We start from the raw sequence: 144,179 nt of genomic DNA, 5'->3' as shown, positions 1-144,179 counted from the left end.
TTATTTATTTATTTACGGCTATTAGCCCATAAAATATGTACAAACATAAAAGCACAGAGGCATCCGAGATCTGACATGCACTCTCATCATAACTGGCCGATTAATTTTTGATGTTGTTGTTGTTTTTTGGTGATTTTTGTGTGTGAGATAACCGCATTCAGGAATCTCGCCACCTGCAGAGTTACAGAAGGATCTGTATCGTGCAAAAGCAGTGCGGCGTGTGACTCCACAGGCCTGCCAACCAAGCGCAGTAAAGCAGGGCCCAGGAATTTAGTCCTGGCTATGCTATGTAGGGGACAGTTGAACATTATATGTGGAAGAGATTCAACAGTTTTCCCATCACACACGCATAGCGGAGACACCAAACCCTTGGAAAATCTGTGGCTCAGCAGGTTCGATGGAAGAACATTGAACCTTGCACGAATAAATGCAAGTCGGTGTGGTACAGATGAAAGAGATGACATGTATGATGGAAGGCCAAGTGGTGGGGTTATTCCGTAATACCTGGGGGAGCAGACACCCCCGCCCCTGGCGAGGTTGTGTTGATTTTCAATGTCTGCTAATCTTTGCTCGATAAGGCTTTTGGCTGAGCATAAGTTCATCTTTAAGGAGTCCGCTGGGGAAATTCCGATGCTCAGAAGTTTGGCATGGATTTTTCCTACCCACGGATTGACAAAGTCGTCCCGCCAGAGGCACTGAAAAAGGTAATGGTCGGGAAGCCTATGCCAGCTGGACAGCCAATAGCCAAAGACTCGCTTCCAGATGACAGTCTCCAATGATGCAATCCTTAGCTCCAGACGTATGGCTGCGTTGCTCACACACATGGGGAGTTTCAGGAGGCGACGGAGAAACTGATTCTGCAATGTCCCCAGCGATGTTAAATTGGACCCTGGGGCCCAGAGCGGGGCAGCATAACAGAGGGTGGAAACCACTTTTGCGTGGTATACCTTCAATGCGGAAGGGATGTGGGAGGCTCCGTCGGCCGCAAAAAATTGGAGTAGAGTATAAAGTATTGTTTTCCCTTTGTTTAGTAGATACTGTATCTGTGGCTTCCAGCTTAGGAAAACAAGGTTACATTTTGGCCTTGCTATTACTTAATGACCACATAAATGTTGCAGGAGCTCTCTTCTCCTCCCTAGTTGGTAATCAAAGCATTCCAGTGCCACTTTATGCAGACAATATGACTTATTTCATTATCCCATGTAGATATGAAATTACTCTCCTAATTTGGAAGTTGTTCTAAGTAGGAAGGTTTATCTGTCAATTACTGCAAGCGGTGGCAGTTGCCAAAAGGCCTCCAGTGGTATAAATGGGTTCTGGAAAACTCAAACAGTATCGCTCATTTAAGTACTTAGGGCTTCATTTTTTTAGAAGTCATTTTATTAGGCTAAGGGTCATCATTTGAACCAACAATAAGCTTTTGTTACTAAAACTGCAAAGTGCTTGTTATATGGTACAGTAATTTGAGGTAGATGCAGCAGGGATGAATTGGATACAATTCAAAATAAATTCTCATGAGCACTGCTTGGAAGTTCAACATAGTACTACTCTTGGTGCATGAGTTAGGTGAGGTCTCCATTCTCTAAAAGCACACATTCACAAATCCATAATTCTATATGGAATGGGGTTCTCAGTCATGCCAGGCAACATTTAGCAAAACTGTGTTTTTAAGAACTGCAGAATAGAAAAGGTTGGGCAAAATGTTGCAGTGATGAGTTATTCAATTTCCCCTGCAATGTCATCTCAGGTCATTTCTGTTGGAAGTTTGGGTGCTTGCTGAGAGAGGTTAAGACAGATAGAATAAGGGGGCTCCAGCTTCCCAGACAATCCCTGTACGTTTATTTTGGACCAGATCCAGGTGCTCTTGGAAGAAGCTGATTTCCTAGATCCATTTCAATTGGGGTTTTGGCACATAAACTGCTTTGGTCACCCTGGATGTTGACCTCTGTCTGGAGAGAGACAGGGAAAATGTGTTGTTAATTCTCCTCAACCTCTCAGTGGCATTCACCATGCTATCCTTCTGTAGTGGCCATCCAAATTAGTATATTTTATCGAAAACCTTGAAAACCTTTTGGCCAACCCTTTTCTCTCATGATGCTGTAGAAAGGGTTTTTGTGCATGAGACTTTCTACTCAGAAGGCCATTTGAAATGGGTTACATGTAAGGATGAGAAATGGCATTGGGTTCTGGGGCAGTTACATGTAAGGGTGTCTTCCACTAGGACCAACATTTCTGCTAAGGGATATGTTTTATGAGCTTTTATTATATAATCACCTGAGACAGAAATATGTCATATTTAGTATGTAGATATAGCCGGGAAATGAAAACAAGATCAATACAGACATTCTATGCTACACCCACCCGCTCCCCTACCTTAATGCAGTCACACAGCAAGGCAGCTTTTTAGCATGACAGCTTGACTTAGTTCAGCTTCTTGATGACACTGTTATCTGACATCAACATATCACCCTTCGGAAACAAAAAAATGGAGCACGGCTTCTTGATGATGTTGTTGTTATTATCAGACATCAATATGCCATCCCTTTGGAAACAAATATGGAGCAGCATGGCCATTTAGCATACTTAGAGTAACACCAGCTGCTTCCAAAGACTGTGCCATATAACAAAATAAGAACCCAGGCAGATTACTGTTTCAGAGGAACAAGCTGTACTCTGTAAAGGGAAACAATTGCTCAAGGGGCAACAGCAGTAAACAAACTCTCACCTTTCCTCTACAGGGATGAGAAAACAGGAAGACATGAGAGCATGAAAAGAGCATCGCTGGTTCAGGCCGAAGGTCCATCTAGTCCAGTCTCCTCTTCTCAACAATGGCCACCTAGATAGAATCACAGAATTGTAGAGCTGGAAGGGACCCCGACGATCATCTAGTCCAACCCCCTACAAAGCAGGAATAAGCAGCTGTCCCATACGGGGATCGAACTTGCAACCTTGCCACTGCCAGCAGCATGCTCTAATAATGAACAGAGCCTGTGCAAAAACCCCAAGCAGGACCTGAGCAAAGGACCTGTGGTTTCCTGCAACTGTATCATTGACTCCAACCCAGGAGACAGAGAGCAGACATTCAGTACACTGGGTCCTTAACAAACATAATGGCATGCCCAAATTCCGAAGGTGGCTTGACTGGGCCTCTAAGATATACTTTGATTATAGTCTAAATTTATTAACTGCTCTGCAAAGAGCTGAATAAATCTGTCAATTCTGGCCAGAAAGTTGCAGAGTTACCAGTTACCTGCTTTAACCTCTTTTCTTTCTCCTGCCTTTGCTGTTGGATGCAAATAACTCAGCACCGGGGTAAAAAATCAGAAGGGAGACAGTGATACAGCCTCCCTATTTTCCTTGGCAGAAGGAAGGGGGAAGAGGTTACCACTTGAGAAATGACCACATTTCTCCTTTGTAACTTTCTTCCACCGAGGCAGCTGGAGAGCTAAAAATAGAGGCAATAGCAGCAGGATGGATGTGTTGAGGGGGATTCTTGCCTTGGAACCTGAGATGATTGACAGGCTATGGCAAATCACTGGAGGAATGCGAGACATTTCGTGTGACAAGTGACAGGCAAGACCACATATTCGTGATGGGAATCCACTTGGCAAGGAGAGATTGTGATCTGAATACCATGTGGAAAATGCAATGCCGTTTAAAAACTGTTCATTTCAACTTTGCCTTGCCCGCCAGCCCCAAAACCACATATTTATTCCAACACTTCTTCCAAATGCTTTTCTCTAAACAATAATTTATTGTCTTTTCTCACAGCTTGTTGCAATTCAGAATCTTGCGGGGGGGGGGGGGGTTGTTGCAGCTGGGGTTCTTGTGAACTGATGCAACATATAACTGATGTTGCTATATACAGTAGTACCTCGGGTTAGGTACTTAATTTGTTCTGGAGGTCCGTTCTTAACCTGAATCTGTTCTTAATCTGAAGCACCACTTTAGCTAATGGGGCCTCCTGCTGCAGCCGTGCTGCCGGAGCCCGATTTCTGTTCTTATCCTGAAGCAAAGTTCTTAACCTGAAGCACTATTTCTGGGTTAGCGGAGTGTGTAATCTGAAGCGTATGTAACCCGAGGTACCACTGTATAGTATTGTTACACACCCCTCCAATCTCCGAGCAGTGCAAAACTCCAGGGGTTCCACGCACTTACCTACTCAGGGTTCAGCTTCCTTTGAATGAGGTATGGTGGAGACTGTGGCGTCTTTAGGATATATGGTTTATTTACACATATATACAATCTGATCCTACAATGAAGGGGCTCACAGCATCAACACCCCATAAGGTCTTGCTTCTCTCAAAGCTGCAGCCCTGGATTCAAGCAGAAAACAGGCATGACTCTGTCACCCAGCTGCTCAGCCTGCAGCCTCCCCTGCTTCTAGCTTTTAGCTCTCACACCATCTCAACTCCACTCTACAGAACAGGCAGTTGAGGGAAGAGGGCCACCCTCCTCTGGCACAGAGCTACTTCTTTTGTTACCACAGCGGGTATAAAAACATACAGACTGTTATGTATTCGGTGGTCTGTGTTTACCTGAGCTCGGGTCTGGACTAAGGATTCTGAGCTCCTGTGTTCTGATTCGATACATGTCCAATCACAGAACATTTCAGGATTTTGGTCTCTGCCATTGGCCCTTGAATTCTGAGTCGTGATTCGCAGTTTGGCAGTTTAGACAGCCAATCGCATTGGGAGTGGGAGTGGCCCAGGCTTTCAGAAATGTATATAAGTAGTTGCTTTGCTTCTGTTTCCCAGTTATGTAGTTCAATAAAGGTTCTTGCTCTTATCGCTGTGTCTTGCCTCGTGGGAACCCACCGGCATTTCACAGACAATGCGTGAAACAGTAGTGCGAATTATTTAGTTCTGTTGTTAAGTGTTGAGGTTGTCATTTGCCCTATCTTATCATTTGGGACGCGGGTGGCGCTGTGGGTTAAAGCCTCAGCGCCTAGGACTTGCCGATCGAAAGGTCGGCGGTTCGAATCCCCGCGGCAGGGTGCGCTCCCGTTGCTCGGTCCCAGCGCCTGCCAACCTAGCAGTTCGAAAGCACCCCCGGGTGCAAGTAGATAAATAGGGACCGCTTACTAGCGGGAAGGTAAACAGCGTTTCCGTGTGCGGCTCTGGCTCGCCAGAGTAGCTTTGTCACGCTGGCCACGTGACCCGGAAGTGTCTGCAGACAGCGCTGGCTCCCGGCCTATAGAGTGAGATGAGCGCACAACCCTAGAGTCTGGCAAGACTGGCCCGTACGGGCAGGGGTACCTTTACCTTTTACCTATCATTTGCCCCTTCCTTATCGCAGCCGCATTTCTAAGAAGTCTTGAAGATAAAGTCCACAATTTGGTTGTTTTCATTCTTCTGTGTCCTTGATGTTTTATTTTTTAAATCCGGGGGGGGGGGGGGGACCTGCTCCATGACTGTCCTCGAACAACCCACAAAATATTTTCTACAAGAACTAGTTTGCGCAACTTACATCTCGTCCTAAGCTTGCTTGTTTATGTGACTTGGTTTCTTCCTATTTCACTATCATTGCAATAAGAATAGGCTTCAAAAACCTAATTCTGTTTCCCTGGACAGAAAAGCTTTGGGTGTGTATAGGAGAGGACACACACACACACACCACATTGCATAGTATTGAACTCGGAAGTGCAGTGGACGAAAACAATTCTGGTTGCGTTCCAGGATTTAAAAGGTGAGAAGCAGATGCTAGACAATCAAGCATATTATCCTTCCAAATGAACAGACTCTTGCACAGAAAGGCAATCTGGGGCATAAATATCAACAGTATGAATTTGCATGTAGTAGCAGAAGCACAGAGATTTCCTAAAATATTCTGCAAAATGAGCAGAGACAAAGCAACACAAAACACGGGGAGCTGGTGTGTCTTTTACATAGTTCATAATTTTGCATTGGGCACAGAATTTGACATACAGCATCTCTGCTTTTGTTTCATTTTCAAAAAGCAAGTTTCTGGTCCTCATGAGTGCAAATGTGGGCAATGCCAAATGAAATCTCAGGTGTCAAGAGAACTAATAGAATTGCCCAAGGTCAGGGAGCAGAGTTTTCATGTTTCTTCCAATCTGCCACCCCACCACTTGACCAGAGGAAGGATGGTAAAATGAAGCAAAATAATTCTATGCCACTTTGCATAATTCATTCTGGTCAGCTGCTTTTCCTTGGTCCATAACTTGGATCTCCTTGATGCAGACTTTGCATTCATGTATTTAAAGCAGAGTATGTAAAGCATCGCCTACAGAGCAACTATGGGAACAAATGTAGCAGGCTCCTTTATCCATGAGTGACGGCTCCCCACCAGTAAGTTGTTCATAAGGAAAAGTTACTAACTTTATTTAGTTACAGATGGGTAGCCGTGTTGGTCTGCCATAGTCAAAACAAAAAAAAATCCTTCCAGTAGCACCTTAAAGACCAACTAAGTTAGTTCTTGGTATGAGCTTTCGTGTGCATGCACACTTCTTCAGATACACTGAAACAGAAACACTGAAACTTCTGTTTCAGTGTATCTGAAGAAGTGTGCATGCACACGAAAGCTCATACCAAGAACTAACTTAGTTGGTCTTTAAGGTGCTACTGGAAGGAATTTTTTTTGTTTTAACTTTATTTAGTCTGTTTTGTTACACCTTCTCTAAATCAACATGGAAACAAATATTCAAAGCTAACGGCCTGTTCATAAAGTCTGCTGGATTTGCAGTTTACAGTCCTAAGGAAATTAGGGTTGACTTACACAATCAGTTTACATCAACATGAGCTTCCATTTTCAGTGTGATCAATTGTGATGCTAGTTTATGCGCACTAATTTTTCGTTTCATTTTTTCTGTTGTTTCTTGCTCTTTCTTATCATGTCGGTATGATAAGGAAGGAGTAATCTTGATTTACTGCTTCACAAGAGGAGAGTCACTTGATAGCTTAAAAATGCTCTAGTCTAGCCCATAAACTGGCCTCGTGATAAGATCTTGGTACCTAGACTGGGGGTGAGGCAAGGTCGTGTTTAGATACAGCTTGTCTTGAGCAAAACATCTTGATTCGGTTAACCAATTTCAAATACCACATACTTTTAGCTCCTGCATTATCTGTCAGTGGGTGCTTATTGATTAAGGGAGAGGGCCATTTCCTTGATGGAACCCAATCCCTAGGGAGGTCCAGCAGATAAGGCATCTTATTTTCTTAGACCTTTAAGAGTTTTCAACTATTAGGTCTGATTTTTATGTTGCAATTCTGGCCATGTTTTACTTCTGACTGGGCTGTTATTTTGTTATGAACTGGTGATTTTTAAATTGTTATTAATTGTCCCACTCTTTTTAGCAGATAGATTCTGTTTTAGGGCATGTGCACACCTCCACTTGCCCCCAGGAAAGCACTGGTTTACCGCTGAATTGGACCAAACAGCTATCAAATTTTCCACGGTCCAATTCAGTGGTAAAGAGTGTGATTTCCATGGGAAAGCTGTGGGAGGAACACAAAACACACACACACACACACACACCAAAAGGATGACTACAGCTCCTGGATATCCAAAACAGGGTGTTGCAAACGTTCTGAGGAAATTGAAGATCCCTCAGGAGATTATCAGGGTTCCTCGTGAGGAAATAAGCAACAGCAGAGCAACTTCCTTGCAAAAGTGTTTGCCTGCCATTACAATTCTTCCTCTTCCTTGTGCAGCTACAATGTGTGTCTTCTAGGGTTGCACCATCAGTTCTTGTGTGGCAGCAGCCAAGTTTTAGCTAACTAATCACCAACTTCAATTAATGAGGTAAAGTAAAATGTTAAATGGTGAGGTTGGGAACTAAAGGCCTGTTTGCGCATTTAAATACAAGTTGCTTTTGTATTTACCAAAGTAGGGAATAAAAATGAGTTAGAGATGGCTGCTCCTACTAATACTTCATTCACTTTCATCCTGAGGCACAGAACTGCCTAATTCTAACATCAAAGAAGTTCTGGAGAAATGTGTAATTCATTCCCATTACTGACTGGTGGTAGCCCTTATTCTTTGCTCTTCTCCTTGGTTGCTGTTAAAACAATGTTGTAAGTCTATGTTTCTATATTCACCAACTTTTGTACTTTCATACATGCTCCGAAAACATACCACAGATCTGGCTTGTTATATCTTTTTGTTCTTGATGCAGGACTGCAAATCAGCAGGACTGCAAAATGATGACATGACAGCCTCATAATTAAAAATTCCCTATCTTTTGTGGGAAAATGAATGACTGCAACAAATCGCAGAGCTGCACATTCCTAATTGGAAAAGCAGTTATTTGTGTGAGGTGCCTAAGAGAAAGTCAGTATGGCGTAGTGGTTAGAGTGTCAGACTAAGACCAGGGAGACCAGGGTTCAAATCCCAACTCAGCCATGAAGCTCTCTGTGTGTCCTTGGGCCAGTCAGTGCCTTTGAGCCTAGCCTACTTCACAGGGTTGCTGAGGAGATTAATTGAGAATGGGGAGAACCATGTACACCACTCTTCAGCTCCTTGGAATAAAAGGTGGAATACAAATTCAGTAAGATAAACAAATAAATCACCTGATGGTCTGAACTGGTATAAAAAGTAAAGGTAAAGGGACCCCTGACCATTAGGTCCAGTCGTGGACGACTTTGGGGTTGCGGCGCTCATCTCGCTTTATTGAGGGAGCCGGCATACAGCTTCCGGGTCATGTGGTCAGCATGACTAAGCTGCTTCTGGCGAACCAGAGCAGCGCATGGAAACACCGTTTACCTTCCCGCTGGAGCAGTACCTATTTATCTGCTTGCACTTTGACGTGCTTTCAAACTGCTAGGTTGGCAGGAGCAGGGACCGAGCAACGGGAGCTTACCCCATCGTGGGGATTCGAACCACCAACCTTCTGATCGGCAAGTCCTAGGCTTTGTGGTTTAATCCACAGTGCCACACACGTCCCTTAGCACCTTAGAGACCAACTAAGTTTGTTATTGGTATGAGCTTTTGTGTGCATGCACACGAAGGGACATTTATACATCAAAACCCTGACAATCTGATATTCACTCAATCTGTTTCATCACCTGCTTAAGCTGAGGGCTAAGAAAGAATAGAAGAGCAAGTTACTGACCTTGCACTTTCAATCTTTGTAACTTCATCCAAGATCCTTCCTATCTGAAATAGCAATACCTCCACACCAGAGTCTATAGGAAAAGGTATGCTTTAAAAATATGAAATTACATAATAAATCTTGGCGACTGCACCATCTGCTGGCTCATCACAAAACTTCTCATCTGACTGTGGAAGAAGTTCACCCCTTTAGCACACCCACTATAACGCTCCAGCTTCATCCTTTGTGTTGCATAGTATAAAGATCCACAAGAGAATTGGGTGTTTACAAGAGTTACTGAAGCAGGAATCCCTGTCCCTGCCACACACTCCAACCCACCAAGTCTCAAAACAATTAAACCACAGCTGTCAGCTCTGCCCATAAATGAATGGGAACCAGAGAAAAGACAATAACGACCTCATGAGGCAAAAGGAAGGTAAAAGGAAGAATAAACTCAGGGCCCCAAACAACAAATGACAGTTGTGGGGTTCTGAACAATATCCCCCATGGGGAGAAATTATTTCATCTCCCACCTTGGACAGCGTATCTCCTATAAAAGGGAGAGGAGGGACAGCGCTTAGTGGTAAAGCATGTGGTTTACATTCAGATCCAAGTTCAGTTTTTGGAATCTATCTCTAAAAGCAAGGCTTGGCTAGGGGAAACATTGGTTTGACTGAGGGTGCATTCAGACTTGGGGAATTTTGTATTAGTTTTCCAAATAACAATACTAGCACGTCTGTCCTGTTTTCTAATGTTCCTCTCAGCTTGCAGTGCCTGTTGCATTATGGAACTGTGGCTTTTTCATTGATATACCAGCCCATCACACTAAAATTTCATTCACATCAGTGTGGGTGGTAAAACTATATAAAACTATAGATTTATAGAACTGTTGGAAGGGACCACAAGGGCCATCTAGTCCAACCCCCTGCAATGCAGGAAATTTTCACCCAACATGGGGCTCAAACCCAAGACCCTGAGATTAAGAGTCTCATGCTCTACCGACTGAGCTATCCCTCAGGTGTGACACAACGAATGTCATTATGTCACCACACTTTCTGAATATGTGTGCTTCTGTTTCCCCTTGATTCCCCCAGGAAAGAACTGTATGTCAGTATACCACACCAAACTGTATGCCACTGTCACTTCAATACTTCATTATTTTCTAGGCAAAGGGGGCTGCAAACAGATTTCTTCTGAAATAAAACAAAACCTTAGAAATGAGCTCCCAGTTTCCGGAAATGGCTTTTATGTTATATGCAAGCTCAAATATAAGATGTAAATTAACAGTTTGGGAAATATCAGATAAATGGAATGAGCTGCAATGTGAATGCAGCCGCAGTATAAGGTGTTTCATATGTTTGTCCTCATTCTCTTAAGTAGGAAAATATCAGAGTCTGCTTTGGTGGCTCAATATGCTCCAGAGGTTCACAAACATGGTCCACAGTCATACCTCAGGTTACAGACGCTTCAGGTTGCGTTTTTTCGAGTTGCGGACCGCCGAAACCCGGAAGTACTGGAACGGGTTACTTCCAGGTTTCAGTGGTTGCGCATGCACAGAAGCACTAAATTGTGCTTTGCGCATGCGCACAAGTGCTGAATCACAACCTGTGTGTACGCAGACATGATGCTGCGGGTTGCGAACGTGCATCCCGCACGGATCACATTCTCAACCCGAGCGTCCACTGTATTTCAAATGCAAAACCTTGAATATGAGGCATTGTAACAAAGGGTTGCAGGCACAGAGTAGGCTTCATATGGGCTCATAACCTCTTTGGATATGACAACAGTTCCTTGATACATAAATGTGCTCTCCTCCCTGCCCAGAAGAAACAAAACACAATGCAGATCAGCTGGCTCCAGTCAGCAGCAGACAGACAAGCTGGATGTAGCCACTACAAGTCACAATGAAGTCAATTCTTTCTAGTCTTCTGGCTACTGTAGCATACTTGACTATCTTCCCTCTTTATAAATCCAAAACTACCTGCTGATGCTTCTCATTATTACTGTTGCCTTCTCTACTGACTTCTATCAAACTCCCTCTTAGGAGCTGTGCAGTACATCAAGAAATGTAACACAAAGCCCTTACTGAAGCCTGAGGCATAGTTTAAAGGTCACTGGATTTGGGCATAATGATGCCCCAACTGCAGAAAAAGAAAGGTGAAGTACGTAGAACCAGAGCACAGATATGTAATTAAGCAAGGCAGAGCACTAACACAGTGGAGAACTGCTGGGAAGAGTTCCTATCCTATCCTTTAAGGCTTGGAATAGTTCCTACTATCAGGAACAGTTCCCATGCTGTCAGGCTACAGTCTAAAGATACAGCTGAAACTCGAAAAATTAGAATATCGTGGAAAAGTTCATTTATTTCAGTAATTCAACTTAAAAGGTGAAACTAATATATGAGATACTCATGACATGCAAAGCGAGATATGTCAAGCCTTTATTTGTTATAATTGTGATGATCATGGAGTATTGCTGATGAAAACCCCAAATTAACAATCTCAGAAAATTAGAATATTAAATGAAATCAGCAAAACAAGGACTGCAAATAGAGCAATATTGGACCTCTGAGAAATAGAAGCATGCATATTATAACAAATAAAGGCTTGACATATCTCGCTTTGCATGTCATGAGTCTATCTCATATATTAGTTTCACCTTTTAAGTTGAATTACTGAAATAAATGAACTTTTCCACAATATTCTAATTTTTCGAGTTTCACCTGTACTTACTATGGAGTCCTAGTGAACACAGTGGGATTTATTTCCAAGTACCGGTAAATATGAACACAATTGTGCTGTTACTTTAGAGATTCAAGACCACTAGGTGGTAATATTGCTAAAAGAACCAAGTCTAAGGGAGTGTGTTGGAATCATAGAATCACAGGGCTGGAAGGAACCACGAGGGCCATCTCGTTCAACCCCCTGCAATGCAGGAATCTTTTTGTTTATGGAATAATTTTACAAAGGTCTAAAAATTTATACAGGCTTTTCTTGTCTAAATGCAACACATCTCAGTTGCTAGAGCATGGTGCTGATAATGCCAAGGCTGCAGGTTTGATCCTGGTATGGGACGCCTGCATATTCCAGCACTGCAGGGGGTTGGACTAGATGATCCTCAGGGTCCCTTCCAGCTCTATAATTTTATGATTCTATGATCTCAAAATGGAACCAATCCCATGTTGCTCAGAAGCCCCACTACGTTTCACGGAACTTACTCTCTAAGAAGTGAGTTTAAGATTCCATCCTGAAATTATCATGCTAAGGTATCTTCCCTGAGTTATGTCTAAAAATGCGTATTTACTTGAGAATAATCTACACCTTACACATTTAAATTGTACAGAAGGAAAGATTCTGAACTACTGACCAGATTTTGAGCAGCATTAGATGTGTTCTTGGCTTTCAGTCTCCAGTATTTGATATGGCTCTGGAACTTCTGATTTAATGCCATCTCTATGTAGACTTAAGCTCCACACTGAAATATATATTTTCCTTTGCTTAGGATCGCACAACAGGAAACAAAGGAGCTTTCTGCTGCCCAGGATCATCTTGTCCCTTTGCAAAAGGCTTGTAAAGCTGATGTGACAGAATAGAATCTGAAATGAAAACACATTTTCCACTTTGGTGTACAAACTAAAATACAGCAGAAAGATCCTCCAAATTCCTAGCACACTAGATACATTTTTCATATTTTAAATAGAAACACCTAAACATGTCTTGGTAAAGAAAAAGAAAAGTCACCATAGAAACAGCAGGCCTGTAGAGGAGGTAGTTTTGAACACCCTTTCTGAGGTAGCTTAAACCCTGTGTGATCCAAAAGTGGATTGTGTGGTATGAACTTGGAAGACACGGGTTAAAAAATGGAAATTTCCCTTACTGTGAATTTCTGTTTGAAGTTGAGGATGAAGGATATTCTTCCATGCAGTTTGAGTTTGCTGTTGTTCCTCAATCATTTTGTTGTCTTCTTCCTCTTTTCCTCACCACTTGTGGTCTTTATATAAATTGGGTCATCAGTGTCACCTCCCTTCCCTTGGGACCTAGGTCACAATCACACCATACATTTGAAGCACTATGATACAACATTCATGGTTTCTCCCAAAGAATCCTGGGAGCTGGGGTTTGTAAAGGGTGCTGAGAGCTCTGTGGTGATCCCTACTTCCCTCCCAGAGCTACAGTTCCCAGAGTAGTTTAGTAATCAATCCCTCTTCACAGGGAACTCTGAGAGAGGAGTGCCTGGTGTGCTCTGGTCCATGGGGTCACGAAGATCAGGACACAACTAAACAACAACAACAGCTCCCAGAACTCATTGGGGGGAAGCAATGACTGTTTAAAGCAGCATCATAGCACTTTAAATATGCAGAGTGAATGTGGTCCCAATCACCTTCCCATCATTTTACCTCACTGCCATCCCTGCCCCTTTCCCTCTCAGTCTGTGCCCACGGTCCTTGTGTGGGTCATACCTCCTAAGAAGTGAGTCCCTCTTTCCTTCCCTCCCTCCTCTGATGCCCTCCCGGGACTCTGCCTCCCAAAGGCTTGCACAGCTGTTTGTTGCAGCAGCCCTGGCCACAAGTGAAGGCAGGCGCAACTCAGGCCTCTAAATCTAGGGGGCCTCACCAGCCTGCCCTCTCCCCAGTGCCGCAGTCTCCCCTCTCCCAAAATTGTAAACCCAAGACTTCATGCAAGGGCAGGGCAACTCAGGCCCAGCAACTATGAGACTCAGGGCTAGCCAATGGGGTCCAATTTGCAGCAGTGGGGCATGACTTGAATGTTGTTGTTGTTTTGGCCCAATTGCTCCAATTGCCTTAAGGTCAGCCCCAATGAGACTGTGCAGGGGTTGGACTGACAAGCCCTGCACCTTCTAGGTCCCTGGTGTCCAGGGACGCGGACTTATAAAAAATATTGGGGGGGCCAGGGAAAGCTCATGAATAATAAATAAGCTCATGAATATGCAAATAAAGTGGCGCCGCCTCCTCGTGAGCGAATAGGGGAGAGCGTGCTGCGCCTATTAATCAGCTCCAAAGGAAATTGGGTGGAGCTTTTGCTCGGGAGGGAGGGCAGGAGGCATGCAGCCCGCCCCTCCCTGTGCATTTTGGGCTGGGGGAGGGGCGGCGATGGCGCTCTGCTGGAGGGGCGCCGGAGATTATTGGGGGGGCGGAGCCCCCCCAAACGAATTTTTGAGGGGGCTCGGGCCCCCTCAAGCCCCATGGAGTCGGCGCCTATGCTGGTGTCAGTATTCAGAGTACAGACTCAAGGACTTGTAAGCTGCCCAGAGGACTCCCGAGGTGAAGGGAGAGGAGAGGAGGCTGAGGGAACACTCCACAAGGGAAGGCGTTTGAAAAAGGGTGAGAGGCTACCAGCTCTGCAGGCAAGGGGTGACATCACTGGGCTCCTGAGCCCCACAGGGGTGCCTCAGAAAGAATGTAGTTGGTCAAAAAGGTTGAAAACCTCTGTTTTAAGAAGCTGAAGGGTGTTAATAGATATGAACAAGCCCAGGTCTTAATCAAAGCTTATTCTTAAGAGCCTCCAGAGGGCACCCTAGCTTATGCTTAAAGAACAGATTTCTTAATCCTTATTCATTGCAGAATCAAGTTTGACATCATGCATGTCCTAATAGCTTTGTAACCTATTGAACTAGATAAACTGCTTAAGAATGTTTTGATCTTGAAACCAAGGAGGTGGGGCTATTCACATCAACTAGCTGTTATTACAATTTCTCCTAAGCGTGATACAAAATGTTGGAAGAGTTAACAGGGTTGGGTGGCGCTGTGGGTTAAACCACAGAGTCTAGGACTTGCCGATCAGAAGGTCGGTGGTTCAAATCCCTGCGACGGGGTGAGCTCCTGTTGCTCGGTCCCTGCTCCTGCCAACCTAGCAGTTTGAAAGCACGTCAAAGTGCAAGTAGATAAATAGGTACCTCTCTGGCGGGAAGGTAAACGGCGTTTCCGTGTGCTGCTCTGGTTCGCCAGAAGCGGCTTAGTCATGCTGGCCACATGACCCGGAAGCTGTACGCTGGCTCCCTCGGCCAATAAAGCGAGATGAGCGCCGCAACCCCAGAGTCAGTCATGACTGGACCTAATGGTCTTTATCTTTACCTTTGTTAAAACTGCAGCAATAAAATTGTGAAGGCTTGTGGTGTCTCAGTGGTAACACACATGCCTTGCATGCAGGAGAGCTCCCTGGCACCTCAAATATCTGAAGGGCTGTCACATGGAAAATGGAGCAAGCTTGTTTTCTGCTGTTCAAGAAGGGAGGACCCAAAGCAGTGGATTCAAAGGGCAAGAAAGGAGATTCCAACGAAACATTAGGAAGAACTTTCTGAAGGTAAGAGCTATTTGACAGTGGAACAACCAACCCCTTGGAAAGTGGTGGTCTCTCCTTCACTGGAGGTTTCTTTCTTTCTTTCTTTCTTTCTTTCTTTCTTTCTTTCTTTCTTTCTTTCTTTCTTTCTTTCTTTCTTTCTTTCTTTCTAAATATTTTTATTAACAACAACATACAGTCAAAACATATCAGATTCATTACTATTTCTCCCCTTTTCCCCCACCCCCCTTCTAACCCTCCCTCAGAGATTTCCCTCAGCTCCTCTCTCTGATTTCTCAACACATACTATTCTCTGCATGTTATAAAATTATACATATCCTTACGTTATCTATCATGTTATCAACCAGTAAATTTTTGTATGTTTATTCAAACCCTGCCAAGGAGTCCAGTTCATTTTGTTGTCTTTTTAGATAATTTGTAAAAAGCTCCCATTCTTCCTTAAAGTCACAGTTGTCCTTGTCCCGCAGTTTGTATGTCAATTTAGCCAGTTCTGCATAACTTGTCAATTTTTCTTGCCACTGTTCTTTCGTTGGGATTTCCTCATTCTTCCATCCTTGTGCTATCAAGACTCTTGCTGCTGTTGTAGCATACATAAATAAGTTATTTATTTTTCTTGGCAGGTATTGTCCTAGAATTCCTAACAGAAATGCTTCTGGGGTTTTTTACAACTGTCATTTTAAACATTTTTTTCAGTTCATTGTATATCATTTCCCAATATTTGTTTTCATTTCTCTATATTCCCACCACATATGATAAAAGTCCCTTCTTTTTTTTTTACATTTCCAACATGTGTTTGAAATACTATATGCTTTCTTCAACAGCTTCACTTCTATAACTTTCTTTTGAAATCTAGAAGTTGTATAACTAAACCCTTTCTTGTTGTCTTCCTTGTACATTTCATGTAGCTGTCTGTAATGTAACCAACTCTGAAAATGGTCTTTTATTTCCTCATAATCTTTTAATTTCCATTTCCCTTCTTGATCCTTCAGCAAATCTATGTAGGCCATTTCCCCTTTTTACCAAGTGGTTTGAGCAACGAAGCTTCAATTGGTGATAGCCACCAGGGTGTTTTTTGTTCTAATAGATCTTTGTATCTCTCCCACACCATCATTAATGATCTTCTGATTATATGATTATAAAATCCTTTGTGAACTTTCCCATACCATAAATATGCAAACTTAAGTTTGTTGGGGGGGGGGGGCAAAAGGCCAAGGATTAGAAACCACTGGAGAAAAAAGAAAAAAGGAGGGGGAGGGAATCAAATTGACTCCAAGCCAAAGGCCAGGTGGAAAAACTCTGTCTTACAGGCCCTGCGGAAAGAAATCAGATCCCGCAGGGCCGTGGTCTCATGAGACAGAGCGTTCCACCAGGACAGAGCCAGTGTTGAAAAGGTCCTGGCTCTAATCTAACTTCCTTAGGGCCCGGGACCTCTAGGATGTTGATATTTATGGACCTTAAGGTCCTCCGTGGGGCATACCGGGAGAGGCAGTCCCATAGGTACGAGGGTCCTAGGCCGTGAAGGGCTTTAAAGGTCAAAACCAGCACCTTAAATCTGACCCTGTATTCCACTGGGAGCCAGTGCAGCTGGAAAAGCACTGGGTGAATATGCTCCCATGGCAGAGACCCGTGAGGAGCCTCTCTGCAGCATTCTGCACCTGCTGGAGTTTCTGGGACAGCTTCAAGGGCCCACATAGATCTTAAAACCCAGACGGGAATGTTAGTAGTGCAGATGTACACTTGTACCTAGGAGCTGGCCAGGTTGCCCCTGCCAAGGATGCAGGCCCAGAGGGATGCAAAAATCATGCCTCTCCACTCTGTCTTGGAGAGGCCAGGAGCCTGTCTGCCCATCTGTGCTGCTCCCCAGGCTGCTCCTCCACTGCTCTGGATGGGCCAGGCAAAGCATGCAGACTCCTCTGCCCAGGGTGCAAGTGCTGGGAGTCACTGAAACAGCTCCTTGCCAAGGGTGCAGGGCAGGGGGCTCCTCTGCCAAGGGCACAAGGGATAGGGGGTGCCAATACAGCTCCTTGCCAAGGGCACAATGGAGCCCACATGTGCCTCTGTGCTTGAGAATAAGCACAAGGCCAAAAGGCTTCAACAGCCACCTCCACCTGCCCTGCAGTCAAGTCGCCAAAACTTAAACAGGGAGCTGGGCCAGCGCTTGCAAAATGTTGGCAGTTTTGCTACACATCCCTCTCTGCTCCTTGAATTTCCGCCCGGATTTCCATTATGAGGTGAGAGACCAATTTTGCCACCTAATGAGAAATTCGAGTCCTCCTGTTCGCATTGTGAGAGTCACATATTCACACTGAACACACACACATACATACATACACCCTCACAAATGTACAGGAATTAAGAAGTTCTGACACATCAGAGACCCAACATGGAGGCGTTGGAGGCAGAGCAGGAGGTGTAAATTATTCATGCCGTCGCATTTTCTTTTTCTTTTGTGGTTGCCTCTGAAAACCACAATATGCTGCAAGCATCTGCCTCATTATCCATCAGAAACTTGAAAGACTCTCTGCGGCCCTTTCTACTTGTCTTCTGAAGGCTTCTAAAGATATCCCCAACAGGATGTGCCTGGCTATGAGGTTCAGGCAGCTGTGATGTTAATTGACAGTTTCCAAAAAGCTCTGCAGAGCAGGTTTTGCCTCTGTAAGCACTCAGTGCGTCCCATAAAGCCCACATAATAATAGCCCGGTCAAGAGCAATGAGTTTCAGCAGGCCTGTGAGAGGAAGGCTATTGCTTGAAGAGAACCAAAGAGAAAATTCTTTTCCTCTCAGAGCAGCATTGGACTCAGGCAACTGTTATGGCCGGGCAGCAGGTATAGGAAGGTGAGCTTAGTGGGTCTGGAGACTCCTCACCAGGAAAGAGTTACAGCTTATCCTGTACCAACTGTACTGCTACTGGGTCAGTTAAACAACCGGGAGTATATGCAATTCCATGGCCTGAAATTGCCCAAAACTTGGAACAAAGTGCAGAATGTAACTCCCTGAGAAACTCAGCTTTCATTTAAACACAGTGGTACCTCGGGTTACATACACTTCAGGTTACATACGCTTCAGGTTACAGACTCCGCTAACCCAGAAATATTGCCTTGGGTTAAGAACTTTGCTTCAGGATGAGAACAGAAATCGTGCAGTGGCAGTGCAGTGGCAGCAAGAGGCCCCATTAGCTAAAGTGTTGCTTCAGGTTAAGAACAGACCTCCAGAACAAATTAAGTTCTTAACCTGAGGTACCACTGTATATATAAAAAATTGTTTCCTAGTCCTTTTGCATGTGAAGATATGTTTGAAAGTGTGCACAGGCTCCTATTTCTCCTGAGAAATCCCTTTTATTTAATTTAGGGAAGGGGGGGGGATCCATTGTTTGCTGCTGTTTGTTTTTTGATGTTACCAAACACATCTCCCCATTCTGAGGCTGTACTAGGTTTTATCCTGCAGTCAAACCGCCAGGCTCAATGAGGCTCCGATGATCCCACTTACCTCAGCTCATAAGTGGGATCATCTTAATAGATGGTCCTGGTTATGGGCAGTCCCACAACCCGGTTCCTCCCACTCTGGCGTGGGTGGAGCCATCACCCTCATGCCAGGGTGGCACCATGATCACCCAAGGCTATTGCCCAATCAATTTGAATGGGTGATCATGGGGGAATGTATAAAAGCGGCAGTGTGACGTGTGCCAAGCACCTACTTCGCGCTGCCGAACACCCGCCCACCCTCCCTTTACCGTAATTTAAGTGTCCTTTGGCCTTGTTTTGGACTTCGGTTGGTTGCCCGTCTTGGGTCGGGGACTAGGTAGGAATTTTTCCATTTGGCAAACTGGCATGGGCCACTTGGTTTTAGCCTACTTCTTAGCAATCATCACAACTTTGTAAGGTTTGGTGGTTAGGCATTGGCTTATTGATGAGTGGGGGAGGGGAGGTTGGCCATCGCCTGCCCCTCCATTGTTCAAGGGCATTCCATTAAAGGAATCCAGGGCCTGGATTTTGTCCGAAGTCCGCTTGAGGGGCTAGGGCCATGCCAGGCCTCTGGGAACACCAGGGAAGATGCAGGCGGTTTCCCCCGAAGCAATTTCCCTTTGGGTGGTTTACCCTTACAGACTTCCTGCAAAGCGGGCAGGAGTCAGATATACCGTATTTTTCGCACCATAGGACGCACTTTTTCCCTCCCAAAAAGCAAGGGAAAATGTGTGTGCGTCCTATGGAGCGAATGCAGGCTTTCGCTGAAGCCTGGAGAGTGAGAGGGGTCGGTGCGCACCGACCCCTCTCGCTCTCCAGGCTTCAGGAAGCTATCCGCTAGCCGTGGGAGACCCAGCTCTCCCACGGCTAGCGGACCGCTGCGCTAATCCAGAAGCTTAGGGCGTGCGGAGCACAGCGCGCCCCAAGCTTCTGGGTGCCGGCAAGGTCTCGCTAGCCCTGGGAGAGCCCCGCGACGTTGCGTGGCTCTCCCAGGGCTAGCGAAGCGCCGCGCTAATCCCGAAGCTTGGGGCTTCGGGATTAGCGCTCCGCTCAGCCTGCTTCCCGGAGCGCCAGGCGCCCTGAAAGCAGAGCTCCAGGCGCTTCGGGAACACATCCGCAGCATGGGGAGCCTTGCAGGAATTCCCCACAGGGCTCCCCACGCTGCGGATAGCAGCCTGCTGCCTGGCGGGTGGGGCGCCCTGAAGCAGAGCGCCCCTCGCGCCAGGCATACATCCGCAGAGTGGGGAGGCTTGCAGGAGTTCCCGACAAGGCTCCCCACGCTGCGGATAGCAGCCTGCTGCCTGGCGGGTGGGGCGCCCTGAAGCAGAGCGCCCCTCGCGCCAGGCAGACATCCGCAGAGTGGGGAACCTTGCAGGAGTTCCCGACAAGGCTCCCCACGCTGCGGATAGCAGCCTGCTGCCTGGCGGGTGGGGCGCCCTGAAGCAGAGCGCCCCTCGCGCCAGGCATACATCCGCAGAGTGGGGAACCTTGCAGGAGTTCCCCACAGGGCTCCCCACGCTGCGGATAGCAGCCTGCTGCCTGGCGGGTGGGGCGCCCTGAAGCAGAGCTCCCCGGCCGCCAGACAGACATCAGCCAGCCCCACAAGCTTGGGGGACAGCAGGGAGGCGCAGCGCCACTATCCCGCTGTTCCTCGACCTGGTTCGGTTTCCCTGACCTGCTTTTGGGGGGGAAATAAAGGGGAAAATTTTTTCCTTTATTTCCCCCCCAAAAAACTAGGTGCGTCCTATGGTCCGGTGCGTCCAATCGTGCGAAAAATACGGTAGTCTTTTGCCAACGCCTAAGCCGATACTGCTCTCATTTCCTGTAATCAATAAAGTTGTGGCCAAAAAAATTGCCCAATAACCTTAAAAAAAATTCTGTGTCTGTGTGAATTTCTTTATGCTAATGGGGGGTTGGCTTGAGGGTCTTGGAACGCAACCCCTGTACCTCATAATCCAGTGCGAAAGAAAAACAGGTAAGATTGCCGGGGAGGGGGGGAGAGACAGCCCTTCTTCAGTCAAGACGAAATCACAAAGGTGTCTTGACTGAAGAATCATCCTTTTGGTAAAGAAGAGCGATGGAGCTATACAGTGCATTTTAAGCATTCAAAATGACCCAGACGCATTAACATGGCAATTCTTACAACAGCCCAATAAGATAGGCCAGTATGATTGCCTTCGTAAGTTGTTTTAAACTGTTTTAATGTGCTTTGATGTTGCAACCCACCCTAGCACTTTAGGGTAAAGTATGTCAGTAGTATAATAATGTCTGCATGATTTCCTTAGCCCACATATGCCCATTCAACCACTTCATTCTGCGAAACTGGCACTGTTACAGGCGCCATATAATACTCGTTCCATATGTGTAAGAAATTGGTCTTTCAATGTGGCAGCACCCACATTTTGGAACTCCCTGCTTATTGACAACAGGCAGGCACTTTCACTCTATTTTTTCCGGTGCCTTCTAAAAACATTTCTGTTTAGGCAAAGCCTATCCATACATGTGGAATGCCGGCATGTGTTTTAGTCTGGCTTTTAGCCTACTGTTGATTTTTTTGAAAAAATGAACGTTTTAAATAGCTGTTTTAAACTGTTTTTACTGATAATTCTGTTGTTTTATTCTTTTCGCAAACCACTTTGAAGACTTTGTTTTGTTTTACCATTAGTGGTACATAACCTACTTCACACGGTTGTTGTGGGGATTAAATAAGGGGGGGGGGGGGACACACCATGTAAACCACCTTAAGCTCCTTGGAGAAAAATGCGGGATATAGATGGAAGAAACAATTTAAAATGGAATTATTACTTTTCAGACCTCCATGCCTATCACTTCCTCACACCCCAAGCCTGAAGTAGCCCCCTCTCATATATATATTTTTCTTAACAGAATGGGAATTTCTGCCATAAAGAGTGAAGTATCACTGTTTGTTTGCAATAGCTATAGCCCAGAGACCACCCAGCACCTGCCCTGCGCCCCCCCCCCCCCTGCAGAGATTGAGGTTCAGGCTTCTCGGATTTGTTATGGTTCAGAGGGCTTTTCCTCGCTTATCTTCCAGCCATGTTATTTTGTTTTCAATCCCAAATGCAAAGGCGCTGTGTGCCGATGAAGCATATTTGCATCTTTCACAGAGAATCCTGGTTAACTTGCAACTTTTCCACCCCTTTAAAGGTCAGCGGTGAATAATTCAAAGGTAGCAGCAATACTATTCACTGAAGGAGAAACAGGGAGAGACAAGACTGGCAGGCACAAACATTTATGGACACAAAAGCAACCCATACAAATTTACACACACATTGCCTGCATTCGGACAGCACATTAAACCATAGGGGTTTTTTATCTGATGGGAGCAAGCTTTAGCTCCCTCCTCCCCATCTGGTAGGACTCTGCAATCTGAAGTGTTCTCTTCCATTTTTGAATAATCACAGCTTAATGTGACGCCCAAACCATAAACTGTGGTTAACCTTAACTATGGTTTGGTGAAACAAGCAAGCTTCCTAACCAATGTATTGCCAGAGCCTTCTGAAACACCTGCTTCAAAGGTAGAGGACAATTAAAATGAGGCAGCCTGGAGCTCCTGCAGTGCTCACTTTCTAATGTCCCATCCAGTAAGGCATCATGGACCTTTTAGGGTCTCTGGTTGCTTTATATTTTTATTTTTTTTAATAATATTTATTAAAATTTTCAATAGTACAGAAAGTAAAGATTAAAGTACGTTCAAAGCCTTATTTTCATACATCTACTTTCCGGGACTCCCTCCTTCCCCCACCCCTACCATATTCCCCTTTCAAATTGTTGGCTCCACAAGTTCTCAGTTCTAATTAAAACTTAATTTGTTTAAACCATTATTCAAATTTAAATTTAAATTTATACAATCCTCATATTGAAAGACAAAAGTTCACTCCCCGGGGCCCACCCCATTTCCATTCCACAATTTCCCTTTTTTTTTAATGATAAAAACACCCCACACGATAGAAATATAAGAAATAAGAAAATAAAAAGTATAGTAGATGAAAAGAAACCAATTCAGAAAAAAGTTGGCAAGCCTTTGGATTCTAGTTCTCCCCCCGCTGTCCCCGGTTTAATTTCCCTCTGATCACCAATCCATGTTGTCTGCCTGGAATTGTTAAAATCCATAAATCCCATTTTTCCCCCAACTCCTTGCTGGCTTTCCTTTTTATAATTATTCTTAAAGTTATTTTTAAACCATTTAGCTTCAAATCTTTAATAGGACTCCCCCCATTGTTCTTTCCAAGTTATAGTCCAGTTTTCTCTTGTTCTGCTTGTTTCCTCTTGTTCTGCTGCTAGTTTCCTCTTGTTCTGCTGCTAAAATGTTCTTGTTCAGAAATTTAGTAAGTCTGCAGGGATTATTGTTATTCAGGAACAAAAACTTGCGTTCAGTCCCTCTTCAATAGAAAATTCTATTGTCTCCTTTAGCTGAACACCCTGTAGACACAATATTGCAGCTTTCCCAGAAGATAACCAGTCCTGTAGAATTCCGATGGTATTTTTCCACTCACGACCTTCTTTGTAATGTCCCGAAACTCCTCTAGGGGGATTGTTGTAACTTTGTTTTCTCTAGTCCAAAAGTCCGATTGTTATCCCTGTTTTCGCCATTTTGTATCCAAGTTTTAACGGATTGTAAAAAATTGTAGCAAAATTAACCAGCAAAGTCCTCATAATAAAGTCCTCTTTGTATTTCCGACTTTGACAGCTACTTTGACAGCTGTCAAAATCTCCTTCGCTTTTCGCCAGGCTCCCTCCTTAATCACCCCGGTTCCCGGGGGGGGGGGGGTTACGTTTTCCTTCTCCCTCAATTCTTCCTCCAGCACAGTTCTTGTAGTTTCCCATCGTGGAATTCTTAGTTTAATACAATTCTTTTTGGACCTTGGTTTCCCAGTCCTTGTTTTGGAAGGTTTACAATAGGGAGGGGGACTGACTTCCTTTTTGGATCCCCCCCCCCCGATCGTATCAAATCCGAAAAAAAATTCTTTTTTTCTCCTTTTAAACCCGGTTTCCAAATTACTCACGGGTTGTTGTTAAAAGTCCGAATTCTCAATGGAAGAAGTCAGCGCTCTCCGCCGGATGGCATGCGGCTTCGCTCGGCAGGGATAGCGAAGGACTCAAAGCACCACGCTTCTCCCCGGCACCCGATCCGTAGCCTTTAAAAAGGCTCCTTCACGAGTCGGGAGGGCGCTAGCGGTGCCAGCCGAGTCTCCATGTCCACGGCCTCCGTGGCCGTGGTTTTTAAGGGTCCCCGCATCGCCGGTGCGGTAGGACCCAGCCCCTGCCGAGCAGGCTCCCTCCGGAGCTCGGAGGGAGTCCGCCATTCGGCGATGGCGCCAACCCGGAAGTCTCTCTGGTTGCTTTATAAAGGGAATTCAAAAAGATGGGAGACCTCCAAAAACCACCGGATGAATGAGTTCCTTCATTCATCCAGTAAGGAGACACTGGACTAAATAATTTTTTTCCAGTTCTGCTTTAGGCGTGAGGAGTTTCACATCACTGTGCCTTCAAGATCAGGAAGCTGAGGTCCTTTAGTTGGAATGTCCATCAAAGAGGAGTCCCCAGCAAACCTTTGTCCTAATGAATGGAGGTAGTCAAATTCCTTGTGGGTTCCCTGTTACAAGTTACAAATTTGCTTCCCATGTGTGTTGCAGCTGCCCCCCTCTCGAAATAAAGTAAATCAATAAAAACACTTAACTAAAAGTAGAAATAATCAGAATATTTGAACTGAAAACGCTCGCTGAGGTCACTTGGTTGATTTTGTGGCACATTTTAGCAACCCAACTGAGTACTGAGTAATAGGCATGGCTTCTGCAAACTGACCAATCATGTCACAGGTAGCTTGGTTCTGGTACAGGACTGGTGGGTGTTCTGCCCGCCCCCCTAAATCCTGGTTACGCCCATGTTGCCTCCCTCTTTGGCACCCCCTTTCCGCTCTTCTGGTTATTTGGTAAGGAGGACATCTTATGCAGCATGGGCCATGCTATACTCTCTTATTCCCACTATCAGTCTTCATAGAATCATAGAGTTGGAATAGACCACAAGGGCCATCGAGTCCAACCCCCTGCCAAGCAGGAAACACCATCAGAGCACTCCTGACATATGGTTGTCAAGCCTCTGCTTAAAGACCTCCAAAGAAGGAGACTCCACCACACTCCTTGGCAGCAAATTCCACTGTCGAACAGCTCTTACTGTCAGGAAGTTCTTCCTAATGTTTAGGTGGAATCTTCTTTCTTGTAGTTTGGATCCATTGCTCCACGTCCGCTTCTCTGGAGCAGCAGAAAACAACCTTTCTCCCTCCTCTATATGACATCCTTTTATATATTTGAACATGGCTATCATATCACCCCTTAACCTCCTCTTCTCCAGGCTAAACATGCCCAGCTCCCTTAGCCGTTCCTCATAACACATCGTTTCCAGGCCTTTGACCATTTTGGTTGCCCTCCTCTGGACACGTTCCAGTTTGTCAGTGTCCTTCTTGAACTGTGGTGCCCAGAACTGGACACAGTACTCCAGGTGAGGTCTGACCAGAGCAGAATACAGTGGCACTATTACTTCCCTGGCACAGCAGCTGATGAGGAAACTGATGTTGTGTGAGACTTAATATTGACTAGCCACTTGCTGCTTCAACTCCTCCCTCCTTCCTTGGAGGTTCTTAAGCAGAGGTTGGATGGCCATCTGTCATGGATGCTTTAGCTGAGATTCCTGCATTACAGGGGGGTTGGACTAGATGACCCTTGGAGTCATTTCCAACCCCCAATTGTATGATTCTGTGATTTGAGAAAACTTCTCAACTTAAATATTTATTAAAAAGGAGGTTGCACTCAAAGGGAGGAAGGTACTTGTTCCAAAGCTTGGATCCTTGAGGAGCAACACAAAGGGATTATTATAAAGATGTCCCACATTGCCAGTGCTTCCTCCTCTATAGGAAACCAACTTGACAAATACTACCCTTGACTCTTTAGTACTCTGGAAAGAGGAACCTCAAAACAATCGCATTCTGAGATCTGGGGAGAGAGGAAAGCCCAGGACAGCCATGGCTTTCATTTATCACAGCCCATTTCCATGCACATATATTTGGAAGCCCTCCAAATTTCAGCATGGATTGCTTCCAAGTCAATGCATTTAGGATTTGCTTGCAAGCTGGTTGGGATGGGAGTTGCCTTTTTGGAACAGGGTTGTCTTGCATCAGCATGAAAAGCCGATAGCCCCTCTGAGACTGCCGCAAGCCAAGCCTCATCACCTCTTGTGTAGCCACCAAGACTGTCCACCTGGAAGCTCTGGACTGCCTTGTAAATCAGCTGGCAGCAGTTGTCCCTTTTAGCCATGACTGAAGGAGTCCATAATTAACAGCCTTTTTTCTGTTGAGCTGTTGCTAGAGTAACAGGCAGCAACTCACATGGCTATCACTTTACAATCTGTTTATGGAGATCCTTGTTAATTCTCACAGTAACACATTGTGACAACCTGTTTAAAGATCACTAAAACATTTATAACCAAAAGGGGATGGGGGAAGGGGATGGGAAGGAACATGGCCCTACTACCAGCAACGAAAGAGGACCTGAGTTCTCACAAAATGCCAGTGTCCTTAGGCTGGGATGGATGAGTGCCTTAGGGAAGGGGAAAAGAGACAGGGAGAGAGCGGAGTGGGGCAAAAGGCTCAAATAGAGAAGAAAACTGTAATACGGAAGCAAAATAAAAGCAGGAAGGAACAACCCTGTACAGTGGTACCTCGGGTTACAGACACTTCAGTTACAGACGCTTCAGGTTACAGACTCTGCTAACCCAAAAATAGTACCTTGGGTTAAGAACTTTGCTTCAGGATGAGAACAGAAATCATGCTCCGGCGGCACGGCGGCAGCGGGAGGCCGCATTAGCTAAAGTGGTGCTTCAGGTTGAGAACAGTTTCAGGTTAAGAACGGACCTCCGGAACGAATTAAGTACTTAACCCGAGGTACCACTGTATATGAATCCCCAAATAGTAAAACAATTGCTGATTATTATGAACATTAGAACTGTTTATGTAAGGTGAAGCGTCCAGTGGGCAGGCTGGCGGTGGCATAAATACTCTGACAAGACTTGGACAACACACAAAAATCTGACTAGCTTGTATATTCACAATCAAAACGAAGGAGTAGCACCTGCCATTTAATACACACACAACAATATTTTTATAATGTGGTCATAACACACGGACTTCTAATTATTGCAACAAAGCCCCGTGTTTTCAAGTCCCCATGGGGGACTTGGTTCCAAACGATCAAATGCTGTCATTGATTCCAGTTTCAAATAAGGTTCTCCCCTGCCCTACCCCCACCCCCGGCAATAAGTGTGAAAACATGACGTGTGATTGGTTTTGGGTGTCATGTAAGAGTAAGGGAAGTAGCCCATTTCCATGCAGGGCCATCCCTGGGGTTTGTTGGATGTGCGGCAAATCACATTGTGTGGGACCCCCTTGCCATCTCCTCCCCCTTGCCACTGTCATTTGCCCTCCTTTAAAACATGGAGGCCGTTCCTCCTTCCAACCTTACTTCCTTTCCTTCTTTTGCAGCCCCTCTCCTGTCCACATACTCCCTGTCTCCAATTTATCCTTCCCTACATAACTCAAGGATAGGAAGAGGTGGCAAGCCCAGCCTGGTGGCCAGGAGGCAGCAGGGCAACCCACACAATGGATCTGCCAGCTGTGGCCATTGGTGCAAGCTGTGGGCCTCCCAAGGGCACAGGTCCTGGGGTGGTTGCCCTGATTGCCCTTCCAACATCCAAAGTAGGGTGTCTTGATCTCCTTCACAGTAAATTGTTCTTATGTCTGGTGCCTACACATCTCAGTATAGAGAAGATGCACAAATTTCCCTTTTGGACACCAGAAGCACCAAAAATGGATACACAAGTCCCTCATGCCCATGTTCAGTGTAATGGCTAAATAAATCCTCAGTCACAAAATTCCTCTTAGCTGCCTAATGTAAATGCTATAAACTGCTGTCAAGCCTCAAGAATGTGCATTCACAGAGAATGACGTTCATTAAAGGCAATGATGTTTATTAACATCTAAATACGCAAGATGAAATGATTCAGAATGTTTCCTTCCAGTATTTTATTTTTTAAACTAGGGCTGGAAGTCTTAATCCAGTTGAAGTAAGTAAATAAACAAACACATTTCTTCCAGTTCCTGGCCAGGTGCAGTCAAGGACTGAGAAGAATAACAACTATGATACTGTACAGAGCGCAATGTCACCGGTTACAAAATAAATTGGGGCTCTTATTTATTGCGCTTCACTGTATTCCATGGAGATCTCAACATAAACCATCCGGCTGTTTAACTAAGGTCTCTCCTTTTACAGGCAGAGGGCAACAACAATAAAATGGCCATCAAAAATAAAAAGATTACATTCTATACCCAGAAAGCCAAATTGTACCATTTCAAAGTATTGTGTAAATTAATCCAATGACTCTTGCTTAATGTGGAACTCAGGCGGTGAGTGCCAACAGAAATGGAACTGAGATGCGGCTACTAAGAAACAGAAGATAAATCTCAGCATGCCCAGGTGAACCATGAGGCTTTGCAGAAATACAGAGCCCCCTTTTGTGACTGTGTGGAACCCAGTTCAGCTACTGATTGATTCATTGATTGATTGTATGACTGCAGTACATTGTTTACTGCTTTCATTTTATGGATCAATTGTCTTGTTAGATAGTAAAATTCATGTAAAATTCCTGTTTTAGGGGTTGTTTTTAAAAGTCTGGAACGGATTAATCCGTTTTGCATTACTTTCTATGGGAAAGTGTGCCTTCGTTTTGGAACGCTTTGGTTTTGGAACGGACGTCCGGAATGGATTAAGTTTGAGAACCAAGGTACCATTGCATACCTGCCGAATGGCTTCTTAGGGCCCCGAAGAGGGGAAAGGCCATACAAAAACCCAGTGCTAAGGTCAGAAAGCCATACCCAGAAAGATGCACATGGAACCCTTTTCAATCCCCCACACAAACTGCTGCACTCACTATACACTGTGGGAACAAGAGAATGGCTCCAGACTTAAAACTCCGATCTCCTTTCCCTCCTTAACTCTGTCTCCTCTACTCATGGTGCCTTAGCAACCTGCTGTTTACATTTTCACTCCTTTCTGCATCTTGATGTGGCTCCCCTTAGATCGCCCACTAATCTCCTTATTTGGCATTAGTTCCCCTGCGTAGCCTTTCTCTATCATTCCCACACTGTCCGTCTCTCTCTGACTTCTCCATCTCCTACCTCCTCTGTAGATTTAACCAAACAATTGCTGGTTCCATCTGAATACTGTCTATGTCCTTGTTTCTATTTTGTAATAAATCATCTATTTGAGCATTCTGGACTCTGGCTTGTTTCTGTTTGCTAATTCTGTCTCTTAGGAATCTCTCCCGTTTCTGCTGGGGAGGACCATGATTCTATATTTCAACACGTGTGATTTTATTTTAAGTGTGTATATTGTAAAATGAACAGTCTAGAAAAGAGCAACCAAAGTGAACAAGGGGATGGAGCTATGAGGAAAGGTTACAACATTCAGGACTTTTTAATTTAAAGGAAAGGTAAGAGGTGACATGAGGCAAGTTTATAAAATTACAGTGGTACCTCGGGTTACATATGCTTCAGGTTACATACGCTTCAGGTTACAAACTCTGCTAACCCAGAAATAGTGCTTCAGGTTAAGAACTTACTTCAGGATGAGAACAGAAATCGTGCTCCGGTGGCGCAGCGGGAGGCCCCATTAGCTAAAGTGGTGCTTCAGGTTAAGAACAGTTTCAGGTTAAGTACGGACCTCCGGAACGAATTAAGTACTTAACCTGAGGTACCACTGTATGCATGACATGGAGAAAGCAGACAGAGAAAAGTTTTTCTCCCTCTCTCATAACACTAGAACTCATGGAGATGCAGGGACACGGAATGTTGGAAGATTCAAGGCAGATAAAAGAAAATCCTTCTTCACACAAGACAGAGTTAAACTATAGCAGGCATGTTCAAAGTCCATTTCGGGGCCCTAATCCAGCCCACTGGTCGGATTTCATCCAGCCCCTGTGATGGTTTATTTCCTGGGGAAAATCCTAAAAAAACCTCAACAACCTCAACCCTAAAAAAACCCTCAACAACTTCGGGATAAAATCCTAAAAAAAGAGTCAACAACTTTGGTTGGCCCTTTGGTCAGCTCCCACGGCCCTTCACTTCATTAAATCCGGCCCTCTTTGAAAAAAGTTTGGACACCACTGAACCATATAACTCACTCCCACAACAGAAAGCGATGGCCACCAACCTTTAGGTTCGTCAAATTCACAGAGGAGAAGGCTATCAATGACTACTAGCAATGATGGTTATGCTCACCTGCTATAGCCAGAGGAAGTAATGTTTCTGTGGTTGCCGGAAACCACAGGAAGGGAGAGGGTTCTTGCACTCTGGTCCTGCCTGCAGGTTTCCCACAGGCATCTGGGTGAGAACAGGATGCTGGATTCGATATCCCACTGGCCTGATCCAACAGGCTCTTACATTCTTAATAGCAAGAGAGATAGTGTGGTGCAGTGATTAGTGTGTTGGATCAGGACCTGGGAGAACAGGGTTCAAATCCCCACTCAGGTGTGAAGCTCACTGAGTGACCTTGTCACCAACGCTCAGACTAACCTACTTTGCTGGATTATTGTGAAAATAAAAATGGGAGAACCAGGCACATCATCGTGAGCTCCTTGGAGAAATATTAGGATATGAATTTAATAATAAATAATTCTTAAGGTCCAGACTAGGGTTCTGCAGGAGCTGTTGAACAGCAGGTGGGCTGCCTCCTCTCTTAAGGAAGCCTTTATGACATTCTGGATCCAGCCACTCCCTCCTTGCTTGATGTAATAAGCCAAGAGGGGCAACAGCTGATTGACTGCCACATATCAAAGCACCTCATCCATTTTTTCAGGCCTCCAAAATTATGTAAGGCTGCAAGGGAAAGCTACTTGTGACTTTCAAGTATCTTTCAAGTATCTATGCATCTATCTGACAAACCTTGGGTCAACCGCCCCTCATTTCCCCTCGAGTCCTGACCATAGCAAAGCTGTGAAATTTTACAGCCATGGACATAGGCAGCATATGTTAGACCTGCTAGGTCTTCACCTTGTGGCCTTTTGAGTTAAAATGAAAGCTTTAAACTTCTCTTTCTTTCCTGGTTTTAGAATTATTTGTATTTCTAGGTTGTGGCAGTTTAGGCTGGCTCCTTTCCAGGCTGCAGCCTTCATGTCCCTGTCAACAGAAGCCTGTAGATTACATTTAGAAATTTGCAAAAATCTGACACCTGCCACTTTCCATTGAGCTTTGGGTGGAAAACGTCCCTGGCCTCTTCCATTTTTAATGTCAAAGTCAGCCTGGCGGAAGATATCACCTCCAGGTAAAGTCATTCATAACAGGAGCTCACAATGGCGAAGTTCCTCCTTCTCCTTTGCAAAGCTGCTGTGCCAGGAAAAAAAAGGGCCATGGATTTCACTGCTGCTCAGCACAGATGTTCAACTGAGACCTGATCCCAAATCATCTGTTGATAGATTAAAAGCCACAATGTCTGTTCAGGTTGCCGTCACTATGCCAAATGTAATGCTTGATCAAGAACAGCATCAATTTTCTTTGCATACCAATTTCTGGTATGAAATTATAATCACCATCATTGTCAAATACCCACCCTTCACTCTAAGGTCCCAGGGCCAGTTGAAACAGTAAAATACAATATTAAAAGCAGTTTTAAACAACTTGCAATCACAAGGGTTGTCACATGGAAGATGGAGCAAGCTTGTCTTCTGCTGATCCAGGACCCAAACCAATGGATTCAAATGACCATAGCTGTCAAGTGTCCCTTATTTGAAGGGACAGTCCCTTATTCCAGCGCCATGTCCCGCTGCTGTCCCTTATTGATGGATGGCCCTTAAATGTCCCTTAAATGATGTCCATTAAATTTCAAAGGAAGCAGCTCCTCTCCCTCCCTGCCAGCCAGGGAGGAGGTAGGCTCCAACTGTGCTGCTTGGCTAAGTCTAAGAACGACTGGGGGGTGGAGCTTGCATGTCTTGTGTGTGGCTAGTTAATGCAAGCTGAGGGGGATTTTGAATGCTGGATGCCATTTTGTTGCACGTGTTGCTGCAAACTTTGCAGTGCAAAGCCTGGCCGGGGAGCCATCTTAAATTGAGGCTGCATAGGCCTTGTGGTGCATGTGATTCAGATTCTATTCAGTTGAACCTCTGGTTACAAAGTTGGTTGGACAGTGTTCTCGAAGCTACCAGCATGAGTTTGACCACACTGCAGGAGGACAGGAAGACTGGAGTGCCTGGAACAGGTGAGGCTGCAGGTCCCTTATTTTGGCTGCTGGTCCCTTATTTTCAAGGCTGCTGGTCCCTTATTTTCAAGGCTGCTGGTCCCTTGTTTTCAAATCTGTAAATTGACAGCTATGCAAATGACAAGAAAGGAGATTCTGACTAAACACTAGGAAGAACTTTCAGGTGATAAAGCTATTTGACAGTGGAGCAAACTACCCTGGAACATGGTGGACTCTTCTTCACTGGAGGTTTTTAAACAGAGGTTGGATGGCCATCCATCAGGATTATTGAGCTGTGGTTCCTGTATTGCAGGGTATTAGAGAAGACGACCTTTGGGATCCCTAACAACTTATAATTGTGATTCTATGATTTCATGTCATAGGATCATCATTTGTCATAGGTTAGGGCAAAAAAAGAAGCTCTTTCTGAGCGAGTCCTAGTGTTCCTCCATACTTTTGCCTGGATTTTGATTGTGTTGTATACTAAGTAATTCTCCCAGGTCTGAGAATTCATCTGTTCTGCAGCTGTGCCTTGCCAAAATCCGATCTTACCCACTGAATTGGATCTGATCAGATGTGTGGAATCAGAGAGAGATTTGGTTTACTGAACTTCTGATTCAGCAGGTAACATTACATTTCCCCAAGGCACAGCCATGGAACAAGACTCAGGGGACTTAATCAATACACAATACAATCAAAATACAGGTCAAGCTAAAGTGTTGGTGAGCCCTGGACAACACTGGCCACTGTGAGCTCTCTTACGTACTTAAAGCCTATATTGTGCCCTTACTTGTCCTGTCCTGCCTGGGCCTGCTACCCCAACTGAGATATTGCCCTGTCCTGCCTGGGCCTGCTGCCCCAACTGAGATCTTGACTGGATCATCAGATATGCCTGATCTATTGTCCATCCCCAGCCTTGCCCTTCAGGGCACAGCCTCTGCTCTATCAGTGAGTGTCCTGGGATCAATACAGACTTCTTTTGGAACCCTAAGCTGGGAGAAGATAGGACACACAAAATCCAATCATGTAAAAGAACTCCAAGATACCCAACCTAACATGGAAGGGACAGGTAGGTAGCCGTGTTGGTCTGCCGTAGTCGAAACAAAATAAAAAAATTCCTTCCAGTAGCACCTTAGAGACCAACTAAGTTTGTTATTGGTATGAGCTTTTGTGTGCATGCACACGAAGGGACATTTATACATCTTAGCATGCATAACCACCACTGCTGAGTTTAATATATTCCTTTAGGGCAGAACAGAGTGGGCTTATTTGTGTGTGGTTTTTGTTTCCTTTTAAATAAAATCTTCAGAAATTTGCTGGATGCGCCAGAGCTGAGTATTATAACCAGGATGTTTTAAAATAGAAAGAAATAAAAGCAAAGTGATGTCAGTCTCTTCTCACTAATGCCGTAAGATACTGATGCGCTTTACTTATGGATGAGGCCCTCTCATTCCCACCTGGTAGCCTCAGCAGCTTCATGAATATTTACATCTGTGAGGGGGGAGAGAATCCTTCCATCACCATCCTCTCCCCACTGGGACCCAGGAAAGCAGTTTCTCAAAAGACACCAAGCCATTAGACATACGCACAAAAACATGCCCACTTTTCTGAAAATAGCACACAGAATCCCTAACCCACAGGTTCTGTCTTTCGTAAGGCTGTTTAGCAAGCTGGCAAGAAGGGGAAAGAACAAAGGATCCTAGTGAGAGCCAGAGTGGTTAGGGTGTTGGACTAGGACCTGGGAAACCAGGGTTCAAATCCTCCTCAGCCATGAAACTCATTGGGTGAGGGTGAGGCCATGGGTGTAGCCATGGGGGGGAAAGCAGCATAAATTAAGTAAAAATAAGTAAATAAGTAAAAATCAAGTAAATGAATAAAAATACTTAACTAACTGGCCAATTGCATCACAGATAACTCTGTTCTGCCCCCCCCCAACATAAAGCCTGCCCCTTGTAAAGTAAATAATGGCTACACCCATGCCTTGGGCAAGTCACTTACCTGCAGCCTAATCTATCTCAAAGTGCACCCTCACCCGCATTTTTCTATGCACTGCCCAGTACAATTGGCAGCTGATTAAAATTCCCAGAGCTCCCTCCTCAACCAGAGAATGAGGATAACCAACAAGAAACTGTGGCAGAAGAGGCTCTGCATTATCTGTGATGCCTACAGAATTGGACCATCTACCTACAATTTTGCATTTGATTTTGAACCTTTATATATATATATACCAGAGATGGCTGAACTTAGGTAAAGGGATGCAGAAAATGAAGGTTCCTCCACATTTCATTGCAGCACATTGAACAATGCTGGACAGCCCACGCTCAAATTTCACCTCAGACGTTAATTCCGTTTGTGTGACCTTTACAACCTATTACGTCAACCTCAGTTCATCATCTGCAAAGCGGGAATAGCAACCTATTTCAAAGCACTGCTCCCGCAATTTTAAACTGTTTTGAGTTTTATTTGATTTCATATGAATTATTTTAAATTCTGCACTGCTTCAGTAATCTTATACTATTTATAAATTCATTATCAAAAATCAATCAGTAAGTTAATGTGAGAACAAAAAAAGCACTTTGCATTGCTAAAAGAGTTCTAATAATAATAAACAAAACCCAGTAAGAATCCACACAACTGCTGCTCTCTTTGTCTGGTCTCAGCTGACACTGAAGAGACAGTTCAACTGTGGAACTCACTTCCACAAGGGGCAGTGATTTTTTTTTTTTTAATGTCATAACATTTTTATTGTAATGAAAGATTAGTTTTCATCCACATTAACAGTCTGTAGGCTTTTGAAAGTGGTAACTGGCATATATGTGACCAGTGTATACAGTTTATTAGGCGAATCCTCATCTTCATTGCGTTTTCTGGATAAACGCACATGGATACGGTAAGGAACATTCCTTACTCCTTTTGCCCAGACAGCCTTGTTCAAGCGGGTGTCAATGCGTACATCAGGAGTCCCCATCTCCTTCATTGCAAATTTACGGATCTCCTTGAGAGCACGAGGAGCCCGCTTCTTGAAGCCAACGCCATGGATCCGTTTGTGAATGTTTTTGGTATATTCCCGAGTAACCACCTCATTGATGGCTGATCGTCCTTTCTTCTTTTCACCACCTTTCTTTGCAGGAGCCATCCTGCTCAGGACCAGACCAGAAAGCCACAAGGGGCAGTGATGGCCACCACCTTGGATGGCTTTAGATGGAGGCTTTTTTATGGAGGGCTTGCCGATCGAAAGGTCGGCGGTTCGAATCCCTGCGGCGGGGTGCGCTCCCGTTGTTCGGTCCCAGCGCCTGCCAACCTAGCAGTTCGAAAGCACTCCCGGGTGCAAGTAGATAAATAGGGACCGCTTACTAGTGGGAAGGTAAACGGCATTTCCGTGTGCGGCTCTGGCTCGCCAGATGCAGCTTTGTCACGCTGGCCACGTGACCCGGAAGTGTCTCCGGACAGCGCTGGCCCCCGGCCTCTTGAGTGAGATGGGCGCACAACCCTAGAGTCTGTCAGGACTGGCCCGTACGGGCAGGGGTACCTTTACCTTTACCTTTTAGACAAATTTATGGAGCAGGCTATCAATGACTACTAGCTATGATGGTTATGCTTTGCTTCCACAACCAGAGGCAATAGTTCTTCTGATTACCAGTTTGCTGGAAGCCATGGGAGGGGAGAGTGATTTTGTGCTCAGGTCCTTTTTACTGGTTTTCCACAGGCATCTGGATGGCCACTGTGAGAACAGGACTAGATGGGTTGCTGGCCTGATTCAGCAGGCTCTTATGTTCTTAGATTCAAAATCCTGTTTTGACTAATGCAGAATTTGAGGAGAGAAGGCTTACAGTACTCCTGGTGTGGAAACAATCTAAAACATTTCAAGAGAATATTTCCTCAAGTCCCTTCCACCTCCTATCAATGCATTCCAGGTTACAGGATGAAACAGTTCAAGCATATTGTTAAGAGAGATCTTTTGCCTTCAGCTGCCATCACAAAGGCGCTGCTTTAAATTAATCTGCCTTCCACACACCAGCACTTATCTCTTTATGTAGAATAAGGGATATTTATGTCGTTGCCTGGAGCCAAAACTCAGCAGCAGGGCTCTCCTTAGCTCTCTGCAAAATATTCTCATCGCTCAACTCCTTTTGTCAAGTTTTCCAGCGTATTATCAGAACCATTATCCAACTCTATTGTGTTCCACTCCTCTCCCTCCTGGACAGTCCTGCTTATTTAAGGAGGGTAATAAGATATCCCCCACCCCAAATACTAGGGTGTTTGTCTATATTGAAGTATATCAAACAAATCAATACCAAAAACAGTGTTATTAGAATTTCAAGGTCTTAAATATAGAATAAATATTCATAAATGCACACATATCTAAATATATGAACCATGTGTCTGAAATAGTATGGGAGAGCAATCCTGACGCCATTTTGACTCTCCCAATGACCTCAAATATTCCTCTGCAGTAAGGGAGGCAAATGGGGAAAGCCTTCCCATTGTCTTTTTGCTTTCAGATCCTGTCTTAACGTCGTATTTGTGTGTGGATAGGGTAATCTTGTGACCTGGATTCAGAAACTAAAGTATTAACTATCACAAAAGAATGGCCAGACAGTCCAGGTAATGCAATCAGTGGCCATTATCAGGTGTCCTGGAAAACAGAACAAAATAATAATAAAAATCCTTCCAGTAGCACCTTAGAGACCAACTAAGTTTGTTATTGGGATGAGCTTTTGTGTGCATGCACACTTCTTCAGTGTTGGTCTTAGTTGGTCTCTAAGGTGTTACTGGAAGGATTTTTTTTATTTTGTTTCGACTACGACAGACCAACACGGCTACCTACCTGTATCTGAAAAACAGGATTTCTGTTGTAGGTTACCTCCTCTGCTGTAGGCCGCCTCCTTCTGTGATGTATGTATGATGTTTCAGGCGGGTGGTCTTGGGCTACAGGGTGGGCAATTTCAAAAGTCTGTATAAGGGCTTGCACATCATTGTTCAGGGTTCTCTCCTCTCTCCTGCGTGTGGTGAGTGGGGACCCTGTTGCAACAGTTCCTTTAATAAAGATCAGGCTTACTAGACACTTTGTTTCTCAGTATACTCTGGTTGACCTCCTACCGATAGGGAACTTTAGAAAGACTTTTTACAGGCTCTGGAATACCCCATAAGGGAAAAGAATCCTACCTGATTTTGATGTATATACTCACTTAATATTTTTTTCATTCTGGTAGCTAAAATATTTGCAAATAATTTATAATCGTTATTTAATAGAGAAATAGGCCTATAATTTTTTATTTGCAGGAAATCAGAATCTTGTTTTGGAATTACTGTAATATAGGCTTCTTTCCATGTTTCTGGGATTTCACCTGTTTTTAAAATCTCATTCATCACATCTTTCAATGGATTTACCAATTGTTCACTTAGTTTTTCATAATATTTTGCCATCAATTCATCTGGTCCCGGGGATTTGCCACCTTTTTGTCCACCATGATTCTAACTCTGACATGATGCTGTGTCCTTCCTTTTTGCAGAAGCAGATCTCCCAAGAGATACACCCCAAAAGGTATAACGTGTACCATTTGGGATGCCATTCTGGTTAAACCTGGCTGCAGTCTGTTATAAGTTGCTCAGGGACTCTTTCCCATACACATGAAGCACACAAAGACCAGATTGGATATGCCTGTTCCCAAAGATCTAATTCAACTCCCACCACCTAACAGCTGTTTAATTTACTGGGAGAATGCATGACAAGTCAGCCTCTCTCTTTGTAATAACCAAATTACAGGAGGTCAGAAAATGTTGATGCAACGTAAGCCAGATATCTTTGACAAGGAGGCCTGAAAGTATTTGGTTTAACATTTGCCTTCCTGGGAAAAGGAAGGCAAAGTTGAATTGGGCTGCAAATGTAGCTGTTATTGCATCAGCCATTGTCTCTGTGAAAATATTACCTACATATTGTACAGTGTGATGCACACACAAAAAGCCTTTTGTGGCCCCCTAATGACTGTCACCATTTAAGTTAATCCTTTTCACATTAAGGAATGATGGAACTTTATCTTCTAAGCCTTGCAGGATGACCCAGAAGTGTCGGCATTTCCTTAATGTGGATCCAGGCTGTGAAACTCCTATATTTTTAGACACTAAAAATGTCAAGCTTTCATTTGGTTATTGCAATGGATATCTCTACCAACAAGGAATGGCAGCGATTGCTTCCTGAAAACAATGCTAGATACGCTCTCTGTTCCAAGGAGATTTGTTAACAACTGGAAAGATGAGAAAGCAGAAAGGCCACCTCTCTCAAAACAACAAGGCAAAGGAACTGATCTTTCCGAAAACCATGCTTTAACTTCCCCCAAAACTGTTGGGCTTTTGATACATCATCTTGCATGGCTAATCATCACAGGGAGACTTCACACTGGTGGCCACCTTGGAAGAGCATAATGAGCCAGAGGCCTAGTAAATATGGAACCCCATATATACAGTGGTACCTCGGCTTACATACGCTTCAGGTTACAGACTCCGCTAACCCAGATATAGTGCTTCAGGTTAAGAACTTTGCTTCAGGATGAGAACAGAAATCGTTCTCCAGCAGCGCGGCAGCATCAGGAGGCCCCATTAGCTAAAGTGGTGCTTCAGGTTAAGAACAGTTTCAGGTTAAGTACGGACCTCTGGAACGAATTAAGTACTTAACCCGAGGTACCACTGTACATAGCTTACATTAATACGCAGAATATATGGTGATGGCATGTGCAAAACATTCATATTGTGGTGCCACTTGAACCTTCTGTGGCAATGCCTTTTTCACTTTTTGGAAAACACTTTTTTTAAAAAAAAAGTGTCATAACATTTTTATTGTAATGAAAGATTAGTTTTCATCCACATTAACAGTCTGTAGGCTTTTGAAGGTGGTAACTGGCACATATGTGACAGTTTATTAGGCGAATCCTCATCTTCATTGCGTTTTCTGGATAAACGCACACGGATACGGTAAGGAACATTCCTTACTCCTTTTGCCCGGACAGCCTTGTTCAAGCGGGTGTCAGTGCGTACATCAGGAGTCCCCATCTCCTTCATTGCAAATTTACAGATCTCCTTGAGAGCACGAGGAGCCCGCTTCTTGAAGCCCACGTCATGGATCCAATTGTGAATGTTTATAGTATATTCCCGAGTAACCACCTCATTGATGGCTGATCGTCCTTTCTTCTTTTCACCACCTTTCTTTGCAGGAGCCGTCCTGCTCAGGATCAGACCAGAAAGACTTTGGAAAACTTAGTCTTAAGGCTTTCTGTCTATCAATTCAATTTAGGTTCTCTCATTGACCATACTAAGTAACGTACTTGAAGCTATCCCTTTCTTGAAGAAATATTTCTTCTGGATTTTCCTTTCAAGCTGCTAAAGGAATTCCGCCCCACCCTTGATCTTTCAGAGAGATGAGCTTCATTGTCTAACAGTGGCACATCTTAGGTTCTCCTGCATTGTGACTTGAAAGGCAAGGCCTTCTAAGGTACAGGTCTTCAACCAGCAGGTGGGTCGAGGCCACACCAGGCGAGTCTCAGCAAAGCTGTTGTTGCCACGTCGGATTTCAGTTTAGGCTGACCAGAGCAAAGGAGCACTACACACATGGCTAGATTATGACACGTTCTTCTGATAAGATCCTCATTTTATCAATTTCCACACATGCTGCAGTGTGGCAGGAGAAAGATGCACAAGGCTTTATTATTATAATTTTTAATATGATACATATTTCTGGTTTTCACTTAGTAGTAATGCTAAGGTAATAGTAGGTATATTCAGTGGGGGGTTTTCAGGGGGTACTCCAGGGTACGCACTAATGGCACCTCTTTTTTTGTTGTTAAAAGTGTGGTGTTTACTGTAACAACTTCATGAAGAGTACTGCCACCTATTTTCTAGGGGGGAAAGCACTCAATATATTGCTCTGTGAATTGCCATTTTAGGATTAATAACGAACACTATCAGCACTGTTAAGTATAAAGCAAAAGTGGATCCCACGTTGCAGCCTGGGAGTCAGAGGTCAGTCTTGGGTCTCAATCAGTCAAAGACCACTGTTCTAAGGGAAAGCAAAGTGCAAACATGAAGAATCACAACTTTAGATGATAAATATATAAATGCGAAGTTTTACTGATAAGCCACTGTCCTCCTTTATAATCTGTGTTTAATCTTTTTTTAAAAAAAATACTATTAGAGCTGGATTTTCCAATCAAATTTAAAAACCAGTTGGGGAGTGGCAATCTTCAAAATCCCTACTTTAATTTTGGGCATTCAAACTATTTAGCATGGGACCCAGGCTCCATCAAGAGTCGTGTTTTACTGGGCCTTATGTAGATCAAAACTTCTACAAAACTGAATGACAAAAAACAAAATCAAAACGGACTTCTCAAGTATCAGGATTTAGAATCTTATTTTATTTTGGCAATAAGGGTTACAAATTGGCCTTTTGTACAATGACTGCAGAATTCAAATTACCGTGTCCTTCTTAGGACTGCAGGGAGCCTTGCTAAATACATGGGCAGAGTCCAGTTACAAAGAGACCTTAGGTTCTTTTGCAGGTGATTTGTCAAAACAAAACAAACAACCCTATGTGTCTGTCTAAAATACTTTTGCAACTAGGCTTCTATCCAGCAACATAAAAAACTAATATCTGTATCACTTTGCTTTATCTTAACTATTTGGTTAAGAGTTCTGTGAGATTTGAAGGCTTACCATACACAGAAATGAACTACGTAGTAGCACCTTGTACCTCTCTTCACTATGGGATCTTTGCAGTAACAACTCTAGAGACCACTGCAGCAACATTTTAGGATGATCTTTCACATATGACAGTGAAACACAAGACACCGTCGCATAAATATTTCCTCACAGATTCTTTCCCTTGGCAGTCATCTTGTCTTAATTGACTGAATTAAATTGAGTTCCCTACTGTTCATTTTTCAGCTTTTATGCCTGCCACTCAAAAATTTGGGATTTTGTGGAGGGACCCAGAAAGGCAACCCGAGGCGACAGGCAACCTGAGGTGATAGACCCTTTGAGCATCATTCTCATTTTATGTGCCCCCTTTTGTTATTTGCCATATCTATCAGACAAACCTGACAAGAAGTTAATGTCTTCTGATTGGAACTCTTGCCAGCATCACACATCCTATGGTGAACTTACCCGGGCTGTAACACGGAGCAGGCTATAAATCACAGACCACTATTGCTAGGGAAATCTCTTCTCAAAACAGGGAAGGGGTGGGGAATGATAAGAACAATTATCCACATGTTTCTGAAGTGCCTCAGGTTATTCCTTGCACATCAATTCATCCAAGGTGTGTCTCTCCCCCCCCCCCGCCCCATTTCATTCTTTTATAAGTTTAAAATGGGAGAAAATGCTTTAAAGGGGTTTTGTTTTGTTTTTTGCATACCCAGAGGAGCAGGAGATAACAGATCAAATGACCACAGAAAAGGGAGTAATATGGAAATCTAGCCAGAGGCAACACCACTACCTTCTCATAGTAAAACATATCATTCTTGACTGTTTCTTCCTTGCTTCTTGCCTCTTCTATGAACTTCTATGAATTGTTACAGGCTTTTAAACCTCTAGTACAGGGGTCCCCAAACTAAGGCCCGCAGGCCGGATAAGGCCCAAGGGACTCATTTATCCATGCTCGCTGCCACCGCCCACTCTTACTGGCGCTGCGCTGCGTGGCTGCCCACTTCCAGGTTGGAGGAGCACCGGAAATAGCTTGTGCGCATGCGCAAGCATTATTTGCGCATGCGTAAGCGTTATTTAAGGGACACGGGTGGCGCTGTGGATTAAACCACAGAGCCTAGGACTTGCTGATCAGAAGGTTGGTGGTTCAAATCCCCATGACGGGGTGAGCTCCCGTTGCTCAGTCCCTGCTCCTGCCAACCTAGCAGTTCGAAAGCACATCAAAGTGCAAGTAGATAAATAGGTACCGCTGCGGCAGGAAGGTAAACAATGTTTCCGTGCGCTGCTCTGGTTCGCCAGAAGTGGCTTAGTCATGCTGGCCACATGACCCAGAACCTGTACGCCAGCTCCCTCGGCCAATAAAGCAAGATGAGCACCACAACCCCAAAGTTGGTCACAACTGGACCTAATGATCAGGGGTCCCTTTACCTTTTAAGCATTATTTCTGGTGCACATCCGGGTTGAAGGAGGCCCGTGCACATGCGCACAAGCTATTTCCGGTGCTCCTCCAACCCAGAAGTGCGGCGGAAATAGCGTGTGCGCACGCGTATCGGCACGCGCTCCCCTGCCCTCCGGCCCGCCAAGTTTGCTGACCCCTGCTCTAGTAGTAGAAGACAGCTCCAACAGTTGCAACTGTTGAATGCGTGTGTGTGTGCAGGGGTGAGGGCAGGGGATTGGGGTTGGACGGCCATTATCAGTTTCAATAGTTGCCCTCCACTTGGGGTCTGTGGACTCAATTGTGCTTTTATCTTCATCCTCCACCCTCTCCCTCTCTCTCACCCCTCCCCCCACCAGAGACCTTTCACGAGCTGCTATGCTTCAGTTGCTGCCAAGCAGCTATGTTTCATCTTCACCCCAAAGGACTCTGTGGCTGTAGATATTTAAAGGAATTCCCTAACCCCCCCCACCTCTTTTCTTGGGGGCCTCGAATAAGCTTTTCATAGCTGCAATTAGCTGAAGGCCAAGCACAACCTTTTAAAACACCAGAGCTCCTCGTTTCATCAATCATTCCGCAGAGGGATGGAATTAGGCTGCTAATGTTAATTTCATCAGACAGGGAGCTGATTTCCTCTGGGGTTACTGCATGACTTACTGCAGCATCACAAACGAACCCTAATTTGCCTAGATCTGGGGTCCTGTGGAAAGACAGTCTAGGAAGAGATGGTTGGTGGACAGCTAGATAGCTGAGCTTGACGTATCTGTGCCATACCATGTTAATGCACTAGGGATGGGGGCGGGGGGTGGGGAGGACAGAATAGTTCTTTCTGTTTTTTCTTCATATGGGAAGAGACAGGATACGGGTAGATTTGGGACAGGGAAAGCAAAATGCTGCTAGGCACATGGCTATGATAATGCCTCTTTATCTCCACTGAACCTCTCGTCCTAAAGTGTATGCTGAATAAATGGCTATCTATTCATCCAGGTGCAGTAAACGCTTGCTCTTCTTTTGAGTACACCATTCCACTTCTCTCCATCATACTGTTATAGGAATTCCAAGCGCGCGCGCGCGCGCTCTCTCTCTCTCTCTCTCTCTCTATATATATATATATATTAAATGTTCATAAATTTACAAGGTCTGAAATGGTACAGGAGAGCAATCCTGAAGCCATTTTGACTCTTCCAGTGACCTCAAATATTCTCCGCAGTGAGGAAGGAAATGGGAAAGCCTCCTCCTCACTGTCTCTTTGCTCAAATCCTGTCTTAAGGGCGTATTTGTGTTTGAATAGGGTGAGCCTGTGACCTGGATTCAGGAACTAAGTATTTAGCATCTCAAAAGGAATGGTCAGGCTGTCCAGGTGGAGCAATCAGTGACCATTGTTAGGTATCCTGACAAACAGGATTTCTGTGGTAGACCGCTCCCTGTGATGCATTTCTGCTGGAGACTACTGATGTATAAAGCCTTACATGGTTCTAGTGCAGAGAATCTTGGAAGCTCCCTCTACATCTCCTCTGAAACTAAGCATGATGCAACTCAAGCACATGTGTTTAGCACTGTGACACCAGTTCTCTAGGATTCTCTTCCTTAAGAAGTGAAGCAAGCCGCAACATAGTTTATGTTTTCAATGTTCAATGGAAAAGTTCCTCTTACATCTTCCAAAATCAATTTATTTCATTCCTGCAATTTGCAATTCTTGTTGGTCTTTATATTGTAATACTGTTTTAAAATCCATTTTATATTTTTGGGTATTTTCTGAATGCAGGTGAGCTTATAAATTCTGAAACAAACAAAATGATTGCACATCCATCACAGCCTTCCTAATCCACTGAGTTTAAATTGTTTTCAGCAACTAAAAAACTATCAGAAAACAGCTTGGGTACCAAACAGTAACCACTGTAGAGTTTCTCTGGACTGTGAAGAGAAAACCACCAAGACATCAACAATGAGATGGGCATTTTATAGGATCTGAAAGAATCTATCTTGTTACTTCCTCCTTTTTACAGCTTAGGTCAAATTAGCAACACACTTTTTAAAGCATTCCTTTGGACAGAATGATTTGAAGTGAATGCCACAAGACATATTCCTCAAGGTGACTGTATATTAAATGAAGAGGAGTTAATATTTGTAGACTATCCTAACCTGCAAGCTACAGGAGAGAAACACAACCTTCAAAACAGATTTGTAGATGTAAAATATAAAATGTCAGCTGAGAATATATTTCTGATTCTAGTTAATTCGTACTACTGAAATGCTGGTCCATCATTTTGGTGTTTTGTTTTTTCCCCTGTTTCCAAAGGTTGTCCAAGGTTGTCCAACTCTCTAGAGAAAATGGAATGTTGCAAAGCTACATTAATGCTCATCAACCAAGATACACCAGGGCCAGAACCAACACAGAGCTGGAATCAATGGGCAACTGTGTCACATAGCTATAATTAGGTATGCATTTCTTCAATGAATTTACAAGCGAACACCACACCATGAATGCTGTACTCCTCTTGTCAGTCCTGATCAGTGTGTGCGCCTCTGTGTGAAGATAAAATCCAGTCACTGCTTTCCTCCAATTGCGGTTAGATGCATTCCTACACAGTACTAGGACTCATCAATGTCAGAATTCTTACTTCTTCTACCCAGAGTCCATCCACATACTGTTCTAGATTTATCAACTATAATTATTATTATTTATTACATTTGTATACCACCCTTCATCCTTAGCTCTCAGCATGGTTCACAGCAGAAGAATAAAAGATAGAAACACAAAATGTATAATAAAAACAAGGAACAAAACAAACAATAGTCCCCCATACCCCAAAACACCTTTAAACAGATAGAGGATGTTAGTCAGCCCAAAGCCTGGTTGAAGAGGAACTTTTTTGCCTGGTGCCTAAAGATGTATAATGAAGGTGCCAGCTGAACCCAGAAGAAGAGTTTGGATTTGATATCCCACTTTATCACTACCCGAAGGAGTCTCAAAGCGGCTAACATTCTCCTTTCCCTTCCTCCCCCACAACAAACACTCTGTGAGGGGAGTGGGGCTGAGAGACTTCAGAGAAGTGTGACTAGCCCAAGGTCACCCAGCAGCTGCATGTGGAGGAGCGGAGATGCGAACCCAGTTCACCAGATTACAAGTCTACCGCTCTTAACCACTACACCACACTGGCTCTCAGGAGTGTAAGTCTGCCTGTGCACCAGAGTTCAGGGTTGGAGAGGGGCAGGGAAGCTCTCCTCCTGCTCTCTGCCTCTGAGACAGGCCTGACCTGGTGGCGGAGGCAGAGCTACTGTGGCCAGGCGCACCTTGATGCAGCCAAGGTGGGATCTTCTCTGCCACCGGGTCAGACATGACCCAGCGGTATAGCTACCGGAGCCAGGTGCAAAGCGCCTCACAGCCAAGGAGGGTGGGCGTCCAAGAGGAAGCAAGAATGACATGGAAGTAGTTGGTTTAGTTGCATTGGGATTCACCAAGGCTGCACACATCTAGAATTGCTGCATGTAATGAAATCTCAGTGACGCATTAGCACTGTTGCCAAAAAGTGGAGCCCTGCATATCTTGTCTCCCCCCATTTCCCTTGTCTCAGCCATTTATCCAGATAATTTCCAACCAACTCAATCTTTGACAAGAATCTAGCCTATCATTTGTGCTTCCAGTCTGTCTTTCATGGGATATAAGGAACTGCCTTATTTATACTGTCAGGCAGGCCATTGACTCATCTAGTCCAGCACTGCACTAGACTTTGGTCCAGTTACAAATTGATTGGCAATTGCTCTTTAAGCATATAGATAAGAGTACTTACCCAGTTTGCCTGATTAAGCTTTAAACCACATGAAGAGCTCTGCTGGATCAGACCAAAGGTCCTCTAATCCAGTGTCTTGTTCTCACAGCAGCCAACCAGATGCCTATGGGAAAATCGCAAGCGGGACATGAGTACCGCAGCCCTCTCCCCACAAAGCTTCCCCAGCAATGGGCACTCAGAGACATACTTCCTCCATCTTTCACTGGAGATAGGACACACAGCCATCATGTCTAGTAGCCAATGATGGCCTTATCCTCCACAGTTTGAGATGCGGTGGACTGAATTGGCACCTTTCGCTTGCAAAGCATGCACTCTACTCTTCCACTTAAATGGTGATCCCTCTCTCATCCCTGCCTTATAATCCCAGCCTGGTAACTCTCTGCCTTCTGTCCTGCCTCTAGCAGTGACTAACTGGCTCTTCTTCCCAAGACCACCTTGACACCCTTTAGAAGGCTCCAGTTCTTGTTTAACCTATTGCCACTCATTTCATGAATATAACTTGAAGAGGCTGACCATACCTCCAGTTCTACGGGAATGACGGGACTGGGGTATGACAGGATTTCATTGAAAGCAGACGAAGCGCCTTTCCAGGCAATTGGTTTATTGCACAATGGACTCCAAATTGTAACCTCTGATTTCACAGTGTCTGTAAGATACTGAATTGTTGCTTAAGAAAATCCTGGCCTACAGCCACCAAACTCATTTTGCAAAAGCCACAACGGAACCATTAAACGGCAACATGTTTTTCCAACCAAGGCACAATGCCGAAAAGTCAAACAGGCAATCTCATTTGCCAGTTCCTAAGCACACCAACTGCTTAATTCTTTATAGAAAGAGAGTGCTCATATAGCGATACTTGAGTTTGAACAGAGAAAAGCCACCTAGTTTGTGGCGACCGTCTTTCCAGCTACAGCTCAGTGGTAAGTTTATCCTCTTCTTTTTAAGGGTCACGCAACACAGCGTTCTCATGGAAAGCAAATTCATGAAACACCCACGACGGCCGACAAACTGGTGCCACCTTCAGAGAGGAGGATATGAGCTGCAGGGATGCGGAAGTAATGCAGCCTGACTGTTTCCACATAGAAATGGCTTTCCCCCCCAGCTGAGCTTGAATAAATGAAAAGTACGAGAGACCACAGTAACTTGGGAGTCAGAGCCATCTATCCCTAGCTGGGTATTGCTGAACCACTTCAATGCCACAGCCCAAGCTATTTCCAGTTCACTGCTAGGCATCCATAAATATAACAAAAGGAACCTCTTAAGTGTGTTCTTCTTATTTTTTGTGTGGGGAAAGGGGGAAACAGAACCTCAACTGCTTCATTTCAACTGAGTGTTGGGGGAAAGGCCCTTGTAAGCTTAAAACAAAAATCCTGTTTGCTAACCAAAGCTTTCACACTCAGTAATATGTGCTAAGCTATCTGCATGAGGCAGAGGGTGTATTTTTGTTTGCAAGCCCTGAATTCTGCATGTGCTTTTGTTAGCTTGATATCTTTCTCAAAACTGCTTAAGGTGTATGGGTACTGAAAAGACATCTTGAACAGTCTGTGAACTCTGAATCAAGTTCTATTCACCTGTATAGCAAGAAAGCTGTTATCTGGCATGTAAGGTTGATATACTTTATGTGGGGTTAAAAAAAGGGGGGGACATACAGGAGAGGGGTCAGATACATTAGACATGTAAGGTTTTCACACATGTCACCTTACTTGTCTTAGGTACCCAGGTACACAGAGTGTCTTCCACCAGTTTTAGCAGTTTATGACCTTATGTGGATGGGAATAGCTGGACTTCAGTGGTCTATGCTTTGGTAATATCTAGATTAGACTGCTACAATGTGTGCCGAGCTGGCTTTGAAGACTGTTTGGAAACAGCAGCCAGTGCAGAATAGTGATCAGACTACTGAATGGAACTAGATGACCTAAACATATATAACTCCCAATTCTGGCTCACCTGCACTTACTGCGTATGGCTTTTCTTGCTTACTCCCAACTGCTTGGCTGCCAATTTATTTTGGAGCCCAATTCAAAATGCTGGTTTTGACCTATAAAGCCTTGAATGGCTCAGGACCCTGCAACATACCTCAAGGACCACTTGTCGCTATATGAACCCACCTGGACCCTGAGATCAACATCTTAGGATTATTTACGTGTGTCCCCTGAGAGGGTGACATAAAATGGGGTTTTTTTTTCTGTAGTGGCCCCAGTTGTTGAATACCTTCCTCACAGAGGCTCGCCAAGTACTGAATTCGTCGTCCTTCTGGTGCCAAGCAAATATGTTTTTATTCTCCTGGGCATTTGGACAACGCTAATGGTCTGGTTTGGGTCATTTATTTTTTGGTGGGGTGATTATTATATGTTGTTGGATGATTACTGTTGACACTTTAAGCATAATGGGGGGTATTATATGCTATTGTTCCTGTAAATTATTTTGGGACTCCTTTTGTATGAAGAAATACACACATTTAACAAAGCTAATCTAAACACACTCCAGAGCACATCTCCTCAGCAATGAGAGAACAAGTCTACGTACTTCCAAATGTCACAATTCATTGCCCAGCACTGGGAGCACATATCTACAGCTGACCCAAATAAAGAACAAACGCCCAAGCAGATGTGGGAGGCTCCATGGAATAAAGCCACACTGGAAAAATGAAATCCGAACACCAACTCCTGAGAGAATACCTTTTCATTCTGGTTCTTCTCTGGTCCATCCATCCATCCATCCAGTTCCTTTTTAACCAGGCCTTTGGTTGATCTGATTGACATCCTATGCCCATTTAAAATGTGGCTATTTGGGGGGTGGGTTATTGGGTTGTTTTTATTTTTATTATATATAATATGGTTTTTATGTTGATCTTCTCTGTGAACCACCCAGAGACCTCTGGGTATAGGGTGGTATATGAATTATTATTATTATTATTATTATTGAAGAAACTGTAAACTATGCTTTCAGCCTTTGAGCTCTCAAACGTAACTAGAACGGGAAAGGTGCTTCTTATTTTTGACTTCTTATTTTTTTATATTACAATATCAAAGTTTATTGAAAGGTGCTTCTTATCACCTGAATCCATCAGTCTCTTCTCTCCTAGCATCCCACACCTACTTTGTTAATTTTTATCAAGCATTTGTTGTGGGCTCCAGTCAATGCTACTTAAAAGAATATTTGCAAGAGACATGGAAGCAAAGATATTCCACTACTTCCACACACATACTCTCTCCTCTTGGTAGCATGGGATTTGAAACACGTTTGCTTCCATCATTGCCTTACAGTGCATTGCTATGCAGGTTTTCTCAAAAGTAAGTTTCATTGAGCTAGAATGGGTATAGAATTGCAGGTTTTGCTTCTCACATTCCTCTGATGATTTCCATGGACACTGGGGAATAAGCACAAGGAATGGTGCCTCTTTCTCTCTCGACTCCTGATGCATTGATTCTATTAAAACGATGAAACATTTTGGGTAGCATTCATGGCGTAGCTTGGGATGTCGTCTATCTGAGCTGTAATGTGGAGTGACAAGCTCAGTGCTTCTTGAATCTGGGAGAGTGGGGGATGGGGGGGGGATGCACTTTTCTCCATTGATTTGTGTCCTATACTGAAAATTCAGCCATGCTCCTGGCTCCAATGCTTAGAAACCAGCAGCCTGTTCAGCCAGGCAAGTACAGAAGTTCAGAAGGAAACCAACCTCTTATTTTGTAGGCAAAATATGCAGATGCTGCTCTCTTTGTGCTTGTTTGTTAATGATGAGTTTTGCTGGCTTTGGGTGGGCTTGCTTTTAATAAAGCATTTAGCCAAGACAGTATTTTAAGTTATTCCTTTCCTATGGCTGCTCTAGGAAGACTACATATTCCACAGCTATTTAGTGATCATGAGATCGGATTATATAAGAAAACTAATTTTCCCATTTCTAAGGGTTTTATTTCTGGAGGAGGTAATGAAAGTTCCTAAGCCTAAATTAACACTCACATAATTCATATGGGAAGGGGACGCGGGTGGCTCTGTGGGTAAAACCTCAGTGCCTAGGACTTGCCGATAGTATGGTCGGCGGTTCGAATCCCCGTGGTGGGGTGAGCTCCCGTCTTTCGGTCCCAGCTCCTGCCCACCTAGCAGTTCGAAAGCACCCCTAAGTGAAAGTAGATAAATAGGTACCACTTTGTAGCGAGATGGTAAACGGCGTTTCCGTGTGCTGCGCTGGTGCTGGCTCGCCAGAGCAGCTTTGTCACGCTGGCCACGTGACCCAGAAGTGTCTCCGGACAGCACTGGCCCCCGGCCTCTTAAGTGAGATGGGCGCACAACCCTAGAGTCGGACACGACTGGCCCGTACGGGCAGGGGTACCTTTAACTTTAATTCATATGGGAAGCAAGAGACCCCACTGGTGTGGCTTCTCCCAAGCAATTTTTTTAGTAACTGTTGTTCTATCTTACTATCCGCTCTCCTCTCTACACTCATATGTAGGGTACAAAGGGCAGTTAGTTTAACATCTGATATGGGGAAATGGGTGGAAAGTATTATTACGGTAATTAAATATAGAATTACCAACAGAAGAACAAGTCTTTCTAGTGTGTAAAGAATCAGCATGGCTTCCACAACAGTAAGTTCTTTCTGAATTTTTAGAGTTCTCTGGTAGTTTTGATAAGTATATGGATAGAAGTGATCCAGTCAAAATTATCTACTTAGGCAATGATTTAGTCCCTCCTGTGTAAGCTTAGCAGTCAAAGGATAAGAGAGCAGGTCCCCATATGGATCAGTAACTCATTAAAGAACCAGTAGCAAAGAATGGGAATAAATGGATAGTTCTTCCAATGGAGAGATGTAGGAAAGCACAATTCTACAAGGATTAGTATAAGGACTTGTGCATTTTCAAAAATGACACAGAAATGCTAAGTTTTATTTATGACACCAAGTTGCCCAGGCTGGTAAGAACAAAAAGGGATTGTGAGAAGTTCCAAAAGGATCTTGCCAATTTGGAGGAATAGACATTAAACTGACAAATGCAGTTCAAAGTATGGCACATTGGAGCAAATTACCTTGGAAGTATGTGGCAGCTATGAAAAGGGTGAGTTCCATGTCACTGGGAAAACAGTTAAGAATAAAACCAACAAGCTCATAATGCCAGTATACAAATCTATGGCATGATTACATTTGGAATACGGCATACAGTTCTGCTTGCTACACTTCAGAAAGAATATTGTGGGGAAAATTCAGCAAAAGGGCAATCAAAATTATAACTGAGCTGGAACAACTCCCCTAAAAGGAAGAATTGCAACACTTGAGCCTTTTTATTTTAGAGAAACGTGTCTAGAAGGTGACAGGATAGAGGCATTTAAGATTATGCATGGTCTGGAGAAAGTTGACAGAGACATGTTTTTCTCCCTTTCTCATAATACCAGAATCCAGAGTCATGTTGGAAGATTCAGGAAAGACAAAAGGAAGCATTTATTAAATTACCGGTAACTATGGAGTTTCCTACCACAAGGTTTAGTAATTGACACCAATTTGGGCAGCTTTAAAGGGCATTTAGACAAATAAGGCTATCAATAGCTGCTAGTCCTGATGGCTGTATCCTACCTCCATATTAGAGGTGGTATTTATCTCAATACCAATTACTAGGGAGCACAAGCTGTTGCACCCATGTCTCACTTGCAAGCTTTTCACAGGCCTCTGGTTAGCCACTGTGAGGACAGAATGATAGCCTGTATGGGTCTTTGGCTTGATCCAGAAGCTGGGCACTTCTTATATGAAGCTCATATAGAGGGGAAATGGAAAGAGCAAGGCCAAGCCCATGAACATTTTTTTCACAGGAGACTTGAGGAGCCTTTTGCTTCAATAGTCTGTAATGCAAATATAAAGCCTACATTTGCCAGAATGCGCATTTACATTACAAATGCTCCTCTGAGTTCTCTTCCACAAGGATCAGTTAATAGCGACAACAAAAGCTCATAAGCAATTTCAGCTTTACAATTGCTTCTGATCCTTTGCATCTATTTAGTCCAGCTATCTTTGAAGAGGGGAGGATACAGGATGGAAGCTTGTGATCCACCAGTCTATTAGAAATTCTATTTTCCTACTTCATTCAAGACCTAGCAATAGCTTTCATACAATACCTTTCATCTATCAGTCAGGGTGACTGTTATATATCTGGCAAAGCACCCAGTGGCTTTCCGCTTAGATCATCAGACGTCCTTTTCATTTTGATTTTAAACATCTTGTAGGCACACAACTAGAACCAGGTCAAAGGATTGGTACATCTAGCTAGTATGATTGGTAGTGGCTCTCCAAGAACTCAGAAAGATCTCTTGCTCCTCACTTGCTAGCTCATCCTTTCCGAACTAGAGAAGCCTGAGATTGGTCCTGGGACCTTCTACATTCAAAGCCTGAGCACTATACAGTGGTACCTTCGGTTACATATACTTCAGGTTACATACGCTTCAGGTTACAGACTCCGCTAACCCAGAAATAGTGCTTCAGGTTAAGAACTTTGCTTCAGGATGGGAACAGAAATCGTGCTCAGGCAGTGTGGCAGCAGCAGGAGGCCCCATTAGCTAAAGTGGTGCTTCAGGTTAAGAACAGTTTCAGGTTAAGAACAGACCTCCAGAACAAATTAAGTTCTTAACCCGAGGTACCACTGTATTATGATGAAGAGAGTTCTATGGTCTCTCCCCATGGAAATCTGGTAAGAAGTCAGTCTCTCAGATATTTGGGTCCTATGTCTTACCCCCACCCCAGTTGAAGGACCATCTTGCCATGAGAGTGGAGAAGAAGCAGTTTTGCTCATTCTAAGCAAACAGGTGCATTTCCCCTTTATTGTAACTTACAACAATAAGCGTCAATTTTGTCTTTTTAATGGGCTTTTGTAAATTGCTTTGTGAGGTTTGCCTGAAGAGTGGTATAAAATAGGGGTGGACGGCCAGTTTTCAACCACTCAAATAGGATGTGAAGCAATTATTATAAACAAATGTTGGTATGTGTAAGTCAGATGAGGATATAATCAACTGAAATAATACATAGCATTACCATGCAGATCTAAGAAAAAATGTTCATTAATTTGTGCGGGGGGGGGGGGGGTAGCAGGGGACATGGAGTTGGGAGGGGTTATTCCCCCCCCCCCCCTTTCACCAAATCTTTCACCAAATTTTAAGCAACCGGACTGTGGAAATAAAAGATTAAAAGATTCTTAAGTGAATCTGAAATCGCAGCCGAATAAGGCTAATCCAAAGGGGCAATTGCGAAAAGAGAATCATAGGATATCTGCTGTCTGGTATTAACTTGCTCATCCCATGAGTGAGACCTGCTGCCTAACTGCTGTGTTGTGTTGTTTTTGACTGCTTTTATTGTATTTTTCACATCTCCTTCAGACAGGTGTGTGGAAGGCAATATATTGATTACTCAGCTTTCTACAAGCTAGAGACAGGGAGATGCAGGCATCTGAGCCGAGTTGTAGTGTCCACACAACACACACACTGCCCCTAAATCCAGGACCAGGCTAAACATCCAAACCCAAACTTGCCAGTGTCAGCAGCCACCCATTGGTCTTTCCACTGCTGAGCTGAGTGATATTTGCAGCCACTGGAGTTTGAAAGAAAGGCAGCACTCTGAAAGGAGCAGGAAGGCAGATCTTTTTTTAAAAAGCCCATCCATTCTTTGTCCCCACTTGAGTGGGACCAAAAGTTGCAACAAACAACAAGGTGTGTGTGTGTGTGTGTGTGTGTGTGTGTGTGTGTTCCTGCTAAACCCAGGAGGTTTTCAAATACCAGTAACAGTAGGGTAAGAATAAGCTGAAGTACAGAAATACCACAGGCTAGCTTGTACTCTGGTTGGGTGAATGAAACTGATTTGGTTGACCTTCTACATCATGGATAGGCAAACTAAGGCCAGGGGGCCAGATCCGGCCCAATTGCCTTCTAAATCTGGCCGGGAATCACGTGTTTTTACATGTGTGCTTTTATTTAAAATGCATCTCTGGGTTATTTGTAAGGCATAGGAATTCATTCATTTATTTATTTTTTCAAAATATAGTCCGGCCCCCCACAAGGTCTAATGGACAGTGGACCGGCCCCGTGCTGAAAAAGTTTGCTGACCCCTGTTCTATATGATACCACAGCTGCTAGATAATGTAAGATATGTCCTGGAATTGGGGGGTGGGGGTGGGGGCAAGGCTCCACACCCAGACAAAAAGAAAATCAGTACTGTGACCTGTTAACAGCTACCTGTTGCTCTTCCCTCTGACTAGTTCAACTGATGATGTTGGCCAACAGGGATTTGTATGGGGAAAACCTAGACAAGAGGAAAAAGGAGTCTAACTTCACGAATCCTCAAACCACTAGGCATCACCTACACTTTTCCACATAAGACTGTGTAACCAGCCGTGTAGCTGGCTGCTCGGGCACCCAGGGTGGCGGGTGCACCCTGCAGGCAGTGTGGAGCCTGCAGGCACCCGAACCACCATTTCACTCCCAGGAGAGACGCGTGGCTTGAGCATGCTGCAGGCCCCGCGATAAGTGTGGTGCCCAGTGCCCCCCACCCCCTTTGGTTCCGCCTCTGTGTGTAACACAGCTTCAAAAGCATTCTCCCCTTCTGTTGTTTCCAGCAACCGGTATTCAGAAGCATTACTGTCTCAGGTCATGAACGCAGGGCATAAGTGTCATGGCTAGTAGCCACTGATACCCTTCCCTTCCATGCATTTGTCCAATCCTCTTTTAAAGTCATCCAGGTCGGTGGCCATTGCTGCCTCCTGTGGGAGTGAGTTCCATAATTCAACTATGTGCTGTATGAGTGTTTTCTCTTATCTATCCTGAATCTTCCAACATTCAGCTTCGCTCGATGTCCACACATTCTAGCATTAGGAGAGAGAGTATTACTGTTCTTTTTCATGTCGTTGGACTTCACTTTCGATCAGCCTCAACAGGATGGCTGATCGAAAGGATGCTGCTGCTGCTGCTGTTGTTATTAATATTTATTAAATTTATATCCTCTCCCTCGTTTCAAAGGTGCCTGGGCTGGCAAACAACTGACAAAGTAATAAAAACATATATGCTGTTGAAGTTCAGCAACACCTGGAATGCCACAGGCCCCCCCCCTACTCAAGGGACAATTATTTTCCAAATTTAATCTACTTAACCAATTTGACACCAGTGCAATCTAATTGCTTTGCCACAGAACGTACAGTTGCTCTTTTACCAGGAGTAAGTAACAGCTCACCACATGACCAGCCTTCACTGTTAATCCTGGCTGATGGTAGGGAGGGGCTGTTCTGGGATTCAGCCATATGGTTAAAATTGTGCGCTGTGTATTTTCCCTCCTCTTTTCTCTCTTTCTTTCCAGACATGCGAAATTACTCTGTGCAGCCATAGATGTGTCTCTCAGCTGCACCGCCTCTTGTCTTCCCTCTTCCAGATGCTGACAGGCTCCGAACCAGCGGACAGAGAGAAACAGGCTCTCCTCATATCTGCATGGAAACTGGATGGGGGGAATGAATAGCAGAAGGGAAGAAGGAGCAAAGTTGGTTATTTTTCTGGCACATGGATGCAATTACATGGAGCACATTCCAGAGGCGTTACTTTGAATTCTGAGCAGGTCTGCCTGCCATTCCTGAGTGGAGAGAAGTAAAAAAAAGGGGGAAGAAAAGTCTCTCTCACAGAGACGGAATGTCTGCACTTTCTATCCTGTTTCTAGGTAAGTTGGAGGTTTTTGTTTTAGTCTTTTCTAAAAGGAAAAAAAAAATCCTAACAAAAGAGGAGTTGCAACCACAACAGTAACTAGCAAGGGAGGGGCTCTTGGAAAAATAAGTTACTTTTTATGATTTAAAGCGGGGGGCTGGCATCGAAGTTTGTTGAGCATGGAGATCATCTGTTTTCAATTTCTTGGCATTTTTATTATTTTTATGGAGAACAAAAATAGAGGGGGGCAGTTAAAATTCAATTCGCATATCGGAATGAATAGAGTTTAAAGCATGAGGCTCTCTTCTCCTAAAGGTGTGGGTTGATGTTGTTTTACACAAAAAGCTATTGAAGCTTTTTAATGTTAAACACTTCTCTTGAAGAAATCTTAAATGCCGCCTGCAGAGCTCACACACACATAAAAATGCTGAGGTTTTTAGGATACAAAGCCTTAGACAACTTTGCCATCCACACATTTGAACAACAAAGCATTGTTTCAAGATTAGTGGCCAATCTGCTCACTTTTGTGTATGTCGTTCTGCTCAGAAATTTATTTCTGATATTTTAAAGGAGCCCATTGTTTCCAACTGATACCATAGACAGCCCAAAATTAGAAACAGATGTGTTAAAAGTACATGGGAGGGAGTTGAAGAAGGGAGAAAGAGGGAGCGGGGATGCACGGAAGAAGAAAAGATAGATAAACTGAAGTGGGGAGCCAACAAAAGAGAGAAAATAAGAATGGTCTGAAGACAAACATAGGGGAAATCAAAGGAGAAGGAAACAACAGAAAGACAGTGAAAGAAAAGGAAAGTAATTTAACACATTACAGAGAGGAGAATCAGGTTTGCCACAGAGTCAACAGGGAACAGCAGCTAATAATGGCTTGCTGATGAGTGTACCTGTAAGATTCAAATTTTCCCAAATGTGTTGCTTACACCTTCACGCTTTCCATTTTTAGCTGCATAACTAAATTATATCTGGCATTTCAGCTGACTTTAAGCTACCTTGGGAAACCATTTATTTAAGTAGATGGAGCTTATCCACTTACCTGGGAGTAAGCCCCACCAAACTCAATGGGACTTTCCTCTGAGCAGACATGAACAGAATTACATGGTTATGCATGTTCTTAAATCTCTTCTGTTGAAATCAACGGGACTTCTAAGTGTTTAACTTGAGCTGGATTGTGTCCAGTGTGCGAAAGGACCAGAAAGGCAGGGAGAGAAATCCAGGGGAACCAGTGAAGCATGGAAAATTATTCATAAGTCTATTTAAAATGCTTTTTTATAATACATGTTATCACTGTCAGCTACTTATATTACAACAAAAGGTTGATAATTATTTGCCGTAGATGGCAAGAGGGGGAAAAAAAACAACCCCAAAAAGCTGCTGGCTGTTGTATCATCTTCATAGCAGGCAAACTAAGTTAGTACCGATACGTCCCATATAAAAGACATTCTCTGTAAAATGGAGGAGGTAAAAAGATGGAGGAAATGATTAAGAAAGGCAGGCTTGAGTAAAATGAGACGAAGGCTGGCCTCCCTTGTGACTGAGTCAGCGGCAGCCTCCTTCTCCACCTCTCCAGAGACATCACAGTGTGGAGAACAAGCTTTCCCCTCAATTCCACTTTCCACATTGGATTGACAAGCAGGCAGCTCCGTGAAAAATCCCATATCAGCGCATCGCAAAGGGCTGCTATGCCTTTATCCCTCCTCACCAGTATGGAAGACCCAGAGTAGATTCAGAGACTCCTCCTCTTTTAGGAAAGCTGATGGATATAAGAAAATAGCAAGAGCTTGCTGGATCAAGCCAAAGGCCCATCTAGTCCAGGATCCTGCCTTCAGAGTGGCTACCCAGAAGCCTGTGCAACAGTGACTACTCAAACACAAGAGCAACCTCCTCCCCATGGTTTTCTAGTAACTAGTATTCAGAAGCATTACCACCCAGAGAGGGTACTGAGGGTGGAAACACGAGGAAGGATGGAGTACAAGGTTTTGCTAGCTGATGCTTCTAAGGGTGTGAATCGATGGACCCTTGATTATCAGCAAGAGCTGGGTGAGGCATAAACATGAATGACCTATTCAAATTCCTGTCTCCTACCAGCTGTCACATCCTGCAGTCTGTGTAAAGGTTTCCATCTCTTGAGCAACTCCAAGCTTTTGGGTCTCCCACAGGAAGTGGGATGTTGCAGTGATGTTGCAAAATGTCCACAGAGGATGGGCAAGTGGGAGCATGTGCCCTCTCTCATTAGCCTTGGTGCCAAGTCCCAATACAGAGTAGGTTGGGAACGGGAGTATCTCACATTTCCCAACTTTCTGGGCACATCAGACTTCAACAGAAGACTGGCAACCAATATCTTGCACTTGTTTTAGCCCCAACATGGCACAAACCTTTTTTTTTTTTTTTGCCAAAATCTACAACAATTCAAATATGGGACGCGGGTGGCACTGTGAGTAAAACCTCAGCGCCTAGGACTTGCCGATCGTCAGGTCGCGGTTCGAATCCCCGTGGCGGGGTGCGCTCCCGTCATTCGTCCCAGCGCCTGCCAACCTAGCAGTTCGAAAGCACCCCCGGGTGCAAGTAGATAAATAGGGACCGCTTACTAGCGGGAAGGTAAACGGCGTTCCGTGTGCTGCGCTGGCTCATCAGATGCAGCTTTGTCACACTGGCCACATAACCCGGAAGTGTCATCGGACAGCGCTGGCCCCCGGCCTCTTAAGTGAGATGGGCGCACAACCCCAGAGTCGGACACGACTGGCCCGTACGGGCAGGGGTACCTTTACCTTTACCTTTTACAACAATTCAAAGGTAGCTTACTTGCAGGAAATGTGATATGCACTGATGGAATACAATGGGAACAAATTAAGTACAAATGGGTAAAAACTGCTTTATGACCCACCCAAAAGACTAATGGAGACACTCCTTATTAAGGTTGTTGGGTTCAGGCTCTGTTTGTAGGATACCTGAAGGCAATTTGGGCCGCTGCTGTGGGAAGGAGGATGCTGGAGTAAATGGGTTTTTGGCATGATCCAACAGAGCTCGTAATATGAGGTTTCTTCTGCACGTAGTGTTTCTCCTCTAGTTTTCACATTTTGTGGCCATTTGAATGAAATCACAATACCAGGGAGTTTTCCCCCTCCTCTGGGATAATATCAAGGATTTGTAACCATTCTATGCCCAATAATGGATAAACTGAGCAATGGCCAACCCTCAAGATAGAAGGCCAGTTCACTAGCAGGAACACAAGCAGAGTATGAAGAGTTGTAGTTCTGTTCATATACGTATCTCAAAGGCAAGAGGATGGAAATTACAACAGGACAGCGCAACGTATAAATTTGTGGGCAAATATTACCAGAAATGCAAATTTTCCATACATTCATTTTTAGCACAGCACACACCCATGCTCATATTTCTGTGCAACCATTTAACTATGCCCATGTTACTCCTGCTGAAGAAATTTATGCTTGTATTTCATTTCCACTTTGTGCAAGGTTAAAGGCCATAGCCAAATTGTCCATTTCTTTGGTAGAAAAGAATGCCTTTTAAGATATACGTTTTCATGTGTAATGTGCAGTTGGGCAAAGTAACAAAAATAAAGGAGTTCTAAGAGCTGTGCTGCGCTACTATTCTGAAAATGCTGCAGGAGACTTCACTATGCAAGTTCTGTCCCATACTAGTAAAACTTAGAAGATGATAAGTCAACACACTCAACATGGTCCTACGTGTACAAAATTTGCTGAAGTTAGGAGTCCCAATATCCAGTAGTGTTGGCACAAAAAGAAGTTCCAATTATTTCAGTCCCTATTATTATTACTAACAACAATGGGTCATAGCCAAATGAAGGGTTTCACAGGGACAAGGACTTTTAGCTGCGCAATGGCATTTCCCTGCCCACTATTCTCCCTGTGTGCCACTGTGCCCTCAGTAAATCTGCTCCAGACATTAGGGTTCCGCAAACTCCTGCAGATTTATGAAGGCAGGGCAGATCACATACATAAAGGAGAGGGCAGGTTACCCATAGAGAATACAGAGCAGGCATAGGCAAACTCCAGCCCTCCAGATATTTGGGACTACAATTCCCATCATCCCTAGCTAACAGGACCAGTGGTCAGGGATGATGGGAATTGTAGTCCCAAGCATCTGGAGGGTTGGAGTTTGCCTATGCCTGGTACAGAGGATGGAAGCATGAAGAATGATGGAGGACAAAAAATTGGTAGCTGATAATAGTTCTTGCAGAAGAGAAACTGTTTCGTTTGACACCACCCAGCATTTTGAAGCCACTTCCAAGCTGAAGTTCTCAAGGCACCTCCTTGTTTTCTTTAGATTCTGGTATGCTGAACAAGTCTTATGAATGCTCCAATGCGTACCTAGATCTGGGCATAGAGATACCCTGGAGCTGTAAGGTCTGAAACAGGGCGTCACTGATTACATTTGGCATGTTTGATAATCTGGCCCATTATACAAATCTGCATAACTTATTCCAGTCACAGGAGATGTCTTTTCTGGCTGTAGAACTTGGACTTACATAGCACAATCCCACACAGAGACATACACACATTGCATTGTTAATTTCCAATGTTCCATCAATCTAATAATGTATATAACAAGCTAAAATCAGCTATTCGTGGGGACGTGGAATAAGACTGTTTTATTCGCTGATGTTTCCTTGTGCATTCAATTGTTTACCCAGCTAATGGATTAGGGCTTGCTCTATAGCCAGCAGTATATGCTTGTAGCCATTTGAGGACAGGCATGTAGCTTTAATAGGTCTTGTAAAACAAAGCATGGTCAGATAAGATGTGGGGGGGGGGGGGGAAGGGTTGACAAGAGACTTGTGGAAAAGGAATCCTAAATCCTACAAGCAATAGTGAGAACCAGATTCCCTTGCCCTCAATGCTGAAGCTGCTAAGCAATGCTCCTGCAGGGTATATCCTACACATGGCATTTCAAATGAAGGTGTTAATTGGATTATCTGTGGTGGAAGATTTGCTGGCACTTGCTATATTCTATCATCATCAATGGCAGTTGGATTATTATATATTCCAGATGGAGGGTGTGTGAGAGAGAGAGCAACAGCCTCTCTCTCTAAAAAAAAAAAAAAAGCATAGCACTCTGGGCTACAGAAAGATTTAGGGCTTTTATTTATTTGTTTGTTTGCAGTTATATCTCATCTTATATGTATTGCATTTATTGTTGTATTTATTTTACTCTGAGCCCGGCTTTGGCTTGGGGGGGGGGCAGGATATAAATAAATTATTATTATTATTATTATTATTATTATTATTATTATTATTATTATTATTATCTTTTTCTCCAAGAAGCTCAAGGTGGTGGTGTACATAGGCCTTCCTCTCCACATTTAATCCCCACAACAAGCATGCGAAATAAATTAGACTGAGAGGCAGTGACAGTCATGGAGTGAGCTCCATGGCCAAGTGGGGATTTGAACCCTGGCTGCCAACATCCTGGTTCAAAACTCTAACCACTACACAAGACTGATTCTTCGACACCACACCAGTTCATGTGTGTGCTAAGTTTGAAAGAGGCCCACTTTACAGACCCCATTTATATAGCAGTTTAGAGGTGGAAATCCAAAAAGTCACTGTTAACATGCCATCATTAATGGGACACTCAAAAAGATAGGACATTGTGCTTCACACCTAAGGTGATACAGTCCATGACAGGATCTCAAAAGGTCTAATTTGGAGGCTGTTTCAACAAGCGACTCTTTTTCAGTTTTTGTCCCCCCCCCCCCCCCCGTCTCTGTAAATCGGGTCAAAGCGCTACATCGACTAGAAAGTATATTTGATTTCTAAACAGGTTCTCTTGCACTTTTTTTTTATAGTGCATAAACACCACCCATCCATTATTCATCTTAAACTAAGAAGTGTTCTTGGTGCTGTTTCTGGAAGTGTCCCTATCTTTCACCTTCCCCTCAGGGCTTTGTCAACTGGCAATCTCTTCTCACATCTTGTGTTAAGTCCCAGGTACTATTATTATATATGCATAGTGTATGCATGTCTATGACATCCCTGATTCCAATTGGGTCTCCGGATCAAGCACAAATTTTAAAAAAGGAAAAGGAAAGAAAGCTCAATTCCTTCCCCAGGCTGTTTCCTAGGACAAACATCAGGAGAGCAGGGCGGCGCTCCTCCATTCTGTACATATTTATGAGACATGCACTGGATGCTTTGTACAGTTGAGCCTGCCGAGTATATATTTTTTTTAAAAAAAGAGCCTTGATAAAAATTTTAAGGGCTATGGAAATGTTTAATATAGAACTGAACTGAACTGAAGCAGAGGAACACCAGGAAGTATTGAATAGAGCTTTGAGAAACCAAGCAGAAATGTATAGCCAAGAACATTTTCCTCTCCAACCCATTCAAGCTGCAATTTATTTTAATTTTATTTTTTTTAAAAAAAATTGATTAATTACTTAAAATTACAGGGCTTTCAACCTTGAAGGCAAATCACTTTGTGACTTCATTGTTTAAATTTAGGTTCTGTTTTGTGGGGGATTGTTAGACTTCAAGCAAAAGCCTCAGAGCACAGGGGCTGTCACTTCCGATTACTTCCAGTGCCACTTCCAATTATTTCCAATCACCATTCTTGAGACAGGAGGGAAATTGAGCCAGATTCTTCATCATCATGCTTCCCGCCCAACCCACCTCCTGAACAAAAGGACAATTTACCAAAGTGATGCCAAGATGGACCAAAGGGGGGTTATCAGGAATAGATCTTGTAGGGTCTACCTGAAATAACCCAGAGCAAATCCCGCCAAGGCAGACTGAACCAGACAAGAACGGTGATCAAAGTGTTATAGACTTTGGAGTCTTTTGTATGAAATAAGCCATGGGTAGGCAAACTAAGGCCCGGGGCCCGGATCGGGCGCAATCACCTTCTAAATCCAGCCCGCGGACGGTCCAGGAATCAGCGTGTTTTTACATGAGTCGAATGTGCAGTTTTATTTAAAATGCATCTCTGGGTTATTTGTGGGACCTGCCTGTTGTTTTTACATGTGTAGAACGTGTGTTTTTATTTAAAATGCATCTCTGGGTTATTTGTGGGGCATAGGAATTCATTCATTTTCCCCCTTCAAAATATAGTCCGGCCCCCCACAAGGTCTAAGGGACAGTGGACCGGCCCCCTGCTGAAAAAGTTTGCTGACCCCTGAAATAAGCTCTCAACTGAAATCTGAACAATATTCCGGTGCTGGCAAATTTGAACTCCCCTTTCAACAAAATGATCAGTTTTTGTGTGTGTCACCATGTATTCCATTAGAAAACGGTGATGTATAGTTAATAAGCTATGGCTATCTTGAAAATTAAGATAGGCTGCTTATTTGTGCATTTTAACAGCTCACACTACATGAGCAATGAACTCATGTGATACTGTAGCAGCAATTTGCTTCATTTTCACTCCCCCTCCTCCATGACACTAGGACCACTTCAATGAGTGACAATATCATTTGGTTTCTATGAGGGGTTTTTATATCTTCTTACTACGATGTGAGAATCACCTCTCAGTGCCTCAGGACAAGTAATCCACCAGTGGACTACTGGCCTGGGAAAACTACAATGGAGCATTAGTCAGTTTCCAGTGGACCAACTACTGTGCGCTGGTTGCTGGATTTTTTTATTTTTATTTTTAAATAAAGGTACCCCTGCCCGTATGGGCCAGTCTTGACAGACTCTAGGGTTGTGCGCCCATCTCACTTAAGAGGCCGGGGGCCAGCGCTGTCCGGAGACACTTCCGGGTCACGTGGCCAGCGTGACAAAGCCGCATCTGGCGAGCCAGAGCCGCACACGGAAACGCCGTTTACCTTCCCGCCAGTAAGCGGTCCCTATTTATCTACTTGCACCCGGAGGTGCTTTCAAACTGCTAGGTTGGCAGGCGCTGGGACCGAGCAGCGGGAGCACACCCTGCTGCGGGGATTCGAACCGCCGACCTTTCAATTGGCAAGCCCTAGGCGCTGAGGCTTTTACCCACAGCGCCACCCGCATCCCCCTGGCTGCTGGAATTATCCAAACAATGCTAGACTGGGTGGGCCTTATGCTGGTATTCTTCAAGAAGGGTGTATGCTCAGAGTGTATAATCACTTAAAGCTGAAGGCATAACAAATATGTGTTAAGAATCCTGTGTAGGATCCTCTGTAAATTAAACAAGACTGGTGAACAACATCAATCAATCAATCAATCAACCAACTAACCAATCAAGGCTGAAGTAAGCGAGGGCCTCCTTCAACAGATGCGCTCAGATGTCCTTCATAAGACTGGGGCACAGCTAGCATTGGAACAGTTTTCACAATACCAGAAAGTAGAACTACTTCAAAAGCAGCTTAGGGGAGATTAAAATCAGTTAAGAGGAGATCATAGCCACGGCTTGCAAATTTCATTAGTTTTAATCTCTTCAACCATAAAAGGAACAATAACTGTGACTTGGCTCCTGACGCTCTTAGGTGCTTCATCAGGTTGTGTCTGAAGCAAGCTGAAACCTGTCAGAAGAGCTGGAGATGAGAATTAGTGTACAGGGAATTCAAAGATACAAACTGAAGGAACAACACTAGAACTCTGGCCTATTTCTCAGCCCTCTCCTTATACCCAAACTTTTCTTGTTTCTAAAGAGCATCAAATCAATCAAAATAGGTGGGAGGATTGTACCCCTTGTTTCAGTTTTAGGCCTGATTCTGCATCCTATGAACCTTACTCATATGGTATAAATAGTATATGAGACATGTTGATAGGTTTTTCTTAGTTCAGGGTGTGAAAATGCTCTTTGTGGTGTGTGCCAAATAAACCAGAAAAGGCTGCTCACTGGATAGTGGTTGACAGGTTAAGTAAAGTTCAGTCTTGATTTCTGTGGAGTAAAGTTTCCAGAGGAACTCACTCCTTGACTTTTGAGTGGCTGATCCATAAATCCGTATGTCACAAATTCAACAAAGGAATTCATTGAAAACAGCTGTTTTGCCTATCTTGACTCATAAACTATAATTTGTGAACATCCAAAGAAGCTGAGTGTTGGAAGATTTCAGGACAGTTGAAGGAAATGACTTCTTCACACAGCTCTTAGTGAAACTATGCAGCTCACTCCCACAGGAGGCAGTGATGGCCAATAACTTGGATGGCCTTACAAGTTGCTGTTGGCATCTTGAGAGACAATGGAGTGTGTCTCCAGGGGTGAAGTCAAACTGCTTTAGTGCTGAAGTGATCTCCCCAGGGCACAAGCCTGAGCAGTGTGTATGGAGGTCCTGGGCTTCCCACAGGGCAAGACACACACACCCCAGACTCGCTGATGTAGTTCAAGGAAAGCAGAACAATACCTTTAGCACCAGCTTGGCTGCAGGAATTGCCAGGAGGAAGTATACTAGGCACCATCCAACTGTCTTAGGGACTCCACTCCAGAATTGTGTGGGGTATACTTTTTAGCCTTTCTTCTCCCAAAGAGAAGAAGTGAAGTTTTCCTTCTCCAAGATGGGCTACTTTCTCAGGTTCACGAGCCCCATCTGCCCCTCACTTCCCTCTATAGCACGTGCAGAAACCTCCTTCTTGACCATTGGACCCACTATTGGTCTCATCCACTCAATCTGCCAGAGCCTGTCTTCGCATGCAGGGGAAGTCTCTAACTCACTGAGGGTTTGAGACTCAGCAGCAACCCTCACTTGGTTTACCAGCCAGTTGAAGCTGTTCCTGGGGTGTGCTGACAGCTTCTAGGAGCCATAGGTGAGAGCTGAGTGCAGGGTGGAGACCAAAGGTGGACAAACTATCCCATACTGGTCAGAGTCTTATGTTTTGCAGGTGGCTTACCATTATCAAACAAACCAAGCCATTATCAACCCAACGAGCTATCACCAGGCTGGCTTCACGAGGAAACTAAATGGTGTTATTTCTAGCTATTACTAAATTCTTGAAATTATGAGTTTGCTCAGATTCTAACCTTTTACTGAATCTAGTGGTTTGGGGGGCCTTGCCTTATAACAATATATACTTGCTTGCATGGAATTCATCAAGTTTGTTAATATAAGACTTTAGGTGGCGATATGGATTATATTGAAACATTATACAGTGGTACCTTGGGTTAAGAACTTAATTCATTCTGGAGGTCCATTCTTAACCTAAGGTACCACTCTAGCTAATGGGGCCTCCCGCTGCTGCTGCGCCACCACCGTGCAATTTCTGTTCTCATCCTGAAGCAAAGTTCTTAACCCGAGGTACTATTTCTGGGTTAGCGGAGTCTGTAACCTGAAGCGTCTGTAACCCGAGGTACCACTGTATAAGATATTAGATTGCTGAATTAAAACTTTTTTAAAAAGCTTATACTATTTATCATATAGCTACAGCATTATTTGTGGAAGATGGATCATGGAACTGCTGAGCGCTAGAGGCACAGAATGTTCAAATCAGGTCCCAAGTGCACTTTCAAAAGTGAAAGAAGGAACATATTTTAGCCTATAATAGGTCACCTCCAAATGCTATTAATGCAATAGGAAAAGAGCTTTTTTTAAAGTATACCTTTTGTTCAGTGTCCTTCTGCAGCTCTTTAATTATATGTTAAAAATTCAAACATCAGTTTTAGAATCACATTTTAAAATGCCCCCAAAACTCCATCTAAGGTCATCTAATTTCAATGTATTATAGACTAGGCTCTTATTTTTGTTAAGCACGTGTATGGTTGGGGGGGGGGAGAGAAAATAAGCTTCAGCCTCCCCAGTGCTTTCATTACTGTTGCTTCTAATTTATTATTATTTTTAAAATTAGGTGTGGTACTGATATCTTGGCAAAAGTGCTGCAGGCGTCAGCACAAAATGGCTGCCAGGGGCAGAACAAAAGAGGTGACAGTACTCAGAACAGTACTGGCGAATACTATCACAAGAAAAAGTACTGAGCCTCTGAAAGCCAGTTTCCCCATCAGTGACCTGAACTTCAATGAAACATAGGATAGCAGCAGCATGCCCAGGGCATTAGTAAGAACAAAGAGTCTTGTGACATCTAAGACTAACAGATTTATTTTGACATAAGCTTTTGTGGAGTATAGCCCACTTCATCAGATGCATCTGATAAAAATCGACTCTTGTGCATGAAAGCTAACGCCACGATAAATTTGCTAGTCTTTAAGGTGCTGCAAGATTCTTTGTTATTACAGATGCTTTTTAACTAGATTTGCAGCAATCACAGAGAGTTCAAAGGAGGTTCCAAGCGTAAAAAGAGAAGCCCATTACATGAGGTGGTACAGAAAATACTAGTCGTGGAAACACAATGACAGAGTATGAGAAAGTTTGAGGATTCCAAGGTCATTTGCTTTGAAGCTAATGATCCTGTAATACACAGTAATACACTAATTACTTTAACTCATTCTCCAATTTAGCAATGCCCTGGGCATGCTGCTGCAATTCTAGGCTAGTGAATGCACATCCATTAGTAAATGAACCTACTGAAAGAAACAGGGTGCATCAATTTCTTGGTTTTTCATGGTTCCCTCCACCATGCTATTGTAGCTTCCTTTTTTAACCATATGTGGAGAATAGACTAAAAAAAACTATCATTCTAGATATAGGTGTAGCAGTGCCAGAAAGAAAACATCATTGGACACTATGTGCACTGGTAGTTCACAACACAGAGACAAAAACAGGTTAGCTGCATTTTTAAATAATTATTTGATAGGCTTGTTAAGTCATCTTTGAAACTGAAGTATTTTCTCAATGTCACATTGTCTGATAAAATCAGCTGAAAACATGCACACAAAAAAGGCACACCTCGATAAGCAGAGACAATAAAACCAAGTCTATTTCAGGAAGCCAGTCAACAGAAACTAAAATAGGCTACTGCACCCACAATCAAAAGCCGTCTGAAAGAAATAATGTCATTAGGATCTGCCTGAAAGACAAAGGGTATTGCACATTTCCCAAGAATGAGTGTTCTGCTGGGACCACCACTGAAAAGGTCCTGTCTCTCACACCTGCCAAACTAACATAACCCTTTCTGGATGGTACCTGGCCATCCTTAAAGCATTTCCTTGCCCAGAATGACATTATGTTGGATAATTTACTGCAATGCATTCAAGGTGGGGTACCCACACAGTTTGTCTGGAGGCTGCCACTAATGCAGAATATGGCACCTAGGCTGCTTGTGAGGCAAACTACGGCCAGTTTATAACACCCCTTGACTGTGTAATCTGCACTGGTGTTTAAGGTTTAGGGAATCGGGAGGCTGCCTTACCCTCTCTTCACACAGTAGGTCATTGTGTTGTTCAGGAGAATCTCTCCTTGCAGTTCTAAAATATTAGAAGCCTGATCCAAAACAATTCAGAGCAGGACTTTCAGCATGGCTGTTCCTGTTTTGTGAAACAGCATTCCAGTGTGGGCACCTAACAACGGACAACATTCTTGGCTTCATTAACTACAAACCCCAAAGTGCCAAAGTTTTTGAAGTCATTTTGTAGGGTTTTGTGACCCAAACTCTTCCTTTTGTTGGCTCCCCCAAGCTGAGTAATTCATACTAACCAGGATTCATAGGTACCACCCAGAAATCCAACCCTGTCTGATTGACGCCAAACTGGTGCCAAAGTTTTGGAGTAGTTTTCTAGGGTTTGTAGCACAAACCCCACATTTTTAGTGCCCCCCAAACTGAGCAACTGATTTTCAAACACTGTGTACTGCCACCCAGAACCTAAACACCTAAGTAAATCCCAGTGAGTTCATTGCAATTTAGATCAATATAAGTATACTAGCACAGCATAATCCATAGCAAGTCTACTCTGTAGTAAATTGCTGCAGGGTTGCAATCTTTAAGCATGTTTACCCGTAAGTAAATCCAATGTGAAATCAACCGGATCTAGTCTATAATTTTAGGTTTGCTGTTTTAATCTGGTCTAGAAGTAGTGACTAAACAAATGGAGTATAATTAATTGTGCAGTATTCATAAGAAAACAAAAAAACACAAAAAATACAATTAGCAAGCTGTTCTCAATTCTAACTGAATAAGAACAGTCTATCCCAACTGTGTTGAACTTTTAAGATTAACCAGTTCAGGCTCCACTCCTGTACATACTTACCAGGAAGTAATCCCCATGAAATTCAGCTGACTTACTTCTAAGTAATGTATTTTCGCACAATTATCCATAGCTGATCTGAGATATTTTGCTGCCCAAGGAGGAGTGGCCAGTGCCCCACACCCACAACCCAAATCAAGGTGCACGATAGCCAAGGCTGGCTAGTTTCTTCTAGCACCTGAGGCAGAAAACCCAAAAAGCGCCTATCCTGCTCCTTGTCCATAAAAAATACCACAATAATAAATAAAAATACTTTGCAACTTGCTGCCCCTTTCATATAACCCAAAGTCAGCAACCTGAGGCAGCCATCCAATTTGAATTGGACAATGTTGGATTTCTGGGTGATACCTAGGCTATGACCCCCAGGTAGATTATCAATTACACAGTTTTGGGGGGTGCTACAAAATGCGGGTTCACACTATAAAACCCTACAAAATGACTACAAAGCTTTGGCACTGGTTTGGAGGTGATCCAAAATTCCAGGGTTCATAGTTAATAAAATCCCTGCCTTGGGTGTCTATTTGTATTGTTTCACCCAACCTTTAACTGTTGTTTTTGTTGTATGGTTGTAAATGGCCTTGGAATTTATATGAAAGGGATGGGGTGTGGGTGGTGTATAAGCGATCATACAGAATTGCAAATCATCAACGGTTATTAAACTCATCAGTAAAGACAGCCATCAAACTGCCATCTTTCCAGCTCCAAAATGAGAAGGGAACAGCATTTCAATGGACTGTTCATTTCTAAGTCTTTTCTTATGTCCTAACCTGACCCGCACAAAACAGCAGAAAATGAGGCACCAGGTTCCTATTTAATCATGCACTTCCCTGTCAAGAGCTGGAACTGTATGCAGACCAATAGCACAATAGTCAGCGGGGAGTGGCACCAGAACTTCTGAAATCAACGTAATTTATTCTTCATTCCTGTGAAGTTGGAATAATTTGTGCATTTGACTTGGCACAGCAATGGTGTCCCTAGTAATTTTGCAAATATATACTTTCCAGGCCTAACCTACTTGTGATTTATTTGCTCCTCCATCCCCCACAGCAGCCCCCTCCCACTCACATTTGCAAGAATATTAATGCTTTTTTTCCAGCTGAAATAAGCTAACTGATGCTGCATTAATGGTCTCCTTTCCCTCTCTGGATAATCCTCCCATGGAAAAATTCTGATAGGAGACAAATGTAAGAGAAAGAGGGTTGATAACATTCATGCATGAGGAAGGATTTATTTAAGTGGCCCGTTAAATAAATTACTTGAGATGCCAATATTGTCTGTCTTCTCTAATGGCGAGGCAAACAAGAGACTCGACTCTTCCCAAAGCTATTCAAGTTGTCTATTAAAGGCACAGGCCTTCCTCAATAGGAAATATTGCAGTGGTGACCTCCTCCCATACTGCAGATTCAAGCAAAAGTTTGGGGTTTGCACCCCCTAGTTGAAGGTACTTTGATATAGTGGCATTATTTTCCACAATGAACACATTCCAGTTCGTTCAATTTGGGGGGAGGGGGTTGTCTTGCTACAAAATCCCACAAAACCTGTTTGACCAGAGAAAAGATCAGAGGGAAAGAATTGGGGTGGGGGTGGGGAGATACACCCAGAATGCCAATCAGCCTAAATTCACTTTTGTATAATTGTAATCTCCAACTGAACCAAATTACTTGTTCACTAACTTTTAGGAACTATATAAAAAATTCCTTCCAGTAGCACCTTAGAGACCAACTAAGTTTGTTATTGGTATGAGCTGTCGTGTGCATGCACACTTCTTCAGATTTAGGAACTATAGTGAGTGAATATCCTGCAGTGCTATTATTATTTTATTGCAGGTTATTATTATTATTATTATTATTATTATTATTATTATTATTATTATTATTATTCTGCCCGTCTTCTAAGTTGGTAGGATGGAAGACAAAACTCTCTCTTCCCCATTTCAAACTTGCAATAATCCTGTGATATAAGGTGAGGCTGAGACAGAATGAGCCCAAGTTTATCAATGAGCTTCATGACTGAATGAAGATTTGAACCTAGGTAAGAAGAGCCTGCCAACCTAGCAGTTCGAAAGCACGTCAAAGTGCAAGTAGATAAATAGATAGATAAATAGATAGTAAGTAGATAAATAGGTACCGCTCTGACGGGAAGGTAAACGGCGTTGCTCTGGTTCGCCAGAAGTGGCTTAGTCATGCTGGCCACATGACCTGAAAGCTGTATGCCGGCTCCCTCAGCCAGTAAAGCGAGATGAGCATGCAATCCCAAAGTCGTCCGCAACTGGACCTAAAGGTCAGGGGTCCCTTTACCTTTACCTTTAAGAAGAGCCTGCTGCAGTATGGATCAGGCCAATGACCCATCTAATCTAGCATCCTGTTCTCACAGTAGCCAACCAGCTGTCCTAATGCGAAACCCTTGAGCAGGACCCAAGCACAAAAGCATTCCCCACTTCTGCAGTTTCCAGCAACTGGTATTCAGAAGCATTACTGCCTTTGACCATGGGGCAGAGCATAGCCATCATAGCTAGTCGCCATCAGTAGCCCTCTCCTCCGTTAATTTGTCTAACATATTTTACAACCATCCAGGTTGGTGGCCATCACTGCCTCATGTGGGAATGAGGTCCATAATGAGCTTAACTATGTGCTGCGTGAAGTACTTTGTCTGTCCTGAATCTTCCAACATTCATATTCACTGAATGTCCACAGGCTGTATGATGATTATGAGGGAGGAAAAAACTTCTATCTGCTTTGATCATGCCATGAATAATTTTATAATGCTCTCCCCTAGGAGGTTCAGCAGGCACCTTCACTATACCAGGGGTCAGCAACCTTTTTCAGCCGTGGGCCAGTCCACCGTCCCTCAGACCATGTGGTGGGCCAGACTATTCGGGGAAATGAACAAATTCCTATGCCCCACAAATAACCCAGAGATGCATTTTAAATAAAAGCACACATTCTACTCATGTAAAAACACGCTGATTCCTGGACCAGCTTGAGAAGGCGATTGGGCCACATCCGGCCCCCAGGCCTTAGTTTGCGTACCCCTGTTATACACCTTTAGACACCAGGCAAAATATTCATCTTCAACCAGCCCTTTGACAGATTGACACCTGATGCCCTTTAGCAAAGTTGCTCCACCCCCTGCTCCTATTTCAATACTTTAACTACTAAGCAACTCAAGGGGTCAGATAGAGCAAGCCATAACCCTCCACTCAGTCCAACCTAGCCTTCAACTTCTGTACGCGTTTCAGTAGAAATCCACACATGGTTACCATAGTGCCATAATTCTGTGCCAAATGAGAGAGCTGCGCATCCCTCAGATGCAAAATCTGGCTTTATCATTGCCATTTGATGGGGTGGGAACAAGAGATGAGTGATATTGGGGATGAGGACAAATGCCAGCCTATTTGGGAACAGAGATCTTTCCCAGAAATGTAGGGGGTGCATTCCCCCGGCCCTTTTTTCAGTATATTCTCTTGTGGCATTCCATCCTAAGAAATATCCCTGCTTAAAGGCAGAATATTCCCTTCAAATGTCTATTTCCAGATTCCAGCTGCATCATGTAACTAAGAAGAAAAAGGATCTGCCCACATCTGGAAAAGCCTGGCATGCAATTACCGGTATCTCTAGAGGATTAATATCAAGCTATAGGAATTTGCAGTATGGCTATGCAAGTGTGGTGTGGTGGGGTGGGCTGTGGTCTGTGTGTGTGTGTGTGTGTGTGTGTGTGTGTAAAGAGATAGATCCTTTTGCTTCCCAATTGATGGCATATAAGAAATAATCATGAACAAGAACTAGTTCTTCTTCCAGAAAAGCATGCCTCTTTCTATATAACATCACAATACCATCTTTTGATGACATGTACGAAGCCCTAAGGAGGTTCTTGAACTGAAGGAGAATGTTCTACCTAATTTGCCTTCTACAATACCACTTACAAGGGTTTATTGGACTTTTATGTTCTTATTTCCCAGCAGATAAATTAGGGCAAGAGTAATATAACTGCAATGTAACAAGTTTACACTTCCTAACACTAACCAGGGCTACCAATTTACATCTTCCTCTAAATTATCTCCCCAAATTAGCACATTTTCTGCATGTGGGCTTTGAAGTAAAAATAAATTTAACGTTTAGTGCAGCTCAGCCTTCTCATCAAGTGTGCCACTTAGGAAAAGTAATTGTATCAGGTCTGAAACATTCACTAAGTGCCTTAAACTCTGCTTATGATGTTAAACACAAGAAATGTTCCTAATGGGGTTATTCCCCTGCAATTTGAAACTGATTGTAAAAAGTTTCTCTCTACACCCACACTTAAATCTCTTTGCTCCCCCAAAACTTGAAATGATGCTCCTACAATCACTTCTTCATTTCCACCATTTGTGAAAAATATTATGTAGCAAATATTATGTAGCAAATATTATGTAGCAAAGAATCTTCTGTTCATATGTGCTGAAATCCACATCCAAATTGAGAACTAACAGAAGGCTTTCAGTCAATACTTGGAAATACTTCCAAAGTGGCCAAGTTCAGCTGAACCATAAAAACAATAAATTTACATTAGTTGCATGCTCTGCATGTTGAAAGGAGAGCCCTCCCTGTTGCTTTAAATCACTCTCGGTTTTATTTTTCTGTGTCATCACTGCCAGTGCCTATAAGCCTCAACTAAAAGAGGCCATCCTACCGTAGCAAGCTGGGGGGGGGGGGGTTTGAAAGTGAGGAATCCCCTTCAGCAAGGATGTGGCGAGCAGACTCATCTGTTTATATGAGGGACAAAGTGATGGATGGAGGGGGGAAATCCTGGGATAAGATGCAATAAAAAATCAGGTCCACCAACACAGGATGCTGTGGTCATTGCCACATACCACTGTCCTCGCTACATAAACTGCATAACATGACAAACATCCTGCACTGAACACACAACAGCTCTGGAATGCCTCGTGTTATTGAAATATGGGAATCTTAGATACCACTATTGCCTTGATTTCATCTGCGACACAGGTACTGTTATAGGACGAGGCCAGCAAACAAATCTAGATCCTAATGTACGGTTTTATAAACAATTTGGATGAAGGTATTGAGGCGATGCTCATCAAATTTGCATATGACACCAAACTGGGAGGGGTAGCCAATGCCACTGAAGACAGAATTGAGATTCAAGATGAGCATAATAGATTCAAGTACTGAGCCAAAGCTAACAAAATGAATTTCAATAGGGACAAATGTTAGTTTTGGCCCAGTACCAGAATAGCCTAGAATAGCATTAGCTTTTTTTTTTTTTGCTGCTGCACCATACTGTGGATTTATGTGAAGTCTGTGGTCTATTAAGACCCCTAGATCCTTTTTACATGTACTACTGGTAATGAAGATGATAAAGGGCCTAAAACAGGCATCCCCAACCTTCGGCCCTTCAGATGTTTTGGACTACAATTCCCATCATCCCTGACTACTGGACTACTGATCATGGGAGATGTAGGCCAAAACATCTGGAGGGCCACAGGTAGGGGATGCCTGGCCTAAAAACTAAGCCTTATGAGGAACGATTGAGGGAAATGGGTATGTTTAGCCTGGTAAAGAGGAGACTGAGAAGATATATGATAGCCATCTTCAAATATCTAAAGGGCTGTCACATGCAGGATGGAGCAAGCTTTTTTTCTCTAGCTCCAGAGGCTAGGAACCAACAAATGGATTCAAGTTACAAGAAATGAGATTCAGACTAAACATCAGGAATAACTTTCTGACAGTAAAAGCTGTTCAACAGTGGAACAGGTCTCCACCAGAGGTGGCAGACTCTCCTTCATTGGAGGTTTCTAAGCAGAGGCTGGTAATCTGTCATGGAGTTAAGATTCCTGCATTGAAGGGGGGTGAACTAGATGAGCCCTGGTGTCATTCCAAATCCACAATTCTATGATTCTATTATTATTTTCCTGCTTCAAAAGCTTACTCAGTGAGCATTCATTTCTAACCACTCCTGTGTTATAACTCCTGTAAACAGGAAGGCAGTTGTTACCATATATTATAAGCATTTGCTTTTGATGATCTTTGTGCTTAGTGTGCACTGAGACAATCCATACCTAATGTAAGAACTGGTGTCAATTCTAAATGCAACGTGATGTGTTTGTAGAACAATCTGCAAAGGAGCAACAGTATATTAAGTGTGCAATACAATGTTCCATGAAATGTAGTTTTGCCATTAACAATAAGAAAACTTCTTTTTTTAAAAGTAAGAGCTCAATGGAATGTATTCAGCGACCTTTTACTCAGTGTAGAGAGAGCCATTGGAATTCATCATGGTCATTTATTTTAATGGGTCTGTTATGAATGAAACTTAGCTGAACACAACCCAAGGAAAATAATACGATGTTTTTAAAATCTCATTGCAAAGAAGCAAACATTTTCTTGCAAAACAAAATATCTCTAGCACCCTCAGCCAAATATCTTCATTTGCTTTTCTGGAACCTTGAGTAAGAGAGATTTGTTCATCCTTCCTTCCGGAAAGCATTTCTAAATCCTCAAGAACAGAATCCAGATGTTGCAATCTGGAATAGAAATGTTGTTTTGAGTGAAATGGCCTGAACTGCAACACAAATCTCTCTCTCTCTCTCTCTCTCTCTCTGTGTGTGTGTGTGTGTGTGTGTGTGTGTGTGAGAGAGAGAGAGAGAGAGAGAGAGAGAGAGAGAGAGAGAGAGAGTGCCACCAATTTTGCAACGCTACAGATTAAAAGAGCCCCACTAGGAACAAAACACATATCATGCAAAGCAAGTTTTCCCAGTAATAATCTCTTCTATCTGAAGCTCCTCTTGAGCCATTAAAACAGTGTGGAAAACAATGAATCTTATGCAATGCTAATTTGCATTTAATATAAGTTGCTCTTAGGAGAACTGTTTCCTGATCTAGGTGTGACATTAGGATATTAATTTGTAGCTACAAGGGTCAAATGGGATCTGAACAGAACGCTGAAGGTTGTTGCCTCACTTCCACCTTCCCATCCACATAGTGCAAGCAGATATTCTACGCAGCAAAGAAATAGAAAAATGGCAAGTAAAACATGTAGATTAATAGTTAAGACATTGTCAACTAGTCCTTATTCCAGAAAATCATGACTCTTTCCACATGACATCACAATCCCACTGTGTTCCTTATGGTGAAATGTTATCCAAGTCGCTTTGGCTAGAATTAAACTTATTCCATTGACGCCCTGCTGATAACAGGCCAAATAACAGGCCCTGTAATAACAAGGCCAAAGGCCAGATCTAAAATTTACTGAAGGAATGTTGGATAAAACCCTCTTATTATAAATAGCTGCAAATCACTTTGTTTTTAGCTTGTTAAAAATTTAACTAATTCATGGGTTAAATAGCAGGCACCTTCAGATAACCTCTTGGGATAATGGTTAGTTGATGGTCATTGTTTGTAATATGTATGCATGTGTGTATTGATCAGTTTTTCCCAAATTTGGGTCTCCAGCTGTTTTTGGACTACAATTCTCACCATCCCTCACCACTGATCCTGCTAGCTAGGGGTGATGGGAGTTGTAGTCCAAAAACAACTGGAGACCCAAGTTTGAGAACCCCTGGTATACAGATGATAGATAGATATTGTCGAAACCATGTTGATTTTTAAATGATATAGTGGCATATAAATACATTTTATGGGAGGAGGTCTCCTCCCCTGATAGGTTCTGCGGGCTTCCCAAAACCATAGCAGCAGTTTCTCAGAGAAAGAGAAATCACCTTTTGCATTGTTCCAAGTCCAGTATGGCCCTGCTATTTTTTCCCTACTACTTGGGGGGGGGGGATTCACCCTCTTCAGTTTACCTTCCAGAAGTGTCTACAGCTATTTAGTTTCACTTTGGACTGCATTTACATAACAAAGCAGATAGTTAAGTACCATAAATTGTCTAGCCAGATTTCCTAACAATGAATCTGGTCTGAGCTTTTTTTCTTTTCTTTTTTGTAGTCCCTTTCTTACAACTTTAAAATCACAGCTTGGAGAGGACCTCAAAATTCGTTTAGTCTAACCCAGTGGTTCTCACCTCACAGAGTGTTTCTTGTGGGGGGAGAAGAGAAAGGAGAATGTTTGCCGCTTTGAGACTCCTTAGGGTAGTGATAAAGCGGGGTATCAAACTCTTCACAAATTTTATTTGGGCCATGCTTTCAGAAGAACAATTTGATCGTGCCGCACCAAAAATTTTATTGACCAGAAATACATTGGAAAACAAAACAAAAAACAACTCTTGACTGTGCTTGATTTATATTATAACATAGAAAACAACTACTTTTTAATATGATCAAGGGACATCCAGAAATTATAAAACATGCAGCTACATAAGAGCACAAATCATTCCAAAAATATTATATTGATTTGTTCTTGAATCTTCCCACCACCCTTGCCATCCTCTCCTGCTATACCTGTGTGACACACCAGACCCTTTGAGAACCACTTGTCTAACCCAAGATTATTACACTGACACACACACACCGCTTTATATCAAAAGCCATAACATTCAAGTGTGGGTGTTGTTCCTTTCCAATTGAACTACTTCCCTAGGATACATTTTAATATTTAGCTGCATGTGAAGAAAGGCTGGCCCCTCTCGATTCAGCAACATCTTCAGAGTGTCCTGGAAAGCACCCTCTTACTAAACGTTATAAACTTCCACACACAAAAAGTATGAATATTGTTTAAAGGGTGGGGCTCATACTGTGGTATGTATAAAAATATTTATGCATCGGTTATTCCTCCTCTCCTGTTTCATTTCAGCCCTAACTAAAAACCTATAAAACTTGTGGAGGATGCTTTGGGTTCATGATAGGATTCTAAAGCTGTCCTCAAACAAGTTGCACACTGGTGTGTGAGGTAGACAGAATGGGTAGAACACACGGGCCAAGTTTTAACTTCATGTGATTTGTGATCTCTGGGTTACGCCCTGATTGGTTGAATTCATCACTCTCCCTGGAGTCGAGTAGATTTTATGACCTCCTCCTGGCTGTCTCATAATGCAGAAATGTGTAAACAAGGGAGGCTGGCGTGTGGCGTTTTGCTAGGGAGCCTTGCGCCTGGGGAGCACTGGGGTTATGGAAGGAGGTCCCCGCATTAAAACTCTGGCATGGATTTCATTTCAGCTTGTTTAAACAACAGGCCTGTGTGGAGTTTAGCTTGGGGGGAAGGAATGTGAGCTGTTTGAAATGGGAGGTTTCTCTGGGCTATGGTAGCTGTCAGATGTATGTACACAAGCCTTATCAGAACGATATGCCTTATTTCTTTTGGCAGTTGTGCTCATTTCACCTGATTACCATTTATAGTAAATGTTTTTTAATGAGGCCTGATGTGTCTGGGCCTGCAATGACGAAGAGGCAAGATGGGAAACAGCCCAAGATTGCAAGGCACACGGGGCAAAATTCTGCTTGCTTGAAGAATTACACACAGCTCATAAAGTAGCGAGGGCTCCTCCTCTTACTGTTCAAAATTCTGAATGAGTCACAGATCCTAATGGCCAGCGACAGTTAAGGCATGGCCCATGATGTAACTTGCTCCCCATCCAAAAGGAGCGAAGATCAGGACATTCCCTGCCACTGGCAGAGGAGGCCATCAAAGGTCAACCAAGCACAGCGTGTAAAGGCAGTTAGCTGTTGTAGTTATGTACACTTAAATGACAAACACCTCCAGTACTTCGTAGGAAAATGGGATGTTATTTATATGTGACAGGATCCAGCCAAAGTTAAATATTTTGTGCCCAATCATTTTGATCATGTGCATAACTCTCCTGCTTAAATCCACATGCACTAACTGCTTGACTTTGCTTGGATCATGCCATTGCTATGGGGCATAGTTGTCAATGTTTCCCTTTTCTTGCAAGGAATCCTATTCGGAATAAGGGAATTTCCCTTTAAAAAAGGGAAACGTTGACAGCTATGCTATGGAGTGGGGGCTGAGGGTGGGCTAGATGCCTTTTTGTGTGTGCCCGGGTTAAGCCTCCAGAGGGGCACCATTGAGGCTGCCAGCCTGTGTTGGTGTGTACAGAAATGCGCATGAGGGGTGCCAAACCGGATCTTTGACCAGAGTGAAATAAAGCCTAGTTTCACCCCTGATCGTGCCCACAGCATTACCTTAGCATGGGACTACTTTGAGGATATATTTGGATACAAAGAAATCCCCAATGCCTAATTTTTAAGAGGTAGAAATAATTCTGCTTTGGACACTGAACAAGATATTCTGCATAGAGAACAACAAAAAGAGCTGTGGCCAATTCAGATTTGAAACCTGGCACAACATCACTGTGTGCATTGCTTATTAAAGAACATTTCTAGCTCTCGTGGTTGAGGAAAAATGTAGCAGAAGGTCAAGACTTTATTTTGATGACCCTGCTCTGTTTTTAGGGGCCTTGTGGGCTTGAGATTTTGCAAACTCCTTATATTTTTCTTCTTCAACTGGCTGGGGTTCAAAATTGTCTAAGTGTGTGGGTCGCAGTCTGTACAAAATGTACAAAAGCCAATTTAGTCCCAAAAACCTTGACTAACCTAGGTTGAATACACTTAACTTCCAAGTCATGTAGGATTCTTCATTTATCCCTGTGCTGGTTATATGCATGGTTGCACAAGTCTTCACTACTGGCCATGCATTTCTCCTTCCCACTCTCTTGGAAGCCATCCTATGCGCAACATGACCTTAGCCACATGACCTTTCCATGTCCATGTTAAAGTTACAGTGCTTTGCATCACTTCAGCTAAGAAAGTATTCATTTTTGGAAAGTGGAGCAAAGACAGCTGAAAGTGTTATGTACTGAAGTTCTCACCCTGGGCCAGCAGGGGGATACTGTAGATAGTTTTCACTCAGGTCCACGTCAGTTATTTTAGGCGGGAAACCCTGGGTTGTTGTTGCTACAATGTTGATAGCTGGCTGCCTATAAAAGCAGGCCGGCTGAGCTGTTTGCTGTCCAGTTTCTGTTCCAGCTTACAAAATAAAGAGCTGCTTGGAGAAATCGCTGTGTCGTCTGCCATGTCTACCCACTATTTAACAGAAAGAACCTAGAATTTCATGCTTAGTGTGAAACTGACCTGCAGCTCTGGAAGACAGGCTTCTGTTAACAGATATATTACATTTCCACAGCACTTACACCACAATATTTTATACCTGGGAAATGTAAATGAGCATCAAAGGAGCTGACCTGATTAATCATAAGTAACACAACTCTTAAACAACCCACATAGCTGCAAAGTATTTTGAACTTTTATATTACGGTATTTCAAAATCAGATTCAACCAACCAGACCCACCAGAGGAAGCCCACACAAAGGGCTTCAATCCTCTTCTCCAACCCTCTAAATTGGCCAGGGGGTTAGGAAAACCACCAGAAGAGGTGGGGGAGGGGAGAGAGGAGATTATTCCATTTGACAAACTGAAATGTTTGCGCTGATGAAACAATCACCTTAGCACTACAATGAATCCCTCCTTAAAATTAATGATTTTTTATTTAATATCAGTTTTATTTTTAATTATTTGAACGTTGCATGTTTCCTGTTGTACAACTCTAGCATAAGAGCATCAGAATAAATTGCTTCTATTCAAATGTGGTGGACGAGTTTTTCTCCTCCCTCTCCCATCCCTGTCGTGCCATCTACATTTTCCTTGCACTGGAGAAGTCCCAATGAAATTCAACAGCAGTCAGCAGGACTACCACAAAAGATTTAGCACAACTTAAAAAACCATGTTTCAGAAAACAGAAATCCTAAACCCTTCACTGCAGGAGACGGACTGCTTTACATTTTGCTCTAATAATCAATGCCCTTTGAAATGCAATTGAACTCATAGCTTCCTCATAGATCAGGAAGCTACAGCAAAGAACCATAAGCCAGCTATGCGTTTCTCTCGATCTCTTTATAACTTCTAAATTAGTGAGTGGAATTTATTCCCAGCAGTACAACATTGCTGTCACCAGCAAAGAGAAGGCGATGACATTAAAAAGTAATTGACATTAAGATGGCTATGACATTAACATTAATTATGTTTGATACATGCTTGAGGTGGAATCTATTAAGACTCCGGGCTTCAAGCTTCAGCACATTCAGACATTTAGTCTTTCCCTTACTTCTTGCCTGTTACACTTTTTTCTTCTATTTTTGATTCTCTCCCTGTAATGGGGCACTACGAACGTGTGGGTATTCTGTATAAGCCCATTTCAAGATAGAGGACGTATTTTGTAAAGCCGCAGAGTTTAGGTTACATTGCTGGATTAAATTCTCAGAATGAACTTTGATGAGAAATGTCAAGGGGATTTTGTTCCTGTTTTATTGATAATGCCACAATTCCCTTTGCGGACACAATCCGGTCTTCAGGAGGAAAGAAACATAAAAACAAGGCAAGGTTGTAGGGTTCAAGCCCACCGGCTTGGCCCCCCTGGATATTGGATGCTCGGGGCCATGTGTGTGCAGCCTGCTCCCTCACACCCAGCCTCCTGGGTCAGGTCTGACTCAGGAGGCAGAGAGAGGAAGGAAAGTTGCAGCTGCATTGCCACTCCCTTCCACAGCTGGGCAGCACACCTTGCATGTCTGGGCGCAGTGGGCTCCCATATCATGTTTGATGGACATGCAAAAAGATGTGGGAATTTTGGGATGAAATTTATAACAAATTTAAAAAGAAGCTTAAAGTCTCGTTCCCCCCAAAGCATTCCTCTTAGGGATCACTGGGAATGAAATCCCAAGAGATTTTGAGAAAATCTTTATGTATGCCACCACGGCAGTAAGAGTCTTGGTTGCCCAGATCTGGAAAATGGAGACCTTACCGACCAAGAGAGACTGGCTGATCAAATTGATGGCGTATGCGGAATTGGACAAGCTGGCAAGTCTGATAAGAGATCAAACAAAGCAAAAATTTAAAAATGATTGGAATATATTTAAACAGTATTTGAAAGACCATTATGGAGAATTAAATTTTTTTGACCCGTTTAGAATAACTCCTGTAAGGAAAAAATAGTAAAATATAATGGAATTAGGTTACCAAATAAAAAGTTGTGTCAGGAGGGGCAGTAAAACTGAGAACCCAAGTAAGAAGGGGAGGGAAGTCAAATGCAAATGGATTACAATTGAATCAAACAAATAAGTATGTATTTTTGTGTTTCTTTTCCCCTTTATTTTGTTCTATAAATATATGTTTAACCTACAGGAAAACCAAGTTATGACAATGTGATGTGATGAATGTATGTTTAAAGAAACTAATAAAAATGAATTGCAAAAGAAAAGGGAGCATATCTTCCACCGCTGGGCGTGCTGACATCAGGTGCACACACACACCCCACGGTGTGCGCGTCCCCACACAAAAATTTGTGGGTGCCCTGCCCCTTCATGGGGAATGTTGTGGGGGCTGGAGCACCCCCAGTCCCTCACACTCGGCGTTTATGGTGGGGTTGATGCTTTTCCATTATCTACATGGGTGAAATCTAGTGTTTGGGACAAAAGGAGAATAAGAGAAAGTTTTTTTTGGGAGGGGTTGTCTTCTGCTATCCATGGGATTCTCACGCCTAACACTTTTCCTTATCAAATTATAATTTTGTGCTACATAAAGGCAAGTACTGAAACTACATGTATCTTGTTACAATAATGAAGCCTGTTTTCTACACATCTGCCACCCAATACATAAAAGTGTCTTCTTTCTGCCTAGTTGTCACCAAATTCTTCCAAATGGCAGTGGCTCAGCATGGCTAAAGGTCAGGCATAATAGGGGCTGTCTTCCAGCACTATCTGAAGGATAAAGAGAATTAGAATTACAAATACTGGTTTCCGTATTTACAATTAAAACTAGATTTTGCAGCTTATTTTAAATAAATAGGCAACCTTCCTTATAACTGCTTTTTATGATATATGTATCTTTCCTCTCTTCACATTCTTTCCAGCTTTCCTGATATTTTATGAGAAAGTGTACTTTATAAATTTTAATAAATTAAACAAAACCCTCCTATAGTAGAGCCTCTTTTCTCCCTTGATATCCTGCCACCTCTCCTTTTCTATGATGTGCTTCCTTCATTCCCCTTGTCCAAGTCCTTCTGCCCACCCTGTTCCTCTCTGTAACAGAACTCAGCCAACCACTGATGTCAAAACAGTTCACCACCACCCAATTGTTTAACATGTTACAATATAAACTGTAGCGTACATAAAAACAAAAAGCCGCCATAGACAATGATGGAAGCTCACACTCTTAGTGAGATGTGCCTCACTTTGCCCTTTATTCAAGGAGATTCTCATTCCTGCAGGAAAGCTTCGTTTTTGTTTGGCTACTTGTATTTGTATTATTTCCTCGAGAAAGCATCTGTGTCTGAATTTCTATTCCTGGCCCAACAGTTTCTTTGAATTGCCATTAAATAAGAAGTCCAACACATATTAACTGCACAGATCTCTCTGAACACACCTTTTGCAGGCAGGTGCTCAAATTTCCATGCCACTCACTGTAAATCCTCCAATTTCCAAATCTGAAAAATGGAAGAGTTATAACTTTCTTCTTTTTTAAAAAAAAGTTTTTGTGAGAGAATAAACATTATCTTAGGTTACGTGCTTATGTGAGGAAAATCAGCCCTAAATCAGCCACAAACATACCCATTTCTATTTCACATCTAGGAATCATAGTGCAAGCCTGTGTTTAACAGGTGAGTGTTCTTGGCTCAGTCAATATTTTCTTTATTTTCAGTATAACAGTTTTTGTGTGCATTTCTGCTCTCTGAGGAATATGTGGATTTGGCTGAGAGAAATAAAGTATCTTACAAAAATCCAAAGCCACCTACAGGCTTACATCTGAGCTAGTTCCACCACCTAAGCAGTTTCAATACCACAAGAAAACAGTAGTAGCTAAAAATATTAAATATCCCCCTTTTCTTCCATCATATGACACTTCCTCATTTCCTCATGGCAGTGGCATCATTGGAAAGCAGCCTGACCCAACTCTATAATTTGTTTGCACAACCAAACAAAAACAAAGCTGGAAAAATATGGCTAGTTCATACAATACCAGGACCCAAAACAAGCCACACTGGACTTGTCAGGACAGTAGGTCCACAGGGGCATGTGACTCAAACCAGACATTATTTAGGAAACAGCTTACCAAGGGAGTTTGCCCAGGTCAAGACGGGGTGAAGCTGATTTAACGGGAAGCTGACCAAGGAAGTCTATACTTAAATATCCAGGAATGGTCGTGGACAGATATGTGTCTGCAAAGTCAAGATGCCCTACTTTGAAGAATGGGTAATTCTGAAACAAAACCTAGGAAGGTATAAAGACTTAAGAAGACAAACATATGAGACAACCCTGTTGTCAGCCGTGGGCTTCCTGAGGGTTTGCCCTTACTCATATATATAGGAATTCTAAACTGCCTTTCATCTAACTAAAAACCCTACAATAGCTCTCAGTTGCACTTCACTGTCATCTATCTGATAATGTCTAAAATAGATATCCAAGGTTCATTCTGTCAATATAAGGACCCAAACTGCCTTAACGGTGAAAATCTTATTCAGCATTAACCCCGCTTGCCTAATCTTTTCTGCATCCTGACACATATCAGATCTCCTGACTTAAAATTTTGGGCTTGGATACTTGATTCTTGCCCATCAGTGCACTCTGTCTTGTCTTCCTGACTCTAGTGAATGGGTATCAGCTTATATCTAAATACTCTTGTTCTATCTGCTACTAGCATTAAGGTACCTGAGAATTACTACGCATTTGGCTTAAACTCATCTCTAAGCCTACAAATGATTAGGTTTCTCTGTCCCATTCTATCCTACATTAGCTAGGAACACAGGTGGTACAAATAAAACAAGATCTCAAATAAGATTTGTTTTCTCAGATGCAAAAAATTGTATTTATTTTTCTAATACCATCCAATACTGCTCTCAATTTCACATGTGTATTTGCTTTTGCGTTAATCCAAACAGGATAGATCACTGTATGATTTATCAAAACAATCACCACTTCCCAAGAGAGCTCATCTTGGGGAGGTGGGGGGAATGCCATAGAAAAAAAATCATAAGCATTAGTAAAGTTAGACTGTTTTTACCAATTTTGAGAGCTACCTTTGTGCAACCTCTGGCTGCTGTGCTCACTGTAGAGAACTGTTGTTCCCTGAGGCTGAGAGTCACTGTTCTATGTGCTATGAAAAGAAGAGTCACCAATGAGACAAAATGAGTTGATTTAAATGTTTGCACTGAAGTCAGGCATTGTTTCAAAACTACTCATTTCTCTCCCCCCCAAAAAAAATCACATAATGTATGCATACGATACCTTTGCAAAAATGCTCATTAATGTCAGTGTTTTGCCATTTTGTCAGTTTATCAAATTAAAGTTTAAGATGATTTCAAAACGGAGCATTTCCTTTCCTCCCCATTTAATAATAATAATAATAATAATAATAATAATAATAATAATAATTAAAAAAAAATTATTTGTATCCCGCCCTCCCCAACCAAAGCCAGGCTCAGAGCGGATAATGTCTTAGAAATAAGACAATATGGATAATACAATATACAATATGCAAATAAAATAACATTCAACATTCATTGAAATAATATAGAATACAGTAATATTAAATATCAGCATTTCAAAATTAAACAGAAATCCACTCTTAACAGTTACAATAAGTAATTTCTAAAAGAAGTTTTTTAGCTAACTATGAAGTTCGTTTTGAGGCCTCCAAGAATCTTTATCAGGTACAAATGAAAGAGGGCCAATCTAACTAACATTGTATCAAATGGAACTTCTAAAAACATTCTGCTGGTGTTATTTGTAATGCTTTTCTTTTTGGGGGTGGGGTGGGGGAATCCTGAAAACCTGATCCACAATCCATCTGCAACTAAGAGGTGTTGTAACTCAAAAGAACTTCTTGCAATAGTCGGCTCCCTAGGCGCAAAGGAAAACTACCCCTCTACCCCTTTTTCCTAGGCTAAGGTACATCTACTTCCTCTGACCTTCATAGAATGTGCTCCTTGGTAACATGGCTGGCCTTTTCACATCTAATTAGTAGATATGCTCTGCAGCAGCCCACGTGAAGCAACATTTGTTCTGGTTCAGCATGTTAGAAACATTCTGCTCACTCACTCACCCAAGCTCAATGACATCTCATAGCTCTCAGCTGAAGCATCTTTCTGTTCAGGTCACTGATAGCAAGATGGTTGCTTATGCAAAAGGTCTTTGCAGCTTCAGCCAGACCTAGGGCATCTTCACTCTGAAACTGGGACAAGTGCCCAATGGATGCTGCAAAGGTCACAGGAATGCTTGTTGGGACACAGTACAAGTTTATTCTTGTTCAGGGCTTTCCTCAGACAACAACCCTAGGCTCTTTGGCCTTAGCTAGAGGAGCAAACATCAGAGGATCTGTGTGTGTGTGTGTGTGTGTGTGTGTGTGTGTGTGTATGCGTAGACACACAAATAGAATGAGAAAAAATAGTGACTTGGGACAAAACCTATAAAAACTAGGCAGGGGCGGGGCTGTTAAGAATAAGGCAGCAATAAGCAGGTTCACTTCAGAAGAAAAAGCAGTGTTGTGAGGAATGTGAATATAATAGACACCAGCATAGCTCAGAGACATGATAATCCAATCAATTTATTACTATATATGCCTGAAGAGGGGACGCAGGTGGCGCTGTAGGTTAAACCACAGAGCCTAGGACTTGCCGATCAGAAGGTCGACGGTTTGAATCCCTGCGACGGGGTGAGCTCCCGTTGTTCGGTCACTGCTCCTGCCAACCTAGCAGTTCAAAAGTACGTCAAAGTGCAAGTAGATAAATAGGTACCACTCCGGCGGGAAGGTAAACGGCGTTTCCGTGCACTGCTCTGGTTCGCCAGAAGCGGCTTAGCCATGCTGGCCACATGACACGGAAGCTGTACGCCGGCTCCCTTGGCCAATAAAGTGAGATGAGCGCCGCAACCCCAGAGTCGGTCACAACTGGACCTAATGGTCAGGGGTCCCTTTACCTTTTATGCCTGAAGAGAGCCTCAGCATAGGATACATGATATTATTTATTTTCTGATCCCAGCAAAATGCCTTCTGGTACGATATGTAGATTAGATGGTTAAGTAGACTCACCGTGGCCTAGCTCCTGAACACCTGACTTACCACTGCTTCAAAGATATCAGTTTAGTGGAACCACTGACACAGAATACCTGTGGTGGAAAAAAACGTACTAGAGGCACTTAAAAAAAAACACCACACCACCCCCAGCCCAGTCGCCCTTCAGTAACAAACATATTCAACTTGGAGAACCTAAAATATACTTCTCTTTCTGGTTTGGATAGGCTAGGAAGAACTTTGGAATGACCTGTCTGGAGGTACTGAGAATCCCACAATACTTTTTATGCTAGGTGACTTTTGCATGAGGAACTGCATTCATAGATATGCACACCACAAGGGTGAAAGTAAGCAATATATAAATCCACGCTTACTGAAACTGTACCAAACAAAAATATCTTAAGGATACAGACTCACATTCTCTAGTCCAGTGTTTCCCAACCTTGTGCCTCCAGCTGTTTTTGGCCTACAATTCCCATCATCCCTTGCCACTGGTCTTGCTAGTCAGGGATGATGGGAGTTGTAGGCCAAAAACATCTGGAGGCACAAGGTTGGGAAACACTGCTCTAGTCTACAGTATAAGGAACGTGGGGGAGTGGCCGTTGTTGTCATTCATATTTTTGCCCAGAGGAAATCTGTGGTCATCCATGCATGTTTTGGAATAGGTGGGAATATGAAAAGTGACACAGAACATTAGGCATTCATTTTTGTCTCATATTAGCAACACTTGTAGTGGGTACGTGAACTGTCATATCTTGTTATGAGCAAGTATTGGAACATAACTGAGCACTTCACTAGTGTAACTTAAAAATGGCTAACAGGGAATGAAGCTTGTACCTGAAAAGTGACTTTCATTGATTGTGATGGGAGGTACACCAAGGTTACTTCTTAAGATCCAACGTGCATGTGTTTCAAAATAAAGCTTTTTCCTAAATGCAAACTCATCCTGTAAGAATTTGGCAAGGTTTATATCTAGCATTATCATTTTATCGTCAAATGTCTTGATATAAATATGACTCGTCTAGAAATTAATTTTGATGACTTCAAAAAAATTCAGATCTTCCCCTTTCAAAGAAGATCACTGCAAATGTCATGCAAACTACCAGCTGGACCTGGATTTTAAACAGAACTAAACCAGACCCAGTGCCAGCAGTAAGAGTTCAAATCACACGGGCCCCAGTCTTTAGTATGAGGCAGGATCCATGGCGGAGTCAGGCAAACCTTCAATCCCACCAAAAATTAGCAGATCCAGCCACACTGCTAAATTCAGCCAACCTTCAGGAGCTGTTTCAGATACAAGTGATCACAGTGTGCAGCTCCAGTGTTGATTTAATTTATTTATATGCTTCCTGTCCACAGTGAGCTGTGCCCAAAGCAGTTTACAACAAACACCTATTTATTATCAAAATACAAAAAAAGGGGGGGTGGGCAGGAGCCAGTCTGCAAAAGATATAAATAAATTCAAACAGGGCAAAATCAACAATTCAACAAAATGCAGAATAGATTCAATATTACGAAAGAAATACTCTAGACTTAAAAGACATAGGAGCAAAAAGGAAGTCAACAGCCAATAAAGTTCCAGCTGCTGATGCTGGTCTTACTGCACTGTCAAGGAACTTCTGCAGCCTTTCATAACGGGTAGGGGGGGGGGTGAGATCTTCTCCCCCAGACTAGAAGATTTACAGCTGGCCCCTTCATCTCTCCTTCGGAGATTGTTTGGGTCTCTGGTGGCAACAATCTGCTTGATGACTTACTGGCCACTACAATCCTAATGTATTTTCTTTTGAATTGGCCACTTATAGTCAGGTCAACATAAATATGCTAAGTTCTATGTCAAGAACTGGGTAGCTGTCTTGGAATAAATGTAACTTTTTGATCTTACATGCCCCATCGGTGTAGGAACAACAGATTTCTCAAAACACAGCTGAATAGAAGGGATAAATGCCAACACTCAGTAACAAAACGGCATGTGTATCTTCACTTGCCTCTATGCACAAACTTTACATACTGTTTTGTCTCTGATGGGCAACAGCATCTGCTGCCTTCGGCATCACACTTTTTGCTAGTGTTATCCTGCACAGACATTGGTCTTGGAAATATCCACATCTTGCCTCACGTTGCCTTTTGCTGTGTGGTAAACTTTTAGCGACATGTGCTTCTGAACACCTATTCCCCCCTCTTCACTTGTCTATTGCTATAACAATAAATGTTTGGTGTTCAGATATCATACTAGTACTATTATATCTAGAGGACACCTGAACACCTGACTCAAGCAAGTGTATAATGTCACCGGAACCAGACAGGTTGTTGGACAAGTACCTTGCCATGAGGTAAACATGTCTGAAAGTATTAAATAGCAATAAGTAAGAAAACTTCTGCATACATGCTGAGGCTTTTTCTCATTTGTAGATCTTTGCCTTCTGTGGTGCAGAATGGTGACAATCTTATGATGGCCTACAGAAGGACAAATCATAATTAAATCTAATCATGTTTACATAGTCCAACAATTATAAGATAGGTGGCTCAGGGCATCCTTGTGGGAGAGTTATGTATTTGTAATAGAATAGGTAAAAGTTTAGTTTTCTGGCTTAGGGACTTGAACCAGCAGTTGATTGAACTAAGGGCTAATTTGATCCTTTATAAAACAACTTCCTTAGCAGACAAAATCACTGTTAAGATTAGTCACAATCCCGGATCATGATGATGATGCAGAATACACTGTACACGTATACTGCTTTTGGCATCCATCTGTCTCAAAAGACAATGGAGTGCGCTTCTGGGAGTGACGTCAAACCCTGGAGAATCAATCCCTGCTGTTACTGCACAGACCAGTAACTCATATCTGCTGCCTACTGCATTGTTTTTGTTGTGTTAGTAGCACCAAAGTGATCTCTCCGTGGCACAATCCTGGGCAGTGTGTATGAAGGTCCTGGGCTGCCCGGACGGCAAGCCCCTCGCTGATGGTTCCAAAGGAAAGCAGAGCAATACATCTGGCACCAGCTTGACTGGAAGGAGGCATTTGTTGTTGTTGTTTATTCGTTTAGTCGGGTCCGACTCTATTTGTGACCCCATGGACCAGAGCACGCCAGGCACTTCTGTCTTCCACTGCCTCCCGCAGTTTGTTCAAACTCATGCTGGTAGCTTCGAGAACACTGTCCAGCCATCTCGTCCTCTGTCGTCCCCTTCTCCTTGTGCCCTCCATCTTTCCCAACATCAGGGTCTTTTCCAGGGAGTCTTCTCTTCTCATGAGGTGGCCAGAGTATTGGAGCCTCAGCTTCACAATCTGTCCTTCCAGTGAGCACTCAGGGCTGATTTCCTTAAGAATGGATGTGTTTGTTCTTCTTGCAGTCCATGGGACTCTCAAGAGTCTCCTCCAGCACCATAATTCAAAAGCATCAATTCTTCGGCGATCAGCCTTCTTTATGGTCCAGCTCTCACTTCCATACATCACTACTGGGAAAACCATAGCTTTTACTATACGGACCTTTGTTGGCAGGAAGGAGGCATACAAGACGCCATCTAAACGTCTTAGGGACTCTACTCCAGATTCTTGTAGGGTTTACCCCTCAGCCTATTCTTAATATTCTTTCCCATCTAGTCATTCATCATAGTCTCCCTTCAACCAGCATTATTAGGTTTGGTATGTGCAACCTGTATTGAGATTCAGAGCAAGGTTTAGCAACCCAAATATGTTGGGCTTTCTGTTAACTATCATCTTAAGCTGAACATCTGACAAGCAAGTACATGCACCCATCTGCCCTCTATCTCTCTTCCCTTCCCTAGGAGTTTGTACCTGCAACTGAAACAAATTGGATAAATGCCTCAGGTATTCCTGTCTCCAGCTGCAGATGTAATAACTGCAGACAATTTTCTTGTACAGTACTGTCAAGTTCTCTGTGAAGGTCTGAACATCAGAGGCTATAATTTACCTGCTGTTTGGTATGTTACAATAATCAGGAAAAAACTGTTTTGTCTGTTGAGAGGGCACCTAGCCTGTCAGGCAACAAGAAACAAGACTTTGCAATGCTCATAAGATAAATATTTTGTAAACAGTTAAAATTGGAAGACATTGCTCAAAGCAGACATTATCAGCTGTTGACCCCCATGTTATTCGATTTCTCATATTTTACTAGCAATACATATTGACATAAAGTATGAGAAAAAACAGTTGTCATTCCAAAACTCTTTCCAATTTTCAGTGTGATTTCTCAAGTAGGCTGGTCTGACACATAATGCTTTCTTCAGCTTCTACCCCAAGAAGCTTGATTATGATGGCTGTTCGGCCACATTTAAAGGTAATATCCTTTTATTTATGGCATTCTGCCAACAACAGAACAGCAGCAATCTCCAGTCCACTTTTCCATCAGCAATTCCACTTTAATACTCTCTCAAAATTTCATTGTACATTCTGTCCTAGTACAGCAACTTTTGTGAAGGAGCCAGGAAAATAATGGTCACTTCCCCACCTACACAGCTGCTGACCACCCATGATTCAACAGGTATATATATATATCTGCACAGTACCCATCATATTTCCACCTTATAACTGCTTCTGATTGGTATGTGTGTGGGCGGGAGGCATTTAATCTTTAAATCTACAATTTGTTCTTTATAGTTTGATTTGATCCTTACTAATTTCTTTAGCTTCAGACCTCAAATGCCTCACTATGCTTAAAAGAGCAAAGAAATTTACTTTCATTTTATCTTTGTGTCACTTGAAACTTCAAGCGCATGTGATTCAAATTAGGCAGGGTCTCTGAGCACCATGTTTTATATTGACGGGCCTCTCTGTCCTCTTTGTTTTGAGCCTAGCTAGCTGCTCCCTCTGGGAGCTGACTGCAATGAAATATTTTTTTTAACCAGACACTTCTGACTCTCTACCAAATTCCTGAAACCACAGATCAGACTAGGAAAGCAGGCTGCAAGCATCATGCATGTGGGGCCGGGTCTCACTTATTCTGAGCGCTCACACTCTCGGGAGAAGGTGACCTATAGCCTCTCTTCCATTGCTAGCCAAAGAATACAAAGAGCAGATGTCCCAGTATGTACATCGTCTGGGCATAACTGAGTGCTTATCCCACAGAATGTTCCAACTCGTTTCCAACTTTCCCCTCCTCTGCAAGAAAAAATCTGCAAAAAGGCACCACTTGCACATTGGCTCAACTTTTGAAGTTACTAAGGATAGCAAAATTAAAGTTCAAGTGAAGAAAAGGAAGCCTGAAAACAGAATTGCAGCCAATGTTAGTTATACTTAGTAGCCCCATTAAAATTAATCTGCATGATTAACTTAGGTTCATTAATTTCAATGGGTCTACTCTGAGTAGAACTTACTTGGCTACAACTCAGTTTTAAATGTATCATTTTTTGTTAGTATAGAATTAGATTTACAGATCTCTTGAAAAAAAATCTTCTCCAGGTTAATCTACACAATATTTTATTATTGTCACAGCCCATGGTGTTTGTAGGCATTATAACATAGCAGTGAAAATTTGTCCCAAGGAAGCAGCAGGAGAGTGGTTAAGATACCACTTGATCTAATAAAAATATAGTTGATAGCATCAGGACCAATGCAGAAGCAAGACCCAAAAGGAGAAGCATTTCAAGGAAAAGCATTTCCTGAGCGTATGCAATGTTTTGCTAAACTGGGAATCAAACATCAGTTTCTTCTATGGCTGTACAGCAGCCTGTCGGTGTCTCTCTTTATCCATCTTTAACAAATTGATAACTATTATTGTCAAAAAAGAGAAGTAAAAAATAAAAAACCAGCTTCTAAACTGCATCTTTCTCCACCATCACCCTTCACTAGAGTCAATTTTTTACATTTCCAGTTTTAGATGTATTTTTGAAGTTCCTCATGGCACAAGCTGAAGGATACACATGTATTTCTTATGTGTGGTGAACACTCCATTACAAAATTGCTTAAGACTGAGTTTTTCAGTGCATGCAAGGTAGGACAGATGTGAACACCATACAGTACCAACTGCTTACATGAAAGCCCTGCCTCTTTAAAAGGCTAGTTGTTTCACATAGGATTTTATGGAATCAAACTCCCTGTAGATAAAAAGGATTTTCAAGATGCTTAGGGTTCAAAGGTGAATCCAGTTTGCATAGTGAAGAAGCTTGCAGTGTGTATCACAATCCATTTTATCTCCTACCTCCATGCCTTCTTAGTTAACCCTTTCAAGCATAAACTGTAGGCTCAATTAATCAAAGTCTTTAAATACAGCCTAAGCTAGAGAATAGGAACAGCTTGATGGTTAGGCTCTCCCAAACTATTTTGAGAAATCTGAAAGTTCCTTGCCATTATATTTTCAGGTCTTAAGTTAGGTAGCACTTTCTTCAGAATCACTGACACTAAATTCAAAAATACATGCTATTTCTTCCCCAGATTTTAAGTTTACCAAATTATAAATGTAGCTTACAAATAGAAACTTACATACATTTGCACTGACCTGGTTGAATTCTGAGAACACATATACTGTATTATGAGTTATCACATGTGATCAAGAAAAGGGGGGGGAGAGAGAGAGGGAGGGAGAGAGATAACAAGCTCAAACGCCCGTGGCCTTTGGGTGAATTCTGCCCTCTTGTGGTACAACTCTTAGAAACACAAAGTACTATTAAAAATGTGTATTTTATCCATACTATTCATTTTAATTTTCTCCACCTCAATGCCATTCAGGAAGCCAAATCTGAGCAGATTCACTGCCATATGCTTTGATTTCAGATTGCAAAGACAAGGTCTAGCTCAGTGGGGAATATGGACCTGGTTCCTGGGCTGTTTAACTACCAGAAGTGTTAGCTATAACTGGGGAGAGGGGGAGCATATACATCAATATGCACTGTGTTGTGTGTAAAAATGGAACACTGTTTTCACACAATTTCACCGATTCTGTGAAACTTCTCGCAGTATTTTTGAAAAAACAAACAAAGGATGCCTGCCAACGAACAAATTCTGTGTAGTTATGTGCGCTTTCAAGGGATTGCATTTCAATTTTCTATATACCCAGCATAGTTTGCAAAATGTACAAGTATGTTCGGGGTGGGAATAGAAAAAGCTGCTAAGATTGTGATCGTTCAAAACAACAGTCTTCTTTCTCATCCCAGAATATTAGATTCTCACTTAAGCGACTCCTGTGTTAAGTCATAGTAATTAATTTTCAAATAAGTAATCCTAATGTGCATTCTGACACACTTCAGTCACAAGAAAAAAAGGTAACATGCAAGGCCTGAACATTTTGAATGTAATCTTATCACCCTATCATTGGCTTAAGGTATCTAAGGGTCATCCCCCACCCCCATTTTTTATTAAAATAAATTGTCTATACACAACTAAGGTCTTTGTTGCTACTTTGCCAACAGTGAATTCTGCATACCTGGGAGGCTAGGATTTATCCTGAAAAGGTGAATGCAAGAATGTGTGTGTGTGTGTGTCACTCTCATTGTTCCTGTTTCCTCAAACTAGTGTTATAAGAATTCTTAGGTCTCAAATACAGAATAAATGTTCATAAATGTCCAAGGCAAACACATACATAAGTATATAAACCTCGTGTCTAAAATAGTGCAGGAGAACAACCCTGAAGCCCAAATTGTCCTCAAATATTTCTCTGCAAGGAGGAAGGAAATGGGAAAAGCTTTCCAATTGTCTTTGGACTGTAGGGGCTTACACCTCCCTTTTCAAATACAGTCTGGCAAGTATCTGTTAAGCTGAGCAAACAATGAATATGCGTAAGAGATTCCGGAACTAAAGCATTTACCATCTCAAAGGAATGGCCAGGCAACCCAGAAAATGCAATCAAGTAAGGCATTATCGGGTATCATGGCAGACAGGAGAGAAGCAACACTCTCAAATTTCTGCTGGAGTCTGCCTCCTTCTGTGATGCATGTATGATGTTTTGTGGGTGGTCTTGGGCTACAGGGTAGGCAATTTCAAAAGTCTTTATAGGGGCTTGTGCACCATTGTTCGGGGTTCTCCTCCCTCCTGTGTGTGGTGAGTGGGGACCCTGTTGCAACAGTTTATTTCCTTTAATAAAGATCAGGCTTACTAGCCGCTTTCCTTTCAATATGCTCTGCTTGGCCTCTGCTTTTTCTCCGACAGATAGAAATCTCCTGAGGGACTCTACAGGCTCTGGATACCCCATAAGGGAATTAGAGCCAAAAACTAGATAAAGCCAAACAGCTTTTTGAAATGCAAGCACAAATGAATTAACTCATCATGAACACACCAACATTTCACAGTAAAATGATATAAATTGAACTGGGATGACATTTTATTATTAGTTTTCTGTTGCTTCTCTTTTCTGGCTGCTCTAAAGATGGTCAACTGAAAAAATAACAATTAAAACAAGCTGTCACTGGGGTGTCTCCCTTTTTTAAATTAAAAAAGAAAAATGTTCTCAAAAACAGCACACATGATAAAAAAAGACACTCCATAACTATTCGTTTTGTCTACATTACTTTCTCAGCCTAAATTTCACATGCGTATCAGAGTCCCTCTAGCGGCCAACTCTGGAATCATCAATATAGCATTGTCAGCTGTATACAATTTTGCCATTGATTGAGTACAGTACTTGGTTTTCTTTTGTTAGGAGGGTTTTAAGTTAAAAATAATATGTTTCTTATTAACAAACTGTAAGCAAAAGCTTTATCAATCACAAGTCATAAACTTTTGTCCCTAATCCCACCACAAAGTAGCATAGGCCAATGGATGGAGTTTGAGGAGAGGGAATTGATGTCCATGTCATTTCACAGCCCCTCAATGCACAACAACACAATATGGGTGGAAATGCTGCCAACAGAACCAGGACAATCATTTCCAGATTAGCCCTGCCTATATTCAGCTACAGGTTCTTTACGCATAGGTAAAGGTAAAGGGACCCCTGACCATTAGGTCCAGTCGTGACCGACTCTGAGGTTGCGGTGCTCATCTCTCTTTATTGGCCGAGGGAGCCGGCGTACAGCTTCCGGGTCATGTGGCCAGAATGACTAAGCCACTTCTGGCGAACCAGAGCAGCACATGGAAACGCTGAAGAGGTACCTATTTATCTACTTGCACTACATCGCGGGGATTCGAACCACTGACCTTCTGATCAGCAAGTCCTAGGCTCTGTGCTTTGCATGCAAAAAGTCCCTGTTTCAATCCATGACTTCTCCAGATAGGCCTGGGAAACACCCCTGCCTGAAACCACTGCTAGCTGGTGTAGACCAGGGGTGTCCAAACTTTTTTCAGAGAGCCAGATTTGATGAAGTGAGGGCCGACCATAGTTGTTGACCTTTTTTAGGACTGAAGTTGTTGACCTTTTACTGGGGGTTTTGCTCCAGTAAATAAACTGCCACGGGAGCCAGATTAAATTGACCAGAGGGCCAGATTTGGCCCCTGGCCCCTGAACTTTGGACATGCCTGGTGTAGACAGTGCAGAACCAAGGTCTGACTCTGTATAAGGCAGCTTACTATGTTCCTTTTATCAACTCCAACAGTTAAAAGAATTCTACGTTTACCATCTGTTTGGTGCACATGGCAACACTGGTTTTTACCACTGGTGTTTGCCAGCATCAGCATAATTTTTCAAAAAAGAAGAAGTATGTAAACCGTATCTAGATTAGCAGTAAACCAGTCAATAATCTACTAGCCAGCTCATCTGAAATACAGTGGTACCTCGGGTAACATACGCTTCAGGTTACACACTCCGCTAACCCAGAAATAGTGCTTCAGGTTAAGAACTTTGCTTCAGGATAAGAACAGAAATCAGGCTCCGGCAGTGCGGCGGCAGCAGGAGGCCCCATTAGCTAAAGTGGTGCTTTAGGTTAAGAACAGTTTCAGGTTAAGAACGGATCTCCGGAACAAATTAAGTACTTAACCCGAGGTACCACTGTACTGCAGATACAAATTAACTTCTATTTTGTAAAGCAAGAGATAACCAAACTCTGTTTTAGTGAGGCTGCACTTGTGAAATGCCTACCAAGCAACTGATCTGCAACACAGAACAAGACCCCCAGCATCCCATGATAACACAAAGATGATACGTAAAAGTCACTATGATCCTCTTGACAGAGTGATGGATGTGTTCAGATTCCACCTCAGTGTAGCCTCATCATCTTGGCAAGTCACTCTCTCCCTCTCCATTTTGGTTACATTTGTTAATAGGAATCATATTGCTTTAAATGTTCATATCTGGTCTTCTTTATCAATTCAAAGCAGCTTACCCCACAGAACACAACTCTCACTGGAACATGACATGAAATGCCAAGGTAGCAATTTATTGGTCTAGGATTACTGGAAACATCTGACTTGATCTTTCTCTTTTAGCATCCTGTTCCACTTGGCTGTCACGGGCTCAGATAGAATTTAAGAAAGTGGCCGAAGCAAACATTACTCTGCCCTGTCACCATCGACTGTACCGCCTGGGGCAAACAAGCCTAGACATAGAATGGCTGCTAAAGAATTCCGATGCTGAACCGAAAGTGGTATGTCTATCCCCTGAAGTTCAAAGTTCCTTAGTTCACACTATCCCCACATAGATTCTGGGATTAAAGGAATAAAACAACCTTGCCCTCACCCAGGGCTTTTTTCAGCTGGTGTAACACACATGTGTTGTAAATAGTGACGGCGCACATGCGCCCTACATAGCGAAGCCACACATGCGTCGTACGTAGTGACACAATGTGTGCGCAACCGGTTGTTTGCCCCACCCTGGGTGTCGGTTAGCCTTTGTTCATCCCTGCATGTATGCTAATATATAAATATATGAGACTTCAGAGTCCTATGAAGAGGCTTTTGTTACAATGCAAACTGGGAAATACCAGCCACACCTTTGGTCATACCGAGATAGCAAAACTAGTTAACATTGATTACTAAGCACTACACATTTTAAAAGCATACAAGAGCCTGCTTGGCAAACAGCCGCTCTATATTTTAAAAGAGCTCCCGCATTGGACGACAGATTTCTGGTGAAAAGGGTAACTTAGAAAATTTAGAAGAATTGGAGTGCAATCTTGAACATGTCTAACTAAGTAGTATGCCCCATTAAGTTTGATTGGGTTTACTCCAAGGTAAGGGTATATACAACTGCAGCCTTAGACATGAAAAGATTTTTTGGCTGTAAGTGTTTTCTGTTAAACATTAGTCACACTGTGAGACAGATGGATGCCAACAACACTGTAAGAAACACCAAACTATTCCATAAAGGGATATACACGCCTTAGTTATGTTTGGATTACGTAGTGTAACACTCTACGTGGGGCTGCCTTCGAAAGCTGCTCAGAAACTTAAACTGGTTCAAAGAGCTGCAGCCAGATTGTTGACTCAGGCTAGTTATGGGAAGCATACAGTAAAAGGTAAAGGTACCCCTGCCCGTATGGGCCAGTCTTGACAGACTCTAGGGTTGTGCGCCCATCTCACTCAAGAGGCCGGGGGCCAGCGCTGTCCGCAGACACTTCCGGGTCACGTGGCCAGCGTGACATAGCTGCTCTGGCAAGCCAGAGCCGCACACGGAAACACTGTTTACCTTCCCGCTAGTAAGCGGTCCCTATTTATCTACTTGCACCCGGGGGTGCTTTCGAACTGCTAGGTTGGCAGGCGCTGGGACCGAGCAGCGGGAGCGCACCCCACCGCGGGGATTCGAACCGCCGACCTTTCGATCGGCAAGCCCTAGGCGGAGGCTTTTACCCACAGCGCCACCCGATGGGAAGCATACAACTCCCTTGTTAAAACAGCTCCACTGGCTACCAGTCCATTTATAACCTATAAAGCCCTACACAGCTTAGGTTCAAGCTTTCTGAAAGACTGTACTCCCTCACATGAACCTGCCTGGGTTTTGTGATCTTCGGGAGAGGCCACCCTCACAGGCACTTGGTGGGGACATGGGAGTGAGCCTTCTTGGTGGCTGCTCCCAGACTCTGGAACGCCCTCCTTGTTGTCCCTCTGCCAACAGGTGAAGACTTTCTTGTTCCAACAAGCTTTGGGGAACTGACTGGTTTAAATGAAAGGGCTGGTGCCATGCTGTTTTTCTTGTAATTATTTGTGTGGTTTTAATATATTTTATATATATACTGTATATAGTTTTAATTCTATAATTGTTTTTTTACAATGATTTTTTAAAAGAAATTTATAGCAGTTCTTATTTTTATCTGTAAGCCACCTTGAATCCCGTCAGGGAAAAAGATGGAGTATAAATAAATATCTCAAGTGAAAAGATTAAACACATCTGTTGTCATACAAGAAGGCGATTTTTTACCTCTAAAAGCCTAGGCTAATGATTGAATCAGAAGACTTTTCTCTCAAGTAACAATGTTACTGTGTATAAAAAACACATATTCTTCCCCAGACACAAATTAAAGGAAATGAATCATAAGCATGATTTTATACAAAATGTAAATCTTATGAAGTATAGCTGCAGAAGGAAAAAAGGCATTGTCCAAAGGTCATTTAGTGAAGCACCCTCCAATGAAGGAATCACAGCATTGAGGACAACACATCTAGAACAAGTTACTCTTGTCCAATTTTCATTCAGAGAATGTTGAAGGTTAACCCTTAACTACAATGACAAATTATGAAAGACAGAAATAAAACTCCCCAGAGAGGTAGTCATGCTAGTGGATTAGCAGATGAACAATGTTGAAGTGGAAAAAGCCCTTGGAATAAGAATAAATCCTAGAGATTTTGTTTTTATTAAATTAGCAATGGTGAAATGAAGAACAAAGTAACTAATGAGTGGACTCTCTCTGCCTCTCAGGTGATAAATTATGCAGGAAGCAACACCTACACTTACTTTAATGATGAACAAAAGGGTCGTGTTTCATTTGCCTCCAACAACCGGACTGGAGATGCCTCTTTGGAGATTTCTTTCCTGCAGCCAAGCGACGCTGGCCAATACACATGCAAAGTTAAAAATGCCGGGCAGTATGAATGGACCCACATAACCCTGAAGGTTCTAGGTAAGGCTCTTATGAAGTTGTTCCAAGATAAGCACTTAGTTTATCTATTGAGTATCATGTTATTCTGGCTTACAATTAAGAGTAGAAATCTGATATTTTTTTCCTATTCCCAGAAAAACCTTCCAAACCCAAATGCTGGAAAGAAGGAGAGATGATAGAAGGGAAAGAAATCAGTTTACAGTGCAATACTGTCTCTGGCACTGCACCCATAATGTACAAATGGGAGCGTATAGAAGAGGATGGAAAAGCTGGGTCCCTGCCACCCATGGCACATATCAGTAAGTCCACTGTTGTCCCAAAACCACCTTTAAGCAAAGGTTCTCTTGTGGCTGCTCATTATGGCAGCTATCAAAAGCAGGGAATGTTTCTGGGTCTTCTGCTCCCCACAAGTATAAAAAGCTGAAAGTCTTGACATATAGAGTAGCTTTACTCCCTGCAAGAGATCTAGAAGGTTCTACATTATTTATTTAGGTATTATATTTATATATTAATATGCAAAATCCAAAGTGGTTTACATAAAACAGTGTAAGATCTGCATGATCAATACAAAAAAAGAAAAATCTATATACAATATTACAAAAAATGCAAAGAATAAAATGTAAAGCCTCAAAGTTGGCGGCCATCAACACATTTGTCATAACAAATTTCATAGTCTAAACAATGTATCCTTGTCCTAATTCATGAAATCTTGATTTCCCCCCAGATTTTTCGAATCCTGCACAATTTCTGCTGAAGAACCTCACATGGATGGCAACAGGGTTATACCAGTGTACTGCCTCTAATGAAGTAGGGCAGGAAAGTTGTGTTGTAAAAGTGACTGTGCAGTGTAAGTATACAGGGAATCCCAAGTGTTTCTAAGGTTGGATGGAAAAGTAGTCCAATATTAAATTAAACATTAAATTCACAAGAAATGTCAATTGTACCAAAAAAAGGCAGTTCATGAATATTGTAGAAAAGTAGAACTAGAAGGCCACTGTTCAGATCTTGGCCTCATCACTCTCCATCTCCCATTCTCTCCACACAATAGCTATCAGTTTACACAACGAAGCTTTGTTCCCAAGGCACAGTAACCAAGACCCTGCAGTCAGCCATTGAGTCTAGACGCTGCACCCCTCTTTCTCCTTTATCAATCTCAGGTGTTCTCTGCTCACCTTTGGTCAAGCATGAGGCTCTTAATCTCAGGGTTGTGGGTTTGCATCTCAGATTGGGCAAGAGATTCCAGCATTGCAGGGGGTTGGGCTAGATGACTCTTGTCTATGATTCTATTATTTAGGGATCCCTACAAACTAATATATTTTTGGTAGAAGCAGCATCTCTAGGTTTCATTAATGAGCTATGTCTCTGAAGCAAAGGCCACACTTTTGAATTATCCACTCGCCTAATTGTATACTGAGCCTCAAATTTGACTGAAGAGGGAGAAATAATTTTTTATTTTCCTGTAGAGCAATAAAATATACTTACCACCAGATGCTGAGTAAAAACTACATGGGAAGGATTCACTGCAATGAATAGGTTTTGCTTTCCTGCTTAGGCACTTAATGATAGCAATACTGTGGGTCATGAAGTTTTCCAAGTTAGTTTTAACCAGAGATTAGGGTTTTTGGAAAACTGTTTTCCCCCATGACACGGGAATAAGGGTAAGGCTCACATGGTTGGCAACAAGTCTTTGCCAACATACACACAAATCTAGGTGTGTGCAACCATGAGGAATAGATTTGCTTTTAAATAAATGGACAGGAGGAATAAGGAAGTCCTTACAACAATAAGCAGTAACTGCTTTGTGTGGTGTGAAGGAGCTGTGCTCCCAAGACAGGCGTCACCACAGCAGCCTACCTAGAAAGAACTTGGGTGGAACTCGGCAGAGGCAAGGTCAGGGCTACTTAGGCATACCAGCAGAAGAACTGGATTAGTTCCAATGGTGCACTCCCACAGCCCCAAATACACCACCATGCTGTCAGCAGCAATCACCTATGAAGAAGATGACCTCTCTCAACAGACTTTTCTTGTCCCATGACATGGTCTGGTGATGCATGATGCAGCCACCTTGCTCAAGATAAAGAGGTCTTCTCACAACAAAAACCCCCAAAGTGATTTACAACAAAAAATAACAGTAATACAAATACATAAAAATAATTAAAAACATTCACAGCACTTTGTGAAAGTGATCTGACTTAAATTTCACCTTTTTAAAGCAGAAGTAGACAGAGATTTATCAAGGCTTTATTTTTTTCCTAAAATAAATGTAAATATAAATAAAGGGACATTCAACAGAGAAGAGGTAAAAAGGGCTTAACCTGGACTACAGTGTTTATGCAGATCACTATAGCAATTTGAGTATGCTGTTATTTTTTCTTTTGGACACAGTATTAGAACTTCTTTAGGAACTCCTATACAAGAGGATTAAGTTGCATGGAAACTCACTGAAACAGACACAACATACTGTGGCAAAATGTTTTGTTCTTTGGCAAACATAACACTGTATGCATTTATGAATCAACAGATGCACAAAATTTTGGCATAGTTGCTGGAGCAGTGTGTGGAGCAATGGGGGGCCCTGCCCTGGTTCTCTTGGCGGTGTGGCTGACAATCAAGAAAAAAGAGAAGAAGAAATATGAAGAAGAAGAGACCCCAAATGAAATCAAGTAATTACCTCTAAAGTATTTCTATTTACAACTCTCCAAAGACCAAATTAACACAACATTACCTTCCTGTGTCACAGAAGGTCTCAGAACTGGCAGAAGGGGGGAGGGGGAGATTATCACTCAGTGATAAGAGGTTTCTAATCGGATGGGGAACTATGTGTTGAGATTCCTCCGCTGCAGGGGATGGACTAGATGACCCTCAGAACCCCTTCCAACTGTACAAGTCTATGATTCTAAGCACATGATTTACACGGGATCCCAGACTGAATCACTGGCACCCCAATTTAAAAGGCCCCCAAGTAACAGAGCTGGGAAAGATCTCTGCCAATACCTTGGAGAGCTGCTACAGGCAGCAAGAGAGAGTACTACACCAGCTGGATTAATGATCTGACAAAAGCGAATAGTTTTATGGTCCTTAAAACATTTACAAAAGTATTACAGGATAAGCCTTCCTGGACTAAAGTCTGCTTCAACATGAAATGTTATCATCAGGGGGCAGGTATTATGTGGATGTAGTGAAAAAATGTAAACAACATCAAAATGAGATTGAAAAATAGTCTTTGACAACTCTGCTGAAGCTTAAACATAGGCAGAAAATGGCAGCTTTATATACATACAGGCAACTCCCAATTTACATGAGGGTTAAGTTCCAAAGGCGCCACACATTTAAGTGAAATTGCATATAGTTGAAACACCACTGAAAAGGCCTGCACACACCCCATCCCACCCCATTTTGTGACTTTTTGGGTCACTTCTAGGTTCATTGAATCAGGTGTGCAGTCACGCACATATCGGACACACTTAAAATGGTTGCTGCCTGTATACCAGCCACTGTCTTTTGTTATCAGGCACATGTGGGCGGGGAAAAAGACTGGCTATCATATCACTCACCTGCCCAGTTTTTTATTTATGTCATTGCACAGATAAATTATATTACTGTCTATTAAAGTTTGTTCCTACCTATTTAAAAGGGAAATGCACTATGAATCTAGCTGCATTACAATGTGCAAGCCTGGGGCAAGTGGAGTGAATAAATGAGTCAAGACTGAAGTTTCAAGGCTAAATATGTGTTATTCTATTGTGGGAGACTTGTGTCTCTTCAGATGTTGCTGGATGACAACTCCCATCATCCATATTCATTGGCCGTGCCAGCTGGAACTGATGGTAACTGGAGTCTAATTAAACACCTGGAAGGCCACAGGTTTCTCACTCCTGCAGTAGGGAAAGCTTATGGACAACAATGCAGTTTAGTTTGAGATAATTGTGAACAAGTTAGTTACATGCTATTTCAAAAATATTCACTCATTAACCCATGAATGCTGAGATCCTTAACAAAAATACTGTGCACCTTGTGTTCCTTTGAAGAGGTATTAAATACTCATTTGTGTGTTACTTTAACTTGTCAGTGCTAATGAACATGGTGTAGACTAGAGGTTCTCAAACTTTCTATTCCTAAGGCTACTTGCGATGGCTGGAAATTACTGAGACTCACTAGTCACAAAACAGTAGTGCAGGGCAGTCAGCTACAAAATAGTGGCAGATGGAGGTGGAGTTTGGCATAATCAGCTGACGATTAAAATCATTGTCTATTGACATCTATTCCCTCTTCAGAAATAGCTAAATTCTTTGCCAAAGCATTTCCCTTGTGACAGACAGTTCCTTTTCATCGTTTTTTTTTTTTCCTTTTCATTTAAATACAGACTCCACATACAGATGCTGGGTGACCTTGGGCTAGTCACACTTCTCTGAAGTCTCTCAGCCTCACTCACCTCCCAGAATGTTTGTTGTCAGGGAGAAAGGGAAAGGAGATTGTTAACTGATTTGAGACACCTTAGGGTAGTGATAGAGCAGGATATCAAATCCAAACTCTTCTTCTTCTTCTTTTTATATATAGAGCTTTTATCTGCCATTTCCCAGAGCTGAATACCACGTTTATTCCATACAAGATTCACCCAGCTATATACTTATGCTTGTCAATTGAATTTGTAATAGTATTTTGTATATTTATTGTTTTAAGTGATCTTTTTAGATACTTTAGTTTGAAGCTGTATATTATTATTTAATAGGTGTAACAATGATTTCTGTCACTATAGTGAAGTACTAATTCATATGAATTCTTGAAAGAGCACATACTTTCAAGAACTGACAAATGACAACTTAGTGTACCAGTATGTAGCTCTCTCTATTCTAGCACATTACCCTTACCAGAACTTTCCTTAACTTTATTTGTGGGATGTTTAAAACAAGTCTGAACTACATGATTCAGCCTACACCCTTAGGAGAGAAAATGAAACAGTCATCCTTTAAGACTGCCCAGCCCTCATGACTCACAATATCCCATTTAATTTCTTTATAATCCAGCCATTAAGCTGATATCTGTGCTCTTTCACAGATTATTATTTTTTAAAAAAACCTCTGCATCTCTTCGATTGTATATTAGGGTTGGAATTTTGTAAGAGAAACCATTAGTACAGATTACCGGTATTTGCCTATGTGACACTTACCTGGACTTTTCCCTGTCCCTTGCTTTCAACCTTAGCATCTATGGAAACTTTCATTTCACTTCACTGTCCTTTTCTATACACAGGGCAACAAGAATGATGCAGGAAGAAATTGGAAGCCATGGGATACAATAGAAGTGCACAAACTACCTTGAGTATTTTATATAGGACAGGAATATATACCAAAAATAACATTAATGATTGAGAGAGAGGAATGTCTCTCAAGATACAGGAAATAGTATAGTACAGTTCTACAGCACTGGGTTTGGCTGTGGGGAAACCCAGGCTCAAATACCCATTCACCTATGAAGTTCACTTGGATGACCCCAGGCAACTCACACTTGCACAGCCTACCTAGTTACCGTACTTGGGAGATGAGATACAAATGTAAAAAACAAATTCTAGTTAACTGAATTGTATATCAGGAATGTAACACACACTAGATTTATCCAACTTATGTACAGAGTGTCCTAAGTCCTGAAAGCACTCTGTGACCCACTTTCAAGCTGCAACAAGTAGTTCAGGTTCATCAGCTGACTCCACTATATTAATATGGGTTAGATCACACACAAAGGAATGACTTATTAACACAGTCTGCCTCAGCACTTTGCCCTAGAACTGCAACCTTGGTCAAGGGTGAAAAATTCTCAAAGGTTTTATTACCCTGAAACCTTAAACCATGTTTTAAAGCACTTCAGAAGATGCTTCAAACCAGAGACAAAATAATTCTACCCAATCACATTTTAATGCAATGCTACTCAAAGTGGTAAGGGACATGGGTGGCGCTGTGGGTTAAACCACAGAACCTAGGACTTGCCGATCAGAAGGTTGGCGGTTCGAATCCCCATGATGGGGTGAGCTCCCGTTGCTTGGTCCCTGCTCCTGCCAACCTAGCAGTCCGAAAGCACGTCAAAGTGCAAGTAGATAAATAGGTACTGCTCCAGCGGGAAGGTAAACGGCGTTTCCGTGCGCTGCTCTGGTTCACCAGAAGCGGCTTAGTCGTGCTGGCCACATGACCCGGAAGCTGTACGCCGGCTCCCTCGGCCAATAAAGCGAGATGAGCACCGCAACCCCAGTCGGTCACGACTGGACCTAATGGTCAGGGGGCCCTTTTTCTTTACTCAAAGTGCTGGTCCGTGGACATGCGCCAGTCCACGAGTCATCAGCTTCCACCATGGTCCAAGTTGGGTAGGATGTTTTAGAGACCAAATATGGTGTCAATTCTTGGCACACTGTGCGGGGCTGCCAATCCACTACATCAGATAACTTGAGAAGCAACTGTTTTAGCAGACTATGACAGAATGTGTTATTTTAGCAACAGCAACCTAGAAGTGCAATTGTGTGTTTTTTCAATCGAATGTCAGGACAGCTTCATATTCCTGCACTGCAGGGGGTTGGACTAGATGGTACTCAGGGTGCCTTCCAACTCTACAATTCTATGATTAAGATAGGGAATACAAAAACATCATTAAGGAACCCCTAAACTTTTGGCTGCTAGAAGCAAATACTCAGGAGACTAGATTGTTCAGTTGTGTTGCTGCTCAACCTCATTTCAAACTTCCAGTGTTGGTCGTATTGGGAAATGACTATGGACTCAATTAATTACTGATCTGACTCAGTGTGGTAGTTCTTTTGGATTTGTTTTTTGGGCACGGCATGGCAGTTGTTGCACAATACAGGATTGACCCAATGCAGTAATGACACATTACAGCTGTGTGAAACACAAATGAGTTTTATATAAGGGATCACAGTAGAAAAATTACAAAGGACTCCTAAAAGAACATCTGGTTGGCCATTGTGAGAACAGGATACAGGACTAGATGGCTCATTTGCCTGATCCAGCAGTTTCTTCTTATGTTTTTAATTATCTTCACAGTGCATGGGGCCAGAAGTGACATGTATGTCATACCTGGCTGTATGAAGGCAGATTGTGTCTCCTCACACCAACACAATCAATAGTGTAAGGGAAGGGATTCAAGCCAGTCTTGCTGTGGTAATCCTTATACTGTATTTATACAAATTAATAGAATAGGTTTTGTAAAAGCCATAGTTTAGAGTTTAGATCCATATCACTTGTGTTACTTGCAGCATATCACTCCATATGAGCCTTTGGTTTCAGAGACTGCCCCCACCCACAATGCAATACACAATATTCCTGCTAACTAACTCCTGCAAACTTTCCTAACAGTAGATAACTGGTCGTTTTTTTAATCCTCTAGGATTTATATTTTGCATTTAAACCCTGAATTATTTAGAATGGTATTAGGATGATTTGGATAACATGGAAGTAAGCATTTTTATTCTTTTCATGCATTGTGAATGATATACATGTGTAATACAGGTGAAAAGATCAGCACTTAATTCAAAACCTTGTTGAACTTCTAAAGCATCTTAAAATTAATGGAATGAATATGTCTGGTCTTCATTATTTTCTACATTTAATCATACCATCTCTTGATTACAGAGAAGACGCAGAGGCACCAAAAGCCCGATTAGTCAAGCCTGGCTCTTCCTCTTCTGGCTCCAGAAGTTCACATTCTGGATCCTCCTCAACAAGATCAACAGCAAACAGTGCCTCCCGAAGCCAGCAGACATTATCAACAGAAGCCACTCCTCATATTACTCCAACGCAACACAACCAGGTTGAGATAGATGGCAGGGAAACTGAGCCAAAGAAAATAAACCACACCAACTTTATGAAAACAGAAGCCACACCAACCATGATGCCTGCTCAGAGTCGGGTTTTCCAGTCAGTTTGATTATTCCACATCTATTCAGGCTCCAGCTATGCCCATAACACACACACACACAAACAAACCACCAGCACTATATTAGATTGTTTACCTTCCAAGGGAGCTCCCCCACCACACACACTCAACCACTACATAATAAAACTCATCACTCAGTATTCTCTGCTACAGGTAGCCTTGAAAAGTGAACTCATGCTGGTTTTTTTATTATTATTTTTAATGCTTTTTGTGATTAACTCTTAAAGGAAGAAAAGGGAACACTGAAGTGGCAGGTGTCAAATGCTGGAGTCTTGAACCATTTTTTAAAAAAATAAAAAAGAGACACAAAAAATCCCAATAGATCTCTGAAGTGGAAATTTATTTGGTAGTTTTCATGAAATGTATACAAGAAGCAATACTGAAGTGTGTCGGGGGGACGATGGACAGTGTACTTCTCTTTTCTGTACTGGAAATAACACCATCCATTTTTAGGATGGATATTGCCAAAGTTACTATGTTGTTGCTTTTAAAAAGGCCAGAATAAAATGGAAAGTGTGATGAGTAAAACTTCTAATTAATGGTTTGGGAAATCTTGTTGTAAATATACTTGTGAAAGAAACACTCAGACACCCAAAATTTAAAGGAAAAAGCCAATGAAAGTTTGTTTACACAATGTGACCAGAACTGTAGAATTCCATAGCTGATTTTAAGAATTCCTCAAATTTTCCAAAGTACAAAAAGACTTCCATTATTACTATTTGTTACTGAAGATATAAATTTATAACTAGGCTGATTAAATGTTCATACTGCAGCTGACTGTTTTAAAGCCTGAATTCTGACATTTTATCACATTCAGAGTGAAACCACTAGCCTGACATAGTACAAGAATGATTCCCAAATGGTTGCTTAGAAAGTACCAATGGATCATGTACTGTATTGGCAATTCATTAACGTTAGATACAACACAAGGGGTTTCAATAAAGGTTTCTCAAAGGAAATCAGGGGTGAATTTTCTTCCTATGAGAGAAAGGCCTTTACTTGGAGAGTCTCTGTAACAAAATGTTTGGAAATATTTGAAGCATGCTCCAGTATGATTAAAATCACGTATCTAGGAATACTAATGGTTCTAGACAGTTAGTCCTACTCAGAGCAGACCCACTGAAAATAATGGACATGAATTATTTAGGTCAATTCACTTCAATGGGTCTACTGCAAGTACAGCTAGCTGGGTGCAACCCTAACAGTACCCCATATGTTTATTCAGAATTCTACTGTGTTGAAGAACGTGCTCCTAATGTTCACAGAGTAGTACTTTAAGTTTATTATCCCCAACTAAGGAACCTACTTTCCCCTTCTTCAAAATAAACCTAATACAGTGCCAATGACTTCTGTTTGCAGGTCATACTGAATTCATATTATGCACATCCTTAACATGAATAAATTAAGATATAAGGTTTATGGACCACTGAACAGTTTTATCACTGCACTGATTTGAATCACCACAGAGAAGATTGCAAGGTGGTCAACAGTTTATGATTTATTGTAAACTTCATTTTTCAAACTTTTAACTAGGAAGCTTTTTAGATCACTTTACTCAGGATCTGACCCAAGTACAGAAATGGATTAATGATTTGTATCACAAAAAAGAGGACACTGAAACAGTGATATGTGGCAGAATTTTTTTCAACACTTTGTTTCCCATTCAGAAAGCTCAGTAGTAACAATGAGTGGATGCTAACTGCAAATAAAATACTAGGCAAGTTTGGCAATTTCAAAGTTTTTAGTTTTGTTTACTAAATACAAGTAACATTAACATGCTAAATCAGATCACTCTCTAGGGCACCAAATTATTTTCCATTGCAAGCTTGAATCCCCACCCCAATTTAAATTATCCCATACAAATTACTCTAATTTACAAAGGAAAATCTACACCATTGTATTCTAATTGGCTAAGTTGTAAATATATGGTACGTGTGTACTTTGAGCCTTCACATGCTATTAAATTTCCAAACCAACACCTGCCATTTCTTTAAAGGTGAAGTACAAACTATGGATTCTACTAGTTTAGCACATCGTCAGTGGCATTATAGGTTAAAATTAACCCAAGTGAATTACACAGGTATTAAGGGAGATAAGATCTAAATAAAGGTGGAATATATTCTTTCAGATCATCAAATATTTCACATTTAAAGAGAATGTTAAGTGCAATGGCTTTTGAAGTAGACATGGTACTAAACACTATTTCATAAGGGAAATCACGCTCATGTTACGAGAAACCAAACTTTATTTTGTAAAATATTCTATTTAAAGTATTTACTGTTATTCTGTATACCAATTGCTACTTAGTGTGGGTGCATAAATCTTCTCTAGTTTTGTTTTAATTCTTAATTGGTAAACTGAGATTACGTCTACCTGCTATTATTGGTGTACTTGTGCTCAGAATGAGCAACACAAAATGAAACAAACATTTATTATAGATTCCTTTGAATCAACAATTTAGTAAGGTTGTTTTGTTGTTGTTTTTAAATAAAAGAGGCTGCAGTATAAATGCTGTAGTTCAACCAAACCTGGAAAAGTGTCACAATTTTGTTATGTAACTAACTTTATGGTCCAATTAATTATTTCAAACTGCATCAAGGAGAGGGAAAATGAGAGGAACTTCCTCTTACCTACTAAGTGTTTAGAGGAAAGAGATTAGAGAAGGGGATAGTAGTAGGCTTCCATATCCTGGCTAGCAGGAGATCTAGGACCTGGGAGTCTATACTATATGAAGAGTCTGATGGCTTTCTTGTGACCTATTTGTTTTGTTGATCCCACTTTACAATATGCAGTAGGACCTAAAGGTCATGAGATGCAAAGCCTGTCACATTTCTATGTAAACAGAGTAATCTATTCACACTTGCAGTTACTTATATGGTGCTAATTAGGCTAAATTGTATTAGAGAATCAATAGGACTTATTTCAAAATAAACATAAATTCCAAGAAATCCTACAAGAAAATGGAAATTTCAAGCTTTTGAATGCACGTATAACTAGAATGCCCTATGGATTATATAACCAATGAACACACAATTCCACTGGGGGGAATCATTCCAGCAACATATACCAAAAGACCTTATTTGAAGATATAAATAGATCCGATCTACAGCAGTTTAGTCACCCTTCAGAACCAACAACCGTAGCAAGCACATTTTGACATAAGATGATAGGGACACAAGCTTCCCTCTGACAATCTCAGATTCATCAGTATCAGGATTAGAGATGGGAGAAATTTCTTCAACTTCCAAGAGCCTACTTGAAAAAGAAAACTTTTAACAGGCTAATACAAGGACATCCTAATTTTGCCCCCAACCAAAGAGATTCTTAATTAGGTAACAATTGGGGGAAAGATAAATTTGTGTAGGAATAAGTGCCCCAAAATATTGAGATTGATAGGGAAATAAATTGCACAAAAGTTTCATCTTTCACCCAAAAGTGAAAGGCAGTGGAATTTCCATATCAATAGGCAGAGGATAGCAAAAAAAAGGGGGGATTTTTTTTTCATGTGAGGAATTAATTGCAGCCAGAATTAACCATGGTTTACAATGGCCCAATTCACATGCCACTGTAAACCACAGTTAAAATAAATTATAGTTTAAATATGAATGAAACTAGATTACTATTTGTGGTTCGTTTGGAGAGGAGGAAATTATGGGCCTGGGTCTGAATTAAATCAGACCACTTTTTGTTTTCTGGCAGCGTAGCAGGAATGGGGAAGGAAAAGCACTAGAACAATGCACACTCAAATTTAATCCATAGGTTTATTTTAACAACCATTTAAAGGGGCATGCAAATCAGGTCAATGCAATGAAAAATACATTTACTCAACAACATCCTACTAAATTTAATGGGCTTTACTCCCCAGTAAGTATGATTCTATCTGCCAGCAAGCTTATACATATTACTAAAAAAACAAGTTCCACTGTGAAATGGGACTATCTACACAGGGGACATAGGACGCTGCTGCCTTAAACCATGTTAGACTATAAATCCATCTAACTCATTATTTACACTGTGGCAGCAACTGTTTCAGAGAGTATTTCCTAATGCTTTCTGAAAATGCCAGGATTGAACCCAGGACTGTTTGCATGCAAAGCTTGTGCTCTACCACTGAGCTTCAGTCCTTCCCCTTGCACATTAGGCCTACACCTTTAATCCCAGAACCAATCATTCCTTGTCAGAACTAAACCAGCAAAAACGTGCATTCATTTGCTTTCTTTTGTGCAACTGTCTGCTGGTCATCAGACATCTAAATTAGAAGACCTTCCAAAGCCAGAAATACGTAACTCTGTGGCAGTATGAAACCAACCATCGTCCATCTCAGCATCACATATTGTTGAGGAGAGATGTGGAGCTAACTGCAAACAAGGTTGACAGGGGCTCAGCTAATCTGTTACCTGATTTTAGTACCCGAGCAGTTTTAAACTATATGAACTCCCTTTAAGAGGGGGGCGGGAAGGGGGGGGGGAATCAGAAACAAGACCCTTATTACGCCAACAAAAATGGAACACAACAGGAAGCAAACTTTCAGCTTTTTCTTTACACTCAAACAGACTGTGTGGTAAGGAGGGGTCGGGGAGAGACCTGGGGGTGGGAGGAACAGCTTGGGCTTGTTTGGTAAACCCTTTGGAGGGTTGTTGTTGTTTAGCCATCAATAGGTATGTAAAGCATACAAAATACAGTACAGTGGTACCTCAGGTTAAGTACTTAATTTGTTCTGGAGGTCCATTCTTAACCTGAAACTGTTCTTAACCTGAGGTACCACTTTAGCTAATGGGGCCTCCAGAGCACAATTTCTGTTCTCACCCTGAAGCAAAGTTTTTAACCCGAGGTACTATTTCGGGGGGGGGGGGGGACACAGGTGGCGCTGTGGGTTAAACAACTGAGCCTGATCACAAGGTGGGCAGTTCGAATCCCTGCAACGGGGTGAGCTCCCGTTGCTCAGTCCCTGCTCCTGCCAACCTAGCAGTTTGAAAGCACGTCAAAGTGCAAGTAGGTAAATAGGTACCGCTCCGGTGGGAAGGTAAATGGCATTTCTGTGCGCTGCTCTGGTTCGCCAGAAGCGGCTTAGTCATGCTGTCCACATGACCCGGAAGCTGTACGCCGGCTCCCTAATGGTCAGGGGTCCCTTTACCTTACTATTTCTGGGTTAGCGGAGTCTGTAACCTGAAGCTTATGTAACCTGAGGTACCGCTGTAATGAAATCTAACAGCCACAAAGTCTGCAATGATCTCAATAAATCCCCCTCTGGACTCTGCACCTGCCAGGTGGGATTCAGAGCAGACCCCTTTCTCCCCCCCCCCAACTGCCTTTGATTCCCACTTCAACCACCAGACAGGTTGGTTGGTTTCTCTATGCGTTGTACCCAGTGAAGATTTTATTCACACACACACCCGCCCTTCCTGATAGTGGTTCTTCACTCACCCTTTCTTCCCTTGCAGGACAGGGGTAGGCAGATACCATTTTGTGGTTCGCCTCAGGTACCAAAATGTATTGGGCCAGCCCTGGCCTTTCTCCATGGCGCTTATGCAGCTTTCAGGTTATGCCTGGTGTGTGTGTGCAATGTGCCCTTGAGCATATGCAGAATTCTGTAAGGCAATTCCCTCGCACAGCAGGTCGGCAAAGGAAGAAAGGTTAAGGGTACTGGCTTCAGAATGCCCTTCAGAAACTCTCTCATTTCACAATCAGTGTGGCATAGTTGATAAAAAGGGTCACGACTAGGACCTGGGAGCTCACAGCATGTGGCCTTGGAAAGAAGCCAGTTACTGCCTCTAGGCCTAACCTACCTCACAGGGTTGCTGCGGAGATTAAATGAGGGGAAGAACCACGTGCTCCATCTTGGAGGAAAAGGTGGGATATAAATGCAATAAATGAAAATGGGGGGGGGCACAATAATCCTAAGTGTGTTGAGTCGATTTACTTTCTCTCGAGATAGGTCGGCATTGTCCGCCCCTTGGCGCCCGAGCATGAACCGCCCGTCCCCAACTGACCCCGGCCCTGGCCATCAGCCAGCGCCCTGCGGCAAACGGGCCTCGCTAATCCGCCATTTTGTGCCAAATTCTCTCCTTCACTTCCAAAAATGCGGCTGCTCTCGTCCCGCCCACTGCCTTCCCGCTCTGAGGTAACCAGCGACTCGATTGGCCAGTTTCTCACCCCCTTCCTCCCGTCCGACCACCTCATTCGTCACTCCCCACGCCCTTCCGAATCTTCAGTTTGCACTCAGCCCGGCTCCCCTTCCCCCTCCCTGTCTCCGCCCAATCCCTCCCGTCGAATATTATATAAATATTGGGGGGGGGGGGCGACCCGATTCTGTGAGGGATTGGCTCCACCTCAGAACACAAAAGACAGAAAAAGAACAGGCCCTATCTACGCCTAACAGCTCTCCGATTATGCAAATAAAGGCGACCGGGGGAGAAATTTCATTGGCCCAGGGCCACGTCGTGGAGCTCGAACATTTCCTCTCCCTCCCACCCACATACACTGTCTTGCCGCGCGGGGAGCGATGAAAGTTCTAGAACCAGAATAAGGAAAGAGAGCGAGAAAGCCGGCCGGCACCCGTTGAATCACCCGTTTCGCCCGCCCGCTTCGCTTTCCTTTGTTGCGTCACATACGCCTCACGCAATGCCTCTACGGCCATTGGCTTAAGTGGGCGGGGAAGGCGGGCGACAGGCGCGGCGGGATTGGCCCGTCGGCCGGAAAGAGGCGTGGCCCTTCTGGAAGGTTCTTCAGTAGTATATAATGACTTGTGGCTGGGCCGAGAAAGCCGCTTTTTCTCCAGAGCTACTCGAAGCAGCTACTCGTTTCCTGGTTTTTGAAGGAAAACGAAGCAGGTAATTTCTTTGAGGGGGGGGGGCAGTAATGCAGAGTGGGTGCCTATATATGCGCTAATTGCATCTAATTCATTGATTTCTTTTCCTTCTGTGGTTGGGGTGGACGAAAGTAGAGAATTTGCTAAATGAAAAAAACCGTGTCGCTCCTTAATTTCGCAGGCTTCCCATTCCTTTTGTCCCATTTCCTTCAGGTCTACAAAACGTCTTTGAAGCCTCTTTCTCTTCGCCCTCACTTTCTCTAGCGTAGGGGTCTTTGCCCGAGTCTGGGGAGGGAGGAGGGGGGTGACAATGGCGTCTGAAACGGTGTTCCTTTAGGGAATCCGATAAAAGGAAATAAATGTAAGGAGAGGCTCGGCGAAACGCTTCGTACCAAAGAAAAGGAGGAAACGAACGCGGGGGGGGGGGGGGAAATAATGGTATGGATCGCCTTTGGAAAAACCAGGCTAAATCTGTTAAGGCGATTAAAGTACACGTGGGCGGGCCGCCCTCCTTTAATAAAGCAGCTGCATTGGCCTTTTCTTTGAACGGGGGAGTGAAAAGGAAGGATGAAGGCAGACTCCATTCTGCTACCCATTTGTTCAGTCTATGCCCCGTTAAACCTGGCTATAGGATTGCCTGTTGATTTAATGCGGGAAAATTAGGTGGGGGCAACCCCCCCCCCACGTTTATGTATCGTGTGCCGCTAATCCAGTTTTACTTGGATGGGGGCAGATTAACAAAATCGACGGGGGCGTCTTAATTCTTAGCATACGGAACGCAGGCGCTAAGCCTTAGAAAATTGGGGCGGTCTTTATTATTTTCCTGATGACCTTGAAATAGCGAGGCGAGGAAATGAGCCGCAGATGGCACGGGGGGGGGGGGGCAGGATTGCTGCCTCCCTCGACCTTAGATCACTGGAGTCTTGCTTTAAAAGCAGAAGTTCTTAAGTAACTGCTGGCGAAAGGTCCAGTTCCTTTTTAGGGTGGTGTGGAGGAATCTCTTCTGTCGTCTCCCTTCGTTAGTGGTGCAGAAAGCTTACCTAATCGCCCTTCTTTCCTTCCTCTCCCCCTCCCCGCCACGTGCTCAGCAGCGCCCTCGGCCGGTTCCGGCCGGCATCTTTGCACGTGGTCTGGTATCGCTCCTCCCATCCAGCGAGGCTTCGTGTTCCAAATGCAGGCTGCGGAGGGAGGGGGGAAGAGGAGGTTCCCAGAATCCATCGCGAAGCCCCGCCTCCTTCCCGCGCGGGTGGAACGCTCTTAGGGCATGCCGGGAAAAGTAATTCAATCCTTCCGGTGCCCCTCGTGGCTGGAACGTCGGCGCTTCCGCCTCGGCCACGTGGTGGCTTCTCCAAAGTCGCTGCACCGCCTTCAATCCCCATTCTATTGGCGTTAGAACAGAAGGGTTTCCGAGGGTTCAGATTTGCGGGTCCGAAAGCCTCGTGGAATATGAAAATTGAATGCATACAAGCATCCATAATTTTACATCTGGGCAGTGGGGTTCTAAGCAAGAGGCCTAGTACTGCACAAATAATGCTTTGATTTCAAGGCAAGGAAAAATTCCAGATTGTTTCAGAGAGTTAATCTAGTTAGTTTTATGGCCAAATGGGGATTTAAGTGTATGGTCCTCCTGGGCATTTCTGAAACTTCACTAGGCTGGCTCTAGGATAAATGTTTTACTAAATGGTTCTTAATGATTGTTCTTAATGTGGATTGGCTGACAGTTTTTGCTTCGAATATGTTGCTTCTCGTGCTTAAACATTACAGGCATGAATTGTTGATATCTAAATGTTACTTTGTCCACAGCTACAATGTCTAAGGGACCATCTGTTGGAATTGATCTTGGCACCACTTATTCCTGCGTGGGTGTCTTCCAACATGGCAAGGTGGAAATCATTGCCAATGACCAGGGTAACAGGACCACTCCCAGCTATGTTGCCTTCACTGACACAGAGAGGCTTATTGGTGACGCTGCAAAGAACCAGGTGGCAATGAACCCCACCAACACTGTCTTCGGTAAGGATAACATTGACTCCCTGGAAGCATTTGTCTTGCACAATGGCCATTTAGATTAAGGCTTGCTTAAGGTGTTTTGTCATGCAACTATGCTGTAATAACACAATTGGGTAATAACAAAGTATTCTAGTAGCAGGGCACATCTAATTAACTTTTCCATTTCAAAAGCCAGCGGGGTTGAAGTTTCTCAACACCACTCTTGAGTTATATTTAAAACCACTTCCTTAAGGGAGTCACTTCCCTGACCCTACCACATGCCCCATACGAATAGCTGCATTAGTGGCAAGAATACCAGAGAGCTGTGGAGAAGGCTTAGTATGTCCACCTGGAGTTTTGGTAGTTTCTCCACCCCTGGGAAGATTTGGTGTTTTATTGAGTTGTATAACCCTTTGTATGTGCTCTCTTCAAATTGGAAATAAGCCTTGTGGCACCTTAAAAGCCAGCAAGTTTTGTTGCAGCATCAGCTTTTATGGATCTGTTTAACTTAATTCTTAGTAGGCAGAGATAAGTACATGTACTTATATATGTGGGGATATAAAATGTTCCTTTAGTAGAATGTATAATTTTACAACACACGTGTACATTTTATTTTGTATACATTTTGTGTACAAATTCAATTACCAATAAATTCAGCCTTTTTTCCTTTAAGCTGCAGCATTTTCTGCTCAGTGCACGTATGCTTCTTTGAAAGTTGATATAATTAAATCTGAAAGACCCTTTTTTGCTGCATTCAATCTAAAATAGCTACTTTTCTGAAAACTAGAAAGGGCAGTGTGCCATTATTAAAATGACACAGGAAGTCACCAGTGAAGCATTACTAACAAGTAACTAAAATCTTTTTATAGATGCAAAGCGTCTGATCGGCCGTAGATTTGATGATGCTGTTGTCCAGTCTGATATGAAGCACTGGCCTTTCACTGTGGTGAATGATGCTGGCAGACCAAAAGTCCAAGTGGACTACAAAGGAGAAACAAAAAGCTTTTATCCAGAGGAAATTTCTTCCATGGTGCTAACTAAGATGAAGGAAATTGCAGAGGCGTACTTGGGAAAGGTGAGGCTTTAAAATGACAGCATTGTGATTGCAAATTGTATGCTGTATTGTTTCCATACTTTAACACATGTTTCTTTTTACCTTTTGCAGACTGTTACAAATGCTGTCGTCACAGTCCCAGCTTACTTTAATGACTCCCAACGCCAGGCTACAAAAGATGCTGGAACCATTGCAGGTCTCAATGTGCTCCGGATCATCAATGAGCCAACTGCAGCTGCTATTGCTTATGGCTTGGACAAAAAAGTGAGTGGTAAAAGGCATCCCAGTCCATGGTGAGGAATATCTGGGTATTACTAATTTGTTTTCATTTCCACTAATGTGTACCTTTTATCATGTATCCTAGGTCGGTGCTGAAAGAAACGTGTTGATCTTCGACCTTGGTGGTGGCACCTTTGATGTCTCGATCCTCACCATTGAGGATGGCATCTTTGAAGTAAAGTCAACTGCAGGTGACACCCACTTGGGCGGGGAAGACTTTGACAACAGAATGGTCAACCATTTCATTGCTGAATTCAAGCGCAAACACAAGAAGGACATCAGCGAAAACAAGCGAGCTGTTCGAAGGCTCCGCACCGCCTGTGAGCGTGCGAAGCGTACTCTCTCCTCCAGCACTCAGGCCAGTATTGAAATAGATTCCCTGTATGAGGGTATTGACTTCTACACCTCAATTACCAGAGCTCGCTTTGAGGAGCTGAATGCTGACTTGTTCCGTGGCACTCTTGACCCTGTGGAGAAAGCCTTGCGGGATGCCAAGCTAGATAAATCTCAGGTGCATGATATTGTACTTGTTGGTGGCTCCACTCGCATCCCCAAAATCCAGAAACTCCTTCAGGATTTCTTCAACGGCAAGGAACTGAACAAGAGCATCAACCCTGATGAAGCTGTGGCTTATGGTGCAGGTCAGTAATAGTCTGAAAGCTTATCAGCAATGCATCCTTGCAGTTACACCAAAATTTTGGGCAATACACCTGTAGATTAAGCATGTGTTTACATGCAAGCCTAGAATCTAGATTCCATCCTATAAACTTGATTTCTTGCCTTGATGACTGGTTCCAAATCCATTCGCGGTTTCCACCAGAAGCTGATAATGATGGTCCAAACCTTCCTTGGATGTCTGAGCGAGTAGAATTATTTGAGTAGTAAAGGGGCATAGTGTGCACTTTTGTTTATGCATAACCTCTTTTTTCCACTTTACAGCTGTTCAAGCTGCAATCTTGTCCGGGGACAAGTCTGAAAACGTGCAAGACCTGCTGTTGCTGGATGTCACTCCTCTGTCGCTGGGTATTGAAACAGCTGGTGGTGTCATGACTGTCTTGATTAAAAGAAACACCACAATCCCCACAAAACAGACTCAGACCTTCACCACGTACTCTGATAACCAGCCAGGTGTGCTGATTCAGGTATGGTAAAAATGTTCCATGGGAGTTTAGCTAAAAATACTGCCATTTAATCTAGGACTAGCCATATGGTGCCCTCCAGATGTGCTGAAATTCTGGCTAACCTGACATTTAACAGTGTTTTAGTTTAGGGGAGTATCAACTTCTGGAGGACATCACATGAATTATTTACTCTGCAATGTCAGGATAGCAGGCTGGTGTCTGGTTGCAATGATGAAAGAGATTCCAAAACCATTCGTAGTTTCCACCAGAGGTTGAAAGACCTATGTTGGCTCAAAGTACCTTCCTTGGATGTCTGAGCGACCAACTTACTCATAACTGCTTAGTTTCCTATTAAAGAAAAAATATTTTAAGATGCATTCTAACCCTATAAATAGAGCCTTTACACTTGTAAAAGAGACTGATTATAGACACTTCCTATTCTTTTATAGGTTTACGAGGGCGAGAGAGCAATGACAAAAGACAATAACTTGCTGGGCAAGTTTGAATTAACTGGCATCCCTCCAGCTCCAAGGGGCGTACCTCAAATTGAAGTAACATTTGACATTGATGCCAATGGTATCCTCAATGTGTCTGCCGTGGATAAGAGCACTGGCAAAGAGAACAAGATCACAATAACCAATGATAAAGGTAAGTTGCTGATATGGGAAGAAGTTTATGAAATGGAAGTAGGAAACTATAGATTAGCCAAAACTAATTGACCTACTGTTGAGGTTTCAGGTGAGAATAAGGTAATCCAGATTGCAGGGGCCCTTTACGCTTTTTTAAAAAAACTAACAACTATGCAGCAAATAGTGGTTTGACTGACAAAACACAAAACTTAAAAATATTTTATTCTTCAAAGGCCGCCTCAGTAAGGAAGACATTGAACGCATGGTCCAGGAAGCTGAGAAATACAAGGCTGAAGATGAAAAGCAGCGTGACAAGGTGTCATCCAAGAACTCCCTAGAATCCTATGCTTTCAATATGAAAGCTACTGTGGAAGATGAGAAACTTCAAGGCAAAATTAGTGATGAAGACAAGCAGAAGATCATGGACAAGTGTAATGAGATCATCAACTGGCTGGATAAAAACCAGGTTTGTAGCTCCGCCCCAACCCAGATAGATAAAGGAGGGGGTTTTTACACTTCAAGACTAAAATTGTCCTGGTGGAGGGCATTTAAACACTTTGCTTGTCCACAAAGCTGCTTTGTGTGGCAGAAGGAAGCCTACACTTAAAAAAGCTAGCGGGTCTGTCCTTGATGCTAAAAAAGGGTGGAGTAGAGTAGTAGCCAGTGGTTCGCAATGATGAAAGAGTTTCCAAAACCATTCGTAGTTTCCACCAGAGGTTGAAAGACCTATGTTGGCTCCAAGTACCTTCCTTGGATGTCTGAGCGACCACTTGGTAATACATCTGTTGGGCATTGCAGTCCCCAATTGCCCAGTAAAGACGCTTTGTGCATCATACAAAACTAGGCAAAAGTTCACATGGAATGGCTTGTATAAATCTTAAGATGTGATGCAGTTCAGGAGTGCTAGTGTTTGAGTGGTAACTGGGTTTAGCCAAGCCCCCTTTGTGTATGAGTGTACAGAGGAACAACTAACGCGGGTGCTTTCTTCCTGTATATTTTTAGACTGCTGAGAAGGAGGAATTTGAGCACCAACAGAAGGAGCTGGAAAAAGTTTGCAATCCCATCATAACCAAGCTGTACCAGAGTGCAGGTGGGATGCCCGGAGGCATGCCTGGTGGCTTCCCTGGTGGTGGAGCACCCCCCTCTGGAGGAGCATCTTCTGGACCAACCATTGAGGAGGTGGATTAAAGCTCTAGAGAGGACATTTCTGTGGACCACCTTCAGAACCGAAGGACTCAAATTACAAAGGGCATTCTTGATACTTTGAACATGTGCACAGGGAGGGGAAGGCAAACACTGCACTTTACCAGTACTGTATAAAAGTAGAAATGCAACTTGAGTCCCAATAAACTTATTTAATTGGCAACATGAAAGATTTACTTGTGGTGCTTCCTTAGTAGGCAGACTCATTGTGAAGCCAGGAGCAAGGCATCAACATTCACATTTAGCTACTTTACATGAATCTTCCTGGTGCTGTTTCCAGATTTCTACTACATGGCATCCTTGTTATAAGGTCGTATTTGTATGCCTGGAAGAATGCCAAATTATTCCACAGTAAGCATAGATCTGAAGCTGGAACTTTTAAAATTCAAGGCTATTCACTGCTTTTGCCATAGCTCCTATATTAGCTGAATTGTCCTCTTACCACCTTTTGACAAGGGAGGAGGGGAGACTTTGCCTAAAACCCTGCAAGCTCCCACAAATGGGTTATTATAGCCTCTCCAGGTTTGTAACGGGGGGTTTAAACACATCTGGAGCCTCCCTACCCATTATTAATCCACTCAGCTGGGAGGCATCATAGGATTGCTACACAACAGTACACATGGAGGTTTTGTACATTTAGCATACCATTCTAACGCTACTAAATGAGATCCAGAGCAGTGGGGAATTCACCAAATTAAAATGTATCAATTGCCATAAATCTTCAGTACTTTGGTGGATAGCAACCTCACACTTAACATGCTTCAAACACATGAAATACATTACCAGAGAGGCTAAATACTGTATTAAGTAGCCAGAACCTTAAAACCAGCCATCCCCACCCCAATGCAAATTTGCTTTCTGAAATGTTTTGTGCGTATCTGTTCTTTCTGCAACAAGGTTTGATGGGGGAAAGAGAAACTGGCCCACAATAAGGGAGAGGATTTGAACCTAGATGAAGCCATAGAAGGGCAGCCCCCTAAAAATTCTCCATATTTATTTCGGAGAAGTGACAGTGAAGCATCATACAAAATGGAAGTTGCAAGGGTTTAATGAGATTGAAAGGTCTGCTCTTGGATACATTCAAAAGGAAGTTATACTCTCACATTCTACAAGTATTCTAGCATTCCCCCCGCCCCCTGAATACACTTAATAGTGCTAGTTGTTCAGTTAATTGGCCACCTATATGTTTTCAGACTGGAGCCAGATTTTGTAGGGGGAGATAGAACAGTGTTTGCTTGGGGTGGGGGAGGGAAGGAAGGTCCCTGCACTCTAGGTGCAACCTGAAACAGCAGCTAGTAGAGCGTATTAATGAATTTAAGTTCGCTCTATCAAATTCTCTTACTATGCTGTAAATCCCACTGAACTCAGCAGGGCCTATTCCCAAGGGGCTTTAGGTTAGCAGTCTTTGTGGCTTTGATCAGGGCAGCCTCTTGCCCCCATATCAGTCCTGTTTTCCTTAATATCCATGTTGATAAAGGTGCTGATTTGACCAGTAAAACAGCTGCTTTAAACAGTGTAAATCTGTTTAGTTACCTCTGAATTGTCAACACTGGCTAGCAGTGTTGCTCCACGGTTTGAGACAAAAGCTCTTCCTATCTCTGAAACCGAACCTCATACATTCTGCATGGAAGCATGTCCTTTGCCACTGAGCTATGACCCACTTTCCTAGAGGAAGTGGTGTTAGTTTTGGGGGAGGGATCCAGAATTTGCAGTTGCTATAAAATATCTATAGAGCACCAGTGCTGTCTACTGGTTAGAGCAGTGTTTCCCAAACTTTGTCTCCAGCTACTGTTGGACCACATCTCCCACCATCCCTAGCTAACAGAACCAGTGGTCGGGAATGATGGGAATTGTAGTCCAAAAACAACTGGAGACCAAAGTTTGGGAAACCCTGGGTTAGTGTGTCTTACTATGATCTGGGGGACCAGTGTTCTAATTTCCATTCAGCCATGAAGCTCACATAGTGACCTTGGATCAGCCAGGACGGCTGTTGCGGGGATTAAATGAGGGGGGAGCTCCTTGGAGAAAAGGGTGGGATATAAATGTAATAAATATAAGACTAATAAAGCTTTTGAGCTCCCAAAATTAAGCAAGGATATGTACCTCTCACATGCATAGCTGCTGTATAGATGCCCCATTTAATCGCTTGATTGCCCAGTGAGCTCCCAGAATTTGTGGCCTGAAGTGGCATGCCTGGTTTTAGGCCTTTTTTTGAAGCAGCATAGTTAAAAAGCCAAAATTCTTGTTCTGTCCACCAGATGTCAGCAGTCACTAAGTTATAAAAGCTGTGTGTTGAGTTGGTGGTGTGGAGCTCAGCTAGTTTTGTTTTTCGGTCTTCCTGGATGAGTCCAAATGTTGAGAGAGCATGGGAGACAGTCACACAGCAGTTCAGAGCACAAATTTCTCTCATCACTTGCATATTCGGGTGGGGTGTTCCAATCAATGCATCCCTAGTTGGCAGGAGCATCCCAAATCAGGACACCTGCACAGATTCTAAGAGGAGAAGTTAGCAAATGTTGAATGCAATTGCCTCAGCGATGAAAGGTCAACAAGGGAATTTTACCATATTTGGAAGTGGGGCATGAAGCTCACTGGGTGGTCCTGGGCCAGTCATTGCCTTTCAGTCTAACCTACCTCACAGGTGTTGTGGGAGATTAAATCAGGAGGAAAACCATGTACACGACTTTGAGCTCCTTGGAGAAAAAGATGGAATATATCTAAAATAAACAGAAAGTAGATCCCCCCCCCCCAAAGAGTTCATGGGATTTTAACCTTGCTCACTCCCAGGTCCAAGTTGGCACTATAACCACTACACCACACTGCCTTTGCTGCTGCATGAAGTGTGGAAAGGCCTGGTGCAGTACATACTGCCACCACCAGAATCAGCTGGTTATCTCCCTCCCCAGCTTTCTCTGAGAGAGCCTGTCTTTATATCATCAGCTTCAGTTCCTCCCTGATTAAAAGAGGGCAGGAAGCTAATTCCTTGCTTATTGGAGGGTCGAGAAGCTATCTCATCACATCTGACTGGAAAGTCTCATAGATTTTAACTCCTGTCTCGGCCATCTCTGCATTGGTTCCCCTTTCAGGAGGATAATTCCCAGCCAGGCGCCTCGAGGACCGAGCCGCCTGTTTGATCTGAAGCTATTTAGGCCCCTTTAGTTGCGTCATAATCTTAACGAAACTTGGAACAATGCGCAAACTGAGCCTGGCTCCTTCCCTTTTGTGTTTTGCAACCACTTTGGAGCAGCCGCTAGATCTCTCTCTCTCCCCCCCCCCTTCCCTCCCATCCCTATATTAGGATTATGGCCATTAATTTTAGATTACAGGCGCAATAGCATCCAACTGGAGAGGACAAAAGGCGAGAGGAAAATAACATCTTAAATTGGGCCTGACTGCTGACTAATTAATGTGCATGGGCAGTCATCACATATGCTAAAAGCGACCTCCTTCTCTCTCCATTGCTGATCCTTCTGCAGCCAAAACACCACCATCCATACAGGCTTTGGGGGGGCGGGGAATTTGCAGAAGTGCAAAAGAACTTTCGAGGGGAAAACCCTCAGTTGTGGTGAGGGAAAGGCCCAATGAGCTGAGAAGGTTGCATTAATGGATTTGCAGAATTGCAAGGCACCCCAACAGTCATCTAGACCAAACGCCTATAATGGGGAAATTTGTTGAGGAGGGGGTGAAATAAAATATCCTAGAGAAGGCTATGGCTGGATGAAACCTTAAACAGAGCAATCTGAACTGCATTTTTATTGCAGGTTGCCTTGTACAGGCAAAAAGACCCAGCAATGTAAGGAGAGCACATCTGGATCTGGCCAAAGGCCCATCTAGTCTTGCATCCTGTCCTCACAGTTGCGGGGAGCCCACAAGCAAGATTTGAGGGCAACAGCTCTCTCCCCACTTGTTGATTCCCTGCAACATGTATTCAGAGATATATGGCTTCCACAACAGAGGCACAACATCGCCATTGCGGCTTCTAGCCATTGATAGCCCTGTCTCCCCCATCCATTTGTCTAATCCTCTTTCAAAGTCGTCCAAGTTGGTAGTCATCTTGCAGCAGTGAATTCCATAGGTTAACTCTGCACAATGTAAATAAATCCTAGGGACGCGGGTGGCGCTGCGGTCTAAACCACAGCCTAGGGCTTGCCGATCAGAAGGTCGGCGGTTCGAATCCCTGTGACAGGGTGAGCTCCCGTTGCTCGGTCCCAGCTCCTGCCCACCTAGCAGTTCGAAAGCACGTCAAAGTGCAAGTAGATAAATAGGGACCGCTCCAGTGGGAAGGTAAACGGCGTTTCCGTGCGCTGCTCTGGTTCGCCAGAAGCGGCTTAGTCATGCTGGCCACATGACCCGGAAGCTGTCTGCGGACAAACGCCGTCTCCCTCAGCCTATAGAGCGAGATGAGCGCGCAACTCCAGAGTCGTCCACGACTGGACCTAATGGTCAGGGGTACCTTTACCTTTACCTATGTAAATAAACACTTTTTTAAAGAACTTCTTTTGTCCTGTCTCTTCTAACATTCAGCTTCATTAGCTGTCCCCGAGTTTTAGGAGGAAAACTTTTTCTATCCACTTCCTCCAACCCATTGTATACTTTTATACACCTTTGTTAGATCACCTCTTACTCACTTTTTCTCTAACCTAAAAGGCCACAAAAGTTGCAACTTTTCCTCAGAGCTGAGTTGCTCCATCCCCTCGGTATTTCAGTTGTGCCAGTTCGGTGACCTTGCTTCCCTTCCCTTTCCTCCTCTGCTATGTTGCCAGGTGTCAGTTAACAGAGGGAAGAGCCTGGCTTCCCAGCTGGGTAGGTGATGGTTTTGTGTTGCTTCTTTTCCACCCTGTGTTGCAGCCCTGGTGAAATGGCTGCTAGCGGGAGACATTTGGGAGGATATAAATGACATGGCGAATAATCATGTACCCTGCCTTGAGCTCCTTAGAAGAAAGATGAATTAAATAAAATGGACTGTCCATGATGCCTAGGGACAAATGCAAAACATGTCCCTTGGGAGCTTTCTCGTACAATTTCTAATTGCAGTCCCTACCCCTCCCCTGCTCATTTATCGGGGAATGAATTAGATGCTTAACACAGTCAATACCTAGCCTCTTGCCCCATCAGATCAGAAGAAAAATCCTTGCTATGTATTGCTTTTTTTTCTTTTACTGATATGAGATGAGCGGGGTAGGCAGCACAGGTAAATATTTTTTTTCTACTGTGATTCCTAAACTTTGGAACTCCCTGCCCTTGGAAAGCCACCAAGGTATTTCTCGACTGCCTGCACTTTCAGGGAAAACATCCTGACCGATGGGCTATTGGCATTGCTGCGTTTCTCCACCAGCATCCCAAAGGACCTCCCCATGTCACTTCAATGGAAGGAAGAGCTGTTATTTGTGCATGCGTCATGAGATGCAACTAGTCTGCTGAAGTGCACTATTCTTGAGCGCACTCGAGTACACTTTGAGTTCAGAAAGGTAGTGTGTGCGCGCACAAATTTGAACTCAGACGTCTCCAACATTCTGACCACCATGACCCCATGCTTCCTCTGGCTTCTGGTCCCAATTGTTAATGCACCTCTGTCCTGATAACCACGACATCACATGGGCTTCGTTCAGATGAAGTGTGTGTGTTTCTACAAAGAAGAAAATGCAGCATACAAATCAGAAAATTAAAAGAATATGTAAGTACTCCTTAAGGAGGGCCTGTTGAGGGAAAAGTTATGACGAGCCACTCTCTGTGAGTGGAAGTCAGACAATGCAAAACACAATACACGCATATTCAGTAAGGCTGACTCTGCTTTGCTGGTTCCGTAAAATGGCACAAGAAAAACCAGGCCTGCTGGGATCTTTTTCCATGCGCAGTGAAATGCTTTCCTTCCCCTTTTTTCTTTATCCAGTACAAATGAGTTCCTCTGGGATGCGGACTGCCTTGCTGGAAAGGGAGAAGATAAACCTGTGGTTGGAAGAATGGATGCTTCAGAGCTCCCCATCCATGGCCAAGAGGCAAACTATTTCTTGAAAGCAAAACAGCCGATGGGAGAATACATATAAACGTACTGTATATAAAGTAATTGATTCTAAAATGAAACTGGACACCTGTAAGAAAAACCCTGAGATACCCAAGCAAATTGCACGCTAGCTGTTCGCGTTGAGATGTTTGTACTAACTGTATTTCCCCCCTTGCTTTAAAGGGTGGAAAAAAGACCCTGACAGATCAACTTTTCCCTGCTCTTGAGAGAGGGAAGAGGTTGCTTTCAAATTTCTGCTGCTTAAGTATTATTTATTAATAATAAGCCCTTTAATTAGCAGACAAATGGGTTCTAAGAAGGCAAAGGGGGGGCCGGAATATGTTCCTCGCTTTCCTTGTCCGCGCTTATTCCTGATTGATTTCCCAACAATACCTAATTCTATTATTCAAAGTGATTTCCCCGCGGGCGGCAGTTTATTTCTGTCATCAAATATCTGATGAAATCTTTAGGCATGAAATATTACGCCTAGTAGCAACAAATCGCATATCGTGCTAACAAGTCACAAGCTACCCGGAGTTGGCGTTAGAGTGTAATTTGAAAGCGAGTGAAGTGATAATGCCATGTGCACTGCTTTTGTGAGCATGCATTAATGTGTCTTTGACTCGGCTGCCCATTGACAGCAAATTGACTTCTGCTAATAGAGTGCAGGAGGGGACAAGGCACTTGGAGGGGGGGGGAGGTGGAGCTGGGGTGGATTGATGCAGCAAATAAAGAATATTGACCGGCAAACCGCAGTGCCTTGGTAGCCTTTAATCTACGATTGCCCTTGATGGGAATGTTTTAATGCAACTTTAGCATCAATTGCATTTGCAGGCCGATGGCCTGCCTGCTGGGTAGCGCTGGGCAAACGGCAGAGCTCAGAGTGTGTGGCCGCTTCAGAGCTCATGGCTATCGATCGCTCGGGGCTCAGGAGCCTGAGTTATAATTATTTCATTAAGCTGCTTAATGGTTATCAAATATGAACTCTTCCATAGCTCTGCTGAGGAAACGTAGGGAGTTGAAGTTTCCTCACTAATTCAGGGGGATCTTGTTTTAGGAAACTGTCAGATGCTCGCAAAACATCTTGTTCCCTCCTGAAAAAGTAGGGAAAAAATATATTCTGCAGCGATCAGCCCAAAGCAAAACCAAAAGTGCTGTATTCTCTTCCCATCACACCCAATAACATACTGGAATCATCATGCCAGTCTGTTTCCCCATTGTTGACTCTTTGGCTTCATGTATCAGTGTAAAATTCTGGCCTATAAAAAGTACAACCAATAGAGATTCAGCGGGAGCCTTCTGCGCGCTCCCTGTGGAACAGCCCTCCCTTCAGATGTCAAGGAGATAAAGAACTAGAGTACATAACTTTTAGAAGACATCTGAAGGCAGCCCTGTATCAGGAACTTTTTAATGTTTGATGTTTTACTATGTTTTTATATATGCTGTAAGCCGCCCAGAGTGGTGGGGCCAAATGGATGGGGTATAAATAATAAAATTGTTGTTGTTGTTGTTGTTGTTGTTGTTGTTAAATGCCTGCGGAAAACTTTTCTATAATGGTTAACTGATGCCTGTTCTTAATTTTTAAATGGTTTATATTGTATGTTTTTATTGCTGAAAACCACCTTGATATATATATATTAGGACACAGCAGTATACAAATATTTTTATAAATAAAATATTCATTTAGGACTCAGTTGAGCCAAGGGTTTTTTCCTCCCACTATCAGGTGTTAAAATTGCAGCTACAATGCCAGAAAGAGATCTGTTTATTACCATTTTTGAGACTCGCCACAGTGCTTCTCTCGTTTATGTTCTGAGTTTCCTGCTGAAGTGCTACATACTGTACCTTTTGTATCTTATGGCTTTTGAGTCCCACTGTTTACTTTCATTTATGTCTATGTGCCTGTAATGCACGTGAACCCACTGAGACTAGCACTTCACGCATTCAGTGAAATGGGTCTAGTCCAGTGGTTCCCAAACCTTTTCTCCCACAGACCCCTCAAAAACTACTGACGGTATTGGCGGTCCACCTAACAATTTCTCTGCCCGTTGTGCTGATTACAATGCACTGTGCTAGATGTTGTGTGATTTTTAATTGTATTTATGCAGGCACACCGTGAACCACCACCTGAACGAAGCTCATGGACCACAGTTTGGGAATCCTTTGTTATTTAGTCGTTTAGTCGTGTCTGACTCTTCGTGACCCCATGGACCAGAGCACACCAGGCACTCCTGTCTTCCACTGCCTCCCGCAGTTTGGTCAGGCTCATGTTTGTAGCTTCGAGAACACTGTCCAACCATCTCGTCCTCTGTCGTCCCCTTCTCCTTGTGCCCTCCATCTTTCCCAGCATCAGGGTCTTTTCCAGGGAGTCTTCTCATGGGAATCCTTACTTTACTCCAATTATATTTGACCATTTCACACCTAGGACCTACTTTTAACCCAAACATGCATCAGGGGACCCAAGATCTCCTAACCCTTTACCATACACCTGCATGGCAGTAGTGCTCCTATTGCAACCCACTTTGGATCAGGCCATGACATTATCATCATCATCAGCCTTCCTCCCATCTGACTGCGTGCCCCACTCATTCTTGGCGGCTCACAACAAAATATTAAAAGCACAGTAAGGCATCAAACACCAAAAACTTCCCTGAACAGGGCTGCCTTCAGATGTCTTCTAAAAGTCAAGGAGTTGCTTATCTGTTTGACATCTGAGAGGAGGGCGTTCCACAGGGCGGATGCCACTACCGAGAAGGCCCTCTGCCTGGTTCCCTGTAGCTTCACATCTCGCAGTGAGGGAACTGCCAGAAGGCCCTCGGCACTGGACCTCAGTGTCCAGGTTGAACGATGGGGGTGGTGATGCTCCTTCAGGTCCTGACCCACCAGCTAAAGACCAGCACATCTACTCCATGGAAACCTATGCACAGAAATGTTGTTGCACCAACCTAACACAGTTGTCTCTCTGGAAGGTCTGGCTTCCGAAGCTCACCTGCCTGACCATTCACTTTTTGCCACCACACACAGGCCTCCTTGCCCCTTGGACCTGATTCCAAACACAGCCTCATTCCTTTCCTGTTTTTTTTTCCTGTTTTTTTTTGTGGGCCACAGCCTGTCTCATGTTACCTCCCATGTCACCCACCTTATCCTCACGTCTCTGTGTCTCTCAGCTCTCTGCCTGCTTTGTCCCTTCTCTTTCTCCTCAGGTTCTCTGCCTGCAGTCTGAGAGCCCCTTAAGATGTACAACAGGGAAATCAACTCCCTTTCAAAACAAACAAGCAAACACACACCTGCCAGGACTTTAGTACAAGCTACCTGTCGAGTCCTAGAAGCTGTTTGTCATGAAACCAGTCAGGGCCAGTCCAAGACATTATTCTGCCTGAGGCAAAGGACAAAATGGTGTCTTTCCATTCCATGCACTGAAGCAGACCAGGTCTTCCTTTAGGGCTGAAGATGGTATTGCATCTTCCACCACTCCTAAGGGCAGCAAGCTGGGTTAGGAGGATATAGGGGGCACACCCAGTGTTGCCCTTCAACGCTTCACTGCCATTCCCCACTTCCTACATATACTGCTCAAGGCAATTGCCTCATTCTGTCTAATAGCAGGGCCAGCCCTGCAGCCTGTAAATGTAGTCAGCCTTATTTATAATAATTTCCCAGTCAAAACAGAGCTTCATGGCTTCCTTATCACAAACAGCAGATGAGGGGACAAACATGTGCCTGGGCTCTATGCAGTGAAGGCTGTTTTCATTGGGGCAAGGGGAGCACTGCTCTGCTAACCTCTCTCTGCCTTCAGCTAGCTCCCACCTAATCCTGCCTCTCAGCTTCTTCCTCCTCAGTCTCAGATTTGCCTTTGCAGAACTCTGCAGGGAGGCAGGTGGGGACAAAACAATGCTTTATTTATTTTCTGCATCACTTACAGTTGGCCTCCCTGCCTTCCACCCTACCTATTCATCATCATCATCATCATCATCATCATTATTATTATTATTATTAATTTACCTGTCCTTTACCTTTATGTCCAGGCCAGGTTACAACAGCAACAGGGTGGGTTACAAGAACCTACCACTTTTGATTACGGGGTGGCTCTCAAATTTAGTTTTATTTACATATAGGATCTGGAGAGCTACTAGGCCTTAGGAAATAGCTTGGTTTGTTTCCAAGGCAGCCCTTGGATGGAGCCAAAGAAGCAATCCGTATACACAATAATGATGTATGATGAACACGTTTACATCCTGGACTAAGTCTTCATTCCCCCTCCCCCAAGTGAATCCAGAAAACTTTCCATGTCCACAAACACCCAGGTTATATCACATCAAGACTGCACAGCATCCCATGTTCAGATGGCGCGGGCGGCATTTGTATTCAAGCTTTGTTTGGAAGCCAATGTATTCATTTTCACCTTTATGTTTTTAAAACCCCGGACACTTCAGGAAGGCTCAGCCCCTAATTTTAACAACCTGATTCCTAGTTTTTTCCCCTGGCTAGGTAATGCAGCTCAGTAGACTCCTTTATCAGTATTCTCAACTGCCTTCCAACAGATGCTCATTTTCTGTTGCCTCAACCCACGCTGACCTCATTTTCTGTCGCAGAGCAGCCAAGGAGATGGTCAAAATTAGTTATATTAGTGGCTCCTGATACACTCCGTTTATTTGTGAGGCGACAAATATTTCAGCCATTAGGATCTTTCCGTCTCTTATCAGCTTAAATGCACTCACTTATATTCCAAATCACTTCCTAATTTAAAAGCCTATTTGTCTAGATTGTCAAAGGCGTAGGAAGAGGAGGGGGGAGGGGGGGGAAGGAATAAATAAATAAATAAATAAAACCCCGCAGAAACCCGCCAAGCACTTACACTCTGATAGGGCTGTACTCTTACGCGCAAAGTCCTAATCACTTAGTGTGCAGCAGAAGCATGTCACAATCCCAGAGATGGAAATGCGATCCCCTTGCTGAATATGCAGCCTCAGAGGTCCTGGTTTTGGGAGGGGAGGGGGGAGGCGGCTTGCTGTGCCTCCCATCTGAGCAACGAGGGTAAAGGCCAAAGTCTGCACATGCTCCTGTTTTGATGCTTTAGCATTAATCCCAAAGTGTGGCAAGTCTACCTTTCTGAAAGGGGGGGGGGGACTGTGGCTCAGTGGGAAAGCACACACACAATGCAGTTGTTACAGAGTCTTCTCGGGTTTTCTCAGTTTCCTCTTGAATCCCCTCACCTCATCAAGCCCCGCCCCCCCTTTCAGATGGTTGCCGCTAAGGTCACATTCACAACATACATTTAAAGCACTGCGGTGCCACTTTAAACAGTCATAGATTCCCCCAAAGAATGCGGGGAGCTGGAGTTTATTAAGGGTCCTTTGAGTTGTGAGGAGGCCCCCATTCCCTTCACTGTGCTACAAGAAGAAGAAGAAGAAGTGTTTGGATTTGATATCCCGCTTTATCACTACCCGAAGGAGTCTCAAAGCGGCTAAGAATCTCCTTTCCCTTCCTCCCCCACAACAAACACTCTGTAAGGTGAGTGGGGCTGAGAGACTTCAAAGAAGTGTGACTGGCCCAAGGTCACCCAGCAGCTGCATGTGGAGGAGCGGAGACGCGAACCCGGTTCACCAGATTACGAGTCTACCGTTGTTAACCACTACACCACACTGGCTCTCCCAGAGTTCCCTGGGAAGAGGGATTGATTGTTAAACCACTCTGAGAATAGTAGCTCCAGGGAATGAGGGATGGGGGTTTCCTCAGAACTCTCATCACCTTTCACAAACTACCTCCCAGGCAGCAGCGGATGAAGTGCTCAGGCACCTGGGGTGGGGTGAGCCACCTATAGGGGTGGGGCGAGGGCAGGGCGAGCCGCCCATGGGGCAGGGTGCACCGCAGGGCCTCTGGAGTCTGCCTGCCTCCTCCCACTCAGCTGCCCTACAGCTGGGAGGGGGGGAGCAGCGGGCGGACCGTTTGGCAGCATAGACCCTACATGCACCCAGGCCACCGTGTCTCTCCCAGGAGAGACGTGTGGCTCGGGCGCACTGCAGGCCCCGTGGTGAGTGCCGCCCGGCATTTTGTCACCCCCTCAGTGGTGATACCCAGGGTGGCCTGCACCCACTGAACCCCCTTCCTCCGCCCCTGCTCCCAGGATTATTTGGGTGAGGCCATGAATGTCTAATGTGGTATCATAATGCTTTAAATGCATGTTGTGAATGTGCACTGTGTCTGTTTACACACACACACACACACACACACACACACACACACACACACTTAGTGTATATAAATGTGCAGCTTATAAAGTCATAGAATGATCATTTAGTCCTGAGGATCATTTAGTCCAACCCTCTGCAATGAGGATCGAACCTGCAACCTTGGCATTATCAGCACCATGCTCTAACCAACTGAGCTGCAAGCTTTAACCCAGCAGGAGGCATCTGCAAACCATAGCTTAGACACTGTGGGGGGTGCTCTGCCCTCCTCCACTCCCTTCTCCCACTTAACTTCTGTCTCCATGCTCACTTCCCTGTGATGCCACCAGGGCTGCCCCTGAGTCTCAGGCTTGCACCCTGAAATATCAGAGTCCGGGGTGCTCTTGACCTGGCAACCTTGGTTTCGCAACCTGTTTTTAGGTGCATCAGACTAAAATGTGACACAGGCTCTTAACTTAGCCCTGCAGTTTTAAGCAAGTAAGAGATGTGATTTGTAAGAGACAAAAGGCAAGAGAAGCTTTTGTTTTAAACAAAAATCAAATTCTGTCTCCTTCTTTTTGTATGTGTGTGCTGTATTTTGTTTTCTTGTGTCACCATTTTTTAAAATTTTGGCTAAAGGTAAAGGCAAAGGTACTCCTGCCCATACGGGCCAGTCTTGACAGACTCTAGGGTTGTGCGCTCATCTCACTCTAGAGGCCGGGAGCCAGCGCTGTCCGCAGACACTTCCGGTCACGTGGCCAGCGTGACAAAGCTACTCTGGCAAGCCAGAGCCGCACACAAAAACGCCGTTTACCTTCCCACTATATAGCGGTCCCTATTCTCTACTTGCACCCGGGGGTGCTTTCGAACTGCTAGGTTGGCAGCCGCTGGGACCGAGCAGCGGGAGCACACCCCGCCGCGGGGATTCGAACCACCGACCATGCGATCGGCAAGTCCTAGGCGCTGAGGTTTTACCCACAGCGCCACCTGCGTCCCTTTTGGCTAGGGACCTCTAAGTTTGGGACCTCTAATTAGGGACCTCTAATTTTGGCTAGGGACCTCTAAAGTTGGAACTAGCCTCGGCCTGTCTTGACCTCTGAGAGGGCCTGTGGGAACTCAAGAAAATGTTAATATTTGATGCGACATAAAGACAGATGACCAGAGATCGAATTTACTGGGGATTTATTGAGAGGGAGCTGTGCTGAATGAACCAGATGACTGCTACAATCCTCATCTTAAGGTACGTGTCATTTTAAAGCCCTCAGCAGAGCCTAACAGGGTTCCCTACCTGAGCAGTCTTGAGGCCTGGGAACATGCTCTTAAAAAGAAAAAGATTAGGACCTCAAGACTCTGCACAAGTCATGGGATTCAGTGATGATACCAGCATAGGTTCCCAGACCCTTTGTTCATGTTGCTTAAATGAAGTGATAACGAATAAATGCTCGAGGCTGATCAATCCTGTTAAACAACTGGGCAAGTGGCTCTATGCATAAAATCAATAAGAGGGCAGTTCCCCTCCAGTGTTATCACTATCGACCAAAGGCAAGGCCCACCTGGACATTTAGCCAGTTACTGGAGACCAGCACAGGGGTCAAGATCATAATTTGGCAGCTATGGAATTACTGAAGGCTTATTTTTATGATTGACATTATAAGAAGTGCACTGAAGGCTCCTGTGATGTGGCAAAATGACTTGCTCTCGAGGCTCTCATATAACTTCCAGATAACAAGGACCGATGCTGCTGAGGAGGTCAGAGATTCTGAGTCCTGGAAGACCTGCTTCCTGCCTTGCTGGCTTTTTCTCACCTGGCCTGACTGACTTCAGCTACGAAAGCTGAGGCAGCTAAACATACTCTTAGTATGGGATGTGAGATATGCCAGGGAAGAGAGGAGCTGGGTTGAGCAGGGAGGACCCCAATCACAGTGGTACTGGGCAAGGAGGGATTTGCTGTGGGGGTGGGATGTGTCCGGGGAGATGGGGGCATTTGGCAGCCCTCCAGCTGGCTCCAGCCACCGGCCGGCAGCCGGGCAAACTTCGGTTCCCGGAACAGCATCAACACAAGCCTCCGAAACGTTCAGAAGCTGTGCACACTCTTATCAGCAGAGTGAATAAATCCTCACAACAGAAGTGGCGGACAGAGACATGTGTAAGCATTATTTACAGGCATTTATTCAGCATAGTTCAGGAACAAAGGAAAAACATGTCTACTTCCCTTCGTGTCCAGCAAAACAGCAACATTCCAAAAGCAATATACAAATGGAAGTTCCCAGCAAGCCTGTGCTGGAAGTAAACAGGCATGTGACACACAATAGTCATGCCTGTTCCTTTTAAGGTGGAACGGAACTATATCCTAACAGCAGGCAGGGTAAGGGGCACATGGCACAGGCCATTAGTGACTGTGTCATGTGCCAGGCCCTCCTCCAACTGGGCAGATTGCAGCTGTCCTATCAGCCAGCCCCGAGGTCTGTGGCTGCTGTTGCTAAATGCCAGGTCAGCTCTGAGTAACACCTCCCTCATCCATGATCTGTTTATGGATGAGGAGGCTGATCAGGTTTGTATCACTGAGTCTTGGGTGGGGGAGCACGATAGAGTTGGTCTTTAGCTGTGCCCACCTGGGTACTGAGTACAGCATCAGGACAGACAAGGGTCCAGGTGTCAGGCAGCAGAGGATCCAACCCCCACAGCAGGGCAGCAGGAATGGATAAGACAAGGAAAAGTTCTTATCAATTGTTCTTTATTCACTATTCACAGAGAGAGGCTTGGAAATACTGCCTTTGGAATAATGGCGTTGCCCCGAGTGAGTCTCATGCATAACGGCTGCAGGCACTGAAAAGTGCCCTCTGCCTTTGAGCTCTTTGCTCTCCTACTTTCAATGTTTGCCGGGTTCTGGGGAGGGGGTCTGGAATGCTTTCTAAAGACACTGTGTCTGCCAACTGTTGCCCCCCCTCCTCCTCCTCCTCCTCCTCCTCCTCCTCCTCCTCCTCCTTCTTCTTCTTCTTCTTCTTCTTCTTCTTCTTCTTCTTCTTCTTCTTCTTCTTCTTCTTCTTCTTCTTCTTCTTCCTCCTCCTCCTCCTCCTCCTCCTCTCCTATCATTTCCCATTATTCTCCCCTCATCTGCCTCTGAGTTATGATCTCCCTCAAACCCCTGTTGTAATTCTGAACTGCCTCTTTCTTCTCTGGAAGGGTCAGGCTGGGGAGGCATTTTCACCATTCCTCCTCTGCCCAGTCCCTGACACTGGGAGAAGGAGTTGCTGTGGTCTATAGAAAAAAAAAAAGTTCTCTCTCTTTCTCTCTCCCTCTCTCCCTCCCCCCCTCTCTCCCAGGCTCTCTGTCCAGTTGAGTGAGGGTCCTAAGTGTGTGTTCCTGGCATTGGGCAATTGGGACAAATCGGGGATTCTGCTGGTTTACTATTTATACCCCACACATCTTACTAGGTTGCCCAGCCACTCTGGGCGGCTTCCAATATTTATAAAAACATAATAAAACCTTAAGCATGAAAAAAAACCCTTCCCTATACAGGATTGCCTTCAAACGGCCTGGGGGGGGGGTCAGATAACTCCATACCCTCCAACATTTCTCCAATGAAAAAAGGGATGTACTAAGGAAAAGTGGGCCATTCTGGGATCAAATTGGAAACTGGGATGGGTTCTCTAAATCAGGGATGTCCCTGGAAAATAGGGACACTTGGAGGGTCTGCAACATCCATGCCAAGGCAACTGGCTGTGGTGTGGCTCAGGACTTCATGGCTGCCATGATGACTATGGGGCTGCCCAATATGTCACCCACCCAATGCTTGTTGCACACTAGCTGCCAGTTAGTTTCTGGGCCCAATTCTAAGTGCTGGTTTTGACCTATAAAGCCTTAAGCAACTCAGGGCTGCAGTACCTCAAGGCCCACCTCTCCACATATGAACCAACGCGGACCCTGCAATCATCACCTGAAGCTTTTCTTTGTGTGCCATCTCCAGGAGAGGTCCGGAGGGAGGCAACACAAAAATGGCTCCCCATTTGTGGAATGGCTGTCCCTAAAGAAGCTTGCCTAGTGCCTGCATTGCATTGCATTGCCTGCATTCAGGGCCGTCTTATCCATAGGTGCTAGGGGTGCAGGGCACCTGGGCGCTGGGCTCTCAGGGGTGCCAGGCCAAGAGTCCGGGGCCCAAGAGTTGAGGTCGGGGAAGAGCCCACCCATCGGTCAGAGCGCCACAGCGGGCTCTTCTGCTGCAGGTGGCTCTGCACCACGAGTTCGGGGGTGACCGAGCCAGCAAGACACTGAGGCTGCCGGCTGGCTCCGCCCTCCTGCGCACCTGGGACTGGGCAACCTGGGGGGCAGGCACCAGGCGGATCTTTGCACCCTGATGCTGTATATGCATAAGACAGCCCTGCCTGCATTGCATATCTTTAGGTGCCAGGTGAAACCATTTCTCTATAACCAGGCCTTTTAAATGTGCTTGTGGGAGAGGAAGTTATTGGTTTGTTTTTGTTTCATATGTATTTTTTGTTCTCCTTTTGTGTTTTTATGTTGTGAACTGCCCTGTCATCTTCAGATGAAGGGCGGCATACAAGTTTACCATAATAATAATAATAATAATAATAATAATAATAATAATAATAATAATTTGCTAGCTGAAGGTGATTGCTTAATGGCATGCAGTGGCTGGTGGCTACTTGCCATCTAATAAGTTTGGTGATTTGAATGTAGGCAGTGGAGCAGGTAGAAGCCTCAGTTTTGCTGCTGCCTTGGGAAAAAGAACTTTGGGCTTTTTGGAGCCACCGATGACTAACAAAGACCCCAGTCAAAAGTCCACTAGTCTTCAAAGTCAGTCTATCTCTCTTTCTCTCTGTCTCTGAAACTTGCTCAGTATTCAAACTGCTTAAGGGACCTTTCTGGGATCTACCATTCTCTCATCAATTATATTTAATGACTTACCATGTCACCCAAAAAATTAAACATAAAATGGAGCACGCTTCATAGTATTTGTCAAGTTTCAGCATTTGGCTCGTGAAAACGCTGGGAGTTCAGCTGCTGATGGAAATGTATTGATTTTTGTCCCCATATTGAATGTTTCAGAAAGAAAGGAAGACGAGGGGGGAAAATGCAACTCCCCTGGTTCCAATTAAAATCACCTGTTAACTTTAAAAAGTCCCTTTTAAAAAGGGTTTAAAAGATTTTCATTTAATTGATTCCCATGTAAAATGCCCTTTACAATTACCACCACAAACTAGTCGGTACCTGCTGGGTAAAATCCTATTTGAGATGTTGATCAAGACTTCCACACTTACCACTTTTCATACTGAGTTTTAAATTCCTTATTGATAGCTTGCATCTGTCAGCAACAGATATTTTTAGTGAGTTGCAAAGAAAAAAGAAAAGAAAAAAGAGAAAGAAAAGCTTTTAAAAGATTGGAATGGCTTTATTTTGATTGTGGTTGCAAGTGTTAGTTAAGCTGTGAAAGGCCTGAGACATACAGACCGCTGGGCACACACCTTAAACTACGGGGGTGAAATGGTTTGATTCTCTTGCACCCTCATCCAGCCCCCCAAGTTCTCCTCTGATGACGTTTCCATCTCAGTGAATGCTACAGTACAATTGCGCACAATGGAGCCTAACACGTACCACATCCATGATTTCAAAGCATTTCTGCTATTTTGAGCTGTGTGCACATAACTCCCATGTTGGCTAAAGAAAACTTGAATCTGTGGCTGAAAGTCAAGGGTCCTGCATCCTTTTCCAGCACACTCCATTTACCCCAACTGGTTTCCTATCCATCTCCCAACAGACACTCAGCTTTTTCCAGCATCCTTAGGAAAAACACTGGGCTGTTGGGAGGGAAGAGTTTACCCCTTCATTTCCCCTGTTTTCTGCGCTCTCTCTCTCTCTCTCTCTCTCTCTCTCTCTCTCTCTCTCTCTCTCTCTCTCTCCTTCTGGAAACCTGAGATTGCTGAGATCTGCCTCTTCTTTCTAAATAGCCCCATTTTGACTATGCAAACCATCATCACCCAGTACCAGAGTTCTGTATTTGTATATTGGATGTGCTTGCAATCAGGTAACCTTTGAGAGTCCGCTTCAGACCCTGGTCACTTCCAGCCACCTATCGCTATCCTAAATTGTGGAAACTTAGGCTAGGGACCCTTTCACTGTGGGATCTTTCCCCACCCAACCTAAGAATTGAAGGTGGTGATACAGATATTTTTGCCTGTAGTGTAATGTATACAGTCAGAATTTTGGGTGTTTTTTTTTTTTTTTTTAATTCTTATGCTTCCTATCTGTAGTTAAACAGTTTTCATAGCCCATCATAAACCTGCAAGAGTTGTTCCAGTCTCTCTCTAGCTGAATTTGTCCAGAGGCATCAAGACATATAAATTAGCATATGCAAATATCATGCTGATTTTCTTCACAGGCCTATGTCCCTGAGTCCTTCAAGTGCCTAGCAACCTCCTGGCTGTGATAAACCCCTCCACATCAGCATTTGTTTCCAGTATTTGCAAAAGAAATGAGAAAAGTTGCTTAATTTGAGTTTAGTGGCAACCAACTGCTGCTGACGTGAAGCAGTCACGTTTCTGGACAATGACATTTTTGAGCTTTCTCTCTTTCTTTCTTTCTTTCTTTCTTTCTTTCTCTTTCTTTCTCTTTCTTTCTTTCTTTCTTTCTTTCTTTCTTTCTTTCTTAAAATCCTCACGGATTAGACTGCTCATTTGCTAAGGTTGAAAACATTTGGCCTGCATGTAAGCGGCAACAGACAAGACCCTCTGATCCTCTTCTTTCTTGTTCATTTAGGGGTGAAAAATTACCAGCAAGAACTCAATTAACCTCATATTCTGCTTAGCCTGGTTTGAACCACGAGCCAACTAAGCCAATACTTTTGCTCCATTATTCTGACAATAGCGGCATCTGTTTTATTATGAGTGCCTAATTAATTCAAACATTGGCACTTTTAATAGGTTAACATTGCCTGTTGGGGTGAATTCCGTCAAAAAGGGGGAAAGAGGGTGTCTCTCAATACTCTCTTTATTTGGGGCATATTCCCCCAGTTTGTCCTCACTCCAATGAGATTCCGTAGTAACAAGCAGACTGCAAATGTGGGGTTTTTAAATAATAAAAAATGACTTTCTCCCAGAAATACAAGTAATACTCCACACACAAAATTATCACGTGTCATATCCAATGTCTGTCCAATGTCTGTCCTACTCAGAACAAATTTATTGAAATTGATTGGCATGATTAATTTGGGATATGTTATTTTCAGTGGCTCTACTCTAAATAGAACTCAGTTGGATGCAACCTAAATTATACAAAATACTGTACATATTTCAGTGGTTAATAAATAGAGCTTTTTTAAAGGAAACCACCAAAGGTTGTTTTTAGACAAACTCAAAAGTTGCTAAACTTCTTTTTACAAGAAAGATCCAGGACAAAGCTCTGCTATTCGGAAATTCCCCCCAGAATACATAATGCTTCTATTCTATTCTCCTTTTCTTCTCATATTTAGGGAAGCTTTTAATGTTTAATAGGTTATTGTATTTTAGTGTTTTGTTGGAAGCCGCCCAGAGTGGCTGGGGAAACCCAGCCAGATGGGTGGGGTATAAATAAATTATTATTATTATTATTATTATTATTATTATTATTATTATTATTATTATTTTGATCCACTAGTCACATATTGACCATTTCTTTTCCTTTATAATGTTTCCATGATCTGTCTGTTTCAGTAAGACGCCCGCATAATTTGGCTCTGTATTTGTTATATAGGAAGATAACACTAGCTAGCTCTGTTCCTCCACATGCAAAAATGGGTAGAGATCACCCCAGATGATGATTTAATAGGCATTGGTTTTAGAAATCTATTATTATTTAAAATAATAATAATAATAATAATAATAATAATAATAATAATAATCCACAGTCTTTCTGACTCCAAATGCAAATATATTCTGCTATCCAACAAGGAAGAAATAATAAAATATTTTTATTTAGCAATTTCAACATAACAAATTATCAAATCATATAATCACATACATTATTTCTCCCCCCTTTTCCCCGCCCCCTTCCATCCCTCCATCCCCCCCCCAACCAGGGACTTCCCTCAGCTCCTCTCTCTGATTTCTCTGCACATATTATCCTTTGCGTGTTATAAAATTATACATATCCTTGTATCTATCATGTTATCAACCAATAAATTTGTGTATGTTTATTCAAAACCTGCCAAGGAGTCCAGTTCAATTTGTTGTCTTTTTAGATAATTTGTAAAAAGTTCCCTTTCTTCCTTAAAGTCACAGTTGTCCTTGTCCCACAGTTTGTATGTCAGTTTAGCCAGTTCTGCATAACTCATCAATTTTTCTTGCCACTGTTCTTTCGTTGGGGTTTCCTCATTCTTCCATCCTTGTGCTATCAAGACTCTTGCGCTGTTGTAGCATACATAAATAAATTCTTTGTTTATCTTGGTAGGTCTTGTCCTACAACCCCTAACAAAAATGCTTCTGGGTTGTTGTTTTTACAAATGTCAATTTAAACATTTTTTCAATTCATTATATATCATTTCCCAGAATTTTTAAACTTCTCTACATTCAGGAAGAAATAAACTTTAAAAACGCAAGAAAACCCTGAGCCCTGAGTTAGAAACTCTCTTCAGAATGAGTTTCAGAATGAGGGTGCATTCCCTTCTAGGTAACCTTCTGAGGACCACTTGCCAGTGGTGGCAGTGGTCAGAGACAAAAGTAGGTGGAACAGCAAATGTGAAATGTATCTTAGTACAGTAGGCTGCCTTCTATGCACACTAGCACACTCCTCTGTATCACCTTCCTAGGCAAGCAGGAGGCATCTTGAGAGTTCAGGGGCACATTCCAAAAACATTTGTGGGATGTATTCTACTGGGAGCAGTCAAGTACAACATTCCTTGTAATGCTAGAGAAGACATGCGAGGGAATGTTTGGTCCAGCCAGTCAAAAGCTCCTGTTCCTCCTGGTTGGAGCATCCTTCCTTTTGCATGTCCAGGTTACAAAAGGACGAGCCACGCAGCACCCCTCTCTCTTTTTTGCTTCCTTCTTCGTTTGACCAGCTTCCAGCTAGGACTGCTCTGCTAGCTCTCAGCTAGCAGAAGCACTGGGATTATTCCCCCATATGGGGTAGATCCACATGTACATATTTGTAACAAAGTCTGCCTTCAGGGGTCCAACTGTGAACTGATGTAAGTACAGTTATTTTATTGACTTTGAATAAGATTGTGGCGTCTTTATTATTTTAAGAGGGATTCAAGGGAACTTACCAGGAATGTACAATTCAATCTGAGACAGACTGAATTGTATAATAGTCAGAGGCTCACACGAGCCTGCAATCAATTATCTGCTGTGCATGTAAAAAGAGGAATGTAAACTCTGCTAAGTAAAGAAACTTGCTAGCGCAAGTTAGGAAGGATATTAATAAACAATATATCATCTCCTTCCACCCCGAACATTCCAACATTTTTGAAGCAGATGAGGGGGGTGGCCTGGGGAGATAGAGAGGCTTGGACAGCTGCATTTGGTCCCCAGTCCTAAGGTTCTCCATTCCTAACTTAGAGGCATCCTGTCTCTGCAGAGATATTTGTTATCAGTAGTAGACGTTAATATCCTCCATTGACTGTATTTCATACTGTTCAGAAAGCCTTATAAATTGTTGCTGGGTCTTGTGACAGTGAGTTCCGTGAGTCAATTGTGCAAGTTCAGATAGCTCTTGGATGCACTGAACAGACTGCAGTATTTACATTTCAGTTAAACATATCTCGGGGATTTGAAAAATATTGTTTAATTTGCATGAAGAAGCTGGTCATCATGTTTTGTAAAAAAAAGGTTGTATAAACTTAGCAAAATATTTGCTTCTAGTTTGAAAAATCATGTTTTCTTTTTAAAAGAGTGAAAGTGTGACTCAGCATTTCAATTTTCTAGACTGGATGCAGGAATGTTAATAGGGCAATTAAGGAGATGATTTTCTGTATCACTTAGTTGCCAAATATTTGCATGCCTGGAATATGGATCGATCAATCACCTTGCTTAGTTATTAAGCCATTTTATAATATTGCATTATTTAGAGCTGTATTCTGCATTTCTGACTGGAATTCATTCATTGCAGTGATATATTTTCATTTAGCATTATTTGTGACTCAGAAATAGTGCACTTAATTTTTGTTTTGATGTTTTTAATCAAATCCAAGATAGAGGAGAAAGGAAATAATTCATATTTCCCTGACTTTGCTGATTACTAATAGAAAGTGAAGCAGTACAATCACCCTTTACTGTGCTTCCATATCTTCACACACACACACACACACACACCCCTATCACTGCACAGCCCCCATTGGTGGATCTTCAGTGCCTCCTCACAATCTTGGATTTGCATGAAGTCAGGGTGTGGAAAGGGCACAAAAGAGAAGACAGGTTTTAAAATGGCAGGCACAAACAACAGAAGACGTTTGAATAAAAGAAACTAAGAGGGGGAAAGTGGTCAGGGGCGGGCTTTGGTCTTTTAAAATTCAGCAGTGCCCTGTGCGAGGCCAAAATTTGGCACCCGTCCCATCTCTTGTCTTCTGTTCTGCTCAAGTCTCTATGCCATAGTTGCAATAATAATAATAATAATAATAATAATAATAATAATAATAATTATACCCCGCCCATCTGGCTGGGCTTCCCCAGCCACTCTGGGTGGCTTCCATCAAAATACTACAGTAATCCATCAAACATTAAAAGCTTCCCTAAACAGGGCTGCCTTCAGATGTCTTCTAAAGGTCTGGTAGTTGTTCTCTTTGACATCTGGTGGGAGGGCGTTCCACAGGGCGGGCACCACTACCGAGAAGGCCCTCTGTCTGTCTCCCTGTAACCTCACTTCTCGCAGTGAGGGAAACGCTAGAAGGCCTTCGGCTCTGGACCTCAGTGTCCGGGCTGAATGATGGGGGTGGAGACGCTCCTTCAGGTATACTGGGAAGATGAAACAAGATAAGACTTGGAAGGACAATATGGTTAAAAGTGCTGTAGAAATGGTGAATAATAATAATAGACTTCAGTGAGACCATAAATATCAACAGAATTGATTTGTGGGTTTGGATTTAAACAGAAAAATGAACTGCCCACCAGGGTGAGGACTACTGGGGAGGGAACAAGGTCCTCTCAGAAGAGCCTTAAGTCTGATATGTGTGTTGTGGGCGAAGCAGAGTAGATTGAAAAGCATCAGAAGAAAGTGCCACATGCAACTTTTAATGCTAGAAGGAAACATTTGTGTTCCACAGTCCATTACTGGAAATGCATATTGACGTTTTGTTTTGATGCACTCAAAAGGGTCTTTGCATTCTGCCAGAGGTCAGTT

The 144,179-nt window shown here is 43.2% G+C and overlaps 2 protein-coding genes, 1 long non-coding RNA gene, 2 other non-coding genes and 2 pseudogenes across 5 annotated transcripts; 4 read left to right on the top strand and 3 right to left on the bottom strand.

Annotated features, from left to right (window-relative positions):
* Positions 1 to 34,842: 34,842 nt before the first annotated feature.
* Positions 34,843 to 35,290, bottom strand: LOC144325648 (large ribosomal subunit protein eL31 pseudogene; annotated as a pseudogene).
* A 3,656-nt stretch (positions 35,291 to 38,946) lies between these two features.
* LOC114585531 (large ribosomal subunit protein eL31 pseudogene) lies at positions 38,947 to 51,107 on the bottom strand (annotated as a pseudogene).
* Positions 51,108 to 55,347: 4,240 nt separating this feature from the next.
* On the top strand, positions 55,348 to 110,130 carry CLMP (CXADR like cell adhesion molecule). Its single transcript, XM_028708450.2, has 7 exons — positions 55,348 to 55,712; positions 97,066 to 97,223; positions 99,491 to 99,692; positions 99,806 to 99,970; positions 100,396 to 100,518; positions 102,193 to 102,334; positions 107,300 to 110,130. Exons 1-7 carry the CDS (start codon positions 55,685 to 55,687, stop codon positions 107,592 to 107,594), a joined length of 1,113 nt encoding a protein of 370 aa, XP_028564283.2. The 5' UTR covers positions 55,348 to 55,684; the 3' UTR covers positions 107,595 to 110,130.
* On the bottom strand, positions 82,012 to 85,078 carry LOC144325661 (uncharacterized). Its single transcript, XR_013390869.1, has 3 exons — positions 84,977 to 85,078; positions 83,805 to 83,962; positions 82,012 to 82,453 (listed from the first exon to the last, which is right to left on the bottom strand). It is a non-coding gene; the product is annotated as an uncharacterized LOC144325661 (long non-coding RNA).
* Positions 110,131 to 114,280: 4,150 nt separating the features above from the next.
* On the top strand, positions 114,281 to 120,856 carry HSPA8 (heat shock protein family A (Hsp70) member 8). Its single transcript, XM_028708448.2, has 9 exons — positions 114,281 to 114,433; positions 116,215 to 116,424; positions 117,270 to 117,475; positions 117,566 to 117,718; positions 117,819 to 118,374; positions 118,673 to 118,875; positions 119,304 to 119,502; positions 119,717 to 119,949; positions 120,486 to 120,856. Exons 2-9 carry the CDS (start codon positions 116,220 to 116,222, stop codon positions 120,669 to 120,671), a joined length of 1,941 nt encoding a protein of 646 aa, XP_028564281.1. The 5' UTR covers positions 114,281 to 114,433; positions 116,215 to 116,219; the 3' UTR covers positions 120,672 to 120,856.
* LOC114586012 (small nucleolar RNA SNORD14) lies at positions 119,078 to 119,175 on the top strand. Its single transcript, XR_003704027.2, has one exon. It is a non-coding gene; the product is annotated as a small nucleolar RNA SNORD14 (small nucleolar RNA).
* Positions 120,152 to 120,249, top strand: LOC114586010 (small nucleolar RNA SNORD14). The gene has a single exon (XR_003704026.1). It is a non-coding gene; the product is annotated as a small nucleolar RNA SNORD14 (small nucleolar RNA).
* Positions 120,857 to 144,179: the final 23,323 nt, after the last annotated feature.

Source organism: Podarcis muralis, chromosome 15 (assembly GCF_964188315.1).
Source record: "Podarcis muralis chromosome 15, rPodMur119.hap1.1, whole genome shotgun sequence".
Classification (NCBI taxonomy): domain Eukaryota; kingdom Metazoa; phylum Chordata; class Lepidosauria; order Squamata; family Lacertidae; genus Podarcis; species Podarcis muralis.
This window is presented reverse-complemented; position numbering and strand designations above follow the sequence as displayed.

Excerpts from the sequence above, each read along its gene's own strand:
- CLMP (XM_028708450.2), top strand. The coding sequence starts at position 55,685 with ATGTCTGCACTTTCTATCCTGTTTCTAG. Across the intron at positions 55,713-97,065 it reads ACTTTCTATCCTGTTTCTAG|CATCCTGTTCCACTTGGCTG; the intron begins GTAAGTTGGAGG and ends TTTCTCTTTTAG. Across the intron at positions 99,971-100,395 it reads GCCACCCATGGCACATATCA|ATTTTTCGAATCCTGCACAA; the intron begins GTAAGTCCACTG and ends ATTTCCCCCCAG.
- HSPA8 (XM_028708448.2), top strand. The coding sequence starts at position 116,220 with ATGTCTAAGGGACCATCTGTTGGAATTGATCTTGGCACCACTTATTCC. Across the intron at positions 117,719-117,818 it reads CTTATGGCTTGGACAAAAAA|GTCGGTGCTGAAAGAAACGT; the intron begins GTGAGTGGTAAA and ends CATGTATCCTAG. Across the intron at positions 118,876-119,303 it reads AGCCAGGTGTGCTGATTCAG|GTTTACGAGGGCGAGAGAGC; the intron begins GTATGGTAAAAA and ends ATTCTTTTATAG.